General features: G+C 38.8%; 2 protein-coding genes across 2 annotated transcripts; one reads left to right on the top strand and one right to left on the bottom strand.

Moving 5' to 3' along the window:
* Window positions 1-43,179: 43,179 nt before the first annotated feature.
* On the top strand, window positions 43,180-46,426 carry CCN2 (cellular communication network factor 2). Its single transcript, XM_036024734.1, has 5 exons — window positions 43,180-43,486; window positions 43,605-43,824; window positions 44,107-44,358; window positions 44,489-44,700; window positions 45,079-46,426. Exons 1-5 carry the CDS (start codon window positions 43,424-43,426, stop codon window positions 45,397-45,399), a joined length of 1,068 nt encoding a protein of 355 aa, XP_035880627.1. The 5' UTR covers window positions 43,180-43,423; the 3' UTR covers window positions 45,400-46,426.
* A 28,108-nt stretch (window positions 46,427-74,534) lies between these two features.
* ENPP1 (ectonucleotide pyrophosphatase/phosphodiesterase 1) lies at window positions 74,535-141,706 on the bottom strand. Its single transcript, XM_028509364.2, has 25 exons — window positions 140,824-141,706; window positions 117,177-117,249; window positions 114,668-114,784; window positions 113,830-113,955; window positions 111,567-111,627; window positions 109,393-109,490; window positions 107,412-107,491; window positions 106,401-106,520; window positions 105,238-105,347; window positions 103,809-103,874; window positions 103,444-103,516; window positions 100,535-100,643; window positions 99,421-99,552; window positions 97,110-97,141; window positions 96,219-96,346; window positions 95,355-95,424; window positions 94,164-94,251; window positions 92,866-93,035; window positions 91,952-92,003; window positions 90,123-90,277; window positions 88,600-88,729; window positions 86,863-86,943; window positions 85,955-86,087; window positions 84,321-84,483; window positions 74,535-81,401 (listed from the first exon to the last, which is right to left on the bottom strand). Exons 1-25 carry the CDS (start codon window positions 141,058-141,060, stop codon window positions 81,231-81,233), a joined length of 2,775 nt encoding a protein of 924 aa, XP_028365165.1. The 5' UTR covers window positions 141,061-141,706; the 3' UTR covers window positions 74,535-81,230.
* Window positions 141,707-144,179: the final 2,473 nt, after the last annotated feature.

Here is a 144,179-nt window from a genome sequence, read left to right as displayed (position 1 = left end):
CTCTTCATCATCCCTGTTTTCCTCTCTGACCTCTCTTACTTACTACAGTACCTGTCCCTGACTCTGCTCTAGTCACAATGACCCACTTACTGTTTCTAGGATAAGCCAGGCTCACTATCACCTCAGAGTGTTTGCACTTGTTATTACCTCTTCCAAGAATATACTTTTTGTGTAAGATAAGAACATGGCTCACTACCTCACTTCCTTTAAGTCTTCACTCAGTGAGACTTTGCCTGGATAAAGCACACCCTCCACAATCTCCTCTCTCTCTTCTTCTCCTGTGGGCTTGGCCTAGGCTATGGCCTATGAAGGAATCCAGCCCAGGTGTTCTTAAAGACAGAGATGGGGCCCAGCTCCTGATTCCTTACAACTCCCAATTGCACTAGACAGATAGAGGTTTGCATCCTTTTCTATTACTTATGAGCTGATTCACCTGTCACCTCTTCACCTCTCTGAACCTGCAGTTGTAAAATGGGAATGATAAAAGGACATATCTCATAGAGTTATTACAAGAATTAAATGACATGACACTTGTACAGGGCATAGCAGAGTGCTTGGCATGTAGTAAGCACTCCATACATGGTGGCTTTTAAAAATTTATTCCAGTGCCTCATATATATAATATCTGAGTCTAAGAGAAAATTCTTTAAATTCATCTACTCCTTCAAGCAACCAAAATTTTAAAAACAAACAAAAAACTACATTATCTGAATGACCTGGTTATGAACTCATGTAAACAATGTTCTGAAAAATATTTTTGAATACAATGAGATGCTTTAAAGACTTTTAATAAAGGGCCTTCATAAAGATTTTCCTAGACTGTGTAACAGAGGTAAATAATCTTCCCTCTACATTATGGTCATTACCAAATAACCCAACTCGCTAAAAGAATAAATTCTGGAGATTGCCTTAGGTGGCCTGAAATAAGTTTGCTGGACAAAAGTCAGCCAGAAGTTAACTCTCAGTATTCAGTCAACTAAGAGAAGATGAATACCTGTCCGCTGCAGCAATGTCCGGATGAGGATGTGTATGTGTGGAGGGGTGGGGCAGCCAAGGCAGTGGTGAAGGTCCAGGCACTCAGAAAGCTCAGATCAATGGGTAATTACCAATCAACATGGGGATACTAAGTACTTTACCAACCTGAATGTCAGTTCTAGTACCTACCAACTGAATATCAAACCTGCTTATCTTGCCTATATCACACAGGGAATGGCTGATCGAGGAAGTAAGTTTACAACTCTCAGAACTTACCTCCCATTTGCAACCTAATGCTGACCTTCCCCTTTGCCCTTACTAGATGGTCCTTACATTATAAAGCCTATGAGACCCATTCCCATTGCTACAAAAGCACATGAATTTTGAAAAATAAATAGAAGCTTAAAATTATTACTCTCAAGTGTTCATACACAAAACACATTCTTTGTGAGTTATACCTGTCAGATTATTAACCTGAGATAAAAGACTTTCTGCATTTAATAGGTGGCAAACTTTCCCTACATTACATAGGTAGACAGTTCACTGAGAATAGTTCCATTTTACTAGGTTCTAAATAAAACCAATAAGATGACTCCTGTCAAACAAATCCCCTGAAACAGATTAGCTATTTGACCTTGACTGGGACATTAACGCTCCCTGACGCTCAGTTTCTTCCTCTGAAAGGTGGAGGAGTGGGACAAGGCAATTTCTGAAGTTCTCTCCGGGGTGATACGTTTGAGACTCTGTCTTGAAGCCAACATCCTCCATTAGCAGTGAATCATGGGGACTTCCAGTGCTGGAATCCCCACTGCATCATCTGCTTGACCATCTCTGTTGGCAGGAAACTTACCGCCTCCTGAGGCCTTCCAAACTTCCAACAGTTGTTTTCATCAGAAGGTTCTTCCATCTATTAAACTAAAACCTCTCTCTCTAAAATTTTCACATATAGATCATGAAAACTGAATATGCTATGTAACTACCCCTCTCTGTATCAAGGTTACTACATTGAATGTAAACACTTCCTTATCAAGCCTTAAAATAAACTATATATAAGTAATATACCATATGTATATTACTTATATATATGTATATTATATACATATAATATATAATATTATATGTATATTATATGTATATTATATATTTTCAATTTTTTTGTTGTGGCTGAAGAAGAGGAACATCATTTCTTGAGTCAGGCATTTTTGAATGGTACAGCCTGTATATTATACGTTCTACTTTCTACCTTGGGTTTCAATCCAACAAGCATGCCAACAATAACCTAGATGTTCTGAAGCATCCTTATATTTGTCACAATACAGATTCAATACTCGTGAATATCTGCATTGTCAGGTGGCTTTTGTATAGATATGCTTTAAAATAGGTAAGTAAAATGTATATGATAAATAAGTATATCATGAAGGGTGATATTCAAATATTAAGAAAGCACTGTAAGATCAATTCAAACATAGGATTATGACAAAGACTTAGTAATAATATCTTGGAAACTTTATCACATTCCAAATGTGTGAGAGGTCTTATAAACCAGGATTTGAGCTAATGAGTTCTATTCAGTTAAACTCTGTGAATAATAATATATTCACTTTGCTTAGTTTTATTTATCACAGTTATAAGCATCCACAACATTCCTCTAAATGTTGAAACCCAAATTCTTCTTTATTTTCATCATAAATGAATCATTTTTAGGAGTTTGAATTTGATTGATTCCTCCATACTTTCAAATCAACATTAGATTATAATTTCTTATAAAGGCAGAAACAGCAGAACAATGTATTGAATATTTTGATTTCAGGAAAATACAAACTGAGCACAACAATTTGCCTACTGAAGCATTTAATCATCTTTTTAAAAATTATTCATAAATGAAGAGTCATATTTGTGCTCACAGAGGGCACTAGGCATAGACCTCAGCACTTCTGTGTTTCAGAGTGACCTTGATCTACAACTAGATGAAGAAGTTTGAAAGTCTTCATGAGCACCTACCAGGCAAAATGTATTACCCTAGGCAAAGCAGAGAAATGAACTACTGTGAACACTGTGTTTCAGTTTCCCACTTGTAAAATCCAAGTAAAACCACCAAACTCTACTGCCTGGTAAGGTGTTTGTGGCCACCTAAGCAAAAGCAGCATGTGGAAGAATCTCGAAAACCCTAGAAAGTACCATATGGGCAGTAAGATGTTAGATGTTAGTTGCAGTTACTGTTGTGATCCATTTAAGTACAATTCTTATTAGAACATTAACCTAAATGTCTGAATCCCATATTGAAAAAAATTCACGCTAGAATTTTCTTGAGGACAAACTTTCTCAAGACATTTTAGAACTTCCTGCTCATTTACCTCTAGCCAAAAATACTGCAAAACAGCCACTCGCGTCATTCTTTCACACCTCTGTTTCCAATCCTGGCCAGACTCTCAAATACAAAAAAGATGTGTTAAGACAGTCAGGGGAAAAGTTCAGTGGATGCTGCTGAACCTCTAAAACAAACTTTGGAACAAACGTGATGCTAGTTATGTTCTGGAAGTTAGTTTGTGGTTCTTCCATCTACTGAGATGGTCAACCTGCCTTAATTTTACAGTTTTAATGATTAAACATTTTAATTGCCTATCATGTGTTCTTTATATTTGTAATCCTAATTCCTAGAACTAAAATCCTATAGCTGCTTAAGGTAATAGAATGTATAGGATCATTCAAACCTCGCCAGACTTGAAAACAAGTTCAAAACTATATATCTAATATTCAGTAACTTTAGTAATAGAAGCATTTGATAATAGTTTTTGTTGTTTCCTGTAACACCTACTCTAATGACTCAGAAGAGACTCAGGAAGGTGTGGAAAGGGAATAAGGGCTGTCCTGTTCGGATGGAATAATCTCAGTGTTCAATGATTCCCTCTAGTTCGCACTAAGATCATGGAGGGGTGAAGGAGTTTATGTCAATCTTCTGCAGATAAAGAGAGACAAGTTTTAAAGATAGGTGAGAGGTAGGATGGGACCTAACACTGGGGAAAAAATAGAATTCTTGATGGTGAAAAATCCCACAAACAAAATGGAAACTAATATTCAGGTCAATTAATTTTAGATGTTTTGATGATGTCATTCTTTTAAGGGCCATTAGAAATCAGTGAGTTATTTAAAGGAAAAGGTGAGAAGAGTTTACGGGGACTAAATCCTCATGGTTTCCAAGAAGTATAAAGCCTGATCTACCCTAGCATGCCTTTAAGTGTATAATTAAAAGAAGAAAGCTTTAATGCTTCGCTAGTCATGGCAGCCAGAACTCCTGTCTGCTTTATTTTTTTACCTAAAAGAAGAAAAACAACAACAGTGAAACTAAAACCACCAAGTTCAATTCCACGGGCCAAATCCTAAAAATAGGTCAGACTCAGCCTTCTTACGGAAAGAAATACAAAGTAAGAAAGAAAAGAAAAAATAGAAGATCTGAACTGCTTTTCAAAGTTGTCTGAATTTAATGCCAAGTCCACAAGGCCACTTGGTCCTTAGGCTCCTCTTGTGAACTGTGTTGAGCTTTATACAGTCACCAGGGATGAAGTTCTTGATGCTGGGATGTGATTTAAAGACAGAAGTTATTAAAAAGCATACATGCTTCATTCTTGATACTATTGTTTAAACATACAAGTTCAATTATTACAAAGGTTTATGTTGGAGCAGTTTCTGTAATGGATCAACTGAGGCATAATTTTCCTAAGGGTGGTACATCTATTGCAATCAAGAGAGAAGGATCAAAAGTTTCATGTTCTTCATGCAGTTGCCTTCTAGATTAACCTTTTGCAAATATTTATTACCTACGACCATGCCATGTGCTATGTCGATTATAAAAATAAATAAGGAAATCTGCATGCATTAGTAGAAAGAGCTTAAAATAATTTATGTAGCATGTCTGTCACAGAATAAGCCCCTAGTACATGTTAGCTGCTGCAATTATGACAGCAGCAGTGAAGACGCTTCTTCATAGAAAACATCCCAAATGCTATGCTTTCATTTTTCACAAATACATTGTGTTACTCATCTCATTTGTCATGACAAGCTTTCACCTGCAAGGAAAAAAAGGTCAAACAAATGTATACAAATACAATATAATGTGTAATGTGACTGGGGAGGTAAAATCAAAGTACTGTGGTTGCTCAAAATAAAGTGTGGAAATGCAGGAAGACCACCTTCTTGTGGGTTTTGAAAGTGGGAAGCGGTTCAATAAGCAAGTTCAGCTAGATTACTGACTACGTAAAGGGAACTGTCAGGAAATGTAGTGGCTAGTCTTGAATGCTAGGCCAAGAGTTTATATTTTAGATTTTATTCCCCAAGGAAAGTATTTGAAGAGGGAGGTCAAATATACATATACACGATTACATGCATACATGCATGTATGCAGAAGTAAGGCTTGCTTGAGTATGGTTGGTAGGGCACATGAATGTGTCCCACGAGATGGACAGCAGTTTGAACATTTCACCTGAAATGTCACGTGGTGTACTTGACTGTGATATTGTTGTTACAGAATTATGTGCTTATGATTTTGTAATAAAATACTTTGTAATAAAAAGGGGCATTGTTAGTGCCAGACTCCGTGTATGTGTGTGTCTATACATCCATCATCCATCCATCCATCCATCCATCCATCCATCCATCCATCTCAAAGTATACCACTGCACTACTCCAAAATACTTTCTTCTATCCTGGTCAATAATTTAGTTTAACATTCTAGGGAGATGGTGATCTGGCCGCACAGAGCAAACTAGAAGAGCTGGGGATGCACATGAGGCTCTCTAAGGACAAGCACCTCACAGTAGGCTGGAGCATAGGCTTCATTCAGGTGGGGAGGCTACGGGACAACCTGGACCCTGCAGCATCAGAAGGAGGCTTCATCTCAGGACACCTGTACATACCATCAGAACAGGCTGGAAGCTGCCTGCCTTGTCCCATGAGAGATGCCCAATTTGTTCTGGAGGACTTCCGCAGGAAGGATTGCACTAGGAGACTAAAATGCTACCCATCCTAGAGGCTGAGGGAGAGCTCCTGCTTAGATCTGGAGAAATATGGGAGCAGGAGTAGAAAACTTTCCTGTCTACATCTGAAGAGTTGGATGATTCTTTTTCCTTTCCTTTTTTTTTTAAGATTTTATTTATTTATTTTTAGAAAGTGAAGGGAGGGAGAAAGAGAGAGAGAGAGAGACATCAATGTGCGGTTGCTGGGGGCCGTGGCCTGCAACCCAGGCATGTGCCCTGACTGGGAATCGAACCTGCGATGCTTTGGTTCACAGCCTGCGCTCAATCCACTGAGCTACACCAGCCAGGCGGATGATTCTTTTTCTAATCCTTGCTGTATTAGTTTCCTAGGACTACAGTAACAAACCAGGTGGGTTAAAACAACAGAAATTTATTCTCTTTAATACTGGAGGCTAGAAATATGAAATCAGTGTTGGGAAAGAATCCTCCCTAGCCTCTTCTAGATTATGGTGCTTACTAGCAATCTTTGGTCTTCCTTGGCTTATAGACGCATCACTCCAATTTCTGCCTCTGCCTTCACATCACCTCTTCTCTCCCCTATGTGTGTCTGTGTCCAAGTGTCCCTCTTCTTGTAAGGATACCAGTCATTAAATTAGGGCCCACACTTACCCAGTATAATCTCATTTTAACTTGATTACATCTGCAAAGACCTTAATTCCAAAGAAGGTCATTTTCACGTGTTTCAGGGTTGGGAACTTCAACATATCTTGGGGAGAATACAATTTTACTCACAACAGTCACGTTGTTCATCAGTGAAAAGAAAATGCTGTGTCTTTTACCATTCAATGGCTCTCTCTGATCCAGTGACCTAATGTCTTAACGAAGGACTTACAAAATCACTAGTATTCAGAATCCCAGGAGGTGGAGACACAAAGATCTCCAAGTTCCTGAACATGAACCACCAACCTCCCAATACTACAAACTGACCTCCCCACTACAAACTGCCTAAGGTGCCAGTCTGAAGAATGAAGGAAGCCATCATTTTAAGTGATTACCAAACAACAGTAAAAAAAAAAAAACAAACTATAGGACAACCCCACCCTGATTTTAGATATGTAACTCCAAGGACAATATGGAGGATACACTAAAACTAGGTGACAGGTCTCCAGGTGATGAAACAGGAGGCTGTTGCAATAGTCCAAATGAAGGGCAATAGGAGATAGAAAAGACAGGCTGGATTCACAAAGATTTCTGGCAATAGAACTGACAGGATTTAGTACTATTACCAAATATATCTTTCATTAGAGAACTTTTAGGTCATTATTTCCTCAAATCATTTTTCTGTATTGTTTTCTATCTTCAGACTCCACTTACATTCAAGTTAGACCTTCTCATATTATCCTTTAAGTGACAAAGTCTCTGTTCACTTTTTTAATTTTTCTTTGTTATTGAGATTAACTAACTGCTGTTATCTATCTTAAAATTCATTGTCTCTTTCTGTCACCTTTAAGCAGCTTTTAAACCTGCCCAGTTATTTTTTTCACTTCAGATACTGTATTTTCAGTTCTAAAATTTCTATTTGGTTCTTTTTTAGAGTTTCTGTCTCTCAGTTGAAATTCTCTACTGACTTATTGTGATCATATTTTTCTCTACATTTTTATATAATTATAATAGCTGCTTTGTAATCTTGTCTGGTAATTCCAATTTCTTGGAGTAAATCTCTATTAATTACTTTTTCTCATGAGTATGGCTATCACTTTCCTATTTTCTTCTGGCAATTTTGTCTTCATTCTAAGTCTTGTAGAAAATACACATACTTCTGTGAAGAATATCGATGCATGTTAATTGTTTGTTTTAGCAGAAAGGCACCTTGGCAAACTCAAACTCCAAATTGCTTGCCCTATGGTGGTCAGCAGCTGAAATCTCTTTCCAATACTTTCAACCATAGGTGGCTCTCAGAGGTCAACAAGATACTTGAACAGAGTAAACATGAAAAATAGTGAGATTTCCCTCCTTTCTAGAATTTCACCCCCACTATCCAGTCACTACGGTCACCCTGACTACAGTGCTGACTAGGGCTGCCCTTAGGTGAAAAGCATTAAATATGGGAAACTCATCTAATGCTATTCCTGCTTCCAAGTATCAGGGCTTCTCCAGGTTCTGCCCACCTTTTTTGTACTCCAGTAGCTTCAATAGTTGTGTTATATGTGTATGTGTGCATATATGTATACACACCAAAAAACACACGTATATAACTCATGTGTAGATATATATAATTTTTAACACACATACAAAACATACAAATATGCCTCTCTGTGTACATAAAATTATGTGTATACTGTCCTCTGGGCTTATGTCTACCTGTTATCATTGGGATGGTGGATCAGAGCTGTGCTACTCTGTGAGAAGAACCCAAACCTAATATAAGAGTAGATGTATTCTCTGTTTAGAAAGTAATTAAGAAAAAAATTGGTGTATAATATAGTCTTTAAATGGAAAATGAAACATATTAACAAAAACAAATAACCCAATAGAAAAAAAAATGAGCAAAAGAATAAACAAACACAAATGGTCAATAAATACAAATCAACTCAAACAATAGTCAAGTAACTTCAAATTTAGATAATTTTATACTTGTTTTAATAAAAATTAGGACACATAATAAAAGAAGATATGGACCAATGAGAATTCATACACATTGTTTGTGGAACTATACAACTGTGCAGTGGAAAATAACTTGGTATTATTTTGAAAAGTTGATTGTCTGCTATGACCCAGCAATTCAATTCCAAAATATCTGCAACCTAAAAAAAGTCTCTTTATTTGTGCATCAGGAGAAATTAACTAGAATGTTGAGAGAAACATATTTATATTTCATAACAACAATAAAAATCTAGGAAATCAAGTGTCCACTTACAAAAGAATAGACAAATTTTTATATATTCTCAAAGTCAATATTACATAACAATAAAAAGGAATAACCTACTACTGACATTAATATGTATTATCTTAGCAACAATATCAAGTACAAAATACTAGCCATATGCATTATGAAACCATTTTAATAAAACTCAAAAAACAAGTAAATAATATCTTACTTCAATTCATATGGTTATGTGTTAAAACTATTTTTTAAGAGAATCATTAATTTCAAAATTCTGCATAAAGGTTACCTCTGGGGAGGAGATGGGTAAGTAAAGAATACAAAGGTATGGTATTTTTCTAACTCGTGTGGCATTCACTAATTCATAGATATTGAAAATGTTTCATAAATTATTCATATTACATATAATTTTGTACATATAAAATAATACTTATTTAAGATTTTATTTATTTATTTTTAGACAGAGGGGAAGGAAGAAAGAGAGGGAGAGAAACATCACTGTGTGGTTGCCTCTCACATACCCCCTACTGGGGACCCAGCCCACATTCCAGGCCTTGTGCCCTGACTGGGAATCGAACCCACAACCCTTTGGTTCACAAGCCGACACTCAATCCACTGAACCACACCAGCCAGGGCTATAAAATAACATATTAAAATGTAGAAGGGTCAGAAATTGAAGAGATCTTGGAAAAAGATGCATACTTGCATAATAGCAGAAAGGATGTCTTGCTGCCATGTTTTCAGCTGAGTAAATACTTAACTTGATGCAATATATTTTTTGTAAATACCCAACTAGAATGGCATTTCAATAATTAGTTAATAGTACGTCCTTTAGAATTACCATACTTTTGGGGGTAATAAGGCTTTCAAAAGTCTTATTTGTGTTAAATGATATTCTGAGTATTCATAAACTAGTAATTTGTATAAAATACATTTTTTATTAAGTAATTTTTACTTCAACTTTATGTACAAATATTCTGGCACTTGCAACTTAGTACTTTAGCTTGTTGTCCAAGCTTCTGGCATCTCTGGACCACACTGGAAGAAGAGGAGTTGTCTTGGGCCACACATTAAATACATTGTAACATGTAATCACAAAAACATCTCATAATGTTTAAAGTAAATTTACAATTTTGTGTTGGACCACATTCATAGCCATCTTGGGCTGCATGCAGCCCACAGGCCATGGGTTGGACACCCAATAGGACCTCCTTTTGGTTTATAACTAGTTCAACAGTATACAGTAACTATTGTTGAGACAAAAACATATTAAACTATCATTCTCAGATAAGGTTTCTGAGTTACAGCCTCTCCTTTGTCAATATCTTGTCTCATTTGATATGTGCTTTTTTTATGTATGTCATTTTGAAAGAAATGCTTTCAGAAGAAAACCATGTATGATTAATGCTGACTTGAACAGATACCCTAAAATTCTGTGGTCTCTGAACATCACATGTTTTTAAAAAGCTTTTTGGGATCATATTTTAGATTTTTCCAAAAAAGGCCACAGAAAGTCTTTTTCTAGTGATGTTATAGAGTTCATCTTGAAAGCAGCTGGTAATATTTAGGGAAATAGTCATAATTTGGAATGTAATTAGAATCTTAGTCATTAGGGTAAAGAACACCAGAAAACAATCAATATGCCAGGCTTTCTCAGACCAAGGATGGAAAGAGAATTGTAAATCCAGAAATATTTTTTCCAGAGGAAAAAAATATTCCTTATTTGTTTCTTCTTCTTACCAAGCGTGTTTTAAGTTCTAATGGGTCAGCTGCTCCAATGAGTTTACTGGTTGAGTTTACTGGAACGCTAAAAAATAAAAGCCATTAAGAGCTGAAAAAATGCCTATGCGGAGTGAGGCCGAGACCCTTCCTGTTCCCGTGTGGTCTGTGGGCCAGATGAGAGCTTGGTAGACATGTAGAATCTTGGGCCCACCCAGACTTCCTGAGTCAGAATCTTCATTTCCACAGACCTCCAAGTAATTTATGTGCACATTAAGTTGAAGGACACACTGGTGTAGATTAAGTTTATTTTAAATGAAGTTACATAAAAATCATATGCTTTTCTTGAGGTCATTGAATTCCCCAGAAATGTGCATGAGCAATAAGGAAAGCCTAGAGAGTTGTCACTATATTCTTTGAATCACTCTTCGAACTTCAAAAAAAAATTCTACATTACATCTCTTTTTCTGGATATTTTTCTTTGTGAACTGAAAAAGCCAGAAAAGTAGGAATTTCCCTTAGAATGAAGGACACATGTAAGGTCTTCAAGGGCAATTATTAGGCTGGGATTATTATTCTGTTAAAAATCTTTTTTTTTCATTTTTAAATTTTACAAAAAGACCAAAATAAACCCAGCTATCCCAGAGATATTAACTTTTTAATTTATGAAGGTTGAGGTAAGAATTGAAAAGTACCCAGTTAATATGTTGCCATTAGAATTTATAGGTAACCTATAGAATGCTTAAAATATTTATAAACTAGCCTTCTTCTAATTTCCATATGGAATTCATCAGCAAGTCCTGTTAGTCCTAACTCCACTGTATTTCTCTAGCTCTTCTCCCTTTTTTTCTTCAGTAGAAGCAATAATCTATAATCTATCTGTTTTGGTTTATGATGGATCTACTTACTACTAGGAAATTAAAAAATAAAAGTAAGATGAAACAGAAATACTTCTATATAAACATTCAGATATATATGCAATAATGTTTCTTACATTATTGTTTATAACAGTAAAAAATTGGAAATAATCTAAATATTCCTCAATAGGGAATTCATTAAATAAAATATGGTGATTGCAGACTATGGAATGTTATGCAGCCATGAAAAGAATGAGGATGCCTTAAAGACACTGATATAAAAAAATCCAGGATATATTACTAAAAAGTAAAGTAAGTTCCAGAATAACATAGATACTATATATTTATTAAAAGATACTATACATTCATTATATGTTTACAAAAGTTTTAAAAATAGAACTACAGAAAGGAGAAATAAGGGCTGGATGGATGGATAGAAGGAAGGAAAGATGGAAGGGAGGAAGGAAGGAAAGAGGAAAAAATTGACATAAGAAAAAAGGAAAAATCTGAATAGTACTATATCTACAAAAGAAATTAAATCGGTAAATTCTCTCCCAAGAAGAAAACTTCATGCCGAGGTTTCATCAGTGATTCCTCAAAACCTTTAAGAAATAACACCAATCTTACACAAAGTCTTGGAAAGAAAGGAAACAAGGGAACGTCTCCCATCTCATTTTATGAGGACAGCATGTTGATATCAAAATCTGACAAGAATTTTATAGGAGACACCACAAGAACAAGCCAACTCTCCCATGAACATAGATACAAAAATCATACACAAACTATAAGCAAATTAAATCCAGATGAATAAAAAAAGGAAAAACATACTACAGCCAAAATGGGCTTCCCCCAGAAAGGCACGGGTGATTTAGTAATTAAAACCTATTAATAAAATTCAACAAACTTACAGATATCAAAAATAAAATAAATTAAAAATTAAAATAAAATTATTTTATAAAACTTGACATTCAGTAATGATAGGAAAAAATTCTTAATCTAGGAACAGAGAGAACTTCCATAATCTGATAAAAGATAGCTATGAAAACAAAACAAACAGAAAAGCCCTACAGTGAACATCATAATTTATAGTATAATAGAAAAAGCCCAACCCACTTCCCATACTCACTGTCTTGAAACAAAAAATATGTGTTGTTAAATGGATAAACCAAATTAGTGAGAGTTGAGGCGTAACGATTGAATTCTTCCAACATAAATGGTTGATGTGCACAGGGTGATAATGAACTCAATAGGTGTTCCAAAAATGTTTATTGCATTATTTGATTAAAAAGACTCCAGAATTACAATCGTTCTCTTCAGAAATTACAGCAGTTCAGTGTATGTTCAGCCCAGTAAAAGAAATGCCAAATATAAAGCAGGGCAACAGCGACCATGTAGACTTACTACTTGCATATTTCTATTCTTCCCCTCCTTCTATTTCTCTACTATTAGAAAATTCTGTATTAATCATTTTGTAGCTGTATTCTTTTGTTTGTTTTCTTTGTAAATTACTTCAAGGTCATAGCAGAAATAACCCCTGAATAAATAAGTAAAAAACAAGTAAGTGCTTAAGGTAGGACTCAGTTAAACTTTCCTCTACTTAAGGTCTCAATTATTCTTATTGTGAGAAAAAAAATATCTAAATAACACTAAATCCTAAAGCACACTGCTCTTTTCCATTTAAAAATACTGTTGTTTTTAAAAGAAATTCATTCCTTTTATGCCTCCTTGCTCTAGGGGGCATATCAGTGAAAATGTTGCTGTGTTGAATATCTGAGATTTTCCTGCCTATGTTCTCTTCTAGGACTTTTATGGTGTTGTGACTTATATTTAAGTCTTTTATACATCTTTATTTTTGCGTATTGTGTAAGTCAGTGGTTGAGTTTCTTTCTTTCTTTCTTTCTTTCTTTCTTTCTTTCTTTCTTTCTTTCTTTCTTTGCATGTAGCTGTCCAGTTGTCCCAACACCACTTGTTAAAGAGGCTATTTTTACTCCATTTTATGCTTCTGCCCCCTTTGTCAAATATTAATTGACCGTAGAGGGTTGGGTTTATTTCTGGGCTTTCTATTCTGTTCCATTGATCTATGTGTCTATTCTTATGACAATGTCAGACTGTTTTGATTACAGAGGTCTTACAATATAGTTTAATATCAGGTATTGTGATTCCTCCTTCTTTGTTCTTGTTTCTCAAAATTGTTGCAGTTATTTGGGGTCATTTACTTTTCCATATAAATTTTTGAAATGTTTGTGTTATATCTGTGAAATATGTCATTGGTATTTTAATAGGGATTACATTGAATCTATAAATTGCTTTGGGTACTATGGACATTCTGATGATGTTAATTCTTCCAATGCATGAACACAGTACATGCTTCCATTTGTTTGTGTCTTCCTTAATTTCTTTCTTCAGTGTCATGTAGTTTTCTGAGTATAGGTCTTTTACCTTCTTGGTTAGGTTTATTCCTAGGTACTTAAGTGTCATCAAGGAACATGTATAAAGGACCCATGTACAAAGCCAAAGAAGGGAAGGATTGAGGGTGGGGTGAGTGGAGTGGAGGAAAGTGGAGGCAGGAAAATGGAGACAATTGTACTTGAACAACAATTTTCAAAAGACAGAAATTTCAAAGCCTCTCTCAAAATATAGATAATTGAATTACAAGAATACTCTTTAGGTTTGACTTTGGTAGACATTGCGAGGAGAAGCACAGATTACTTGTGAACAAAAATTACTTCAAAAAGAAATATGACATTTATGAACATTCCCTGTATTAAGTCTTGGAGATTCTGGGTTATTCGAGTTATAATAAATTTTTTCCTGCAACTTAAACTGTAGAGTCCACATTAATAAAAAAATATGTTGCATTCTACAAAAGACCAAAATCTTGAGCCCATTCACCTCAACCTTTAAAATGGCTTTCCTTCTAATGTAAGGATGACCCCAACACACAAAGACAGTAGCTATGTGATGAGATCTTTGAAGGAAAAACCTGTTTGGTCAACTGGCACACAGTGGGTACTCAGTAAAGATGTTGAATGAATCCGGTTTAATTCATTTTATTCTGAAATAGAAACACTAAAACATGCTTGGTACAAAATAAAATCATCTTAGTAAAACAGAAATTACTACTAGAAAATATTTCCAACTCTCTGTTAATAAGAAAGTAGAACAACGGGCAATGGCACCAACTGTTGAGAATTTACTGTGATCCAGTCATTTAGCATTCATTACCTTTTCTAACCTTACAAAAGCCTTACAAGGCAAATGCTATTAGTATACACACTTTATAGATGGGGAAACTAAGGCTTAGAGTTACGTAATTTGCCTAGATCACATAGCTACTAATGGTAGAGAAAGGCTATAACCTCGAACAATCTGTCTCTCACATTTGTTTACCCTTTTAACCACTATGTTACCCTATCTTCAATTTTTAAACCACTTTTCACTTACAGTATGTAGTCTTGGAAAGTCAATAAGAAAAAAAAAAGCAGGAGGCAGACTTCAACTTCCTAAAAGGAGATATGAGACGTAATGAAAGTGCTTGTAATGGCACATATTGAAGCCAAGATGGTGGTTTTTAATAAAACTGAGAAAGGGTGGATTGCTTTCCCACAGAAATTGTGGAAACACACATGCTGTCCAACCTTAGAAATGTAAAATTGTTCATGTTTTTGATCTCTGGACCAAAGGAAAAACTACAAATTCCACTGTTTGGAACATTTGATGGAAGAGTTTAAAAGGAAACCATTATTATAATCATGGTACTCACCAGCACTACGAGAATTCAAGCCCTGTCAACATTTTCTTTATAAATTCACTATTAGGGCTTTCCAACTCATCCAGTGTTATTCGGCTAAAGCCTTAAAATCTGAAATGTAAGATCTTAAATTGTGAATGATATTATTCCAAGAATTAAGGGGGGAAGTGGATATCATGTGATACAGACACAATAGAAAAATGTTTGGCTTAGGCAGCATGTTAACAGGTATTAGCTGTCTTTTACTTTGATTTTCTTGCTTTGGAAAAAAGTAAGGGGAGGAGGGCTGACCTAAGGATGGAAGCTTGTATTGTCATCTGACCATGACAAAACTTTAAAAGCTCAGTATGTTATATATAGTTTGATAAAAATTTAAAAACCTAAATGCTGTCTCCACCTTCTAAGTCTGCACAATGCTTGGAATCTCATAAAGAGAGATTACTTTAAGAACTCTGGCACTTTGCTTTTAGTTTAAACCATAAAAAATGAAAGAACAGTCATTTCTAATCCTGTCCAGTACATTCCAGCTAAATGGAAGCAAGAAGGCATAGAATAAAGGGAACTATTCAGTCATTTCAGAACTTCAACAAACATTGAATTAAATTCCTTTCTGAATAAGGGTTAAAGCTGAAGGGATCTGATTTCTCTGAAAATGACTCTGTTATCTAATGTTCCTTGACATTATTATTTTTTCATCTTCCTTTCTTGAGATGACTTGCCTTTAATACGAAATCAAAGGTGAAAGAAATGTAGCAAATAGTATGTTATGAAAGTAATCGAAAAAAACTTCCTTAACTTAATCTAGAATTATAGTTCATGTGACCATTTATCATGCTTAAAGACCAGAATAAATGGTTTATAGCATCCCAGTAGATGGTTGAATAAGAACAGAACAAATGAAACAATGCAATCCATTCAATTCATTGTGGCCATTCCACTCAGTCATAAAATATAGAAGAGACCAAGAAAGATTAGGACCCTCCCTGACACTGGAAAATAACAAAGTGAGTTTCCCAAACTAACCCTATTGGCCTGGAATCACATAAATGCAACCATATGGGGCTTCTTTTGCTAATCTATCTAATTAGATTTTTACCTTGATAAAACTTTAAAAAGATATGGTCTACATGAAGTTCCAACTGTAAACTCCCTGTGTCTCCTAGGATTACTAAAAGTCAGTTGGTTGATTATTAGAGTGCAGAGTAATTTAGATTTGTTTTTCTGGTAGGTCCTGATATTCCATACCAAAAGAGTCATCAGACTATTTTACCTAACCTGGAATTTTTGCTTCTGGATTTATGTTACCTAGCAAATTTCTGTATCATATATTCACTTAATGAGCAAAGCCTTAGAATAATAGACCTCTTTTTAAAGAAACCGTCCCATAAGTAAGTAAAGTCTTGAAACTATGAAAATATAACTCTTTCAACTTTAAATGCTTTAAATCTTATGACTCACGCAAGGTTCTTATGCACCTTTTTGGCTACAAGTACATCCCAATATAAATTTAAAAAATGGTTTAAAAGTAATCTCATGTGTCAGCATAATCTAAATATGGAAGGCATTCTCTTATAAGTAGAAATGGTGCTAAAATTCTTAAGTTAAAAAGTTTACTGTAAGTAAGAAGCCAAAAGTTCAGACACTCAACCAAAGTTGATCCAAGCCTCTTGGGTTGGAAATATCACAAAAGCGGGCTTTTCCATGAAATGGCCTGTATTTCCTGTTTTTAGCTAAGCTGGAAGTGCAATAGGAACAATACTTATTATGGCATGTCACTGCTTCTACTTTTGGTCTGAAAACACCAAGCAGAGACTGTGAGTGTGACGAATCAGAAGAAAAAAACTGAGTGGAGAGGTCTTCTGGGCTAAGAAAAGGAGAGTTATTGGGAACAGAATTTCCTAACTTGACCACCAGTTAACCATAGCTTGGCCGCCCAATGTACTGTGAGTCACTCCCAACTTGCTCCAAAATAACACGAGAACATCTTGAGCTAGATCACTGCTAAAGTATATTGTTAATAATATTTCTAGAAAAAAAAAATAAGCAGAGACAGTTATTCAATGGTCCAATGGTACTCATGTAAATTCCTTTTTATAGGATAGTCTGGAAAGGAGATAGCACAAACAACTTGCTAGACAGTCTGATAATGTTATTCTCCACGTTCATTTAGAAATCTTAGGCAAAAATCACAGCTCTCAGGAACAGGAATGATAATAACTCCTCACAGGAAGAGTGTGAAATTGTTAAAGACAGAACACACAATGAATTTGCAAAAGCAAAGTCTCAAAAGTTTTATGGACTGTGGGTATGAACGTATATTTTGCATTTTCCAAAAGGCCACTAACTGCTGCTGTCTCTAACTTAATTTCTTCCTGCCTTCAAAACTAAAACCTAACGATAAACTCAAACTACTAATATTCAACCAGTTCATTAACATCTTTATTGGATCTGTACAATGTTGATTGTACTCACTCAATTAAGAAAGAAAACTTGGCAACTATTGCTCTTTTCTACTTGATTGCCCCATGATAAAGGAAAGGATGTAAAGTTGGACAAGGCACCTAGTGATGCAATATGTAAACATCCTCTTACAGAACCTGGAAATATTACTTGCCTCCTAATAAATCAACCCTCAAAAAGAAGACAATAATGATGATGATGATGATGATGATGATGATGATAAAACACAAAAGAAAAAGGAAACTTGTATTTAGGACTTGTAGTCAGGACGAGAGAGCCTTGATAATACACAATGTTGACACTACCTTATAAACGCTGTACGTGAAGCCCTGCAAAAAAAAAAAAAGGGAAAAGTGAGAAAATAAGGAAATGAGATGGCAGAACTGAGACACAGAACGACACCCTCATCCCTCCCTTTGTGGAGGTCTGGCAGTCCTAGCTAAAGGTGCAGGCCAGGCAGCCTGGTGCTCAGGGTAGCACCCTGGCTACCTCAGGCTTGGTGCCACAGGAACCCAGACTTGGTTAAACAGAAGGGCAGAGGACGCATGGCTCAAAACTAGCCCTGCAGCAAGGTGTCCACCGAGACCAGGGTATGAAGCCAAGCAGGGCAAGAATCAGTGAGGAGCTCTGCCAGGATCACAGGCAGAAGGGTGCTGAGAGGGCCCGGACCTTTGTGGAGAGGGCGCATGACAGGTGTGGAATGTGCTTTCGGCAGGTGCGGTGAGTGGGGACCTGCTCTATAGTCCGAACCAAAAACCCAGCACTACTGTGTGCTCTTTTGTTGTCCTGTTCTGTTTCCGAGGGTGTGACAGCCTCCCCTCTTTGTTTATACCCTTGACCCTTCGTATGTGTGCCACACGGGTTTGTGCTCCAGGTCCGAGTAATACTCAACATGAAAACAGATCAATCAAGTGCACATACAGTGTGTTTATTATTCGTTTCTATGGCTGGGTTAATAATTCAGTCATGTTAGTTGACGGTTAAAAAAAAGAGAGAGATAAAGTAATAATGGGTCTCTTGTTCAGTGGCAGCCGAGCTTCCTTCCTGGAGCCACTCTGTTGGCAGGCTCCGAGACAGACATGGGCTCTGCTGGGGGACCATGTTCGGTGCGTGGTAAAGCCTGGGATAGCTGGGCTTTTAAGTTAACAGACTATGCACGTTTGTTACACTCTGACTCCATAACAAAAAGACTGTGTTTGATCTCTTGGGAGGGGCTTGCCCAGCTGAGGTAATTCTGACACAAAGGAAACTCAAACTATAGAGAAGCAAAACAAATACATACAGAGTGACTGTCCTAGTTTATGAATTACAGAACAATGAAACCCTTTATAGTGAGTTATTTATGGGGGCAAAGACCATGTTTCATTCGGTTTTTACTTCCCAGCACCTAAGCATAGGGCCTGGCATATGGTACGTGTTCTATAAACATTCAGTGAACTGAACTGAACTGAATTGCTTCATATCCCCACCACTGGGCTCCTTTCATCTGGTTAACAACTGTACTTGACCTTGGCTCAGCCACCACTTCCTCAGAAAGACCCTTCCTGACCTCCCTGACTGGATCATTCCCCCTAAGCGTACACTTACACTGTCATGCACATACCTTCAAAGCATTGATCATAGCTCTAATTTTACATTCACTTACAATACAAATATGGATACAACAATACAACCCATACACAATAAATTCTGAGGAGGCAGGCACTGTGTCTTTCTGTTTTCCGCTCATGCAGTAAATACTGTTTTTGTTGGCATTCGGTAAATATTTGTTAGAGTAGTAAACTAAGAACCCATAATTTTCATGGTTTCCTCTTTTTCTAATAATACTCACAGGTCCTCAAATAATATGAAATAAATTGTCCAGCACAAACTCACATAACAGCCAGAGATGGGAAAGCAAGTTTGCAGTGCAGGTCATCCAGTTAGGAGGAATTTTGATACGGCAAAAGGAAAACGTCACTATCTTCCATGATGTCCAGAAGTTAAGCCTCCATCCTGGAGTGTACCATAGAAATATTTGTGAAGCTATATTTATTCTGTGATAGGTATGTCAGGTGTTTCACTTTTAAAAAGAAGAAAAAAACAAAACTCATTAAGTCGGACCATGAAGGGTCAAAAACTTTCAAAAATTGTCAATTTCTTAAGTCATCTAGCAGACTATGACTAACCTAGCAGACTATGACTAATCTAGGAGACTATGTGCGCTTTTTTACACCGTTTAGTCACAGGTAAGAAGCTTTTCTATGATATCCGCTGAACCTCAGGAATAAAGAAAAAAAGAAAAAGAAAAAAACCTGCTCTGATCCAAAATACAGTACTAAAGGATATGAGATGTGGTGAATGATGAGGTTATTTTCTGGTTAAAGAAAAAGAAAGAGCAAAAACTGCAACTTAGTCATGTTTAATCAAATATCCAAACATTCGTAATAAAGCAATATGCCCAATATTATTCCAGACAAGTACTTAATAAGTAAAATTCCAGAATGATTAAGGCTAAATAAATAAAAGCCCATCTGAGAAGGCTGCTATTTTAATTGAACTGGACCACATATATGAAGCAACTCATGTGTGTCAGGCAGTAGACTGGGCAGGAAAGGTACAGACAGTCTCTGCCCTCAGGAACTTAGACGCAGTGAAAGTTCCCCAGTCTCATCTCATGGCCCCTTACAGCTACTGGATCTTCCTCCCATTCCCTGGCAGAAACTCCTGACCTCAGGGTGGTCCACAATAGATGCTCTCCTTCCCCCGCAAAAATTACTTCACTTAGCCAGAATCCTTAAAGGAAAGTGCTATCAACCAAGTCAGGTTTCAATATATATTTTTAGAATAAATTAATTAATCACCCAGTTAGTATAAGAGGGAGATCTATCCGTAAATGAGGAACTGAATGAGAACGAACACCTATAGCTTGCTCTCAACAAGGGCTGGGTTTTCTGACCTGGTTATGATCTTCTAAGTTTTCAAGTGCATTTCTTTTTGTTTTTAAATATATTGTATTGATTATGCTATTACAGTTGTCCTATTTTCCTCTTTATTCCCCTCCGCCCTGCATTTCCCCGCCTTTGGTTCATGTCCATTGGTCATACATATAAGTTCCTTGGCTTCTATATTCCCTGTACTATTCTTAACCTCTCCCTGTCTATTTTGTACTCCCATTTATGTTTCTAATTCCCTGTACCTTTTCCCCCTCTATCCCTCTCCCACTCCCCTGCTGATAACCTCCATGTGATCTCCATTTCTGTGATTCTGTTCCTGTTGTTTGCTTAGTTCATTTTTGTTTTTGTTTCTTTTTGGGTTTGGTTGTTAATAGTTGTGAGTTTGTTGTCATTTTACTGTTCATATTTTTTATCTTCTTTTTCTTAGATAAGTTCCTTTAATATTTCATGTAATAATGGCTTGATGAGGATAAACTCCTTTAACTTGACCTTGTCTGGGAAGCCCTTTATCTACCCTTCCATTCTAAATGGTAGCTTTGCTGGGTAGAGTGATCTTGGATGTAGGTCTTTGCCTTTCATGAGTTGGAATACTTCTTTCCAGCCCCTTCTTGCCTGTAGGGTTTCTTTTCAGAAATCAGCTGATAGTCTTAAGGATACTCCTTTGTAGGTAACTGTCTCCTTTTCTCTTGATACTTCCAAGATTCTCTCCTTAAGTGCACTTCTTGATGACTCATCTATCACCTGGGATAAAGAGGGCATTTTTATGACTGATTTAAGTCAGGCTCACCCAAAAGTAACAGTTCAGCTTTCTTCTTTAAGTATATAACATGTGTAGGAGATGCTCTGGCCCTTAGGAGGCAGAAGAATATTAGTCTTATCACTGTGTGACTTTTAAAAAATTATAAAGCCTCTCTGTGCCGATGTTTTTTATCTGCAAAATACTGATAATCATATAGTAATTCTGTGATGATTAAATGTGGCAATACACGTGAAGACTTGGCATAGTATCTGGTATATAGTAAGTATGCAGCCAGTGTCGGTATTATGATTAAGATTATTGTATCACCTGTAGCATTACTATTCCTCCTTCCATGTACTTTCTTATTGGGGAAATCAAGGTCTTAATTAGATTGAAGAGCTCAAAAAGAGGTTAAAAAGACAAATATCTTTATTCAATCATTTTACAAATATTGATCTGGTCTGACCAACTCCCAGAATCAAATGGGTGGCTTACTGGAGACTTGGAAGAGAGAAGGTAGAATTATGGAGGAATTGTGGAGGAACAGTGAAGCATAAGTTAGTGGGACCAAACTAAGGTCCACTCCCTGAGGACAGCTAGCATAAATAAGGGGGGTCAGGTATAGAAGCAAATGTCAATGTTACTGGGCAGCACTAACTCTTGGGAAATCACATTAACCTCTAACAAGAAGAGAGCCCAAGCTTGGAGAACTTCCCTACCCACGCCTGGACCCTACTTAACCCAGAATGCTAAAGAAAAATCCCCCATCTTAAATGAACATAAATTTCATCAGATATGGTTACTTGTGTTATTGTTCATCATCATAAAAAAAATCAAGACATAGAAATCATTTACCTTGATAAAAATTATCATACAAAAGTGAACTGGAAGTTTATTCAGAAATGGAAGCCTAGTACTGAGTTAAGGATGAAAATCAAATCTAGTGGGGAACAGTGAGGATAATTCCCAAACGTATTGAGCAATAAAATGAAAAAGTAAAAGCAGCTCCTCAGACTAAAGACCTATATCCCACATTGCTCAAGGCTGGTCTTACAGACACCAAAGTCAGGAGAGGAAAAGCAGAAGTGAATTCTCTGAAAGTCCCCAAATTCTCTGAAATGTCATTATGTGCTGATTGCTTTCTACCAACTACATATGTGGTATCCACAGGAAATGGTCCATTGTGAAAAGCCAGAATCATTCTACTAGAAATACATAAGATGCAGGAAACTGCATAGGCACGGACTCAAAATGCCCTGTGGTTTTGCTGTGGTGGTGTTGATTCTGTTTTGCGCTAGGCCAGAGACTGTGCAAGGGGGAGGAGCCTTGTGACTTGTCAGGACTAGGAAGGTTATTTGCAAGCTAACACTTAAGTCATAACACTGTCATCCTTTTATAGATGCTGCAAGAAGGCACCCCATATCTGGATTCAAGACAAGTGACTTTATTACTCTTAGCAGTCGAGGAGGTAGCCAGAATTTCCTTGAACCAATTCCTGAAGTACCAGTTCACATAGGGTAACACGAAGAGGGTCAGGAGACTTCTGTATGTATGTTATAAGAGATGGACTCTGAGTTTGGGGAATCTGAAACTTTTATACTAAACAGTGAACATGCTTCCTCTTTTCTTTGGAGGGATACACTATCTTCATCTTCCAAGGCTGTTCACTTTACAAACATTTTTTTTAATGATGGAAGGGAATAAGGTTAGTCACTTCCCCTGCTAATAAGACATATAGAAATGAGACCCATTCTGAGGTCTCTCACTATGATTTTAACATAAAGTGCTCACATTAGAACATGCTTAAGTGTCTGGCATCCTATTGTTGGATTGCTTAAATAACTACATCTACAAAGCCCTTTCTGGTTTAGAATGTTATCTAATTTGCACAAACCACTATAGCATATTCCTAAGAATATTCTCCTGAGCTTGCAAACCACATATAGGTATTCATTTCCTCTTTTTTTAAGATCAGTACAAATTTCTAAAACTTTTGTCTTATACCATTTCCCGGAAGGATTTGGGGATTCAATTCACACTGTAAAAGGCTTCTGTAACATAGAACACCTCTCTTCTACCATCACTAAGACAGTTTTCAAAAGTATAGTCTATGCCTAGGTGTTTAAGGTGGCAATTGTCTTACTTTATACTATAAAAGCATTTTAATAATAATGCTCCCTGCATCCACTAGCAGTCCATCCAAACCTTCTAGGTAAGGGTGTCAATACTGAATAGCAACAAAAGCATGAGTCCTGGCTTTAGTGCTTACTAGCTATTGCCTTGGGTGAGTTACTTCTTCCTGTACGCTAGTTTCCTCACTGGGAGATAAGAAGAATAATACTCTTCCAAATTCACACAATTTTTAAAAATTCACATGAGCCCTGGCTGGCGTAGCTCAGTGGATTGAGCTCGGGCTGCAAACCAAAGCATCACAGGTTCAATTCCCAGTCAGGGCACATGCCTGGTTTGCAGGCCACGGCCCCCAGCAACCACACATTGATGTTTCTCTCTCTCTCTCTTTCCCCCTCCCTTCCCTCTCTAAAAATAAATGAATAAAATCTTTTAAAAAATTCACATGACATAACATCTGTGAAAGCAATTTATAATCAAGAAATAACCATACCCTTAGAGTGCATCAGCAGAGTTGTAAGGTAATCAGTCATTTGCATTTGAATTCATATGTTACTGGGTGTCAGGAGGAAACCTCTTTATCATCAAAGTTTGGGAGGAGATTGGGTAGCAAAAGGGTAGGGGAGGGAGGAAACACAATGTTATTTCTAGGTCTAAAGCCATTTCCAAATAACATAAAGTAGCCAAGGTTTTATGAAACATTGGCTTTTGGTTAATTTTAGTTGAAAATCAGTGAATAGGGAAGAGACAAAACACGTGGTGTAATTTTCATTACCATCTTCATAAATCCACCTTCCATATTTTTATCTTTTTCTAAGGCACCAATAAGACTACTGTCAGAGGATATTATTTTTCCCCAACAGTGTCAGGGTGGGTCTACCAGCAATGCACAAAAGTCTCAAGAAAAACAGTTTAAAACCCATAAAAGATGCATGGCAGCTAGTGAAAGAGTTCTCGTGCCGCAAATTACAAAGATTTGGATCAAAACTTCTGCTCTCCGCCTAACTTTCCAGAAATGGAAAACCTTATAGACTTTTAACACAGTAAAAGGGCCAGGAGCACAAGCAGTGAACAGATCAGAAGTGGGAAGCAAAGAAAACAGGAGAAGGTGGAGGGGGCAGGGACCTGCTAATGAGCCAAATCGTTTTGAAATGAAAACCAGAATAAGAAAGAACTAGAAGATGGGAATATTAATTTATCTTATGACATTATATTTTTTTCTTACAGGAAGAAAACTTGATCCAGATTATTCCCATTCCCCAGAACCTTGTACTCTGCTCTCTTTACAGAAGTTTTCAAATTTGGGCAATGACACCATTTACAGAAAACAGATTTTCCATTAAAATTTAAAGTTAACAAAACTATCCCTCAATTCCTTAAGTTCCCTTGAAATCTCAAATGATCTGCATCAGCAATGGAATTAGATGTGTCTAAGTGTGTTTCTAATAGCACCCAATTTCTGGAAGAAAGCTTCTAGGTGTGAAGTCTCTTTCTGGAGAACAGGAACTTCCGAAGACAGTTTTTGTACCACATGTGTTTTATGCTCTATTCTGTTTTCTCTTGCATCCTAGCTTATTTTGACCAGTTTTCTGGTTGAAACCCAGTGTTCCTCTGTCTGTTCAAAACATCTAAATTTTTATTGTTAAATATTATATTTTTTCAGTTCAAGAATGCCCATTTGATTAATTTAAATAGATTCCAATTCTCTGTCAAAGTTATCCATCTTTTCACCTCTTTTGTACATCATTTTCACATTTTCTTGATCTTATTAATCAGTTTTTTAAAGTATCTGATCACTGCAATGTCTAAATCACCTATGGGTTTATTGTCTTTTTTCTCTTGAGTTTCGGTTATTTCTTCTTGTTTTATAGTATGCCTTATAATTTTTCATTGAATGGTGGATATTATGGGGTCTCTGAATGATATATTCCTTCAAAGAGAATTAAATTTTTGCTGGCATTCATAATAAAAAGATTCTGGTAGATGACCTGATCCTATCTGGGCCTGACTCAAAGCTCTGTAAGGGCTGGTCTGTGTCAGTTTTCCCGGGGTAAGGTGCCTTTTCTCAGAACTTGACAGACATGGTCTCACTGAACCCCTGAGCACGTCTACCAGTGCCCCTCTACCTTGGCAGCATTGAATTCCTCTCTTTCTCCCCAGCACTGTGTGGTTACAAATACCCCAGACCAGTTACCTGGCCATCCAGATGTTCTTCTGTGCTAGGTTTGTCAGGGTCTTTGTCCTGCCTATGGGCAGATTAGTACTGGAGCAGAATTTCTATGCAGGTATTTGGGCTACTTTGCTGTGGTTTCCTCCTGTCCTAGCCACCTTGCCCCAAATTCTCTCTCTTTCTCTTTGGTCCAACAACAATGACATTCTTCTTACACTGCATTCACCTATGCTATGATTTAGAAAATGCTCTCCTCATTGGAAAATCCAGGGAGAATTTAAGTTCAGCTTATAAGCTTCTCTTTTCTCAAGGACCATAACCCCTCTTAGGCCCTAACTCTGTTGGTTGCTTTCCAATGCCATCGATGTAATGTCTTATATATTCTGTTGAGCTTTATAGTCATTTACTGCAGAAGGATGTGTCCAATACAAGTGACTCCCTTAGGGAAAATGAAATCTTCAGTACAAATTTTATTACACAGAATACTTAGAGAATAAAGTGAGCTTTCAGACGTAAGCATGCACAGACACTTGGCTCATGATATGGGCATCAGATGCCCTCCTTAGTTGGTAGAGAGGTAAACATGGGTTGACATAGTAGAATGAATTAAGACAGTGCTCACCATACCGTGGACAGCCCACCAAAACAGAGACAGCCAGATTGACTATCACAAATAAGGAGAGGCACAATTTATCACCAAGGAGGCAGACAATTAGGTATGTACTTGCACAAGGGAAGCTAGGTGATCCTCAAGACCTCAAATTCTAATATGAACAAGGATTCAAGACTGCAGAGAATCCCGAAATGAGGCCTAGCACAGCTGCATGGGTCTCTGGTGCTCTAATTAATTTTCCCTGCCAAAAGAAGTCTTGTGTTTTGTCTAGATGGCTAATCAATCAAATCCTAACGCTAAGAGGAAATACTCTTAGGGCTGAAAGCAAGTTTGACTAAACAGTGACCTTCACCATCAGTAATTACAGAAGGAGATGTATTTCTATCAGGACATCTACTATCCACCACCACTCCACCTCCCCTTCAGGTTCCACTGAATTAGACTGCAAGAGATGGATCCCTCCATGGTCAGCATTGTTCAGCCTCATCAGTGACCTAGGCATCCAGGGGACCACCAGCCCACCAGATTTGAGACTCACAGCAGTAAGTAAATTACCTACGTAATAAAAATTATTTACAAAGAAATAATTTTTTGCTTTAAAAACATCACAATAAAATTTAAAAATTAATTGCCTTACCTTTCTAGTACATACATTACATTTACCATGAAAAGAGTATTATATAATGATTAAAATTTAATGTTTAAAGAATCAACATATAGCCCTGGCTGGCATAGCTCAGTGGATTGAGCACGGGCTGGGAACCAAAGTGTCCCAGGTTCGATTCCCAGCCAGGGTACATTCCTGGGTTGCAGGCCATAACCCCCAGCAACCGCACATTGATGTTACTCTCTCTCTCTCTCCCTCTCTCTCTCTCTCTCTCTCTCTCCCTCCCTTCCCTCTCTAAAAAAAGTAAACAAATAAAATCTTAAAAAAAAAACAAAAGATTAAAAGAAAAAAAGAATCAACATATATAACATAAATTTTTGCTTTCCAAGCAAGCAGCTGTAAGGGACACAGTATATGTGTATATCGATCTTTATATTCCTCTTATACTTATAAGGAAAAGATGGAGTATCTATCAGTGAGATATTCCCAGGACTTAGCATGATGCCCAACACACAGTAGATCATCAATAAGTAAATAATGAATGGATTAATTAAACAACTTTGGGATGGAATTGCACTGGTCTAAGGGCATGACTCTCATACTGATATCAAGATAAATGGACTTCCTGATCAAACATGGCTCTAATAAAAGTGGAGAAGGTAAAAGAATCTGGATTGTTAAGGGTTCTAAATAATATATTCTTTCCTACAACAGTTATGGGGTGCAATCAAAGGAGCCACAGAAGAAAGAATATTTATTCAAGAGCTTGCCCCGCCACTGTTTGTCTGCAAGGGTGTCTTTGAGCAAGATACACATTGCCTACAAAGTCAGTGTCCTCGCCCGCACAAGCAAGGTGTGTGCACTCGCTCTGCAGGGCTGGGTTCTGTGGGGCGAGATTAGGCCCAGCTCTAGTCCCCTCCCTTGCAACAATCAATGCAGCTCCTCTTGGCTTTTGTAGAGGGGCCAAGAGGAGCTGCATTGTGCAATCGGGGTTGTGGTTAGAAGTTTGAGAAGCATAAGACCATATAATCCCAAAGATGTTTTCCAACTCCATGCGTCCTTAATTCTATGAATATGTTTCACTAGATAAGGGGAAAAAAGCTATCAGCTTTTATACTCAGAACCAAAAATGAAACCACTTTCATGGTGCTTAGTTTTTGGCAGATTTTCTAAGGCAAATTCTCAAGACTTTAATAATTTTTAAACTCACACACTTAATGAATACTTAATCCATGTCTTAAGTTCATTTACCCCAAATTCATCACAATGCTTATTTTCTGAGATTGAAGTTCACCTCTAAAAGGACTTTTCAGTATATTTAACAACTATTTTTTAGAATAAAGCCTGAGTTTCAAAGAAAAAATAATTTAGTAACTAAGCTGCAGATTAACCTGGTTTATGAAGTTTTTACTAATTGAAAACACTGTCCTTCTCTTTCTCATGTAATGGCCCTTACCATGAGCTAACAATGTTTTTAAGAGATATCACAGGAGCACCAAGAAGCCCTCCTCCAGAGAGGGAACTTTCACGCAGTCCTCAATTTTTTTAGTATTTTAAATTAGGGTAGTAAATCTTTCACCAGCCTTGATATTAATTCTTAAAGGAAATATAATAATATCAAACATATGGGGGTACTTACTATATATACATATAAACACTATTCTAAATACTCTAAATAAACTATACCTCATTAAATTTTCACCACAGCCCCACTTTCCAGAGGGGTAGCTGAGACACGAACTCCCACTGTCTCACTCCTAGTGAAGGGCAGAACCAGCTTCGCCCCCGCGGTCTGACTCAGGAGCTCAGGGTTGGAACCCCAGGACCACAGGGCCACACGTCGGCGTCCACTGAGGGGCATCAACATCAGGGGGAGGAAATAAACCAGGATGCTGGAAATTACAAAAAACAGCCATCGTGAGTTAGAATTCATTTTACTCGTTTCCGTTTATGTTTATTTTCCTCAAAATATATTTCCCCATAATAAATTAAATAAAGTAAAATAATGTAATGAGGGGAAAAAAGCACCGGAGACAGAGTTAAAGTCAGGAAACTTGCACTTGCCAGTGCTGCCACTAACTGGCTACGGGGCTTTGGACGAGTCTTTAAATATATATTTCAGACCTGAAGGGGAAAAAATTCTAATTTTACATATATAAAAAATCATAAGGAAGTCATAGCAATTGTATTCTTAATGACCAAAACTGTTGCAATAATTATTAAAGGAATACCTGCAAATAACAATCATGCTTTAATTTCTATTATACTATCCTAAACTGAGCTTAAAAAACTCTTTTAAGAATGGTTTCCTTTGTTTCATAGGACTTTTCCTGTAGATAAAATTGTCAGCATTTCCTGGACTCCTCTGCAACTTTCTGAAGATGAACCACATTAAATAAACTCCAGAGAGGCCACATTTAGAAGATAAGGTGATCAGCAGATGTTGCTCAAAGTATATTCATCTCATAGGACAAATGCCTTGCCTTTTGTTTTTATGCTTTAAAAAAAGCCTCTGAAATTAAAGCACATATTTTTTGCTATATTTATGCCAAATAAAATCTAGTTTAGAAATGGAAATACTAAATGGTAAGATTTGATCAATATGTGATCATATGTTGGAATTTTCACAGGGATTCCTCCTTTCATTCATCCTTACCTTTTTCATAGTAGGAAGTCAGGCTCTGTCAGTCACTTCTTCATCCTGCTGCCTGAGAGCAAAGAACATGGTGTTATTTTTAGGACAAGCTAAAAAGAAACTCCTATTTCTAAGTTTGCTAGCTGTATATTCAAACTGGACATTACATTTCCCTTCCATTCAAGATTTACCCTTATAACAATATTTGCTAACATCTATATATGCAGAGCTTTTATAACCATTTAGACCAGCTCAGCTTCAGTAAGTCAACTCAGTGAAACGTGTGCATTAAATATGTCTAACTTTTTTCTTTAGGGAAGGGGAATGAAGATAGAAATTTGCCCTCACTTTGCATTTGTTTTTTAATTTTGGGTTAAACATATGCCTCAAGAATTACTGCACAAATAAAATGAGTATAAAACTAAAAGAAAGAGTCAGCAATTTTAGTGAATTTTCAGTTTGGTTTACTTTTGATTTACTGTTCTAAGTCTTTTATACATATATTTATATTTATATTTATATATAAACATCCATAAAACAGTGACTTTATAATGTTTTACCCATTCATCTTTTAAGTCCATTATTGGTTCTCTTGATTGTCTGATAGTAACAATTACCCACTTTCATTGCATCCGGACACTGGTAGAAGTCACTACTTGGCTCTCAGTGAAAATGACTTCAGGTGTTATTTATGTGGGGTTTTTAAAAAGACAGTTTTTATTAACTGAAACTTTGAATAAACATCATGCCTTCACTAATAATTATATTTTAATTAAGGTTTTTCAATTTACCAAAAAAGCTCAATCTGAAAATAATGAGGTGATAGGCATTTATGTTGGTTTCAAGAAGAGTACTGTATACACAAGACAACTTTCAAAATTTCTTCCAAGTACACTTTACTGGGAAAGTTGTTAGTTTTTCTTATTATGCAATCAATCAAAAATGTATGTTATAGTCATGCAATGGTTACTAAAAAATAAAATAAAAAAGTTCCTGGATTTAGATGTTCACCTTCATATTTACATGTAATTCTGACTTACTGTCATGGTCATAAATCTAAAAAGGTGATTTGTTTTCTTTGTAAGAATCACATACACATTCATGTAGTCACTTCCCTAATAGTAGGTAAGCATTTAAATTCTACAGAAAGCATTATGCTTTGTTCTTAATATACCATATCATCCTACATGTACTGATAGGTTACCATACCCTCTTTACTTCATGAAAGGTAATGTAGTATCTGGAAAAAACTCATGGCATTTGAAGAGTTAGACAGTCCTGGTGGGAATCCTGGTCTTGCCACTTATTGACTCTGACATGGACATGACACGTATTTTCTCCACCACCCCCTACCACCCTTATCTATAAAAATAGAGTAAATTTCATAAACTTGCAGGGTTGTGTGAGGATCTGTGTCAACCTACATAGTCAGTCTAGCATAGGTCCTCAATAAATGGCAGCCACTATTGTTGTTAGTAACATATGTGAGGGTCTCCCTTCTAGGTGGTAGAGAGTCATGCGCTGTGGCAACTCCCCTCTTCCTCCAGAGCACATGGGTGGCCACAGGGAAGCAGTGTGTGTGAAGAAGCAGACCCATCCCTCTGGCTCCCTGCCCCAAGCTGTTTACTGGACTGGTAGGATGGTATTGTGGAAAGAGGGGCTCCCTTTGCCCACTGCAGCACAGGCACGACTGTATCTCCAAAATGTGCCTATCTTTGTCCTCTCCGAGGATGAAAGGCTTTATTTCTTCAATAAACCAGTATTTGAACTGAATGACCTCTAAGGTCCCAGCTGCCCCGCTCCCACATTCAGGGTATACTGAAAGGGCTGCCTGTAAAGCTTCAGCAGAAACACTAGATGCACAGTAAAAAGTGTGTAGCAATAAACAATGTATATATCTTCATAATACCAAGGGTTTATTAATGGTAATATACATTTCATCTTATATTTATATTGCCTTTTATGACTTTTCAATTTTTATTTCCTGTTCAGTCATCGTTTGTCTCCAAACTGTTATAGTTCTGGTAGGGTTTTTTTTTTTTCCATTAGTTTTCCGAATACCACACTTAAAAGCCAAACTGACAGTTCAAAGCCAGGTATCTGACAACACCATCATTAAAGATTATATTTGTTCCACAAACAGTTACTCAACAAACCCTCATCAAGCGACATCTATAAACAAGGTATTGGGCTTGGTACTAGGGACATAAAGGTGAATGACTCAATGCTGCTCTTGTGAAGCTCTGTCTGGTAAGGGACGCAGGCAAACCACCACACAGTTCAACAAAGGAGAAGCACCCAACCCAGTCTGGAATGCCAAAAAGAAAGTGACATGTGAGCTGAGGGCTGAAGAAGGAGGAAGAACTGGACAGCCTGTATAAAGGCATAAAGGCATGAAACTCTTGCTAGCATCACCATCAGACTAACAGTCCTCACATTAGCACAGTGTTCAGTGAATGCACCCATTACTGAGTGAATGAATAGAGTCATTAGTCAGACAGGTTGGCCAAGTAATATTCACTTTAGCCACATTTGTTCCTCGATAATATAAACACTTTTACACTTTATAGTTATCGAATGTCCGCTGTGTGTCAAATGTCCTGGTAGGAGTCATGGAGAAGCATAAATAGAAAAAAATACATAATTCTGTCCTCAAGAAAGATGCATTACTTCAACAAATATTTATTGTGCTTTCTGTTTTTTCCATATGCCTGGTACTTTGCAATTGGCAGGGGAAAAAACAACGGAGACTGTTTATTAAAGCAAAGGAAGAACAGAAGCATAACAATGATTTCAGCATTCTAATTCTTAGTTTTGAGGCTCTCTTAATTTTACCCAATAAATCTACAAATGTCTCTGAAATAGTAAGAGAACTAAAAATATAAGTGATACATTCAACATTATAGTAAAAAGGAAAAAATTAGGATTCTGGTTCCTACACTGCATTTCCTTCCCCAAACTTTCCAATTCGTCCCCATATTGGTTTGAATCAAACAGTCCATCTATTGTCTTCCATTTTTGCCACAAATGGAATGACTTAACATTCGCAAAGTCAGGGCTGTTCACACCATTCCTAAGGCCTAGAATGCCCTGACATCTCCTTTCTTCTTCCTCCTTTAGACCAGCATAAGTCCATAAAAAAGTCACACCAAGTTTTTTCATATTGGTCATTTCTCCCTCCTCTTCCTCATGAAATACTTAGAGACCAGAGAGGAAACACTTAGAGGCAGAGGAAATAATCACATTTTGTGCTATTAGTATTATAAAATTAGGTCATGGTTTTTACACCTATTAAATACAATTGTATTATTCAAAAGGATACTTCACTTTCCACTGCACTCCTCTCTGTATTTCAGAGTTGCCTTATCTGGCTATTGAATTCCACCAGGCTAAATGTCCCCCTATGCACACAACCTGAGGCTGTGGCACATTCCTGTGTCCAAGCCATTCTCGTTTTTTCTTTATATATATTAGCACTTACTCACTTTCTCTCTCTCCTTTATGCTTTTAATGGCAAAATTAGAAACTGAAGTTTTCTTCCCTCTCCTACAGCATCAATATTGCTCATGTGGACACACACACACACACACACACACACTCACTCTTCTCCGTTTCACACAGAGACACTTTCCAGGCACTATTTTTGCAACTATCACAAAATGATTAAATATAAGATTGAACAGCAGTCCAATTTATTATTTTATCATCAAAATTTCTACTTGCTCATGGGCATTCATGTAATCTATATAGACATTTTAGATAAAAGATTCCTAATATAATTGGTATTAAACTCCCTAACAGTATTCTTTCCATTGTTCAAAAATTTATACTTTCTGCTGTGGCAATTTGATAGCAAAAAAAGGGGGGCATCCTTAAGAAGAGAATCACAATTCAGAACTCATTCATAAGTGATATAACAATAGTATGTGTCATTCTAGGAAAAGGCTGTCAACAGAAATTGTCACAACATACTTTTCTTTCCATGAAATCTGCATAATGCATGACCCAGAAACCTACCGGGCTAAGGGTTAATGTTTGGCAGTGTGCTAAGGCAGAAATTTAGTATCTAAAATATTTAAAGATGAACTAAAAGGAAAGGTTTTTTAACTTTAATGAACACACATTATGTGCTCACTCTGTGACAGGCATCGTGGTCTATTTGGGGTATTTAATCCTCAGAAATTGTCACAACAATCTTCTGTGGTGGGGGCTATTAATTAAGAGAAGCCAACTGAGGCTTAGAAAGAGCAAGTGTAGTAGTTTGCTCAATGTTAGGCATTTAATAAAATGGCTAAATAATGAAATAAGGGAGAAGAAAAGACCTCTCCTAAAACAGAAAAAGAAATACAAAGTCCAACAAATAATATATTCAAATCAATTTTATATTATGTCTATTAATAAGCCATTTAAAATCAAGGTAACAAAAAGTTGGCCCAGCTAAATCCAAAGTGGTGGCTTATTTTATGAAGTACTCTAAACTGCAGAATTAATCTATTTTAAAGTAATAAAATTTCATACTAGGATACTGAACTAGAATTGTTGAAAATCTTGTTTAATTAAATATGAATCTAGTGTATTTTGTAAAGTTACATTTGAGATCTTAAAAATAAATGTAAACACCAAAAAGCTTTTGTAACAATCTATTGATATCTTTCTATTTCCCCCTTTGCTTTCCTAGGCCTAGCTTGATTGAATATTGAGCTGTCTGAAACAGTAAAAGGGTAGGATTTCTGTACTACCACCACTGCCGGGACAGTAAGGAACCCGAGCAAAGGGACTGTCAGCTGTGCTTCCCTAAAAGATACCAGGAGATGTTCCTGTCGATGCATTTGGCCACCTGCCCTCACTTCCACAGAGTCTAAGACTTTCCCTAGCCCTTAGCACTTATTATAGACCAAATGGCTTTCTGGATTACAATTTCCCCTCAGTATAAGGTCATCTTCTTTTCTTGGAAATTTGCATGTGATGTGTGAAAATTACAGGAGTTTGGAGTCCCTGAGCCCTCTCAAGATTAAGACCAGGCTCCAGTGAGTAAGAGAACATCAGAGAGGCCTAAGTGGTACCAGCATGCTGCGGGGCCCCCTCAGTCAGCTCCTGCAGAAGCTGGCAAGGAAAAATCTGCTTGACTGGTGAGAGAGGGGCCTACCTGATAAATTGGCAAAGCCAACAGAGAATCCATTTGGCTGTGGCACCGCCGGCCGTATTGCAAAGAAAAATTAATTCAAAGCTATTTGCAGCTGGACTAGAAGTTTGCTTTCTTACCTAGAGAGCTGAAAGCAAGCAGTCAGTCTCATGCAACAACCATATATGGATACAGCAGGGCAAAATACACAAGTAAGAAGAATCAACAGAGAGAGCAGCCGGAAGGATGAAAAAGCCACAAAAGATTCACTTGGACAAAATTGTCTTTCATCATCTATATGGTGAAATATTTTCAGACATTAGCAAGACTGTGGTTATCTGAAATTTTATCCTAAAGTTGTTAACTTTCACACATGCATGCATCAATAAGAAAAGTCCCTCATTATAAACCTGCCATTCCTGGACAACACTCTTCTTCTCTGCCACGTGTAGTTATGACATAGACTTCACTCCATTAACAAAATGAACTGAGTCGTGATTCCAAGCACTCATTCCAAGGCAAAAGGAGGGAAGGGAAAATTGTAAGCTTGAAATACAAACTATGTTCAGTTTGAGGAAAGTGCATTTTCACTGAAGATGGAAGTTCAGAAAATAAGTCCTACGTCAACATGTAGGGACATGGCTATTAAGGGATACTTGTGAAAAAAGGTCTGTTTACAGTAGATATTGCTTCCATGCAGATGGACTGCCTGCGACTCTGTCATTTTTATTCCTAAGAGTAGCTTATCAGTGAATGATGCAAGTAGTCCAGAAGACTTTTATGATGCCTGTGGTTGGTCTGACTCTCAGCCTAAACAAGATCACCCAGGGCTAGAGACTGACCATTTTCAGTGTGGGCTGAAGCTGATGTCACAGTAGTTAGTACACACCCTGATATTAAGCTTCCCAAAGCACAGCCATCATCTTGATTCATTTTTCCTTTTTTAGCTACACCAGTTCATTAGTGGAAAAGAAGCAACACATCTGTCGACGGAACAAAATCATAAAAAATCTTAACTGTAAAAATATGTATATATTTTTCTAAGTCCAGGTTTCTCTCCTAATACAGATCAATAAATATCTTTCTACTTCATGCTTATATATCTCAGACTGCAGCATAACACTGACTCTGCCAATCAGGCCACAGTGTTTTACATACCTTCCAGGGTGTCTTCCTTAAGAAGCTTAAGAAGATCTCAGATGACTATCATAAGAACAGAGATCACTATGTATGAAGACAAGAAGCAGTGGCATTTGGAGGAGAGGCAAGGGGATTCCCTTTAGAAAAACCGAATCCAAATTCACATGCCTCTGCTCCACCTCTAATCAAGCTTGCGTTATTACTTAGCCTTCTCGGGCCTCGATTTTCTCATCGGCAAACAGGGAGCTACCCACAAGGTTGTTATGAAGCTGAAGTGAGATTGTGTTTTTGAAAGAGCTTTCAAATTAGACTTTCTACATAAACAGAAGTGGTAACAGCTGTGCAGGATATTCATGTCAGGTACCCAGGCAGAGCTATAGAGGTTTTCCTGTTAAATTGATCACACAAAATTGGCTTTGTGCATTCTAATGTCAAGGTAAACAATGTATTAGTTCACTTTTGCTTTAAATCTGATGGTGTCAAGAGTTTATTGAAGTAGACTGTGCTTTTCTTCTTCTTCAAAAATGGTGTGAGCTCCCAGAAGGTAAGACATCTTCTCAAAAAGCCTTATCCACGTGTTCTGATTTTAATGTATGAGTCCCATGGGCACACTTACTTAAGCGTTCACAGGTAGGGAAATATTTTAGAAACTCTTTGGACAATTCTAACAGCTCAGTTTTCAGCATCCTAGAATGTACTGGCAACCAGTTTCCACTTAATTCGCAAGGGTGCTTTTCATTGTCATGGCACCACAGTTCATGTCATAAAGCTAAGTATAAGAAAATGGTAAAACAAATACAGATAGAGTTCAAAAGGCCTGTGGCATTACATTAAACAAAAGGCCATCATCTTGGTTTCTGAGGAAAAAATCTAAAGAAAACATCATCAATGCAGACAATAACAATTTTTTAGCTTTTTTCTTTAATATTGACATACTATTTCTTACCTGAGGATTAGTGAGTGGCCATGCTTTCATTGATGAAAAAAGGACTATTTGGAAAATAGTCCATATCCCCCCAAAAAAATATTGGACTGAAAACTATAAAATGGAAATGAAGAGAGCAGATGCTATCATGTGACCAAAGCTGGGTATAGATGTCTTTTTATGTGTCCTGAAAACTATGATTAGGAGAGAAATATACTGTCATATTTCTTTCATACAGATGACATGTAAGGGATATCAGAGGTGCGAGACAAAAATAGTCTCCTTGGTGAAATATTTCTATCAACTCTAAACATCTAATTTAAAAGGGGAACAAATAGGGTTTGATTTTCTCTCAGCTCTCACGGTTTTAACACTGAAATCCCTGCAAAGATGAATGGGGTTCTAAAGTCAACCGTGATGGACTTTCACAGGCAAGGCTGAGTTGGGCTTAGTCTTAAGGTCGAGAAGAACAGAAGAAATAGGTACATTTCAAATTCTAATGCATCATGTGAAAGTACTTTCATAAACATGGTCTCCTTGGGCTACAAAGACGGATAATTTGGGGCTCAGCGAGGATTAGTGCTTTCCCCGAGCTCACGGGACAGGCAAATGCCAGGTGTGGAACTCACGCCTCTAGGCTCTGGGCCCTGTCTAATGGTCTTTTAAAACTGCTCCAGGGAGCCCTGCATTGTGAGAAGGGGCTCGGGCTTCTTGGCAGGAGGTAGGTGCGTATTTCAAAGGATGAAACAATGGGACCTGGCTGAGCCTCTCCCCACTTCCCCACCCTCCAGCAGAATTTCCAGGGGCACACTCATGGACATTTTACACTAGTCCTTTCAAAATACTTATCCTTTAACTTACTCTCATTCTTTGAAATAAGTCACCTGTTTCAATTCTCTCTTCCTCGTAAGCCTGTTGAGTTGGTTTCACCAAATTACACATTTAAGAGAAGGGTTATCTGCACTCTTTCACATTCCTACTCACTGTCACTCAAGTATCACCAAGAAGGTCCTTCTCATTTCGGCTGGTAAAACCAAGGTCTGTAAAGACGCCTGGTTACTAAACTGTAAAAAATTTGAGTTGCTAATCTGCCAGGAAATAAGTATTAGAGACTTATCTCCATCGCTAGTAGCACGCATGTTCTATAGCACCAGCTCAGGTTAATGAAAGCAGACTAGAGGCCACACAGGATTCTAACTAAACTAAGAAAATAAGTGAAACTATACCGCCGTCTTATACCCTGTACAAGAATAAACTCTAAATGGATTAAAGACTTAAATGTGACACTCCTAGGAGAAAACATAGGCAATGAAATCCCTGACATTTCTCTCAGGAGTATTTTTTTCTGATATATCTCCTCAGGCAGGGGAAAAGAAAGAAAAAATAAACAAATGGGATTACATCACACTAAAATGTTTTTCACAGCAAAGGAAATGATTAACAAAATGAAAAGACAACCCCACAAAATGGGATAAGACATTCGACAATTATACATTCAATAAAGGAGTTAATATCCAAAATTTATAAAGAACTCATACAACTCAACACCAAAAAATCCCCACAAACAATTCAGTCTAAAAATGGGCAGAGGACCTGAACAGACATATGAAAAGATGCTCAATGCCACTAATCAACATAGAAATGCAAATTAAAACCACAATGAGATGTCACCTCATACCTGTCAGAACAGTATCATCAGTCCCTCAGCAAACAAGTGCTGGCAAGGTTGTAGAGGAAAGGGAACCCTAGTGCACTGTTGGTGGGAATGCAGACTGGTGCAGCCACAATGGAAAACAGTATGGAGTTTCCTCAAAAAGTTAAAAATGGAACTACCTTATGACCTAGTGATTCCACTTCTGGGTATATACCTGAAGAATCCAAAACACTAATTCAAAAGAACATATGTACCCCTATGTTCATTGCAGTGTTGTCAACAATCGCCCAAATGTGGAAGCAACCCAAGTGCCCATCAACAGACAAGCGAATAAAAAAGACAATTATGTACATACGCTCAGCCATAAAAAAGAATGAAATGTTATCATTAGCGACAGCATGGATAGACCTAGAAGGTATTATGCTAAGTGAAATAAGTCAGCAGAGAAAGGCAAATACCATATGTTTCACTTTTATGTGGATGCTAAAGAACGAAATTAATGTGTAAACAAAACGGAAGAGATTCAGAGATACAGAGAACAGACTGATGGTTGCCGGAGGAGAGAGGACACGGAAGAATGGGTGAAAACGGTGAAGGGGTACAGATTGGTGGGTACAGCACTGTCACGGGCATGTAAAGTACAGCATAGGAAACACAATCCATAATATTGTAGTAACTGCATATGGTGCCAAGTCGGTACTAGAAGTACTGGGGGGAAAAGCACTTTGTAAAGTATATGATGGGCTAACCACCATGTTGTACACCTGAAACCGATACAAAATAATATTGAATGCAAAATGTAATTGAAAAATAAAATTAGAAAATAAGTGAGACAAGTAGTGGACTGAAGGGCATATATCTTTTTAAATCCTTTCCTTTTTCACTCCTCTAACCCTCTACTCCAACTACAAGTAAGTAAACAAAACACAGACCACATGAAACAACCTCGGCTACCTTCTGACAAATACCTTTGCATCAGAAAATACCCTAAGAAAGCCAGAGAACTAATTATTACGGAGGAAAAAGCACACGAAGGAACTGAATGTAATTTAGATAGCAAACATCCGTGCTTAGCTCCCTCCCACCTCTGAACTCCCAGCGGGTACGCCCGCTCCTTAACCTTCATCTTAAGCAAACATAAGGCAATGTAAACCAAGCCAGGGACCCTGAAGTCTTTAGGGTAATATTTATTGGAATTTGCAAAAAGCCCTCTGGCACATTCATGTACACGACTGAATTTGAGGCATGCTAGGGACATCAGAAGCCCACTCCCAAGCCTCAGCCGCAACACATCACTCACTGTCCAGATGCCCTTATATGGCCAGACTTCCTATAAATCTGACAGTTCAGTGTATGCATTGCGTATGTCTTGGCTCTGAGTCACATTCCTCCGGTATGTTTCCCTGGGAGCTTTGATTTCCGCTTTGAGGGCTGGCATGGACTCCTACTTGCTCTTATAAGAAAATGTCCAGGATTCAAAGTTGAAAATGTGCAAAATTCCTTCTTTAAGTACACAAACACTCCAAGTCTGGCCACTTTCCTGTAGTCCTGCCAGGTTTTCTCTCTGTCTGATACCTGATCAAGTAACCTTTTTTTTTAGGGGGGAAAAACAACCAGAAACATACGAGAAGGAATGTAGTACATCCACAGCTGAACATCTTACAAGACTTAACCAAACGACCTGCACAAATGATGCCCACATAGACACACAGACACCTTATATAGCTCTGTAAACAGGGCTCAGTGGCCAGCTTAGTGAATTCCTCATTTTACTAAGGGAGGAAAAAAATGCTCTCTAAAAAGCTTTTGGTAGATAAACACTTGCTTACAAGACAAAATTAGTGCATATTAACCATTTTGCACACAAATTCAAAGACCTTTTTCTCCCAATGCTGGACCTGCTGTCAATCAAAAGGGTTGGGATAAGTCAGAGTTGGATGTAGTTATAAGAAGCCACTATTTCCATTTTACCGCCCAGGCTCACACAAACATTTGCTGAGTCATTTATAATAGTGCAAGAATTCAGATCCCCATGGCATGAGTTAGGGACAGAGTGTCAGCCTTTCCCTCCCCTTTGAATTTCCTGGCACTGGAAGATCCGTATCACAGTATAAACATACTTTTGAGTCTGTGAATGTCTTGGGTGTCATTTCTCTCTCTCTTTCTCAATAATAAACTTTTACTTTAAACCCTTCCAAAGAGTTTTGATCACACACCTATAAGACACAGGTTATTTTTCTATTCTGACGCTCCATATTCTGTATATTTCAATATGCTTATTGTCTTTTAGCCAATATTCAAACCACCCATTTGGAGCTGCTATGGACTTTTAACATTTCCAGGGACCATGTGAAACTTACAGTAAAATCATATACAATGTCATGGTATTTTTACCACCAAGGTAGAATGGTAATATTTTTTATTATGTTCGTGGAAAAAGAACAAATTGAGAAAGTCTAAAAAATTAAGTACCGATTCCCTGAGAATTTTAATTTAATTAACCATCATTAAATGCTAAGAAATAAAAAATACTCATTATTATCATCATTTAAGTGGAAATTTGGGAAGATGGCTCCTGCTGTGACTTCCCTGAGATTTGTGAATGGCAGGTCCAAGAACACAACCCAGCTCACCCAATTGTAACCCAGTCCAGCAATGTATCCTCTCCATGAATGGAAGTCTTCACTCTCTTTCACACAAAACTGTTGATGGTGGCTCTCAGACTCTCCAGAAGACTCAAAAATCCCCAGCCTTTCTCCCATCTACCTCACCCTACAAGCTGAGACAGCTCACCACTGAGCCCACATCCCACCTTAGGTGAGGTTAGGACTTCACATCCCTCCCCTTCCCCATTTACCACACCTTTCCAACTATTAGTGGTAGATGTAATTGGAGGTTTAGGTCTTGAAAGATTTCACTGTGGCTTCCCACATATTTTGGACTTTTAAAATCATCCACAAGGGAAGAAATGGTTGGGGGCCAAGTTGCCTTTAATACACATGTGGCTATTAACATAACTTGGAATGTTCCTTCTTTAAATAGGAACTTGTAGGCCTCTTCTCTTTGAGGAATGTTTGGAAAGAACATTAACTAACAATGATGAAAATTCTTCCTGAGCTTCAGAGGCCCCCTTTGCTGGCCATCCACACTGTTGACACACAACTGCACTGGACAACGTGTGGACTGCTGAACACAGTAATTGTGTACAGATGATGTGGCCTATGCTGGAGCTGGAGTGGCTGGGTTTTTTCTTGGCTATTTTTCAACAGAATGAATTGAAACTTTAAAAACATATGCCCAGCTTAAACAGGCTGTTTGCAACTTGTACATCTACAGTGTTGTTTCTGAAAGCTTGTCTTCACATCAGAAACAGATATGGTTATCTTAAACCAGTAAAAGGAAGCATCAACTCGCTGGTGATACCACTGTCAAATGCTGTGGCATTACAACAGAAAAAACCGGCATGATCCTGGAGTCACTCTCTTTACATGGAATGGTAACTGGAAATATTAACAAAAACACAACTAAACTATAGATTCTAAGTGAAAGCACAGCTCATTAACTACGTCCTTAGTGAAGCTAACGAACGATATGAAGAAATGGAGACAGGCTTAGACGTTACTGGCCATATTTGACACCTGTACACAAGCAGAGGGAATAACACCTGTTCTCTCCTTGCCCCGACCTCATCCCATTAGGCTGCACACCCCTTGGGTAATAAGAAGTCACAGTCACTATTCACAGACATGTGGGGCATCACTAAAATATATTACTCACTGACACTCTTAATTCATAACCAGATATAATGGATAACACTGCTCTTGTCATATAAACAGATTTTTACTGCAAGACAAACCAAGTACAATCTAACTTCCAGTACAAAACCTGGAAGTTAACAGGTTTGAGTGTAAGAAAAATCACTCATTTTTCAAAGACCCACAGTGGTGTTTTCAAGAACCCCAAGAACCCCAATCTTCTTGCTGACCCCCTCTTGCCTGATTCTCCTCTCTTTCCGTTCCTGGGTTCTCACCCCAACATTCAGAGCCTCTGCCTCCCCAACACATAACCATCTGCTCTGCCATTCCAATAAGACCATTTTTCTGGAAAGACTGATGCCCACTCATCCTTTCCTCCCTACACCCCAACAATAAAAAACCTGCCACATGTGTTAAGAGGAAACAAAGCAAGAGTGCTGGAAATCTCCCTTGGAAAACTGCACACACACTCAGGCAGAGGCTTTGTTCTCTTCCTGCTCTGGCAATGGGCATCCAAACCGTTATCCCCATGCACTGAAGATCAGATTCCCACATCTCCATTATGGAATTCAGGGCTTTGCAGGTAGGCAGGCTTCTCGTGGATTTCAGCTTAGAAGCAACTAGCTCCTCTTCTGCTCTCTGAAGAGTTTCCAAGTCAGACAACCTCTAAAATTAAAATTATTACAAAAGTAATAAATAGGAAAACCGTTAGAATTGTTCTAGGAATCCCTGCTGTTGGCTTCTTTGGCTACCTACATTCTAAGAAGAATTTGCCAGTGGGTAGAACAGGCGCAGCTATTAGAAACAGAAGTGAGTGGTATAAAAAGTAATAGTTGCCGATGTGTTTTTAAATGATATAAGTCAGGAGTGGTGCGAAGAGGCAAGGGGGAAAAATCCTATTTGGTGCTGGAAATACTGAGCCTTTTTTTTCCCCTTTCTTTCTTCCTTTCTTTTTTTTTTTTAAGTGAGCTGGAGTGTGCCAGCTTTTTCAGACGGGAGGAATGCTGAGTGTCAAGGGGTCAGGATCAATCCGGTGTGAGTTGATGAGGCAGGAAGGTGGGGAGGAATGCGAGGAATGTCCCTGTTTGTGTGGGACTCCATTCAGCTCATTGGCGAGCCGGGGCCGCCCTGAGCGTATAAAAGGCTCGGCCGCCCGCCCCAACCTCACACAACAACTCTTCCCCGCCGAGAGGAGGCAGCCAGTGCAAGTCCAACCACAGGCGACCGACCGCCTCCAGCCCGACGGCAGCCGCCCCGGCCGACAGCTCCAGAAACGAAGTCCAGCACCCACCTCCAACCCGAGCCCACGATCCACCCTCCCGCCGACGCGCCGCGCCCATCCTGCTGCAAACTCCGACCCTCGGTCCGCAGTGATCCAACCATGTTCTCCGACCTGAGTCGCGTCTTTATCGTCTGCGGGTTCCTGCTAACCCTCTGCAAACAGGTAAACGCATGGAGACCCCCGCGGCGGCCGGCGCCGTTGAGGAAGGACTCGGCGGGGGAAAGGGAGGGCCCGGCGGCGCGAGGGGTGTGCGCCCCGCTGACGCGTCTCCTCCCTGCAGCCCGCCTCCGGCCTGGACTGCAGCGGCCAGTGCCAGTGCGCAGCCCCGGCGCCGCGCTGCCCCGCCGGCGTCAGCCTGGTGCTGGACGGCTGTGGCTGCTGCCGAGTGTGCGCCAAGCAGCTGGGCGAGCTGTGCACGGAGCGCGACCCCTGCGACCCGCACCGAGATCTCTTCTGCGACTTTGGCTCCCCGGCTAACCGCAAGATCGGCGTGTGCACCGGTAAGACCCGCAGCCCCTGCCAGGGCCCCTTGCCCCTCGCTACCGCTACGGCCAGCCGAGGTGCCGGGGACACTTAGTGACCGGCCACCTCCTCCCTCACGCCCACCTTCCCCCAAGAAAATAAGCCAATAAGCCTCACTAGTTGAGTCCCTTCCTCCGGCTGCTTCCAGCCCGCCCCCTGGAGCTTTGAACCCAGCTCTTATCCCCAGTGCGCTTACTGTCAGAGTACCAGAGACCGATGCCTGACCTCCGCACCCCTCTTTTTCCCATCCACTCCTCCAGCCAAAGATGGTGCCCCCTGCATCTTCGGAGGGACGGTGTACCGGAGTGGAGAGTCTTTCCAGAGCAGCTGCAAATACCAGTGCACTTGCCTGGATGGGGCTGTAGGCTGCGTGCCCCTGTGCAGCATGGATGTTCGCCTGCCCAGCCCTGACTGCCCCTTCCCGCGGAGGGTCAAGCTGCCCGGGAAATGCTGTGAGGAGTGGGTGTGCGATGAGCCCAAGGACCAAACCATGGTTGGCCCTGCCCTCGCCGGTGAGTTGAATCTTTCTCTAAGTCAGTGTAGCAATTCTCCCCCAGGGACTGAGTGCTAACTTTGCCAGGGGAAGGGGGAAATGTCTTATCCTGGCTTCTTACCTTGTGTTTGTGTGCTCTGCTCTCCCAGCTTACCGACTGGAAGACACGTTGGGCCCAGACCCAACTATGATTCGAGCCAACTGCCTGGTCCAGACCACAGAGTGGAGTGCCTGTTCCAAGACCTGTGGGATGGGCATCTCCACCCGGGTTACCAACGACAACGCCTTCTGCAGGCTGGAGAAGCAGAGCCGGCTCTGCATGGTCAGGCCTTGTGAAGCTGACCTGGAAGAGAGCATTAAGGTACATGTTCTGCTCCTATTCATTGATTTTCATGGAATGATGGTAGATAGGACCAAAGTTAGGTCTCCAACCACCTTGTCATTATAGGCCTATTATCTCCAAAAATATCTAACCATTGTGCTGTTTTGCTGGAATGAGATGTTATGCAATAAAAACCTCCAGCTTTCCACTACGAAATCCACCACAGTGTTAGTTAATTCAAGACATCCCAAAAGAGGCTATGCCTATTTTTGGAAAACTGGCAAAGGAGACTCAAACTTCCTCTCCTCAAAATATAAACAGAAGTCAGACAATATAAGCCTAGAACACACAGAGACTGGAGAAAGCTACTTCCCTTGTAGAGTCATTGATTTTTCTCTCCTCTCTTGTCTTCCTTAGAAGGGCAAAAAGTGCATCCGTACCCCCAAAATCTCCAAGCCTGTCAAGTTTGAGCTTTCTGGCTGCACAAGCGTGAAGGCATATAGGCCTAAGTTCTGCGGAGTATGCACGGATGGCCGGTGCTGCACCCCTCACAGAACCACCACCCTTCCCGTGGAGTTCAAGTGTTCTGATGGTGAGGTCATGAAGAGGAGCATGATGTTCATCAAGACCTGTGCCTGCCATTACAACTGTCCTGGAGACAATGACATCTTCGAGTCACCCTACTACAGGAAGATGCATGGAGACATGCATAAAGCCAGAGACAGTGAGAGACATTAACTCATTGGACTGTAACTTGAACTGATCCACATCTCATTTTTCTGTAAACATGATTTCAGTAGCACAAGTTATTTAAATCAGTTTTTCTAACTGGGGAAAAGAAAAATTCCCTCCAAATTCAAAATATTGTGCCGTGTGACATTCAAATAGTCTATCAACCCCAGACACTGGTTTGAAGAAAGTAAGACTTGACAGTGGGACTACATTAGCACATAGCACCAGAATGTATACTAAGGTGTGGCTTTAGGAACAGTGGGAGAGCCCGAAATCTTACAGTAGTGTTGTGCCTGCTATTTGCAGGGTCATTGAGAGGGGAAACGTTAGCACACTCACTGACCTGCCTGTAGCTGACAGCTAGGATGTGTTCTGCCATCGTGAGGCTGAGTCGAGTTCTTCTTTAAGTCAGAACAGCAGACTCAGCCCTGACATTCTGATTCGAATGACAATGTTCAGGAATCAGAACTCTGTCTATTAGACTGGACAGCTTGTGGCAAGCGAATTTGCCTGTAACAAGCCAGATTTTTTTTATTGGTATTGTAAATATTGTGTGTGTATATATATATATTTGTACAGGTATCTAAGTTAATTTAAAGTTGTTTGTACCTTTTTGTTTATGTTTTTAATGCTTTGATATTTCAAATGTTAGCCTCAATTCCAAACACCGTAGGTAAGACATAAAGCTTGTCTGATCATTCAAAGCATGACATGGATATTTAAATGGACATTCTGCTCAGTCAGAGTGACAGTCCATCCAAACAGATCATTTTGTTTGAAGGTGAGCCAGCAATGCCCTTGGAAGTCTGATTTGTAGGTTGGAAATGGGATAACCTCACTTTTGATGAACAAATGGCTTTTACTGAAAAGCCATTGAGTGGCTCTATACAGTTGATCAGTTTTTCCACATGGGAGCATTTGTTTCCACTTTGACTATGACTGTTTTGGGACAGTTTATTTGTTGAGAGTGTGACCAAAAGTTACATGTTTGCACCTTTCTAGTCAAAAATAAAGTATATATTTTTTCTATAAAGAGCTTGGTTATTCATTTATTCTGTAAACATTTCTGAGTTTACTTGCATATAAATGGGAAGCTTTTGTTTATCTTAAAATTATTCACCTATAAATTTCTAAATATGTAATAATAAATTGGTTAATCACGTCAATATAATTCTTACAATAATATATTTCACAGTGAACCAGGTATCATAAAGTTGCCAGAATATATACTATACTAAGCACACAGGCATTTTTTTTAGCTTCACAGTACTTTATAAGCACATTCACCTGTGTCTAGATTCTTCATTCTCCACCAGCCCCTATTGTATTAGTCCTGGCCCTGTTCACATTTAATGCTGCTGGCCATTATAGGCATTTAATTTCCAACCCTTCACATGATAAACTATCTATGCCTTGCATATAGAAAATGTTTACTCATGTTTTGAATTTGTATAGTCTACTGTAGACCTATTTCTGAACTTCAATATCTTACTGTTAAATCCAAAAAGTATAAAGTGAAAGCTGCATTAAAATGGAGCAGTTTAATAAATCTCATTCTGTACAATTCTGTTTCTAGTTGCCATGATAACCAATCACAAATAGATGGTGGCATAAATAGAAAAGGGATGATAAGCAAATCTTTGATTCATTAACATTAAGAGAAATTTTTCTTAAAAGCAACTCTTCTATTTCCCTAAGTTTTTGGCTTTTTCAGATCTCAAGATCTATAGCTTACCAAGAGTGGTTTGCAAATGATGAAATGAGATTGTTCTGGAAGAATGGTTTGTAGATAATGTTGGGCCTGTCCAGCCTCTAATGAAAAGTGAACTAAAGTAAATGGCAAAAAGGAATACTCCAAGCACAACTAGAAGCCCATTTCTTTCCAGATCAGAATAACTATAGATTCTAAGGGGAAAAAAATAGTTGCCGACAAAATAACCCATCATGGGGTAATTGGCAATGCTGTAGTCCTAGTGTCATGTCGAGAGACAAAAACACTTCTGAAAATAAAGGCTACTTCAACAAACAGTGCTCATGCCACAAACCGGAAGAAAAACTTCCCATGTTCAAAATGTGAAAAATATTTCTGGTCAAAACACGGGACTTTTAGGACACACCCGTGTACGTATATAGCAATGCTGTCAGCTGCTATGTCTCTTCCCCAGTGAGTCCACATGTGCATGTGTGTGTGCGCATGCAAACATACACATGGTATGTCGTGTTTAGTTTGCTTTTCCTTTCTGTCAGTTGACTCCTAGCTGCAAAGACGAAGGGCCATGGTAAATGAGCCTGACTGTCTTCAAAGGAGTTTGAGAATTCTGGCAAGATAGGAGTAAAACAGAGGCATAGATTTTAGAATTTTCAAATTTCCACATTTAAAGACAGCAACTAGATTGCAAAATCAAAACTTCATGAGCAACATTTATTTTAAAATTAGGTAACAAGGCATCCCTTAAACCCTGAAATGTAAGTGGGATAAAATCAATGCCCCCCAAGACCTGCACTGTCAGTACATATGTCGGAAAAATGCAAAGGGTTGCTGGAGGGTATCTGATGCTCCTGAGAACAGGAACCCTCAAAAATAGCCAGCGGTGAAATAGAGGACACCAATTTCACATCAGCTACTGAAACTGGTAGGAGTTTTGCCTTCTCCAACAAAACATACAGACAAAGATTCTTTCACAAAAAAGGACTCCATCCGCACTCTTGGGAGCAGAGTCAAAATTAAGCAGGTCAGAGATAAGAAAGATATTGAGTGAGAAGAGCCAGACAAAACTGAGGAGAGAAACAGAGGATTAAAATCTCAGGAAGAAAACTGTCATTTTTTAAAAATTATCTTTTATTGATTTTGCTATTACAGTTGTCCCAATTTTCCCCTTTTTTCCCCTCCATCCAGCAACCCCCACTCCCTCAGGCAATCCCCCACCATTGTTTATGTCCATGGGTCACACGTATAAGTTCTTTGGCTCCTCCATTTTTTATACTGTACTATACATCTCCATGGCTATTCTGTAACTACCTATTTGTAATTCTTAATCTCCTCACCTCTTCACCCATTCTCCCACACCCCTCTCCCATCTGGCAACCATTGAAGTATTCTCCGTATCCATGATTCTGTTTCTGTTCTTGTTTGCTTAGTTTGTTTTTTTAGATTCCATTCTTGATAGATAGGTATTTGTTACCATTTTATCGTTCATAGTTTTGATCTTTTTCTTAAGTAAGTCCTTTTTAACATTTCATATAATAATGGTTTGGTGATGATGAACTCCTTTTCTAGTTTTTTCTAGTCTGGGAAGCTCTATCTGCCCTTCAATTCTAATGATAGATTTGCTGGGTAGAACAGTCTTGGTTGTAGGTCCCTGTTTTTTATGACTTTTCATATTTTTAATACTACATAAAAATGACAAAAGAGGGAGTTCTGTGAAGTTAGAAAAGTTATCTAAACCAAACCTCCTTTCTCAACACAATTTGAGAAAACTAATTTTACATAAAAAATAGGAAGACAAAATCATCATAGTCAAATCCAATACAAAGTTGTCATATGAAAAAAAATAAAGAACAGAATAACACCCCTACAGATAATAAAAGCATGTCAGAAATATAGGCCCAGGAAACATGTCAAAACTACAACCTGCAATTTCAAAAGAATATTAAGAAAATGACATTAGACATGAATGATAAAAAGGAAACAATAACATAAAACAGCAACATAAATCAAAATTAATAAAACAGAAAGATGGTGGTAAAACTCAAGAAGGAATTAGAAATAAAAGAATTATATCAAACTAGGAAAAACACAAGAGTGAATAAATACAATGGATAATTCCCTAAGAAGAATAGATGGTGAGGACAAAATTTATAAATAAAAAAAGGATAAAAATGTTTCAAATTGTAACAGACAAATCATAAATAAACATACAAGAACTGGGAGCATGTTGCTCTTTCCAGCCCTTCCTAAGGAACCTACTAGAAAAATAAGCTCAGACAACAAAATATCTGAGACATATTAACATAAGGACTGGTGGTAAACATTTAAAGTAATTTATCTTTAGCATTACAGCTAAGTAAAGATTAATGAGGAGAAAGTATAGTATGCAGTGGTTATGTGCTGTGACAGTACAGACTGCAACCATAAAATATGGAGGAAAGAATGGAGTTAGCATATGACTCCCCCTCCAAATATTTAACTGTTTTTCTTGGTGGTTATAGCATTATTAACACTGCTATTCTGAGACTGTCAGGTATGGAATGTGCAATAACATGAATGAGCCATTTTGGATATTCTAATTCTATCCCTAGGCTTAGTGAATACTGGGATTAATGAGAAAGGCAGAAAATGGAGATGTGATATGAAACTGGTTAAGCAAAATTCTGTAGTCTTGAATATGAATTAAATATTAGCATAAATTTATGATGCATTTTATCTTTAAAACAAACACAAACAGATACATCTATTTTTTTCCTGCAGCCACTCACTGAAAAGGCTTAAGTACAATGTCAACTCAAGAGCAATGAGCATCCTTAAGCCCAGATTGGGCTCTTGAAACATTACTTTCCCTTAAAAGAAACTTGAGCTTCTTGGAGAATGGTTGATTCTAGGTTTGCAAAAAAAAATGTGTAAGATAAATACATTTATGCTTAGAATATCTTTTCATATTGTATAATAATGAAGTTAATGAAGACCATTAAGATAATATCAAAAAGACTCAGGAGACAATTTGAAGATACTCCCCATTAAAGATGGGGCAATTTGAGCTTCAATAAGGATAAGAATAAAAATGGTGTGCATTGTGTATCATCTATCTTTAAATTCATTAGTTCACAATGACAGTTAAAGAGAAAACTTAACTGGCCATGTGAGATTATTAAGAAACCTATTCACTATACGCAAAATATAATCTTTCTATGAAGACTTCAGTATCATATCTCTGGTACCCTGCACATCTCACAGCGCCTCAGAACAGATCGGCCCAATCTCTACCAACTCTTGCCATAAGTTAGAGATGACATTGGAAAGAAATAGATCTCTTAACCAATAGTGTTCATCTCATGATGGTTAGTTTAAAGTAATTTTATATTCCTTTTTATAATTTTCTGTATTTTTCTAAATGTTCCATGTACTATTTTATAATTAGAAAAAAAAGATATTTGAAATGAATATTTTATCTCCTCATTTAAAACACAGTGAAGAATATGCCTAAAAATGTTCATTTTTCATAATTTCAGATTTAGATAAACAGTTCACAATACATAAATCAATAAATGGCTTAGCTATTGAAGCCCTATTTTTGATTTAGCCATGTACCTGGATGTGTGTGAAACACACATGTAACTTCTGGAGAATTTTCATATTCATGTATATTCAGTATATTCTCTTACCTCATTTCCTATGCTGTAAAGAAAATCATGGCAGATTTCCCTACATAAGTTTATAATAACTATTCTTTACCTCATGAATCATACTGATTATATATAGACTGTTGCTAAGACTACAAATAAAGTAAACAATATAAAATACATCCTTAAAATACTAAGTCAGATTCCAGTTCTAAATATAGGATCCAAAGCAATAAACATGGAGACCATCTCTTATATTAGATGTTAAAAAGTTAGTCAAACATGAGTTAGTAAGAAATGTAGAGTATCATTGATTAATTAGAATTTACACCTCAAGAATACAAAACATATTCAGAATTGCTTAGATAAACAAATGCTAACACTATTTTTGTCAACACAGTTAACATGTAATTTAGAGAAATATAAAACTTTAGAAAACTGTATGACAGTATTTACTAAAGCTACATCTATAGCTATCTGTGATATAACAAAGGTACAGATACAAGAAAAATGAACAAAATCCATCTACAAAATTCTCAAAATAGTTTTATCTACCCTGACATTGAAAACAACTCAAAGCAGTAGAATGCAAAATATCGGTGCGATGGAAAAATACACATCAATAAAAAGAACTACCGACATTACGCTGAATGAAAGAAGCCCAGGTAATTACCTGTACTTCTGACTAACTGTAAATCACAGATTCCCACAACCATGTGATGGGAACCAGGTTTTGGAGCTCTAAGCTAGAAACAGAGATGAAGGCCAAATACATATTTTGTATTATAAATCCCAAATTCAAAGCTAGAAGTACCTATAAAAAGAAAGTATCCCAAAATGCATAGGCATCTTAGAGGGGCACTGGCCTTCCCTTTTAATCATCAGATGGACTCACGCCAATTTTTATGTAAATCTCAGAAGACAGGTTGACCTCTCCCAACATTCATGTTTTATTAGCTTATCAGAAGGCACATTCATTAAAACATACTCGCAAAGTGAAAGTAATGAAAAGAAGCCATAAACTATGTATTTGATGTACATTTAATGGGACTCCATAAACATCATGTAATTATAGGTCCCAACAAGATTTGAAGGTGTCTGTAGTCCCATGTGGAAAATCATGGCTCGCTGTGTAAAGTTCCACTTCTGCAATCAGCGTTATCAACACATTACATTATGTTTATGTGCGTTTCAACAGGATATAGGCAGGCAAGTCGTTAGGAAACAACTGCTTTTATGAAAAACAAAACCTGCTCTGATCCATTCTGCCTTTACCTAATTAAAATAAGCCAACAAAACCAAAAAACTGAAGACCCTAGTTCATGAAGCATCCTGGGGCAGGGCAGAAGGAGCCAAGAGAAGGGTGGAGGAGGTGGTACTTTCAATAAATTTTACTCACATGTGAATAAATAAAAATTTTAAATCAACCCTAGCTGTCTGATTTTTAAAAATAATAATAACTACTCTGCATACACTCACTTTCATACAAGAAGCCATGATTCATGAATGTCACTTAAGGCATCTGGGTCCTTTCCCTAAGAAGACTGGGCTATCAACACTATAGTGATTACATTTTTAGTCCAAGATGTCATACCGGCAAAGGCAGTAATAATAAGGTCCATGAATCTAAATAGATGAGGAACATCTTGTACTTATTATCTTGTATTTTCAAGTGACCTTTAGTCTAGCATCATTTTTATAAAAATAATATAAAAAACACATAAAGCACCCAAATCTAACTGCTGAAGTGATGGGTGTTATAAAAAGAAGTTAGATTTTAGGCAATATAGACAGATTTATCACAAACCACAGGTAATCCAAGATTCAGTAGAGCATTTTGAACTGGGAAATTGTGATAAAAATTTTTGACTTTATACATCTTCATTCACTGCTAAAAATGTTGACTATTCTCCATTTTTCAATCCAATTCATACTGATTTATTCTATGTTTGGGGCTGAAGTCTTTTGAAAGTGAAACCCTTAACATTAAAAAAAGATAAACTATTATTCTTTTAATCTTTTTTCAGATGTTCTTTTATATCATTCCAGAGGAATTTTTTAAAAATGAGAATGAACCTAACTCCTTATTTTTCTCCCCAGACTGAATTCCTCTCTAGCTATTTTTTTCTGATCTGTGTTCAGTATTTGTTATATCTTCTCTAGTGTGCTGTTATGAAGTATTGAAAATGGCATTAAATCTAAGGGCTTAGGAAATATTTTCTACATGGCAGCTTTTAAAAAATTCTACTTATTTGTTTTACCCATAATCTGAGCTGATAAATTGCAGTGCAAAGACGATTTCCTGTCATTCATAGATTTAAACTCAGGGTTATTAGGCAAGTTTGCATATTTATGCAAAGAGCTCTGAGAGGTTTGGAGCAATTCCCAGGACTCCGTGTGCATAGACGACCTGATATAGGGACACAGTGAGAGAAGGGGCACACGTGGGGCATGAGCCAAATACTGTTGTTCCCTAGATTTGGGGAAGGAGTTAAGGACCTTATAGTGTGACCTTTGGGAGATCACTTCTGAGAAAGGCAGCAGCTGTGCGGGGGTTCTGGGAAAGTCAGTTTGTGTGTTCAGCCTTGGTAAACAGCGTAAGAAAGAAAGTGGGAAGGCACCAGTAGAGTCTGGAGTAACATGACTGAACAGTAACATGACTGGGAAGGCACCAGTAGAGCCCGGAGTAACATGACATACATTCTTAGTTCAGCCATACAGTATTTGCTGGCTTTCCATCTTTTTAGTATGAGTCTTTGTGAATCTGCTGCTTCTATTATGGTAGTCTTTCTGTCACATTTGTTCAAATATGGTTGTTCAGTGACCTCCCCCACACACAGATTGCTCAGCTAACAGGAGTACAGAGAGGATGCCTCAATAAGAAAACACTCGTCAGTCTTTCAACCCAGAAGCTCAGCATCTCTATCTATGGGAGTTTTCTTGCAGAGGTACGTAGCATAGCCAATGGAGATCATAAAGGACTTTGAAAGACCGTGTGGCATTGTAACCCCCCAAGGGCTTCATAGGGAGGCTATTGAGAGCTGGCCTAGAGGAGTAATGCCAAATATCTGATGCTCTTGTTGGCCACTGAAGGAAACCTGAAGCTTTTTTGAGGAGATTTTGGGACTGAGGTCCTTTAAAATTGAGCCTTTTAGAATTTAAAGGAATTTCACAGAAATAGAAATCAGGAGCTGCTGGCAATCACCTGAGGCATGATCTGCTGGGAAGTGTCATGCTGGTTAGGGCCTGTGTGATAGTGTGAGTGGCCTCTGGAAGCCACTGCTACGGAAACTCATGCTGACACCGTTGGAAGCAGTGGCCCGTGGAAGCTGTCGTTGCCAACAGCTTTATGGGAGCCAAGAGACTCTACTGGGAGATGTCAACTGGAAGCATCACTGTGTGTATCTAATAGAGAGCCAGGTCTGGGTCATCTGCTGAAGAGTTTTGGGGAGGAGGAGGTTGTTTGCTTTGTGTTAACATGCTTCAGTGAATGATCCTTGATGTTAGAGAAAAAGAGGAATGCTGTTGGTCTTATTATGCTCCACACTGAAGGAACGTAATTTCCCTCAAAACCAGCTTCTCCTTATGATCCTGAATTTCTAGTAATGACACTCTACTGGTTACTGGGGTGGAAACACTCCACTTCTCTCTCATCAACATTCAAATATTGCAACTTCAGTTTAGAAATGCACTTACAGAAAAAGTAGTCCCTGGCCCAGTTTGGGGGGTGCAGGGCATGTTTTTGTGAATTTTACCTCCAGGAGCCCCATGAAAAATGGAGGAAAATCCCCTCTTGCTTCATGCAGGAGGGACAGAAAAGTAATCATTTTATTTATTTATCATTTTTCCATTTGTAGCTCTTTTATTTATTTATTATTTTAATTTTCATTTACAGTTGACATTCAATATTATATTAGTTTCAGGTATACAGCATAGTGATTTGCCATTTATAAAACTTACAAAATGACCTTCCCCAATTATTCTAGTACTCATCTGAAAAGGAACCATTTTAAAATATACTCTGTTCTTCTTAACAAGGCCAGCCTCAGCAAAAATTATTTTACCAGAATCTAACTTATGGGGATTTTGTCAGAGCTTACCCTCCGTGGGGCAAAAGAAACACCGAAGTCTAGTTCCCGTGAGCTGTGTGGTCCCACCCAAAGTGGGGCAACACCTCCCCTTCTTAACTTCATTTCATCAGCATTGCCTCCCATCCTCTCCTTACAAGGTTTTAACTTGGCCCTGCCTCATGGCTTTTGGACTTTCCATTCCCTCTATCTAAGCAGATCTTTTCCTAAGAATTTTTAAGAGGGTTAAGACTAAGAAAACTGAGTCTTGTCCCTCTTCTTCTCCACTTTAACTGTGGGGTATACAACAATACTTGACATGAAGTCAATAAATGTTTGTTGAATGAATGAGGTGAATGTGGAAAGACAAATGAGGGCAAGTTTGCAGACAATGGGAGAATGCAGAAATGTTCAGATTAGTGCAATAATTTCAAGGTTCTGCAGGAAAGACGATCTCTCTGTTAAATTTTCACTGCCTCACCAGATGGCTTCACTAAGAAAATGTTAAAGTAGCTTTCACTCACTCAATAAAAATGAACCAGAAACAACAACAACAACAACAACAACAACAACAACAACAGAAATCTTGGTGGTTGCTATTTTGCTGTAACTCATGAAAGGTTAGGTTCTTCTGAGTCAAGGAACTTCATTTTTCTAGAGCTCAGAGAAGAAGAAAACAAAAAAACAGATTCACACCATGGAGAAATAAGTGGTGTGCTAAATTAAGCCATAGGGGAAATGAGCTGATTTAATTAATGTTGATTTTCTATGAAGTGCAGAAAGAACCTTGCAAAGAATTCCTAATGCTAGCAAAATTGGCAACAAAGAATATTTTCACACTTGTAATTGCAAAATGCAAACTGCCTACATCAGTAAATCCCAGAAGATGTCACTAGGGACAAATAAGTAACTTTATTGGCCATTCAAATATCTCCATGACTTCACTCCTAGCGTTCTGACATGGAGCCTCATGGTGTGCAGAACGGGTGGCACAGGGATTACTTCAATGTTAGCTTTCTAATTCTGTTACAGTGCCAATTACTGCAAAGTATGCACAACACTATTCTGAGGACAGTGTAACACGATGATTGTTGCAAAAATCCTCTTTTTTAAATTAGATCACTAAAAGAACAATGAGAAAAACCTTTTCACTTGGAGGAATCTTTCCTCCTGAAAACCTGCATTAATCAACCTTCCTGTGATGATAAACCAGTCCCAAATCTCAGTATAACAACAAACGTTTATTTCTTGCACAATTCCATGTTGGCAGCTGTATCTCACTGTTGTGGCTTGGTTCCATGTCCCTTCTTGTGCCAGAAACCAGACTAAAAGAGCAGCCGCATTTGGGACACAACATCATTACTGAGGTGGAGGGGAAAGGGTGAGAGGTAGAGCCAAATCACACAACTGCCCTTAAATCTGGTGCTTGGGTGTGGCATCAGCACTTCCCAATGGCTGAAGCAAGTCATGTGGCCAAACTGACGTGGTGGCAAGAAGTATCTTTTGCCCAGAGGGTGGCTCTGCAAGTCACATGGCAAAGGGTGGGAATGCATAATTATTCTACAAGGAAGGGAATGAGTCAGTGGGAACAATAATGTAATCTACCACGAGACCCAATTAGCACAATCATCTTAAGCTTATCCTTTTCTCGCAACAGACTATAATGAATTTTATAAGATTTGAGGTTCTGAAGCCTCCTGCAGTTTTGAACTTTTTAATTAAGTTCTTGATCTTTGAGTTCAATTCTGTTCCTTTGTTCAAGTCTGTTCTCTCCTGGGGCACAAGGATTTAACCCATCTTCTCTTTTATCTAGACCATATGACCAACCAACTAGGTATCAAGTCCTTTTGTCATCATATGTAATCTTCCCAGGAATCTCTGCATATTCAAATGGAAGGTCTGAGAGGCTAAAGAAGTTGCCAGCTTCTTATGCTAGAAACTATTATATCCAGGATGTGAATTCCACTGACTTTCTGACACACTGTGCTACCTACTACGTGGACATGCCTCATCTAGGAATGGGAAAGGCCAGGTATGCACTGGTTGGAGAAGGGTCTTCCGAGTCATTTTAAGATGTTGGTAGGCACTGAGTTCTTTTATTATGGAGGCTCCACTCTTCGTCATATAAAACATATCAAAACAAACCCTCATCTCACACCAATTATAATTTCGGGCTACACATTTTTTGAAAGGATGCATGTAACTTTACTTTTGAAATTATTTGGTTCTAGGTAGCATGTGATTTATGATTGGCTATGATTTATGATTTATGATCGGCTATTACTTGTCAGCTATTACCATGTGTACTCAGGATGCATTTCAAAGTAAGAAATTCTAACTTCCCATATTACATTCAAATGCAATGAAGTTTGTATAAACACTAAATTTGACAATGAATATAGTTGACAACGGTGTTATATTTGCAGGTTTTAATTAAACATTTATTACTTTCAATTTTCCAGTTTTCTTACATTATTTAGAGCCCATACACATTATTTTCAGGAATCAAACATTTTTGTGGGCCTGTGAAAAGCTCATAAGCTCCAGATCTGTGCCTACACTGCCCAATGAATTAAATAGCCCTGAAGATGCTTTATCCCAGAATTACCTATTCTGGGTGAGGAAAAATACATCCTCAAAGCATGGAGCCCAGAGACAGAGACTTGAGAAGAAACTAAAGTCAAGTCAGGTACTGTTCAAAAGTTAAAGAGTAGGATCTCTTTGTGAGACCCCAAGACCAGTGAGGCATTTGGGATCAAATCTGGAAATAAGGGTGAATGGGGAGGATGGGCGGGAAGGGGAGCTTCAGCAGTAATATCCCCACGGGTGTTGGTGCCTCTGTGGCCACTGTGGATGTCAGAGCTGCTGGAAAGGTAGCCTTTGAGTAGAGCACATTCTTTTATGGTTGATCTTGCAGGGTGCAGGGGGAGTGCCTTTCACTTTCTGGCTCCAAATGACTCATCCACTAGACTCCAGAACTCCTGAATGACACCATCTTGCCCCCTCCAGTTTCCAGAGAGATCTCTGTAGATCCCTTTCCAGACTCTTTGCAGGGCAGGCATTTTTCCCAGAGTGTCCCTAGAGTCCTTCCCTTGGACATTTGGCTGTCCTGAGCTTTCGATGAAGCGTCCCTGACTCTGATACCAGGAAAGCCATATCCTTCCTAGTGCATTTCTCTCTTAATTTGATTTGTCTAATAAAAATTGTTCAGTTGTTGAGGTATATTCCTTCTGCAGATGAACTGTACTTCCGCCCCCAAGGTTCAAGGTGATTTCCATGTCCTGCTCTCACTTTCTTATACTTACTCCACTTTGTTACTCTTAGAGTCATGTGACCTCAATAACTGAAAGGATTTGTTTGACTGTGATGGAGCATCTCAGCCCTCTAACTTTTTCCATTTCCCATGGAATTCATATTTCCAGTCTGAAAAAGACCACTAGGTTTCCATTTGATTTTGAAGCAGAGACAATTGATATACCATTGTAAAATTATTTCCGTAGCTTCTCTTTATGATAAAACTAGTTGTCTCTTCACCTAATCTCAGTAAAAAAAAAAAAAACCCTTTTAGACTCTAATTACTGTTTCCATTTTTTAATAAAAATATTTTAGTAATGATGCCCTGATGAGGAGCAAGATTATGAGTCTGACCCCAGGCCTGATCTCATCCCTTATTTATCATGAAATGTGAGGGTATATCCTCAAGCGATCTCTAACCATGGAGCTATCATGGAGATGTCTGTTTCTGTTGAAGAATTCTTTGGGAGAGAAGTACTATCGGAGGAGACACAGCTGCCTGCCCCAATCTCAGGCAGATTTGGAGGGAGATGCATGAGATGCAGAAGAGCACATCATCATGGTGGGAAGGCCTGGAGCTGAGGATGTTCTGAGTGACCTGACCCACCAGGGTAGGCATTGGGTAGGCATTAGGTAAGGGGCCGTCTGACCTGACAGTATCACTGAAGGCCTCTGGTGGCCATGTGAATGATGTCCCCTGGAATTGCACAGTTTGCCATCTGTGTGATTGTCCACTGCGGGCCTGACAAGGGGGACTGAGCCAGATAACAGAGAAATGGAGTTCAGATCAGGACAAGTGAGCAGAGGGCAGAGCCCAGCTGTCCTAGGCTTCAGAGCTGGAAGAGCCATCCTCTGAGGCCTAGATGATGGGCAATTTGAGACTTCACAGAAATAACATGACCGTTACACTGTCCAGGCTGCAGACACTGGCCATGTGTCATTACTGAGCACTTGCAATGTGTCTACTAGTGTAACTGAGAAACTAATTTTGAAACTTTATTTAATTGTAATTAATTTAATTTTTAAATTAATACTCATTTCAGTTATTAGAAAATTTCATGTGTGATTGGAATAACTTAGGTATATAAATGCATTTTTCAGCTATAAATTTTATGAAATCTAAACATATCAAATATTTCTCACAAAAATTAGTGCCCAAATTGAGATGGACTGTAAGTATAAAATACACACTGATTTCAAACACTAAGTATGAAAAAATGTAAAATATACCAATAATTTTATATTGATTCATGTTGATATAGGCAATTTGTATTGGGTTAAATAAAATGTATCAATATATTTTATTATGTACATTAATTACTATAAAATATACTAACAAATTGATTTAATATATATTTAAATATAAATATTAAACATTCATATATTTATATAAATACATTATATAAATTTAAAATAAATATATTAATATATCATTGCAATTAATTTTACCCATTTCTTTTTATCTTAAAGGTGACTTCTAGAAAATTTAAAATTACATATGTGACTTATATTTTTATTAAACAGTGCTGCTCTATTAGATATTTATATATATCTTCTATATCATTTAATATTATAATTTTTAATGGTCAAATATTGTACAAATTATTTAACAACTTTTTTTTACTTCTCAACACATCAAGAGTATTACATGAATACTCATACAGTTTCATGAAGATTAAAATGAATGAGAGATCCCTATTTGCTGGGATCAGCTTCTTACTGAGCCAGTTATGTAAGTTGAATCTCCATTCCTTAATTAAACTTTCTCCTGGAATATGATGGCAGAAAGCTGGCAGGTGGGGAGGCCTGGACCACTCAATGTGTTTCCAGGAACCTGAATGGAGACTTGGCTAAAAGGCGTGTTTACAAGCTAAACCTTTCGTATCGTATTTGCCCTGGTTGCAGTAACAACAACAGACTGTATCGCCTGTCAGCAGTACCCATGGGCTATTCCATTATATAGGTTTATGATCAAGCAATAATACTATTTTTAGGGGGTGACTCTGTATTGCTGACGAATCAGGGAGTAGCCTCAGAGTGCCTCTAAGCAACCAATACAAAACAGATTGATGGACTTGCCGCACTTAAAGTCTTATAAGAGAACAGGGAGTAATGAAGACTCAAAAAAGATTTTTTATAAGAAATTTTTTCCTTAAATGTCAACTTTTGAAGTTCAACTCAAGTGTAACAAATATGGACTTCTCATACATAAGAGATAATCATTTTGTACATATGCCTACATATACTGGCATATAAAGGCTAAATTACTTCACAAATTTCCAGATCCCAAAGCAGTAGTTAATGGCATCAATATTCTTTGCACAGTTAAAATTGTCCAAAGCCAATATTCACTATTAATTCTACTTCTCAGAGAGATATTATTGTACTGTAGAAAAATCATAGGCTCTGACTGGTGTAGCTCAGTGGATTGAGCGTGGGCTGCAAACCAAAGCATTGCAGGTTTGATTCCCAGTTAGGGCACATGCCTAGGTTGCAGGCCACAGCCCCCAGCAACCACACATTGATGTTTCTCTCTCTCTTTCTCTCTCTCTCTCCCTTCCCTCTCTAAAAATAAATAAATAAAATCTTTAAAAACAAAGAAAAATCATGAATTTCTGGTGCTTCAAAGACTGACATTTAAATCCTGGATTCACTTTATGTGTATGATCTTAGAATATAATTTAATCTTCCTAAACCTCAGTTTTCCCATCTGTGAAATGAAGCAATAGTAAGTGCCTTGTGTGTCCATGTGAATATCTAATTAAGTGTTGTACTCAGTGGATCCTTTAAGCATTTATTATGTGCTAGCCCGTAATGGCTAATATATGATAAGCCATCGGTAAATATTCTTTTTCTTCCTTTCCACATTATGTTATTAAACATCTAACCTGGGTCCACTAGAGAATATGGAGGTGAACAAGCAAAGATAAGGAGAAAATAGAAACGAAGCACAACACCCTCCCAAACAGGCTAATAAAACTATATATAGTTTGGCTTTTTTTTCTCATTTCTCTTGCCATTCATAATTTATTTTTTAAAGACGTCTTAGAGAGGGTTCACTGTAATGTATCATTTACTCCTTCCTTTAATTACACCGACATTGGTGGTCATCTGAACATAACTGGAAATTGATGATTATTATTCCCACAATTTTAACCTTCATCCACAGAGTTGCTATATGAGGAACTGAGTCCCTACATTCAAGAATTAAATAATAAAATACAACAGAAGTATATATACTTATTTTGGAGGCTCTAGTTCACATCATATGAAACACTCAAATGCATCTGCATTCCCAATTAAACATATTAGATGGATAATCGTAAGAACTGAGATTAGTTGATGAAATGACATTGTTTTTTGTTGTAGATAGTTAACAAACCCTCCATTTTGATTCCCAGTTTGGTCCTCTCTTTTTATGACTTGGAGATAAAACTTTGTTTTTCAAATTACACACCTTTTTTGTAGGCTTTGAAAATCATATCCCCGAGCAAGCATGCTATCTAGATGACTCAGCAGATCAAAAGATTCTCAAACATTAGGAGGGATCCTCTAAATCCTGCAAGGCTTGTGAAAACGAAGACTGCTGCCCCCCCCCCCCCCCCCCCCCCCCGCCGCCACCCCCACCCTGGAGTCTGACTCAGCAGGTCTGGGGTGAGATCCGAGGACTTGCATTTCTAACAAGCTCCCTGGTGACTCCCATCCCCTGGGTCCAGGGACCACACTTAGAGAACCACAGATGTGTTTGCAACTTCAAGAATCCAGAGGATCAAAAGACACCATTAGTGAGAGGAACTGCATTTAAATAAGTCAGGGTGCGTGTAAATACACAGTAGATATTTGGTTTTTACCTCAAACTGCTTACTGTGTGGCGAGAGTTCCTGTCTGAAAGACATGGTGTGGGTGCAGAGAACAGCAGCATTCCAGTTTTCCATTAATTTGTAGAATTCTCTTGGGGAAGTTGCTTCCCCTCTCTGGGCTTCGGTACTGCCAGTGTGGAATAGGTTTTGAGTATCAATGAATTATGAGATGGTAAGGCGCTGTGTCAATGAAAGTTAGTGTTTTGACTGAGTGAGAAGTGAAAGAAATGGGGAGCTTAACATCCTTGGAAGAAATATATGCAGTCTATAAACACCATCGCAAAGTAAGAGGGGCGGGGCGATCTGGGGGAGGTGCAGGTTTGGCACCGTCGTTGGCTGAGGCTGAAGGCCCTCAGGAGCATCTATTCTGTCATGGCTTCAGAAAACAGCTGCTGGTAATCCGGGAGCGAACTGAAAGAGCTGCTACCTGGCTATCCAAATCAAGGTTCCTGCAAACTGTAGCCATGAACAACTGACCCCTAGACTCTGCAGGACACGTGCTCAACTGTGGCACCGTGGGACAATGACTGACAGCAGCTGTGCTGAATGACAGATGGGTTTTCTCTGTCTGGGGCTTGGAAAAGGTCACATTCCCTTTGTATTAATGTCCCTAGGGGTTATTGAATAATTTGTTGGAGAGGGTGAGGCCTCCAAAGAGAGACCTAGACTCTTAATAAAAGCAGTTAGATCTAAAGGGATTACACAGAAAAATAAAGAAAAGGGACCCATATTTGTACACTAAAATGGGTGATTTGGGTCATGTTTGTAACACAGTGTTTCTGCAGTGGGGAGAATGACCCAGGCCTCAGTCTCCCACACCTACACGTACGGAGATACAGATCATCAGGTCAGGAGCAGCTGTCACAGGGCCACCCTGCTGCATGTGTCTGTGGATGCTCGGGGCTGGCTGAATGACGTTAGGCGTGAAGGACATTCTGGGTGGATTTCTGTTTCTGGGCAGTAGATAACATTCTCCAAGCAAAAACATGGAAACTCTGGACAAATATAGCCTGCATTCTTTAAACTGCATTGTTGAACTCAAGGGGAAAAAAGCAGTTCCATGGGGCCTTCAAGTATGAATGCAAATAACACTGAGGCTACGTGGGAGGAGAGAGGGTTTCCAGTCCCATCAACCAGCAGCCTGGGGTCTCAACGCCCACATGAGCGGAGACTGTGAAGCCCCGACACCGGGAGGTAGAGACGAATGTGAGACTAGCACCCCACGGCCTTGCCCCAGTAAAGCCAGAACACGTGTGTACCAAACCCCCAGAGAAAAAGTCTGGTCTGTCTGGAGACAGTGGAAAAAAAAATCTCCTCTGACATATAGAGCCACGGGCTCTTCCATAAGCAGTTTGAGTTTTGAAATAGCACTGCTTATGTAGTCTGGGAATCCCCCAAACTGGGAGATGAATGTAAAAAGTTAATCCCACGTTGCTAATCTCTCCAGGGTGCCAGGCTAAAGCAAGCTGGAAACATTGTTGAAGGCATATTCCCAAGCCAGGTTGTGGAGGATTTTCATAGATAAAGAGGAGTTCATGGTTCCAAACTATAAAACAAATACTAAAATAATCTTTCAGAAGGGAGCACTGGGGCACAAAACAGTAAGAATCTTAGACTCTCCCAAATGAACAAAAAGGAGAAGCAGACGTCAGGGAGGGACGGAGGTGGGGGTGGCACACAGTTTTCTGCTCCAGGCCCGTAGTCACACGGCAGGTGGTGGATGGCGGGCACCGCCTCCTGCCCTGCCCCCGGTCCCCACCCAGATCCATGCGGACAGGACCTGAGGCAACGTCCAGGCTCGGTGGAAAAGCGTTAAGTGTCGTGTATAGTGTGTATTTAGTTTGCTTATTTTCTCTCTCTGGATCAGGCATACCAGGAGCTATCAGATAGTTGGTGATGAAAAGTCTGTGAATAAAAGAAGGAAGTAGCAGTGAAATGTGATGTTCTCTGTAATGTCTTCCCCAACCTACTGGTTTTATACATTCCCATTGTACTTTGTATAGCCATTTATTACTATAACTTCTCGGGGACTAAGATTAGAGGTTTAGAAATCTGCCTCCAGCACTAGGCACTGAGCTCTTTGGAGGAAAGGAGAGTGATGTTTTGTTCAAGTGTGTGAACAGGCCCTAGGGCTCATCAAAGCACTTAGCACATAGCACAGGTTTAGTAAAAATGTGCACAACCTAAGGAGTAAGTGAGGGGAGTTAAGTCAGAAGACAGTATCATTTTTAACATAAGCAAGCACTTCATCCTTTATGTTGTCTTCTCAGACAAAAGGAAACCATTTGCTCTAACCAAAACACAAAAAAAAAGAAAAGAAAAGAAAATATGATATCTGCCAGAATCTGTCACTGTTCTTGGCACATGGCAGGTGCTCAAGAAATTCTTGATAAGTGATTGACAGGTCAGCTTTTCTGAAACAACACTTCTTGAACTCTTTGCCAAGTTGCGTATCTTCCTGGAATCCTAGAACTAATGGCCTGCGGAGTGACCCCAGCTGGTCAGAAGCATCACAGACGGCGATCAGCCCCCAGGAGACAGTCCCAGTGGGGCACAGGGAGTGAAGTAAGGAAAGGGTTGGCGGCAGAACTGCCTCCTATGCCACCTAAAAACCACTATTTTTACTCTTTGCAAGATGTTTTCCACTTCAAAATCGTTGCCCTTTTCCTCTTGATATATCTTTTACTTCTCAATTAAGTTTCAGGCTTCCTTTCTTCCAGCATCAAACCAAAATTCCCTCCCCAGAGATAGCTCTCCAAACACGGTGTTATGGGGAAGGCCAGCAGCCCTGGACTGCGTTCCGGGCGGGCCCTTTGATATGGACACGAGCATAAACAGCCCTCTCACCTCCAGGGAGTGCTGCCAAACAGACAACCACTTTAAATAGACAGAACTCAAGCCCTCCTTCCCTTCGTTACGCCCCACATCCGAAATCTCTATCCATCATTCACGCTCCTGTTTGGTCTGGACAAGGGAGTGACTTTGGCAAGGTTCTCAGAATATTCTTCATGAACTCCAGCATTCCGCTTTGCGGTCTAGTCAACCACAGTGGATTATTTCAGTTTCCCCCTTTAACGGAATTTTAGGAGTTAGTGGACAAATTTAAAGACTCCTGCTGTTGAGGGATCAGATTACTTGAAGTACAGCAGAATCGGAAGGATAGAGAGAAAAAGCTCCACCGAAGAAATGGCATTTGAACAAGACCTTGAGGGAAACGGGGAAGGACACTCCCTGGGGACAGGAAAGAACACACACAAAGATGAAGAAGGAGAGATGGGAGGGGTTTACGGGGTGCGCCAAGAGTCATGGCTTGAGTAAAATGTAATAAATATAACAGGATGAGTGAAGATGAGAAGTAAAAAATGATGTTAATAAGTTGGTTGGGGTCAGATGGTGAATGTAAAAGAACTCCAGGTCCTTCTGTGGCAATAACCAAAACCACAGCCATTTGAGTGTCTGCTGGGTGCCAAGTTCTACCATAGCCACTGAGGTTACCACGTCATCTCAGACACAGGACTCAGAGTCCCCTCTAGGAACTCGCAGTCTAGTACCTAGCCACCAGGCTCCTGAGAAACACACATTACAAAATAAGGGTGTCCTACCCTGTGACTTAACAAAGTGCCTCAGCAGCCAGAACCACAGGAGAAGAGAGGGCAGGGGGCAGGAGAGCAAGTAGAACGTCACTACAGAGGGAAGTGAATTTGTTTTGTTTTCACCTTTTGACTCCCTTCACCCATGTCCCCCACCGCCTACCTCTGGCAAACACCAATCTTCTCTCTCTTTCTATGAGTTTGCCTTTTTTAGATTCCACATAAAAGTGAGAACACAGAGTATTTGTTTTTCTCTGACTTATTTCACTTAGTGGAATACCCTCAAGGACCATCATCCATATTGTTGCAAATGGAAATTTTCTCTTTTTTAGGCTAAGTTATATTTCATTATGTGTACCTGTAGCACGTTTTCTCTACCCACGTATCCACTGGTGCACAATCCGACTGTATCCATGCCTTGGCCGTGGCAGACAGCGCTGCAGTGAGCATGGGGGCGCGGATCACTTTCTGAGACGATGATTTCATTTCTGTCAGGTATAAACCCAGAAGTGGGGTTGGTGGATCACGGGCAGTCCTTTTTTCAGTTTTTTTGAGAAACCTCCATGCTGTTTTCCGCGGTGGCTGCACCAGTGTCCATGCCTGCCGACGGTGTGCACGCAGCCCTCTTCTCCGCGTCCTCACCAGTGCCTGTTCCCGCTTCTCTTTGCAGCCAGAGCCGGGGTCCTAGGTGTGAGGCGGTATCTCACTGCGGTTTTGATGGGCACTTTTTCCTTGACGATGAGTCACGTGGAGCGCCTGTTCGTGTACCTGTTGGTTGTCTGGATATCTTCTTCAGAAAAACGTCACTTTCAGGTCCTTCGCCTCTTTTTAAACTGGACTATCATTATTATTTTGCTACTGAGTTGTATGCGTTCCTTTATATTTTAGATGTCAACCCTCTGTCCGCCATGTGGTTTGCAAGTCATGTCTCGCATCCTGTGGGCTGCCTTTTCGTGTTGTGGGTCATGCGTCCTCTTGCACAGCAGCTTTTTAGTTCGATCTCATTCCACTTGCTTGTTTTCACTTTTGTTGTTTTGGGCTTTAGGTGTCATAGCCAAAAAAATCATTGCCAAAGCCAATGTTAAGAAGTTTTTTCCCCATGTTTTCTTCTAAGAGTTTTATGACTCCATGTCTTATGCGTAAGTCTTTAATCTATTCTGAGTTAATTTTTTTCAGTGACATAAAATAGGAGTGCAGTTTCATTCTTTTGTGTATGAATACTCAACTTCCCCAGCACCATTTATTGAAGAGACTGCCTTTTCTCTATTGAGTCGTCTTGACTCCCTTGCCAGGTATTGGTTAACCATGGGAGGAGGTGAATTTGAACTAGGCTTTGGAGAGTGAGAGGATCTGAAGTGTGAGAATGGATGGGATGTATGAGCAGGAAGAGAGGTGTTGTGGGAGGCCAAGCCAAGTGTGTTTGAATCAGTGGAATATCCGTGAATTTTGTAACAACCAGCAGGAGTTGATAGAACGTCCTGGTTTGTAGCAATAGAAGATTTCTACTGTATACGCTCCTATGATAGCCAAGTTCACAGTACCGATGCAAAGTCACCCAGCTTGCAAAATCGCTGGCAAATTATCAATTGGCTCTTAACCAGCACAACACTGCCTGGTCTGAACATGTTGAATTTGGGATGACTGTCAGACATCTGAGTGACTACAAAGAATCACAGGATGGGTTGTTCCCAGGAGAAGCTGAGACAAAGCGGAGGCTTTGGAAGCCCCGAAAGTCTGCTTTATTTGGGCAGAATGGCACTGAGAAGTTAAACTCCAAGTCCCTATACAACTAAGCAGCTCTGCTATAAATCTCTTTGAGGCTTAAACAGTAGGTACCACTTCACCAGCTTAAAAATACCAAATATAAAAGAGTATGTCAGGTGATATTCAAATTAAAAGCTAACTTCAGATTAGCATGATGACCAATATGCTCTTGCAACTACCTTTTCCAAACAGCCCTAAGTAAACTCCAAGGCCTTTTACACTGGTGTCTGCTACTGTGTTTCCCGTAATCATTTACTGCCATCTGCTGGTGAAGAAATGCAGCATTCGAGGACAAACTATCTCCAGAACTAATCCAACTCTAAGCAGCTGGGCTCTTTGTCTTCTGCTGTCACTGCAGTTATTAAAGCAAAGCCATGAAAATACACCCAACTAATTTTTGCCAAAGGCCTAAAAGTGATACAATAGAGGGAGGCTAGGGAAGGATAGCCTTTTCAACATGTGGTGTTGTAGCAACTGGATATTCATGGACACGAATATGAACCCTGCCCTAAACTTCACATTTTATGCAACAATTAATTCAAATTTTTGGATCATAAATTTCAATGGAAAATTTTAAACTACTAAACTTTTGGCAGAAATCATGAAAGAAAATATTCAGGACCTAAGGTTTGGTGAGCAGTTCTTAAACCTGACACCAAAAGTGTAAATCATAAAAGAAAGAAATGAATAAATTGGACTTCATCAAATTAAAACATTTGTTCTATATGAGACCCTGTTGAGAGTGTTACAGGCTACAGACTATGAGAAAATATTTGTAAATTACATATCTGATAAAGAACTCATACCCTACAATGTATAAAGAATTCTCAAAATGTAATAGTTAAAAAAACTGTCCAATTAGAAAATAAGCAAAAGACATGAAAAGACATCTCCCCAAAGAGGATATAGGTGGCACACAAGTCCATGCAAACACATTGAACATCACTGTCATATAGGGAAATGCAGTGAGGTCTTTTTGAGGTATCACACACCTATCAAGAGAACGAAAATGATGTTCAATGACAACTCAGAAGGCTGGCAAAAGTGAAGAATAACTGTGTCTTTTCTACATTATGAATGATGGTATAAAATGACATAGTCACTCTGAAAAATAGTTTGGCAGTCTCTCAAAAAACAAACTAACTAACTAAACATACACTTACTATACAACCCAGCAATCACACTCCTGGGCATTTATCCCAGAGAAATTTAAACTTCTGCCCACACCAAAACCTGCACATGACTATTTGTAGCAGTTTTATATGTAAGAGGTAAAAACTGGAAATTAACTAAAATTTCCAATAATAGGTGAATGTTTAAACAAAAACCATGCATGCCTACAACAAGAATACTGCTCAGCAATTTTTTTTAAAAAAGACAAGCTGGTGATATATACAACAGCTGGGCAGGATCTCAAGGGTACTGTACTGTGAAAAAAAAGCCAATGATCAACAACTCACATACTGTGTGAGTCCATTTATATAACATCTTTAGTATACCTAAGTGTAATTCCTGCAGCTGACTTACAAGATTTTCACATCTATGTCTCTCTATCATGTGTCATCTCCAGGGGCCAATGCCCTCTTTGAGCAGATGAACAGCTGTCAGGGGTTAAGGATGGTACAGAGAGGAGGTGGGTGTGACTACCCAGCGGTAGCACTGGGAGGTCTTTGTGGTGATGATAAACTTTTTAAAATACCATTGTCGATTTCTTGGTCTGAAGATGCAATCACCAGGAAAATGGGGTGAAGACTACATAGGACCACCTGTCCCATCTCTTCACCTTCCCGTGAATCCATAATTATTTCAAAATAAAAAGCCGTTTTGTAAAAACCCCACTAGAAAAAAGAAAGCTCTTTGACAATACATGTGTGTGTCCTTGTGCCATCAACTCGGCTCTGCTTAGTGAATTCCAAGGGCAGGAAGCCAGTTTACTGATTAGCAGCCGCTGAACCTCTTTACTGTCCCCCCCCCCCGCCCCCCCCCTGCCCTGCCCACTGTTTGCCTCAGCCCCAGCACGCTATACCTGGGTGACTTCTATCACACTGGTAACTTTCTACTGCATTCGGTTTAATGGTTTACATGTCAAAGTCACTCAATTAGATGTCAAACACAGGTCCACACTAATGTCATTTTTGAAACCTGTATTTTAGCTCAGCGCCTGGCACTTAGGGAACAGGTGGCAAACACAGGGCCCGCCGGCCAAATCCGGCCCTCTGCTTTTTTTTCCCTTGAAAAAAACAGGTTTAATTAAACATGTTGCACAGAGTTTACAACATTAATCTATGTGTTTCTTTTAGTAGAAGTTGAAATGTCTGGCATCTCTAGTAATACATACTGTTTTATCACTTCTGTAGTAATGTTGCTCTGAAATGCCACTTTTGCAGTAAGTTTCATAAAGAGATAGTTTTTTTTCTTTCTTTTTTTTAATTTTAATCATTGTTCAAGTACATTTTTCTCCCTTTTACTCCAATCCAGCCCACCCACCCAACACTCCCCACTTCCCTCCCATTACCACGCTCCCCCTAGTTTTTGTCCATGTGTCCTTTAAATTTGTTCCTGTAAACCCTTCCCATTCTCCCCTGAAATTCCCTCTGCTTTGTTTTATCCAGCCCAGCACCTTGTTTCTACCCAGCAGCAGCACCGAGCTCCTTGCCCCTAGTTAAGGAGTAGTTACAGTTATACAGCCCTAAAATTACATTTGGCCCTTTGAAGGCAACCTCAAGGCTGATGTGGTCCCCGGTGAAGATGAGTTTGACACCCCTGTTTTAGGGGTTAAATTAAGGTTAGTGAATGGGTGAGCTATAAACAAATTACCTGTATGTTCATTTTAAGAAATGGCTGTGGGAGTTTAGTGTCTCTACAGGAAATAGTTCAGAGAATGAAAGCATCTAATCTTACAGGGACATGTGGCCCTCATTTCCTAAAGCCAAACAATTCCAAGATGACCAGCAGGGGGAGAACTACTCCTTAGTTTATAGTTGGAATCTAACGTACTATCTGTGACTACAGGAGTTTCCTATGTTTAATTTTATCCAGCGCTTACATTTATAGAACTAACAATGTCTCCAGAGTGACAATTGTTTTTGTTATTTTTACTGCTGTTATACTTATTGTTGCTGTGAAGCATAGTTATAAACTTGCAAATTCCCCACCTACTACAATCAGGACTTACTACCTACCCTGTCAACCCATCCTCCCCCTTCCTCAGTTATGTTTTAAATTGCTGTAACACACACACACACACACACACACCCCACATAATGAAATTTACCATCTTAGCCATTTTCAAGTGTGGAGATTAGTAGTGGTGAGTATATTCACATTGTTATGCAACAGATCTCAGAACTTTTCCATCTAAAAAAAAATAAACTCCATACCCATTAAACAATAGCCCTCCATTGGACTCCCCCACCCCCTGGCAACCAGCATTCTACTTTCTGTTTCTATTCAATTGGCACCTTATAGATACCTCATGTTAGTGGAATAGTACAATGTTGTCCTTTAGTGTCTGACTTATTTCACTTAGCACAGTGTCAAGACTCATCCATATTATAGTACATGGCAGATTTGTCTTACTTTTTAAGGCTGAATAATATTTTACTGTATGTGTATGCCGCATTTTGTTTGCCCATACATTCATCAATGGACATTTGAGTTGCTTTCCCCTTTTGGCTCTTGTGCATGATGCTGCAGCGAATACAGGTGTGCATCAAACAGGTCCTTTTAAATATGAAATCGGTATGCACACACAAATGACTCATGTCTTAATTTTAAACTCAGCCTCTTCACTGTCAGAGTGCTTTGCAAACAACTGAAAATAGATTCTGAAAAACTGTAACTTTACATAACACATAACAAGAAGTGCTTTCTCCTGCCTCGAATAGTCTCTTCACCATTTTCCAGTGTCTGCTCACTGTCTGATCCCAAAGCTAATGCCACACATTTTAAGTTGTTCTTATAGTACCACTTCTTTCAGGTACCAATTATATGTTTTTGCATAATAAAAACACTCTAAGACATAATAGCTTCAAAGAATGATTGAATATTTCTCATGATTGTGTGGCTGTGCTCAGCTGGGTGGTTCTTCTGATGGTCCTACCTGGCGCCTCTCATCAGCTGCAGCCATCAGGCAGCTCCATTAGGGTTGGCGGGCATAGGGTGGCCCTACCCGCCCATATGGGGCCTTGGCACAGGCTCTGAGTTGTGCCTCTCTGCCCCACAGTCTCCCCATTCGGTAGTGTAGCCTGGGCTTCCTTACGTGGTGGCAGGAGCATTTCCAGAGCTGAAAGCACAGGGTGTGAGGTGACCTCATCGATGGAAAAGTCACTTTTGCCGTGTTCTATCTGGTCAAAGCAAGTCACAAGGCGAGCCCGAAATAGAGGGGTGGAGCAGCAAAGTCACACTGCACAGGGGCCTGCGGGGTGGAGAGAGCAAACGTTCTCCGACAGTGGTGAAAGGGGAGACATACTGGGAGCCACTCTGATGGGGGACCGTGAAACAGGGAAAGAGAAAGTAGGGTTGACAGGGATGTGTAATCTCCTATATATGCTCTACATTGAGGAGCTGAGCCAAAGGCCAGGAGTATCCAACACAGGAATTGTTTACACTTCAGATGAAGCGAACTTTTTATGAGCCATAGTCTCTGAAGAGGGAGAGCCCAAACAGCATAGAAGCTCTAGCACAAACTGAATCCATCTTTTCTCCCCTCCCTATCTACCTTTGGGTTTCAAAAGAGTGGACAGAACACAAAATATTCCTCTCTGACACTGCAGTTTAAAGGGGAAAAACAAAAGACTCTCAGACAACACTGGAAGATGGCCATCCACTCCATCCTAGAGTCAAACTGAATGTTAATCATGAGTAAGAGTTTTTAAAATGTCCTTAAACTCGGCAATTATACTGCAGGATGAAAGAGAAGCAAGGGAGGGAGGAAAGAAGAGGGGAGGGATGGGCTGGTTTCTTCCACCTGAAAGGAAACCTAAAAGAATGAGAAGAAACACCAAAGAAAAGCTTCCCGTTATAGAACAGAAGACTAGGAGCATGAACCCAATAAGTGAAGATAAACACAATGAAGAGATGATAAAATATAAACTGAGCTTTAAAGGGGGTAGCAGGCCCAAAGAGATAATATAGAAATAAATTACAAATAACAAAGAAGGAAAACCTTGCTGAGCAGTGGAACTGGGCATACAGGGATGCCTGAGATAATCGCAGTGATGGAAAGTGTAAAAGAAAATGATGATGACATAATTAAGGAGCTAATACAGTAAATGGGATTTTAACAGTAAGAGGGTGCCTGGGATGGTTGTTATTTTCCTCCTTTTACTTTACAGTATTTTTTTAAAGATTTTACTTATTTATTTTCAGAGAGGGAAGGGAGGAAGAGAGAGAGAGAGAGAGAGACATCAATGTGCGTTTGCTGGGGGTCATGGCCTGCAGCCCAGGCATGTGCCCTGACTGGGAATTGAACCTGCGACACTTTGGTTCGCAGCCCATGCTCAATCCACTGAGCTACACCAGCCAGGGCTCACTTTACAGTATTTTTTTAATTGTCAAAATAAAATAACATCTGTCAATTAGGAAAACATCATTAGTTTTTAAAAGAGAGTTTATGGAAGGTAAGGAGGATTGGGAAGGTGGTCAGAAACCATCACACTGGAGTTCCAGAAAGGGGGACAGGTTGACGAGGAAATAAAGTCAGAAAATGAAAACCAGCCCCCGATCTGTCATGTCCCCCAGTGAAAGGGGACTGTGGGTGGGGACTGTAGGAAAGCAGAAGGACAAGTACAGAGGTGGGACTCACAAATGTGTGTGAGAGAGAGGGGTGTGAGAGAGGGAGGGGAAGGGTTAATAATTAAGGAAACACAGCCCTGGAGGAAGGAGTCAGGTCTGGGGGGAAAAAGAATCACACTTGCTCTGAGAAGGATGGGAAGGAAGGAAGGTGGGCAGGTGCAAACACAGAAACACTTGAAAGTGGAAAGGAAGGTGATACAAGACAAATGGCGCGTGTAGTAGGGCAGAATGCAACACAGCATGGGCCTTTCAGAATTGTGTTAACATCACTGTAGTGAGCGGCAAGGCGGCTGAGGGAGTAGCTTGTATTAGCTCCTTTCTGCTGTCTGGACACTGATTGCCACATATACAGATACGGTACGGGTGGTAATCAGTGCCCAAACTGATACGTTATGACTTTTTTAAAAAATTACCTAAAGGAATTTTCTGAATTCATTTTTCCCAGACTATAAAATTAATCCATTATAAAGAAACGCAAAAGTGAGGATCACCCCAAATCCCACCACGCAGATAAAATCATTGTTAATATTTTAGTGAATTAACTTCCTGAAAGAAGAAAGAGTCTGGAGAACTGAGAAGTACAGAAGAAAAGGAGGGAAGAGAGGAGGAAAAAGGGATTCAATTTTTATTTTCACCAAATGATCATAAACTATTTTAGAAACCATCATTTTCAATTCCTATATTGTGAAAGTTTCCACTCCAGCAAATTTAGAGAAATATCACATTTTAAGGGAGTATTCTATTACATGCACATGCTAGTATTACCATTTCTCCAATAAGCATCAACCACTTAGATCGAATCTTCCTACTTTGTGAAATGGCTTCTTCAGAACAAATCTGGAGAACTGAAACATGAGTCATGGTTTACGAACAACATTTAGACCCACAGAACACAGTTATCAAATTGGCTTCAGATACATTGTAGCATCTTGCGCCCCCCAGCCTCAAGGCGTGACTGCCTATTAGCTTCGAGACACTGGAGATCTGCGATCTGCATCTTTTAATCATTTCCCATATGATTAAAAAACAAAATGTCATTGGCATGTCTGTGATTTAGTTAATGAAGTAAAACGTTTTTATATATTTGTTTGCTCCTTGCATTTCTTTCCTATGAATGTCTTAATCCAAACTTTTGTCCATTTTTCAACTGAGTTAACATTTTTTAGTTTTGTGTTTTGTGCTCTTTTTATTTTTTAAATCCTCATTTGAGGATATAGTCATTGATTCTGAAGAGAAAGAAAGGGGAGAGAGAAAAAGAGACAGAGACAGAGAAAAACATTGATGTGAGAAACATCGATCGGTTGCTTCCTCGAAGCACCCCTACTGGGGTTTGAACTCGCAATCCAGGCACGTGCCCTGACCCAGAAATGAACCCCTGACTTTTTGGTTTATGGATGATGATTCTCCAATCGACAGAGCCACACTGGTCAGGGCATGGTTTATGTTTTTTTTTATTAATGATAATTCATGCTTTTAATACACAGTACATTTATGTCAAGTGCTGGTTTGGAATTCGACTACTGATGGAGTAGAGCTAGATGAACTTGAACATTTTTAGTGTGTTTTTTAAGGAGGCAATGTGATATACTGTTTCAAGCTTTGCCAAGACCTGGGTTCAAATCCCTATAAGGGATAACCCATTAACTAGGGTTAAGTATTAGTATGTTCACAGTACAGAATTGTTGAGAAAATATATACTGTACACAAATCATTTAACATAGAGTCTGGAACAAAATAAACTGCCAGTAAAGATTAGCTATTATTATAATTATCAGCACATCTGGTTTAGTTCCAGAGATCTTTGTTACCACAATAACATTACTGACTCATTATGTACATGAAAATTTAAGTTTATTTATCAGACACCTAATGGATGGGATGACATCCCTCACCTCAAACACTTCTTTGTTCAATGCATCTCCACCAGGGCTACACTCCATTGCCTTGAATTTCAAAGAGGAGAAAAGGGTAGGAAAAATCTTTCTCCTCTTTGGTGAAGCAAAGTTGCCTGAAATCTGTTTGTTTCAGACGCTCCAGTATGGTTGTTATACCACCTGCTTATTTCCCTTCCAGGCTCTTCCTCACCGCTGAAGGTGTTACCTTCGGTTGGTAAACGTGAGAACTGAGATAGATGCTCCTGTGTGCCTCCACCGCTGCCAGGGAATGTTTACAGCAACGGCAGCAGCTTGTTGCTGGAAAAACACTATGTGCTTTGTAGAGAGGTTTCATCTGAGATGTCGGCGCTCTGAATAGCTCATTCTTTCCTGTTCGGTTCATTAGGCATCATACTTTCCACAGGATGCAGTCAGTGTAACAACTGTGAACAGCCCTTGATCGGCATTACTTGATCTCTATTTACTATTTTTTAAAATTCTGCCTGTGCACGAGGAAAATATCTGTAAATGAACTCCTTTAAAAAATATGCCATTGAAAATACTACCTTGCATTTAAAAACTAAGAATGCAAGAAATAATTCATTTCCATGTGATTGCTTTAGTTGCATGTCTGTGACCTGTGAGCTCTTAGTTATTTCAAATGAATGTTTTGGTAGGATCATCTCATTGATGTTTATTCATCGGAACTTTTTTTTTTAATTGAGCAAGTACTACGTACCCGACACTGTGTTTCTGTTATCGATGGCAGATGACTTAGGAGACAAGACAATACATGAAAAGGAATGTATTGATTTAAGAAACATATGCTAAATGCCAAATGAGAGTTACAACCACTAGGGGGAAATCCCACAGTATTGAATTGTAATCCTTATCAAACAGCTGTCTTGACATCCCATCAGTTACAGTTTTGGGAAATAGAGTCAAAGGGTATAAACTTAGCAAGTTTAACAGAACACAGGCTGGTGAATGTTTAAGATAGTGCAGCTTCTTGGAATTTCTCAATTTCCTTGTGAGGTTTGTGGTAATGTGTTCTCTTTAGGATACAATCTTGCCAGGTCCCTGGAAGTCCCATGTGGAACCAATAACCACAACGTCCTGAAATTATTTTCTTTCCTTTTACGGTGTCAGACAGCCATTAACAAGTGCTGTATTTGGATCTTGCATCAGGGGTCTGGGCCTTGTTGACGTAAGACATGTCCAATCCTGGAGAGAATTTTATGACTTTGTGTGAGCCAAACTGATGCTATAGGCTGGGGAGCAAGATGTCAAACGCTCTGGAGAATAACAGGTTTGCAGCTTCTTTTATGCATTTAAAATTACGTGAAGGTGGGAGGAAGCAATGTGGGGATCAGATTACAGGATACTTAAGATTATGTGTTCTCTTGAAGGTCAATACTCCCTTTGAGGGGTATTACTTCTGGTATTTCAAAGATGTGTTAATTTAGGTGCATAAGAACAATGGACAGGCTGGTTTAAAATCTTTCACTAAAGAAGTAAACAAGGTTAGGTGCTCCTAGTGAGGGTGGTTACACCTTCAAGGGATCTGGAAAGGAGGATTTCTGACATTTAAAAGGAATAAACCCTTATGCACAAGGACAATGGACAGCTTGGTTTACAAACCTTTTACTAAACAAATTATAGGCCCAGAGTGTGACTGCCCACCAGGACCTGCCCAGTTGGAAATATATGATCAGATCATCCTGTGATGTTGCTTTCAGTCACTGAATTTAAACATACACGTTTTCATCCCCAATGGGCTAGTATGAAGTTAAATTTAAATCAACAGCCTCTGGTGGGATGAAAGGGGCTTTTTTTTAAATGTTGTTTCTCCCTTTTGGCATCTCATAGATATACGACCTGTTCCAGCAACTCTTTCATTTCTAGTAGGCTAAAACATTTTATACTTCTATGGTTTCTGGTGTGGATATAATTTCTAGTAAACATTATCTTTTCTTCAATCACTATTTACGTGCAGTGGAGAGAATAGATGCAAAAATTTCATGTTGGAAAAAAATCTATGGAAGTTACATGTTGGAGACTTTTCCTCTGGTTTCAGACCATTCTAAATACTGGAAGGCTATTTATATATGTCTGTTGCTTGTTTTTACCTGGAAGTATGATTCAATGTAATTAAAATATCCAGCAAGAATATAGGTCACAGATCAGAAATGGATGTTTACTCTGTGAACCTGAAATGAACTTGGGCTCTTTTTTCTCCTTCCAACAATATAGCTGCAGTTTATTGCCCACAACAGTCTCACGCGTCTCACACGGGATCAGTCCCTGGAGGACCAGGACCACCTCCCCCGCCCTCCCCCTTACACACACACACACACACACACACAGGAAAAGCAGCCAAGCTTCTGTATGTATAACTCATATTTGTGCATCTCCTTTTTCCTAGCTTAGAGGCTCTTATATTCCGTAGGTTTTGTTTTTCTACCTTACAATACTCAGGACAAAATCCAGGGAGAATGTCCTTGGACTGTAGCCATGCTAAAATTTTACTTAATGCTCATGAAAGCACCCACACCCCAAAGCCCGGTGATAGGCTTCAGCAGAAAGTGTAATCTTCTTATTTGGTTTCAAAGTTCACATGCCATTTGCTGTTATAGATAAGCATGTATTCACAGAGCAGGGCAGGACAGTTATTGCAGCTAATGACAAAAAAATGTCAAGGGGTCACAGCCTCTCCTGCAGGAAGAGGTGGCTCAGCTGTCCCCTCTCCTTAAACAGGACCAGGCCAACTGGCCTAACAGTCCTCTACATACTTCCTTACCCCACTGGAACCTGCATATTTGCCCTCTCCCCCCAAAGGTCTGCCCTCTTCTCTCTGATATTTGAAAGCATCTTTAAGTTCCACCTGAGTGTTCGCCTGCCATGTGTACACTGACTAGTTGTGCGATTTTATATGGAGGTTACTTATGTCATTTAAGACATACTGACCAGAGGCATGGCAGTAAACTAGGGCTAAATAAAGGTTTTCTCAGCATTTGAGAAGCAAAGAATAGCCTTTATTTTAGAAGGTATGAGAAAGAGTTTCCATATATTGATGTGTGAATTCATCATCCACACTGAGGAAGTGGTGACTGCTCACATGCTTTAAATTGATGAAATAGTGAAAGAAGGGATCTCTTTCCAGACAGGAAAAGAATACTGTGTAAGAGCAACTGGGGGAAAAAAGCTAAGTAGAAACAGATAGGGGTGCCACTTCCTTTAAAGAGTCAGCACAGAATTTATAGTCTGACATTTCCTTTAAGAATGGGGGATTATTGTAACAAAGCAAGAAAAATAAAATAGTTGTATATTATAAACTGGTCATAGTGATAATTGCAGAAAATATCAGAAGTAGCAGTAAATGGCAAAATGTCAAAAATACACCCATCCATCCGAGGGAGGCTACAGTGCCCTTTCCTCACCCATTCACCCGAAGAGCTCCAGCCCATCCTCCGAGTTCCGGCCCCCATGGCTCCACCTCTGGAAAGCCACCACCGAGACTGCCCAGCAGCACCTACTGCCTCCTCTGGGCTCCCTGGCCCTCACCCGTGGCTGCATTGTACATTTATCACCTTTAAGGGCCTGTTTACCCTTCTGCTGCCTCTTTTCTCTCCCCAAGACTGTAAGAATGCTAACTCGTTTTGCTTTGCATTCCTGGTGCCTAGCAAAGCTGAGAGGCATCTATCCACGTAATTAAGATCTGCTAAGAAGCTAGAGGCAATCGTGTGTGTCCCCCAATTCCCCTGCACGTGTTTTGAGGAATAGATAAAAATCAGTGAGACACCCCTATGAAGAAATAGGTATCTTTCTTCAATTACAGCTAAAAAGCTTGGTTATTATATATAAAACAAACAAGAAAATTCTGAAAGGTGGAGGGAAGACAGACAGGCTAGAGTACTTGGGGCCCAAGTCCAAAACTATTGTGATGAGTTCCCGAGTTTTCCTGTCAGGTTACATGTCCTGGACTTGGAAGTGACGGAGTCAGCAACCTGGAAACGCTGAGTACAAAGAGAAGCCCCATAAAAAGGCCTTCTCTCCCCCACCCCCTCTCCCTCTCCCCCCATCTCTCCCTCACCAAAGGAACAGAAGAGTAGCCTAGCAAGGGAAAAAAACAGTAACTACTCCACTTCAGCCAAACGCTGCAGAATAGACCATGACCCCACCCATGCCAGCAAAGACAGTGTGGGAGGCCCAGACCTCACCCTTGTCAGGCTGTGAGCAGGTTCCCGGAGTCTCCTGCCAGGGCGGAGTTAGAGAAGGCTGAGCAGGAAACTGGTTGTTTCATTCCCACCTGCTGACAATAAAGCTCCCCCTGTCCACAGTGTCAGAGGAGACCATGTGGGGCAGTGCAGGGCGCCCCGCACTTCCCAGCCAGGGAGGCATCAGTGGAGGTAAAGTTGGGAGCTGAATTCCCGCCACTTCCAATAGCAACGAGGGTCCCCTCTCACCCCAAGCATCAATGAAAGCTGAGTAGGAAACACATCTACCAATAATGAGGCAGTGTCCCCAATTTCCCTGCTAGGGTATTAGAGAAACTCTGCTAAAATGGAAGGGCTGAGTGAGACCCACAGTCATAGAACATAATACCTAAAACACCCAGGTTTCAGTTGAAGATCATTCATTGCACTGAAAAACAGAACAATCTTTTTGAATGAAGAAAGACAACAGGTGCCAACATAAAGGTGACACAGATATCAGGATTATCTGACAAGGATTTCATAGCAGCCATGATAAAAATGCTTCAATGAGCAATTACACACATTCTTAAAACAAATGAAAAAATACAAAGTCTCAGCAAAGAGATAAAAATTTTCAGCAAAGAAAAAGATAGAAAGAAAAACCAAGTGGAAATTTTAGAAATAATAAAGCCATAACTGATATACTAAAAAGAAACAATGGATGAGCTCAAGAGTAAATGGACTAGACAGAGAAAAGAACCAGTGAACTTGAAGATAGAACAATAGAAATTACCCAGTTTGAACAATAGAGAAAAAGTAAACATTAAAGCAATAATAATATACAGAGCTTTAGAGATCTGTGGTATTAAAACAAGAACCAATGAAACTTTCTAAATTATTAAATAATTTTAGAAGCAAATTATATTATCTAAAGGTCTCTGTGGCCCCAATGCTCTTGAAGAAGAAGTACCGTCTGAAGGACAAATACAAATCTTGGTGCACTAACAGAACACCTAAATTAGACCCAGGTGGCCTAACAGTGAATGTAGCCTTTGAAGGTTCACAGGTTGGCACTAAAGGATAGAGTCTATGCCATGGAGAAATCAAGTTCATTTATCGTGACCACCAAGTAGATACGAAGTGGTGGGAACAGGTTCTCTTCAAATCTATGGAACTTCAAAATGCACAGCTCAGCACAGTATAGCTCTGCTGCTGGTGGCGTCATTTCCATGCACGGAGGAGAACATCCCTACCATCTCAGTGAAAAATGCCAACTTGTAGGTGTTGACAAGTTCTCTGAAGTTTCATCAAAATAAGACATTTTTAACAGTGTAAAAGAACCACTTTTAGAGCTGTTTTCAACCTTTGTTAATTATCAGTGAACAGAATGGGGATATTTTTCTTTTTTGGTACAAATGTGGAGTAAAATTTTATAACAGAACAATATATTCAATACACAGACCTCCCCTCAAATTTTAACTTGTTAAAGCCATTAAATCTGAAGAAACCTAATCATAATTTTTTTAAACCCACAAGATAACATATTTTGGTTTTTGAGAACCTCAGAAATATTTTTCCATTAATTTCTTAAAAATTAAAACTACGATAAATGAAATTTCAAAATTGCTTTTAAAAGAATCAAGGATCACCTTGAAACTCTTGTGAAGACACTAACGTAACCTGGATTATTCCAATCCTATTCGTCAGTCTGGCATTGCCAGCCCCACAGAAGTTTATTAATGGTAATAAGGTTCAAATATCTGGAGTCCAATGTTCACAGGCTACTTCTGCCTTTAAGAGAAGTAGAAGAGCACTCTCAGGCTCGGTCTGTCTTTATTCCCAAATGTGAACAGCCCTTACACGTCCAAGCGTGTGCGAGACTCGGTGGGAACACTTCCCAACCGCTGAGCTGAGGCCGCCGCTCCCCGGAGACGGTCGTATCCCAGTTCTAGCTCTGGTCGGCGGTTCCAAACAGTGTAAGAGCGTGGAGGAGGACTGTATGAAATACAAGGTTCTTTCAGCAAGATTTATGGTGAGTTTTTGGAATTTAAAAAAAAAATCAGTCTTCTTGGTTAAACGTTGGCAAATGTGTTTTCAACTTTAAAATGTCTGAAACTGGCTCTTTTCTTTCTTGATAGAAGCTGAGTCCGGTGATGTGCTCAACATCTGTGATCCGAGCTGTGTGTAACATCACCAGCTCCTCAACCCACAATGACTCCGGCTTCCTGTGCTGTGAGGGTGGGTGGAAAATGAAGCAGAAAAGTCACTGAAAAATAGTTCACTTTTCTGACAAGCTCTCCATGCCCCCCATTTTAATCACCCTTGACCCTCAGGCTCCCAAAGGGCAGATGCCACAAGATTTATTAAGCATGATCTCTGTTCTTGACTAACAGAGTGTAATATATTCTATGCATGTTTGTTTAATTAGAGGCATCAAATTTGGGAAAAACAAAGTACACCTGGGTCACCTGATCATTTATTGTATGGGTACCAGAAACTGCAATGGCATGGGGTTAAAAAATGTTTGAAAAGAGAAGCAACGTGAGATGGTAGAAAGAATATGGGAACTGGCATAAAGAAACCTGGATTTAAATCACGGTTCTACCATTACCCTACCAGGTAAACATTGGAATCCTGATTGTTTTACTGTACCCTCCACACAGGGTTGTTTTGAGGATCCTATGTAATGATGTGTGGAAATTCAAAATACAAACACTAGTACTTACCAGAATCAATTAAATACATAGTTGCAGTGAAGAAAGGGTTGAGGGAACTGGTAAAACACAATCTGACTTCCAGTGAGCTAGTGATGTCTTAGCTAATAGGGGATCGGTGGAGAATTAAAGGCATGTGCTCTGTCACATGGAAGGAGAGGTGGCAGCTGAAGCAGGTAACAGAGGTGGATGAAAATCACACACCCACAGTTTAGTGTAAATTTTTCTGAAAATAGCTACTGGGGAAGGTCAGATGAAGACAGTATCCACTGGTAGGTGGGCTATAATCGTACTTTAAAGACACCCTTCAATAAAGGTTCATGCACCCTTGGGACATTGCTATCGAAAATGACAATTACAGACTTTTCACGTGAAAGGGAGCGAGCCAGTAAGTTGCACTTTCCCACCAGCCTCCCCTCATTCTCTGCTCGCCACGCTGCCCCACTCGGCAGGCTTCTCTGCAACGGTCCGGGTTCCAGCTCTCCAGGCCAGCAGATATCTGCCATCTGCCCCAACGTTTACAGCAACAGATAAAAACTACACAGAAGGCATCTGTTCTCCCAGACCATTACTAGCCGGATATTGGCTAACATCCAGCTAACCCTTACTCACTACTGCAGAGACAATAACAGAAGGAATCAGTAAATATGAGTGTTACACCTTCAGATAATTCTCTCCCCGGTCCAGTATTTAGTGTCCTCTAGGTACACTGTCATCATAAAATTTGATTAAAGTGTTTGTATTTCAGATATCTGTACAATAGCTTTTGGAGTGGTAGAGATGGAAAAGGAACCTAACGCCTAACTTGTGGCATTTAACGTCACTTCGATCAATGAGATGTAAGAATAAATCTGTTGCTGACTTCTTTTGGGTAGGGCCCAGAATTCCGACACAATATGTAGACAAGCCATGTTAAGCCCACATGGGCCACATGCTAGGAACTGTGGTGCAGAAAAGCAGGTAAGTTCTGCATCCCTAATGGTGCTGCGACCCAGGGCACTGTCCTAAGACTGTCTGCTCTGGACTTTCTGCTACAGGAGGCACCTCTAATTTGCTCCTGTCACTGTAACTGGCTTCTCTGTGATGTGCTGCAGAACACAGCACTAACTGGCACCTGTTATGACGACTTAATCTCTCAAGGAAGAGGCAGCCACGAAGGAGGACATACCTGGTGTGTGTCCAACGGTGGCCACAATGTTGGCCGGTTGGCAGACTAAGGGGCCCAACAGGCCTCCAAACAGTTAAAATCCTGCTACTCTGCACTTAATTCTGAAGAATAAGTGCAAATAACTTCATGAGAAATGTGTTCTCTGAGGACTGGTCAACTAATTCTAAAAGTTCATTGGAGAAACAATTAAAGGGAGATACAACCTCATTAATGTCTAATGACAATATACAGAAAGACTACTAGATCAAGGATGGCAAGCGGGTCATTGCACTCCACTCCTGGGCCTACCGCCAACACCACTGTCCATTTCTCTCACTGCTATGTCCTTAGTACCTGGAGTATCTCGCAACACACATTTATCAAAGGACGGAATCACTGGATCACAGGAGGCACAGAAGAATAAGTGAAGGGACAGATGAATGAGATGAATGCGCAATCACAGCGCTCTCTCCAGCCAGGCTCACACGGGGCCTCAGGACCCCTCGCCCACAGGACCCCAGGTGTCTCCTACCAGCCACCTGATACTGACACTGGTCGGAAAGCCAAATATATTTGCCAGCTTAGGTTGAGATGAGCTTACACAACTTTAGTGTATTAAAAAAAAAAAAGAAAAGAAAAAGGAAAGGAAAACACCAACTAGGATCTCTGGGAAGTACTCTGAGAAAAACATTTTGACTCACTCTAAGGAAAAGCATAAAAACTGCTAAAATTTTAATGCAGTCTTGATCCTCAGAGTCTAGAGCTTAGATTTTTTAAATTCTGAGCAAATAAGATAGCATAAAACCATTATTTCCAAACATTCGAATGACAATAAAGTTAAAAAATAATTAGGGACAAACATGATTGTTATAATAAAATGATATATAGAAAATTAATTTGAAATGTTGTCTAACCACAACTTTAAGACTAATTTATAAGCACGCTGACACTGGGAATTATAAACCCACTTTTGAAACAAAAATAAGTTCGTACTTCAAGTAAACTTAGAATTTAGTGGCTAAGCCATACAAAGTCACTAAGGTTTTAGGTTTTGGTCTGTTGTTTAGTGTTTTTAATAGACAGGGGAGGTCTCACTGAAGATGTGCCATCTTAGATAGTCAAATTTAAAAACTACCCTGTAATTTCAAAGTATATGTATGCGTATACTCAAGTTATGTGTTCTCCCACAGGACAGTTAAAGGTAAGACACACACACACACACACAAACACACACACACACATACACTTATGTTTCCGATGTGTAAGGTGCATTAGCAAAGCGACTCACCACGCAGCTCTCGTTGTAGTCAGTCCTGTGAGGCAGAATGAAGGCTAAGGCATCTAAACTGTCACACTGTGCTGGGGTCTGGGATGTGTTTTTACAGCTTGTTAGCACAATGAAGAAGTGGGTCGGGATCAGAAGTTCTTGATTACGGATGAGCCTGCTGTTTCTGCAAAATATGACAATATTCGCTTTAAGAAAGAAATAACTATCTTCCTTTTAATGAGTATTTCAGTAAAACATTTTTTTAAACGCTGCATCTAAAAATAAAATTCAGTGAAATAATTAAGTGTATTATAAAAACTCAGTCATTATAACAACTCAATTTATTCTGCCAGGTTGAGAAAATAAGAATGAAAAGACAGACAAACTCAACCTAAATAATTTTTATTAGAAATTTACTGAACTTGGAATTTTTAAAACTCTACCTGAACACATTGGAATTGAGACACACTATTTTTGAATACCTATGGAGAAATCACTTAAATCCTATGTAGTACGGACCTACCGCAGACGGACAGAGAACTGCCTTGAATTTTTCTATTCCAGCTACTTCAGAAGCCACCTGCTATGAAATTGTTTTAACCGGATTTTCTTTCCTATACGAATAACTTTATGTTTTTTAATTGAAGCATATTCTCAAAGATATACCAATAACACCTTTGCTTCATCTTAATTCTATTTATTTTATCTCAAAGCCATTTTTTTATTTCCCAGCATCTTTCAAAAAGTAAAGTAATGGGATCCTTGTTTTCAAATACAATCTTATGTAGAACCAAAATATGTAAAATCGATTAAAACAGCGCTGGTAGAAGCAGTGAATGGGAAGGGTACAAAGTTGTTTCCTTTACCCGTTTTACTACTATGACTTATGAGGCAGTTGTAGGGGACTCTTATACCTCAAGGGATATTAGTTAAAATTTTTAATTTTATACACTAATATGATTACAGACATATGTGTGTAAACAGTAATCCCTAAGTCAGTCTGTGAGAGGCGTTCTCAGAAAAGGCTTAAATCTCAGCAGAGATTTCAGTCTCTTTTTCTCATAGCCTTACTAGAAAAATTGCTCCCAAAATCTGCCAAGTATCATTTTAATAAAGATTAACTTGTTTCCAAAATGTTCTCACCTCCCCTTTATAAAAACAGGTTTTCTCAAGACAGTCACTGGATTGTTATCTTCTACACAGAGTTGGTGAAAAGCTGGGACATTAGCCCAAGGCCTACAGCTCTATGACCCTGTTGATTCCTTGACTCTAGATGCTCCTGGCTACGTCATGTGGTTCTTCATCTTCTAATCAGTAGTATGTTAATTAAGATAGAACCTTAGCCCCACACATAGAGATTTTAAACACTGATGTTACCTTCTTAACAACGACAGTGTTCAGTATTTAATCTGAGCTCGAGTTACTCATCTGAGCCAAGTGGTGGAGGAACACTACTTCTTTCATCTAAAAATATCTTAACCACACACTGAGCAAAACATTAAAATTAATCAGGTACTTCAAGGGGCTTCCAGGCTAATCAGAAATGTCACACACATAAATCTGAAGAGTATGGGATAGAAAAGGCTCTGCTGACTCATCTGAATGGTGATCCCACTTGAGAGCTGTTGTTAAGAGTAAATGAAGTATGCTCTTACTGCTTCAGAGTCTCCGAGGCATCATAATGTCCATCATAGTCAGAGTCAAACACGGGACCGCTGACAACATTGATGCCGTTTCTTTCCTTGGCATACCTCGGCAGTAGGGTGGCATGAAAGTAGCTCCATATCGCTGAAACAAAAAGGAAGACGGTGCAGTTTCAAAACAAAAAGAAGCTATGCTGTCACGTGAAATAAACCCACACCATGATTCGAAGTGAAGTATTTGGCAAATGTTAAATTCAACTCTATTTCAGCCATTCCCAGAACCTGTGCATCATCATGAACTTTGGTCACATATTATTGTTAATTTTTTTTTAAATCATGAACAGAAAGAAGTCAGGTTATGCACATTTATTGTTTATGTCTGAATATTCCCTTTGAAATAGTCGCAAGGATTCTAGATATAAATTAAAATAAAAATTTCCTTGCATGCTCTGTATCTTAGAATTCCCTATGTCATTGAAGTATAAAGAGTACATTTATTCTTGTAAGAGCCAAATGCTGCAATAATTAATAATAATAAATAATCTATTCATTGTAAGATTAAAAACATTATCAGGAACTTCCAAAGAGCTGAAGAGGGAAACAGACTGAATGTTAGTGGTAGCAGACTATGTTAGCTTGGTGACTTAAACACAATGTTACATACTTTTTTCACCCAAAATGTTTATAAACATTTAAGGAGAAGGCAGAATAACAGGTATTGGTATATACCATCATTTTAATACTTGTGGAATTTTTTGTGTGCTGGAATTTCTAAAGTCAAACAAAACAGTAAGAATGTATTTGATATTTAGCCATTTCATTTAGAACAGGTCTTATTACATATAAATTATAGCTATAAAATATACATATATATACAGAAATTCATTAAAATTATGAGATATAGGGTTAAATTTTTTTACCTTGAAAACTCAGGTACATTGGCACTATATTAGTTGTAAGCAATGCTTCAGAATACATTTTACTTGAGCCTTTAGTTAGTTCTACAAAGAAATAAAAAGGACAACTATTTCATTCTTCACAAATAACATTAGAAATTATACTTTCTCCCATCCAAGTACTAACCAGGCCCAACCCTGGTTAGCTTCCAAGATCAGACTAGATCACGCATGTTCAGGGTGGTATGGCCATAGAGAGAAATAATACATTCTCATGGTGTGTGTTTTAAAAAATAAGCTGAGTATTACCCTAAAACCATAAAACTTTCCCAGTTACTGGTTCAAGAGAGAAATGCAATGTATTTGTTCAAGTCCTTTAACAAAGTAAAAATATTTAGATATTTTTTCTTCAAAATGAATTTACCAAAAGCCAAAAACTGTAATAAGAAAGGCCCCAAATTAAACATTTTCAAATTTTACCTTATTTGTCTTATTTCAACTAAAGCATATTATGTTGACAAACTTCTGTCCTTAAGCTCTTTCCCAGTGAAAAGAAAAAAACAGTATCTGGCTTCAGAGCAACACCTCCTACCCAGAAAAAACACCACAGGATGTCTGCCTGGAAATGCTGTACAAGGCTTCTTTGTACGGGTTTTCAGCTTGGACCTGGTCTATTTTTATAATGCAATAGCCAGGTTCTGACTTCAGACACTTTTTCCAGGGACTGGACTGGGTATTGAGGGTATTTGAGCACTGGGAACCTTCTGATTTTTGCCTTTTTAGGGCGACCTCAAAAAGTGTTCTCATTAGCATACAAACTTGCCACTTAAAAAAAAAAAAAGAACCTTTAACTTAGAAGAAGCCATTCCCTACTGGCCATGAATTGGTGAGAACAAGCATACTTAGGCTCTACCTTTGCTTAGCTCTTTGACAAATTACATTTTTTGTTTTAAATAACAAAATAGTATCTCCTTCTGAAGAACCCAGGTGCATTTTTCTGACCTCACTGGGTTTTCTTAAATTCTGGTTAAAAGAGATGCAGAAAAGTGAAGCGTGTCCTGTCTACAGCGTCTGCGCTGAATCAACTACCCTTCAAACAAAAGGGAAAGCTTTCTAAATCTCGAGTTTTAGACCTCACATTTAAGTTTCCCCTAATAGTGACTTATTTAAGAAAAAGAAGAAAATCAAAGAATGAATATTAAAATGGCAATAAACTCACAGCTATCAACAACTGAATCTAAAAAATAAAAACAAAAACCAAAAACAAACTAAGCAAACAACCAGGCAATCAAACAATCATAGGTATGGGGACCACATGGAGAGTTATCAGCAGGGAGGGGGAGGGGGAAGTGGGGGGAAAGGTGTGGGGATCAAGAAGCATAATTGGTAGGAACCAAATAGACAGGGGGAGGTTAAGAATAGTATAGGAAAGAGAGAAGATGAAGAACTTATACACATGACCCATGGACATGAACTAAGGGAATGGGGGGGATTGCTAGAGGGTAGTGGAGGGGTACCAGGCAGTAGGGGGCAAAAGGGAAAAAACTGGGACAACTGTAACAGCATAATCAATAAAAGATACTTAAAAAAATAAATAAAAAAAACTAAAAAACAATAAAATTCCCCCTAAGAGTATATTTCTCACTCATAATTTTCATCACTGAGATGATGGGCATTGCCCCACAAGAAAGAAAAGGAAGAGAAAGAGAACAAGGGAAAGGAAATAAGGGGAGGGGAAGATCAGGGTGGAAGAAAACTTACGTGGTGGGGAGAGGAACCCATAACTTATTTTCGCATTATTTTTATAAAACGAACACTTATGGACAGGACTAAGGGAAATTCGTGGATCCTCATAAAGGCAATTGAAAAAGTCTTCTCTGAGGAAACTATCCTGAAAAACAAAATGAAAAGCTCTATCAGATACAGGCATGCAGAAGAAAAGGAGACCAGTCTGTACATGGCTAAAGGAGAACTACATCTTAACATGAAGGAGCTCCGGCAGTCTGCTCATGTCCTTCGTCATTTTTCCATTTTCTACTACTGTACTCATCTCTTGTCTCTGAAATGCACAGCTCTTTACAATGTTAAGGATACTAATCATTTGTCACATGTATGCAAATGTTTTCCTACTACACTGTGCTAATTTTGTTTATAATTTTTTTTACTTGATTTTGAACTTTTATATAGGGAATTGTTGATTTTTAGACATCTGAGACTTATTCAACTACGCAACCAAATGTTTGGGATGGAGGCAGATGTAAAAAAGCTACTGAATAGCAATGTAACGTGAAAACCTTCGGAGTAGCAATGACTCTGAATTTTTGCAGCTTTGGTTACATAGGAAAACTGAAAATTCAAACAATGAAAACACCATATTTGAGGTATTAAACAGCAATAAATCAGATGGAACTTACAAAACTGTGGAGAATGCTACAGAGTACAAACTCAAGTAAAAATTTTGAATATACACAAATTTTTTAAAATTCAAGCCTAAGGTAGAAATTTTATATAAATATCTAAATGTGTGTGTATTATATATATGTTTTTTACACATAGAAATTACATACACACACACACACTCATCCTTACCTTTTAATTTAGCAGTCTCAGTGATGTTAACATTTTATTTTTAAATCCTACTCATCTAAGCTCTCTCAAATCCCCTTTCTATCTTTTAAGGTCACATGCAGCTTGCCAGGCTGTTTCAGTTTCTTCAAATCTGGTCAGTCTAGTTTAAAAGTTCCATTTCAAGTAAGATCTAAATCTCGTCGAATCCCTTTATTCTCTCTTTCAAGGCCAATCTCGTATCGTTGCCCTTTATACCACAGCACCCAGGAGTGAGGAGAAATGGTGGTCTTATGCTGGGATATTTGCCCTCACTCCTCTCAAGGCCGAAATCCCCTGGTGTGGAGGGTGAACGGAACCCCCAGCCTCTCCCTGGTTAGGTCTGGGGGTCTTCCCATGGACGGACGGCATATGCAGTGAGACTACATTTAAAGATGAAGAACTGTGACTGACTGTAAAAATTATTTCATGAAATTATATGTTAAAATCTTACAATGCTTACATCAAAGGCAAGGGAGAAGCCTTTCCTACACATCCTTCCTTTCGCGGGACAAGTAGTACGCTCCGAGTCTCGCAGCCGCAAGCTCGTGAGCGGCAGAACTGGACCCTATTTTCTCTGACTCCCAGTTCAGTAACCTGATTTGGGATTAGCCATGAGAAACAATGCTCTCGATGACTTTGCCTAATGATAGTTTGACAAAGGGGTGACAAATACTTGCATTTCTGTCCACAGTGTAGGAGGTCCAGAGGGGCATGTGGATGTCGGGGCGGTAACCACTCACAAACTGGTGCTGGTAGAGGAGGCAGACAGTGCTGTTCTTCTGGAGAACTCTGGGCCTTCCATAGGGTAAAGTGCTGCGCTTAATAACCTTCTCTTGGGTCACAGGAGGAAAACAAAACCACCGTTTAAATGTGCTCAGACCCTATTGAAAAATCATTTTTAACTCTAACAAAAAACCAACTACAAAGAGCAGAGCCATAAACAATTAAGGAAACAAAAGGGATTCACTGCACCTTTTGCCTGTGCAGATTGTGAAACAGCAATGTAATATGAAGATATCACAATACACGTCAAAATGCTAGAAATCCCAGCAATTAGGACTTAAACTACATTACTAAAATTCTTTGACATTATTTCAATTACTTAGTCTTCAGGATGTCTTTCCAGAAAGAAAATTTTCTGGATGATGTATGTACTTGGAAAGCAAAAGTACAGAACTGAAATGATGGGATGAAACTGAATAAATTAATATTATATAGTGTTTATCACCCTTTTCCAAGTGTCAGGTGCTTGGTAGAATTATTTGTAGACATCGACTAGTTTAATTTTTAAATAGCCCTATGAATTAAGGTTATATGTCCATTTTACAGATGAGAAAACAGTAGTTTATGGGAAATAAATAGTTTTTCCATGAACACATAATTCCTAAACTCATCTTCAAACTTAGATTAACCCAATTCCACAAGTGTCATTCTTTACCACAAGACTTTAACACCTTCGATCATCAGAGATTTCTCCAACCTGAACATTTACAGAATTTCATACAGACAAGTTCATGTAAACAATAGTGCAAATTCACCTTTTTATTCTGGCAGGAAAAAACTGTGAGACAAGTAATTCACTCTACCGGAGACTCTGTCAAAGTTGGTCAGAGACTGTATGGAAGAGTCACTGAACTTCCCAAGTCACAACTGACCGATTTCATCAGGTGTCTACATTTTCTTGTTATTTTTCTCATCAGCAACAGATTTTATTGTTTAACTCTCTGCAAACATTGCTATATTGAAAAGGTTTAATTTTGCACAGAATTCTAGACTTGATAGTTCCTGATCACTTCACTCTCCTACATTTTATGCCACAAGTTTTATAAATAGGTATTTTCTCAAAGTCTCAGTTATTTACTGAGTTGTATGTTACAGTGCATATTCTTAATTTTCATTCAAAAGTTATGAAGAGATAATTTTTGATAAGTAAATCAACTTTTGTAATTAACTAAGAACCCAGTGAGCTAGATATTTAACAGGTCTCTTAAATGTAAATCAGCCCTGGCTGGTGTGGCTCACTGGATTGAGCGTCAGCCTGCAAACCAAAACATCACAGGTTCAATTCTCAGTCAGGGCACATGCCTGAGTTGCGGGCCAGGCCCCCAATTGGGGGTGTACCACAGACAACCAGTCGATGTATCTCTCCCTCACTTTCTCCTTCCCTTCCCGTCTGTCTAAAATGAATAAAATCTCTTTTTTAAAAAAACAGAAATCAGAAGATTTATTACAAACCTTATAAACCTAACAAAAATCTTCAAAATTAAAACAGCCTCCACTAAATACATTACGTGCCATTTCCGCTGTAAATATCCCCTCTTTTCTTATGAATAACAGTACAGACCGCCAAGCAAAGAGATCTCCAGACTTCATCAGGTGGCGCTCCCCTACTCCCTTTATTTTACTGACTATTCTCAAAGATGCCTCCAAACCAATTCTCTGTAATTCACACTGTTGAGAAAAAGCCTACTTCCACATTCCAAGTTCAAGAACAAACATGCCTTACCTTCTGTCACAGTCAGATTCAATTGTGTCTTAAAATCCATGACTTGAAAAATCTAAACAATTAATAATATTATTTTTAAGGAATCACAGACATGTTTTATTTTTGTAACAAACAACTTTTATAGCTAATTTATTCCATGGTAGACAAAGATAAAATTTGAAACCATTCTGTACCAAGCCAAATTATTTTTTGGATAAGAAAGAATAAAAGGGTAGGGATGGCAGTTGCAAAAATACAGAATTGTTAGCATAAACACACTATTAATGAAAAATAAGAATAGGATTGCCTCTTTAAAGTTCTGATCTCTAGTCTCCAGCCTCTCTAAAAGTCTACAACAAAGCAAACAGCATAAACTCAACTGCTCCCCAAGTTTCTATCTTTAGGGCCCCACCAGTTTTGTTCACGACCTATCACATATTCCCATCCTTTCACAACAACTACTGTATATAATAAGGTTGGAGAAAAATGGAACAGTGCCATATATCCATTTTGTACCCAAAAGTGGTATTTCCCCCCTAACTTGAAGCAGGCGAGGTTTACTTTGGAGAAGGGACATTGTTCCTGGTTTGTAATCAAGACCTCACTGCTGGGAGAGCAGGACTCAGCTCAATGTCCCCGGACCTGCGAGTCAGGTCGCAGGACCCAGGGACAAAAAGAGAGGCAAAAATGCATAAACGAGCTAGAGGAAAAAGAAATAATGAAAGGCCTGTGTGTGTCACTAGAATTAAAAATAAATAGGATTGTTACTCTCACTCATAAACTTGAATCTGATCCTCAAGTATTCCCACAGTGCATGCTATGCAGCAAGTGCCGTGAAAACAACCAACCCCCCCCCCCCCCCCCCCCCCCCCCCCCCCCCCCCCCCCCCCCCCCCCCCCCCCCCCCGCCAGGCTCCACTTCTCAGCAACACTTACCGAGGGATCACAGGAGCAGCCGAGGTTCTCTCTGGGGGTCCTTGTGAAGGGGCACTGGACCAGGGGCCGGGCTTCTTTGGGGTGCTTTGGAGTGTAAATGGGATTCTTTAGAAGGTGGTTAAGACTTCCATGAGTTCCATTATTAGGAGCAGGTGTCAAATTCAATAAATCTGCATAATTCCAAGAACAGTCAAGATTTACTTAAAAGTTTCAAAATCAACTAAATAGTGGACTTGTACTATGATTCTTATTTTTCAAAACCAAATCTATATGAGTCCTTAACTCTTTTGGGTTTTAGAGTATTTATAACTATGCTATTCTTAATGGAAATACTGACATATGTGCTTTACTTCTCCATAAAAATTTCTGGATTTTAATATATATAATAACTATAGTTAGCATACATTGAATGCTTACTAGATTACTATCACTGTGCTCATATATTTTTCTTACTTAATTCTTCAAACATTTAAATATGTTATTGCCAATATTTGATGGATGAGTAATCACAGCACTTTGCTCAAGGTCTGAAAGCTACTAACATAATAGACCTAGGATTCAAAACTAGCTCTGTCCACATCAAAGAGTCATGCTTTTAATGATAATAATAATAACAACAACAACAATAATAACAATAATAACAAACACATATAGTAAAACATTTACTCTATGCCAGGCCCTGATTTAAGTGCTTTAGGATCTATGAACTCATTTATGTGTATCAGCTCCCATTAAAAGAATTATTCTTAGGACACATTTAAGGTTTGCAAATGCCCAGTATCATTATCAGAAAAAGAAAGTGATATTCAAGATGTAATACCCTACACCCATAAAGTATTAATTAAGAAGGTACAGAGTAAACCAAGAATGGGTCGCCTTCATTTTTACAAACTTGACATTGCCATCTATTAAGGCTACCAGATGTTCCACTTGTTTTGTCTACCTTTCCAAGTCCCCAAACTCTTTTCTCTGGCTTCCACCACTGATCTGATTCAATGGTCATATGATTAAGCCCTGGAGCCTGTCAAAGTACTAGGCAACGGGGATGTACACACCTCTTCACTCTGGGTGTTGTACTTTACCAGTGTGCAGCCTAGTGGAAGAATCAGATAAGTAATCAGATGGAATGTTCGGCACATTTTTTCAATGACTCTGGTTCAGGAAGAAAAAAAGTAAAAATGTAAGCGTCTGTCTTGCCTCATCATCATCTCCACAAGGTACCCATCAAGTGACCTATTTTTGATCATCCTATTCAGCTCTGTTTTCAGAAGGGATAAAAGCTCCCTACTCACACTTACCACACATTAAGTTATAGACTTCGATATTTTCAAAAGAATCAACTTCAATGCCATGCTTGAATCCAGGTCCATAGCCAATAAAGAGGGCCTAGATTGACCAGAAAAGAAGCAGTTTATAAATTCCTGTTATGTATGTAGTTGGCCAAATATAAAGCACAGCATGGGGAATATAATCAATAATATTGTAATAACTATGTATGGTGCCAAGTGCCAATAACTAGACTTATTGGGGAATCACTTCATAAGTTATGTAAATGTCTAACTGCCATGCTGTACACCTGAAATTAACTAATATTGAATGTCAACTGTAATTGAAAAAAATAAAAGTTTTAAAAGTGTTATCTTCTACATTCTACATGTATAAAATGGTTATGTTAAGAGAAAAAAGACTATGCCCAGCAAACTTTGTGGAATTTTTTTAACCCCTATTGCACAAATAATCTAAGGACATCTGGGATAGTTCTCTTAGCTTTACTATAATTCCTGACTTGACATTCAGGACAGAATTACAATGAAATCTATATTCATCTATGAACAGGAATATGAACTGCACCATGCTCACCTCACACAGTGTTGCAGGGATCAAATTAGATAATTATTGTGGAGTATATTTAATTTTTTTTTAGCCCTGGCTGGTGTGGCTCAGTGGATTAAGCACTGGCCTGAGAACTAAAAGATCACTGGTTCAATTCCCAGTCAGGGTACATGCCTGGGTTATGGGCCAGGTCCCCAGTTGGGGGCATGTGAGAAACAACCATTTGATGTTTATCTCCCTTTCTCCTTCCCTTTCCCTCTCTTCAAAAATAAATAATTTTTTTAAAAGTTTTGAAAGCAAGGTAAATTTAAAGTATTATCTTCATTTAGAACTAAGTATATCTTTTTAAATATTAACAAATTGTCTTGCATTTACTGTGGAGTAATATATATTCTTAATGGAGCATAGTATATACAAAATAATTATTGGAATTTTAGTAGGAGGTACATGTCACATATTCATGAAATATGAATACAAATTTTAACACAATTGTATTATTTTAATCAATGCCCAAAAGAAAACAGCTATATGAAAGTATATGTTTCATTATTTGTTATTCAAGATATATAATGGCCTTTTTTCAGTGTAAAAGTTTACATATCAGTATTTCTTCAGATATAACTGTTATTTTTAAAAACTATAATAGGTTTACTCACTTGCATACTTGAAAATATGTTGTCAGAGCCATGAAATCCACCTCCACAATGTTTCCTTTCTGAAGGATTCCTAATTTTTACATAATATAAATTAATGAAAAGTCCATTCATAAAGCAACACGGGTAATCATGAATTATTTTCATTAATAAAGAACAGGTGACTGTTGTTAAACAAACCAAGAAAAAGGTGAATAAAATTGCCTAGCTTTGAAAACTATGAAGAAGCCACCTTTCTTTTTTACTTTGTAGATGAATCAACTATAAGCAACATGGTATAGAGGGAAGAAAAACGAAAATACTATCATTGAGACAGAACTGGTTTTGAACCCCGATTATGATAGTGATTAGCTTTGATGTTAGAAATTTAATTCTCTTTTCCTGGTTTCAATTTTTTCGTGTTGGGTTGTTTGCAAAATTTAAATGGTTGAACCTCAAGAAATGCTTGAAACATAGTAGATGTTCACTAAATATTAGTTTTCCCATGCAGGTAAGAACAATCCTCTCAATATTTCCCAGCACCCAAAACACAGCTCTCTAGTAAAGTAGAGGCAGTGCAAATCTGTTGACTAAATTCTGGTTCACTGCTTAGGGGTGTTATAACCATAGAAAGGGTACTTTTTCATCTAGTGAGTGGAAGCCAGGAATGCTGTCAAACATCCCACAACACACAAGACAGCCCCCCACAATGGAGAATTACCTAACACAAAACCTGGAGAGGCCAAGGTTGAGAAGACCCAGGACAGAGTATAGGGAATCATATTTGTGCAATTTTCATATAACACCATTGTTGCAAAGGACTCAAAGGTTACCTTGAAATTACTAATAGGTCAGGCTACATTTACCTGGGAGACTGTCAGAACTTACAATGCAAGTTGCCACTGAGGGTCCAAATAGAATGTCAAGGGCTCAATCCTATCACTTTTAGCGAAGTGCAATCGTTTGGGTAAGAACTGTTTTAGGTAAGGTTTGAAGTGCTGGTTTGGCTCTCGGCACTGAAATTGTAGGAGGCAAAGGAAAACCATTACTTGTGTGGTTTCTTACATACAAACTTCTTCTGAAAGTACATTGTAACTCCATACACATTTCTTTTCTCACAAACACTTTACCAGCATACCCAATAAATCACACATGGATAATCACCTGAGATCTTAGTACTAATATAATATACAAGGTGAATACTCCCAGCCATTGGATATTCTTATTTTTACATGAAGTCATAATCACTGCATAGTTATCCCAAGATGCTTAGAGTGTGTTGTGAGATTATATTTGAGATACTACTGGTGATGTTATTTTCAAACACTTATGCAACTACAATTGTAAAAATTTTCTCCAAAAGTGAAAATTTTCTATCAAGTAAAAAAAAAAAAATAGTACAGATAGCTCAACACTAGGACAAAAGCTTATTTAAAAAACAGGCATTAAAAAAGGCTGGTAAAAAAAGATATTGTGGCGTTGACAGTGTTTACGGTGGAACAGTTATAGGGTGTTTTCCTTCTGCTTTCAATAATTTCTTGTACTGCCACATACATTTAACAGTGTCAATCAACAAATTCTTAAAAGCTTTCAAACCCAGATCATTGGGGCAGGTCCTTAAAGTTCTTTAAAAACTATAGAATATTTAAATGTTGGCCCAGATACCCAAAAATTCTAATCCTATAATGCCAAGAACAAACACTGAAACTCTCCTAAATATACAAGTATATTATACAAAACAGGCAGTAATTAGATAATAGAAAAAACAAAGATACTCACAGAAAGATCTCTAGCAATGCCTTCATAATTAACTGAAGGGGATAAAGATAAAAAATAATAGTTGATGGTATGCTAGAATTAGATATAAAAATAAGACAAAAATATCAACTGTCAGACTCAAAGCATATATTTAAATACCAAAGCAGGTTTCAAACAGCTCATTTAAATCTTTATATATTAGCCTCTGACGAGAATAAGACAGATGTTTAGGAACCCTCACCCAAAGTCTGTGAAATAATGTCCTATTGTTAAATGAAAAGGCAAGTTACAGAGCATCCACCTATCCATCTGTCTGTCCATCCATTTGTCTCCATCTGACCATATATCCAACTCCCTGTATATCCATCTATCCATCCTTTCATTCATCCATCCATCTGCTCATGCACCCAGATCCTCATACATCCATGTATCTAGAGCTAGTATGATTTCACTGTGTAAAAATAAAAATGAATGTGTTTTATTTACACATAGAAAACATCTGAGGAGAGATATCTTAAACTTAACAGTGCTCATCTCTAAAGAGAGAAACTGAGCTGTGAATTAGGGGAGTTTAGGGTGGGAACCGGCTACTTTGTACTTTATATACTTTCACACTCACTGATAACTGCAGCATTCTACAGGGGAACTGAGAAGAGAGGACAAGGAGGGTGGTTTTGGAGCTGCATTTGCACAGCAAGCCCACAGCTACCTTCTTAGTGCGCCTTGTGTCAGGCTTCACAGACGCTGGAGAAAATTATCCGGATAAAAGAATATGTACTGTATACATATTTTTATGTATATATGTAGATAAGTAAATACAGATATAGATTTTGCTTTAATATGGGAAACCTGGGGGCCTAACTGAGCTAAGGGTATGGCGGAGCCCAGCCATCCCCTCCTAAATATTTCTGGGCCCTGCCATTGCTTCTATAGTTGTTACAAGAGGTTTAGTAAGTATTGTGTATGAACTTTCATGTATTTAAAAAAATACCATATTTTGCCATGTATAATGCACACTTTTTTTGCCCAAAATTGTTAAGGGAAAGTAAGGATGAGCTTTATACATGGGTAGTACTAATTCCATATCTATATAAATGATTTTAATTCTTTTATTTATGCTTATGCATTAAAAGTGTAACTCTAGAAAGAAATAACAATATCTGTGTGCAAAATACAATAATACAAAAAACAAGTATCTAGATATAAATAAATAAATAATTGAATTAAAAAATTAAAACAATATATTCTTTTCCTGAAAGTTTGGGCCAAAAATGTGGATACATATTATACACAGGAGTGTATTATACACAGAAAAATATGGTACTAATTAAAAGTTGTCATGCAGATAAAGTTTGTGCTTTGGGTTACTATGTTAATACATTTGCATAATCATTTTCCTGCAGCAAAATCTTTTTTTTTTTTTCAAGAATATTCAACAGTATCTTCTATTCAACAGAAACACATAGCACTGCGGTGCCCAAACCTAACCTGATTTTGGTAACTGTCAGAAAAGCTTTGTCTCCTTTTATTTTAAAAGTTAATTTGTAACAAAAAGATAAACAAAATTCCCCTAAGTATCTGGAAGTTACCAAGAATGATAATCAAAAAGAGGGGTATATATACACATTCTTAAAGATTATCTTCTAATTTTAGAGAAATTGATAACCTTACTGTTGTGAAGTTTCCTATCTATGATAGTTAGATTTGATGACTTGCACAAACAAACAAAAAAGAGGGGCACAACAGAGGTGCAAACAATTATGAAACAGGCTTGACTTGCAAATAAAGATGTTAAAATATTTTTTGGCTGTCCTGGTGGTTAAGAGAGAATATAAAATTACTTCTTCTCTGTTTACCAAATACATTCTTATTGCTTTTTGAAATGGTTTAAGAAACCCATTTTTGAGGACAGAAATCAGTTGCTTATAGAATTAATCATCTCTGCCAGCACTCCTCCTCCTAATAAAATATTATTCTATAACCTTGGTAAGTTATTTTAACAGAATATTATTAACTAAAGTTGAATAAATGTAGCTGAACTTTTAAGGGTTTTTTTGAACACGTAAAACCAAATATAAGAGAAACACACAATACAACAAAAAGTTGTACTAGCTCATTGAATGATATTCTTAGCCATGAATATCACATAGATACAGGGTTAGACATGTCCGCACACCCAGTCCCTTTGGGTGCAGAAGGTCTGCACTGGAGATATTTAATCATGAAAAGGAAATGAACTTTAATTGCTTCCCTTTAGTTTAGCTATACAATGTTTTAGAGGAATATATTCTAAATAGAATCATATGCAAAGTTAGCACAGAGCTATACTTACATGAGTAGTATTTATCTGGGACATCAGCGGGTCTCAGTCGAGCTGCAGGTCCATATACAACTTTTATGTTTTTAACATCCCCCAGGTATTTATTCAGGTATATGTATTTCTTACAGCTGCCTTGTTCCATGCCTAGGTTAAAAAAAAAAAAAAAAATCCCAAACATGATGCGACTTTAATAAAAAATTTAACATGTAGAACAAAATTTCTTTCACTTCCAGAATTTAATTCAATAAACATGCTCAGTGCTTATGCTAGTTAAATGTCTAACAGGTAAGACACGGAATTTCAGCTGTACCTACCATTTCACTTTTAAAAAAATTTTCTTTTCCTCTTATCCCAAACTAGTTTACTGTTTCTTCTTATTTATGTATTATAATATCTTTATGCAAGTGAGGAAGAATATCACATTTCTAGGCTAAATATGAAAGCCTAGTGATTTTCCCAAAATCACCTAGCATATTAACTGGGAGTATAAAATTCTTATTCTCATTCCAGGACTAGAGTTTCTGTAGGATATGACTTTTAGGACTGTTTCTAGAAATAATTTTCAGTCATTACTTCTGAAGCTATGAACAATAACAAGAAAAAAAACAAACAATAAAAGGAACTTGTTTTCTATTTTCTTGTATACGCACCACATCTATAGTCCCAAGGCTATAAAGAAGCATGTGTTATAAATACCACAGCAAAAGTGTAATTAAAATATTGCCAAAATTAATATATACTACCTAAGTCAGACTTACGCTAAAAAAAAATACAGAAAAGGTACACAATATTTTGTTCAAATTGAATCTAAAATTGTTAGAGATTTACCAAAATTTAATAATGAAAAAAAAGTTTCTAACCATTCAAATTCCTGGTGTAAGCTTTCCCCAAATCAGGAGATGGGTGCATTTTGATTGACAGGCTCTTAGATTTCTATGAATTGTTTCATTTGTACTTTATATTTAATATATTTTCCTAAAGACTTTCCACAAGAAACTATGTTTTTTAAAAAAATCAACTATAACAATCAGAGGAAATAAAGAAGCAATAATTAATTGATCAAGTAAATTTGGGTAGGGTGGGGCACCATTTAACTTGACAGGTAAAAAATGCAAATTCAGATTACCATGATCTGAAATGAGGATGAGGTTCAGACATCGATGCAAATTCAGCTCTTTTAAACCATCCATCAGCATGCCAACCATGTTGTCAACCCTCTGCAATGCTTTGATGACCTAAGAAAGAGAACCCACCCTATGTGACGTATTCCACAGAAATGGCTATTCCTATATAAAGCTATCTCTGTGGAAGGAAGGAAGGAATGAGGGAAGGAAGGAAGAGAGGAAGAGAAAGAAAGAAAGAGAGAGAAAGAGAGAAGGAAGGAAGGAAGGAAGGGAGGGAGGGAGGAAGGAGGGAAAGAGGGAGGGAGAAGGGAGAAGGAAAAGAAGGGAAGGGAGGGGAAGAAAAGGGGAAAGGAGGGGAGGGGAGGGGAGGGGAGGGGAGTTCAGTGGATGCAAATACTATGATGAACTGATTCACATTAGCCTAAGACACTCAGGTAGTACAGAAAAGGCATGAAATAACTGCTGACCATTAACAAACAGTGGAAGGATCCAAATTGCACATGTGCTTAATCATAAGTCTTGGAGGTGGCATTACCTGAACTGATTAGCTCTCCCTCTGAGTTCAGAACGTTACTCCTTAGACCAGACTCAATGTAGGTCAAAGTGATACTAACCCAAATTCATAGTTTTGGCCAAAAACAAATGTATCTTAATTATTACTTGATTTTCTGCAATCAATTTCTCCTTTTTCTTTCTGATTATTTAAATATTTACTGCAAAAATGCAAGGTTTCCTCATTTTCAAAAATGTTAAAATTATTCATGAAATACTTCTATGTACTTCCTTTTTAAAATAAGAACTCCAAGAAACACAACCCGTTATTTCCTTAAAAACTACATGTATTTTGCATATGAATATCACAAGAACAGGCAAATGGTTTTGGCAAACTGCTTTCAGCATTTCTCTCTTCCTCTCTTTTTACAAAACCAGCTGAGGAAAACTTTTATGCAGTGTTGTGTGTATGTTCTATAATGTTTGAAATCAGTCTAATTATTATTTATAGTTGGTGTATTTTACTGTTTTTTGGAACAAGCTCTTTCAATACACTATTTCATTCACTCAAAGTTACCTAAGCAACGTGAATTGGAATTTCCAAGTATTAAGATAAAATGTGTTTTGATGTGACAATAATAGTTGAGTTAAAGAGAGTTTACAAGTTGATAAAGATAATTCAAAAACAGTGGGCTCAACCTTGAATAAAGATGAATTAGAAAAGCAGGGAACTTGCAAAATCTTCAGTGAATGGGAAAAGGCAGCACTGATTTAAAAACTTGTATGATCTGCAATTATAAAATAATCCTTAGACTTCCTCATAGCCAAACTAACCTAGACTCGGGTCTTAGGTGTCTAGTGAAAATTACACTAGCATCTGGCCAAGTGTTCAAATCAGAACAACAGCTACATGTTCCTTTTGACCAACTATGATATGGCCACGTTGTTGCCCACACATCTTCCTTATCCCTCCTTGAAGGAACATTTCTGCTTAGTTCAAGAACAGGATCGCAGCAAGAGCACATGGGGTTGCTAACTACATAGGAGCTACTATAGATGAATTTCCCTGGAAAGAATACAAAGGGTAAGCATGACCTAATGAGGGTCACCTTCCCTCTCTCCTAGCTTTCTTTTGTCTGATGAGAAGGCACCCAACAGGAAGCTAGTGTCCAACAGGGCAAATCCAGGGGATTTCCCAAAGGAAGGGAAACCAGGGGAAGATGGTTAGGCAGCTGCTTTACATTCAAGTAAGAAAGATGAGCATGCTTTTCTTTCTTCCTTCTGCTGTTGCTGAAGGAAGCATTTAGAGCACATAACACCCTCAAACCCAGGGCCCACAATAGACAAGACAGGCCCGGCCTTAAGAACCCTATGCTAAAGAGTCCTTGAGGCATACAAATTCTCCAGTCTGGGCTACCTGGGCAGAACTGATCAGAATTTGGGAGTGAAACTCTAGTTATTAAGAAAGTGTGTGTTTATTTCTTGGAGTCACAGAGGGGAAAGATAATTAGACAAACATTCTGAGATTAGGGATCCTGGGAATATAGTTTCTCTTTCAACATGACCAGCAATATTTACAAATCCTTACTTATTGTTTCTTTTCATACTGTAAGTCACAGATAAAATGTAAATCATAAGGAAAGTTGGCTTAGAGGCATAAGGAAAGGAGTTTGTATTATTTGCTGTTCAAATGTTTCCTGTGGGGAAACATGGTACAGCAATGGTACAAAGTGACATGGCCACTTGGAAACGGGAAGCAGCATTTGAGGTTTTACAGCACCGTACTGCTTATGAACACAGCCAGGACTGGGCCCAGTTTCTGAAAGGGTGGCAGGTCAAATAGGGCATTACACGGTGAGCCTTAGACCACGAGCAGTTTCCCTACCCCTCATTTCCTAGTAACCACTCAGTAAAACAATGATTATTTGAAGTTCTCTATACTTTCAATAAAATTGCCAATCCTTTGATACCTGAGCTCAGTTGTAAGCACGGGCTCAGATGGTCAGAGATCCATTTCCTAAGGTGCAGAGTTCATAGGGGGCTGCTTCTGCTACTTGACATACCATCCTCCATCTTCCTAGAAAACTGGAATCTTATCCAATTACAAAATTTTCAAAGAGCAGTTAGTGTTTAGGGCAGTGCAGGGGGATATGGGGTGGATAAAGGTTTTGGAACTGAAAATATTGGATTTAAGTCATCATCAGTTCAAGTCAGCACTGTAAAAATTTAAGAAAACTAATTCTCCCAGCTCTTACTTTGATTAAAGTGCATTCTTTGGTTCAGTAAAATTGTACGTAACACTCACTATTTCCAGAAAACATAAAATCTTACAGAACTATCTAGAAATCTGCTTCAAATCAAGGTTCAGTAGTAGCTGTTACCAGGTTTAATGAGGTACCCACTGATAAAATGTACTTACTTCGCTGCTGACTGGTCCATAGGCATGACCTGAAGAATCTGGTTCTTCTAAATACAGAGTGTAAAAGTGTGGTCTAAATCAAACAGTATCAAAATGTAATATTTTATGAACACATTATAAAACAGAATGGAAAGAATAATTCAACAAACCATAGTGAACAAGAATTATACAACACTGGGGTAACATTTTTAAACTTGCTGAGGAAATAACTTACAGGTTTCAAATTCTTCAAAATGTGACTGTAATAGCTCACTAAAGAGTTTGTTTGGACATAAAACCTCAGAGCCAATACCAAAGTTTTCTTGTAGACTATTTTAAAATATTGTGTAACTTCTACAAAACAAAGGAGAATTCACAATACATACCTTTCATCCTTGGGAAGCTGCAGCCATTTAAGAACAGCTAAAATCCTTTCTTCAAATGGTATTGAACTAAAGTTAAGAAGAAACAAAATGAAACAAATCTGTGACAGCTGTTTAGGTTTAAAAATATAACATTTTTCCTTTAAAAATTACATTAAGAAACATTAAAATAATCTAATGCACCCATTGTGTGTCTGAAGCCACATAAGAGTTTTACTTGGAAACTTAAAATTTGTTTTCCCAACAAAGGAACAAAAGTTAGGTTTTGCACATGTGAAAGTTGTCCTTGGGCTTCAAAGTTTGCTTCCTGTACTCCACCTGAGCATGTTTTTCCTGTACCTGAGAAGGGCAATTGCTACCATGAGAAAAACCCATGTGTCAACACACTCTTCAAAGGGCACCTCATGAAGAACCCACTTATTGCAGACTCAGTAAAAGTGGGAAGTAGGCAACATTTCCTCAGCAGAATTCATTACACCTTCCTCTGGGCACAGAATTTTGTTTACAAAACTCCACCAGAGTGTGTGTTTGCCCAACCCCAAGTACAATTAGTTGTGTTCTCTGTTAGACTGTGAGAAGCCAGAGAGTATGTATCACTAATCTTCAGATCCTCCATCATGCCTACTGTAAAGCATGGCAATTAAATCTCAATTACAATCCATGGAATGGAAACAAAGGTAATTAACAGGGTGGGGAGAGGCACTGCACTGTGCTCAAGTGAACCGTAAAGAATTAGCAGTAGCATAAGATCACCAAAAAAAATCACTATGCATTTCTTGTCTAGAATTTATTCTCTGTTGTATATTGATTTTATGACAGAAATTTCCTAAGTGTAAAATAAATAAAATTATTTTTGTAGTCTCACTAAAATTACCCAAAGGGAGTCTTCCCCCCAAAAGAGTTTATTGTGTTTTTTCCTCAGTACATCATGGATTTTGAATATCACAGGGAGGTTATTCTAATCAGTTTCTCACATTAGATGGCATATTTATTGAAGTAATTTGGAAATGCAAATCCAGAGATGCCATCAATGTCTTCTTTTAGATAATATTTCCAGACACCATAGTCATTCCTGCCTGTGTCCTCTTTAATACTTTCATCTCCCGCTCCTAGTTCTTCTTTCCCCCGGAGTTAAAACAGGCTGTGCCTCCACTCTGACACTGCTCCTGTCACCCTGACTTCCTTTTCCATTCCTGCCCAAAGATCTGGCTGCAAGCCCAATGGGATACCAATGCTTTCTAGAAAAGCTCTAGGAAAATAACTTGTTTTACTATACGATTCACCTAAAACTCTTTGAAATAGAGTCCTTATTTTGATAGTTCTCACCTTGCAGTCAACATATATTCAATATATTTTGGACTGGAAAAAAAGGAGGTGCTGACATGAAAATAATCTGTTCTATGGGTGCCGGGAAAAGTACATCTACACATACCCATTATATATTTTATAGAAGTCTGGGAGAATTCCTTTTATCTCCACATCTGAGCCTGGCCAAAAATATGTGCCAGTCTTCAGGCCTTGATATCTAGCTGTGAGCCAAATCTGAAAAACACAACATAGGAAAGTTAGAAAACTATGCAAATGTTCATCTTTTAGGAAAGTATATGTTCATGCAACACCAATGCATTCTTCTCAAGTGCTAGGAAGTTTTTAAGGTTAATAAGATCTAGCAGCAATATTAAATAATAATCATATAGTATGACTGAACAGCAGCAAAAAAAAAATAAGGAAAATGATTAGAGATTATTTTAACCTAAAAAATGTGGACATAAGTCAGTTGGCAACTACTGCATTTTTTAGAGCTATCCACCTACTTAATAGGTTCTCCATGAAAAAAGAAAAATTCACAAACATACATGTCCAATTTATTGCTATTTGAACTTAAATAGCTAACATTAAGCATTTTTATTGAAATTACAACTCTAAATAGTAGTCCTATAAGCATCCTACAGTATAAATTTAAGTAATCCTCAAATAAGCCTATGAGGTGCTAACAGTATTACCCATAGCAGAGATATGACAAAACTAAGGCACAGAAAAAGTTTGCACAAAGTCACAGAGCTTTAAATATCAGAGCTAAAATTTTAACTTATAACCTATAAATTAAACATCATGCTCTTCTTTCTTCTAAAAGGATTAAGACTATCCAAACAGATCCTATAAAATTATGGTTAGAATTTTAAAAATAAAAAGGATACATCTAAATCATCAGATCTTCTAAATTAGCATATGCAAAAGAAGTCAAAGTTTGCCTCCTTCAGAAACAATTAATTACCTTTGTGTAGATGAAAATAGTACCTTCCATTCACCTACTGCCATACGCTACTAGTGCAAGAAGGCAGAATCCAGCAAAGAAAAATGGTTCAGAATAACCCAAGGCCAGTTCTGAAATAAACGACTACTCCCGTTATTCAATGGCACAAACTGACTTTAGGATTATCAGCATTCATCTCCATTTACAAAAGGATGGCCATAAACACAGCAAATGAAGTAGGTTAGTAAGAGTGCCAGGGAATCTGGTGTTTTACTGTGATAGAAATAGATGAGAATAATGAAAGAAACTCTTTTAGTAGCTAAAACAAACAGACAACTTACTGGTTCTCCTTTGTACCACTCAGGATTAAATTTCTCTGTACTTTTAAGTGTAAAGGAAGCATTCATTTTTGGATCGTACATTTTATTGTCAATTATGCCATGGGATTCTGGATAAAGACCCTAAAAATATAAAATACAGGTTTTATGCAAGTTTTAAGTGTTTTAATGTTAAAATCAGAACAATTTCATCAAAGAGAAACAGGTTACTGAAGCTACAAGAAACTTAACACAGTTTACGGAGGGAAAAACAAAACAATGGGTATTGTCAAGAAACACAATGAGCCACTCAAAATTTTATGTAGTATTTGTGTTTTAAATTATGTAGGAGATAATAAGATAGCAATGCTGTGGATGAAGGTCTATGTAAGGAGGCAGCCTCCCGAATTTCAAGAAAAGGACTCTTTTTACATTGCTGAGGGAAGCATTTCTGTAGAACAAACTTTTTTTGGTTGGGTCTAAGAATGGCTTTTATTAATCAATATAAGCTAAATTATTAATTTTCTGGCTTTAAGGCCAAATGAATGCCCCTTTTATTTTTCTGGATTCAAATTAAATCTGGAAACTTTGCAGCAAAAACAGGGCTGTAATCCTATCCGGAGTGAGGCAGAATGACTTGCTCCAGCTCACACATCAACATGACTGGACAGACAAGTCGAGAACACAGGAGTGTGATCGCTTGGGGCTCAAATAACGTAGCCTACAAAACTAGTAAGAAAAAACAGAATATAAAAATCATAGATGTGAAAGCTAAAAGGAATCCTAGAAACATTTATTCAGGTCATTAGTCACCTCCTTGTCCAGATGAGAAACTGAGACTCAAGGTCAAGTGACCTTCCAAGGCCACAGCTAGTCAGAAGCATAGCAAACCCCAGAATCTAGGTTTCTTGGCTTAACTATACATTGGGAAAGAGGTTACTTTTTTTCTGATCTGATATCTGATTAATCTCTCAAACAATTCTACATTTACATCTCACTTCTGTGAATGTGTAAAAGTTGAAACACGGAGCTTACTGTGACAATGCTGTAGTGATTGGGGAAGGTTTTTGATGGGTAGACTGGCCTCATGTTTTTAGCATACACGCCACAGTTTTCTACAAAGGAAAAATATTAAAGATTGTTATTAAATACAACTGACTATCTGTTTACCTCATGTAGCTTTGCTGACGCAACAGTCTAAATCATATGAAAAAATAACCCAGAAGGAGTTTGTAACTACATATAAATTCAGGGGGATTAAAAAGCAAAATTTTGAATTCAAATTCAATGTTAATATTAGCGTTACTTTTTCTCTTTGTCAAAAATATCAAATAAAATAATTAAGCCAATGAAGTAATTATCCCATACTAAACAGTAATATTTAGTTCCAGACAAACCAGTTGTAATAATGATGCTTGCTAGATCTTTGTTACTATTTAGTGGTCACATATTTAAATTGCAAGACAGTACAAAGCACAAAACAAAGCAACAGCCACAACAAAAAACTGAACTAACAGCTAAATCTGTAAAATTAAAAGTAGGGTGAGCAGCGGCTGGGGTGAGGGTCCCGACCCACAGATTCAGAACTAGCTGACCGGACAGGCTCAACGCTGTGGAAGGAGGCATGGTCTGGCTTTGGGTCGGAGATAGCGCAGAAGTCAGACTGCTCCCGATTCAGCCCTGGTGGTACGCTCCTGGTCTCCTATGCCTGCTACTGAGGAAGGAGCATGGAACTAATGATTTCAGGATTTGAATACCCCATCGCCTGATAATGTTCCTTAGGTTGGGCATGTGTCCCTCTCACTGCCTTCCAAACAAACAGTTCATAACCACAGATCACATTCCCCAATCATCCAAAGCTAGGACTTAGTCTAATTGTGTATTGGCTTCCTTTAAACTTCACATATGGACACCTACAGCTACTTAATGCTGAACTCAGGATGCCACATCAGGTGCCACTGAGACACGAACTTCCCTCCTAATAGTGACAGTGGGCCTGAGTCAAGCTTCAAAGCCCATGGATGGGCCTGGCTAACGAGGACAGAGCCTTCCCTTCTTTACTAAAGAGTTTTTAGTAAATGATCATTTATAAAATGATCATTTAGTCAAATGATCATTTATAAAAACCATTTTATTCCAGGGAGACATTAAAAACTCAAATTTTTAGAAGTTTTCCAAAATTATTTTGGCTTGTCACAAGGTAAGTACAATAAATGTACATATGAATTTACTGGGAGTAATATTAATATTTAAACTAATTTCAGATACTCAAGTCCAGCAAATAATATTTTAGAATTCCAGAACACTAAATTAGTTGTAGTTACTTACTTCTAGTTCAATCCAGTATTACAGCACAGCTATTTAAATACTGATCACTGAAAATTAGCGTTCTACAGTGTATATCCCTATATACAAACTTCATTTCTTTTTCAATAACAACAATACAAGTGATACCCATACTGCTAGTGGGTAAAGTGATTTAAAACCTTCGCATTAATACTGAGAAAAGACTATTCTATTGCATTAGTAACGTACAGAATAATCATTCAATTAAGGCCTTGATTGAGACAAAGAAATTGGAAGGATGCTGCAAGATATTACAAGATAACTAGCTGGCAAATATTCTACGGCTACACTACTAGTATCATATCAGAAATACCTTCTGTTTTGAAATTCTATTTTAAGATGTAATACTTATTAAATAAAGAAATGGTTTTCCCATGAAAAATGGAAAATTCTAAGAAAAAATTTATATATATATGTAAATATGTATACATATATTAGCCAAGGGATAAAAAATCCTAAGATAACTCTATTATCTTAGAAGTATTTAAAAGGCAGCTTTAGAGTAATTACAATATCAAAGACTAGTTCCTTATCATCAGGTTCAACCACTTTGTATTAGAGTTTAGTGAAAGTCAAGTTCAGCCAGTACTTTTCCAAAACAGATTACTGCATCCCTAGTCTATCACACTGAAATTGTGATACTCCAATAGTAAACTCTGAAGTTACTCACTTAGTTTGCTAATAACAGGAAGAAGTCCACCCCAAGTGTGTAAATATTCTGCCCTGAAACCATCCAAAGAAAATAAGAGGGTAGGAGGTGTTTCAAACCTGCGCAAGAAGGGAAAGAAAAAAAAATATGTTTAAAGAAAGAAGACACACATCCAATGAAGAGTTTCTCCCTCCTTGGCAAAGACCCAGTGAAGATTTTCCACTGAGGTTGGTATGTAATCTAGACTAAACTAACAAGCTCAGCAAGCACCCTCACAAAGGATATTTTATAAGCATTTATTTTCATATACAAGGTGCTTTTATTATTTTATTATATATCTATATATCATCAAATAGTATTTATTAAGCCCTCATACCATTGAGTTACCATACAGAGAATATCATTCATGGTTTCTTCTATTGCACAAGTTGACCAAATGGTACTAAAAAATAATATTTTCCCAATATGAAGGAGAAGAAATGCTAACACACAGTATTTTCTAAATTACATTTTTGTTTCTATTAATTTTTTTCCTGAACCACTTTTTGATACTATCTCTACTTGAATCTACTAGATGTCACATAAATTATATACAATATTGTTTTTAAATGGAATATATTTAACAGAGACATTTAAGAGGTATTTACTGCATTTAAATGTATAAATGATAAAGAAATGATCCAATGCTACAAATGAACAAACAATGACAGTGCGCACACACATGTGAACACACGGTTAATGTGTATGGTGTGAAAATCTAAACAGGGAGGCAAAAAAGAAAAAAATACACATGCAATGATATACTCAGCCAAAGAGAATAACTATAGGCAACTGTTCATGGCCTCACCAAAACAGGCCGGGTAATACTGTGCCTTCTGATGGTATCGTGCATGGCGGAAGAGCTGTATACTGCCGAATAACCACGAGAACCTTCCGCTGAAAATTCGCTCAGTAACTCAAAACCTGAGAGCCAATGCTTACCTCGCCTTGCTTGTTTCAACTTTATCTCCTCCCCAGCTTACTCTCATAAACAAACACAAATAGAAAAACGAGAAAACGTCTATAAAATTTATGTAACTTATACTAACTAGTGTTTGCAGTAGAGCTCTATTGCATGACTTTGCAGAACCAGCTGCATATGGTCTCAGTGGTCCACATCTGTGTTGCCATTGACATTCAAGCAACAGAAAACAGAAAAACAGTTTCCTGGACCACCAAGTAAATACACTGGCATAACAAGTTCCAGTATAATAAAATGTATTTTAAATTATGACCTTCTTGTAAAGAAAGAGGTTACATTTTCCACTAAAAATTCAACATTAAAACTGAAAAATAATAATCATTGTTTGGAAGGAAAATAAAAATTCAAATTCATTAAGTTTAAAATTTCCAATATACCTTGCACTTCAAGGCAGCTTAGGATGCATGAGAAGTGACCTCTGGGGAAAAAAAACTCTCTTTCTTTGGAATGTTTTCATTTGAGTTTAGTTTTTTTCTATTGTTATTACTATTATTTTAAACAACAGAAATATATTGTCCGATCCAAAAGAAAAAAATTTTTATTTTATACAGCAAAAATAAATTATATACATAAATAAAATAAGCTAAAATACAGATATAAAATGTTTACTAGTTTGGAAGAATCATCATTTTAACTAAGTAAAAATATATTTCTTAAGGTGAGTAATTCAAATTACGAGCTAAATGTACCTAACACCTTTTATAAAATTTCCGCCATTTGAATTCCACAAAACCTTTTTTGATGGACTTGTATACATAAAGTACTATGCAAAATAAGGGCAGAAAAACAAATACGAACTGTAAAAATTATGTAACATCCTCTCACAGATGTGTTGCTTATCCTCAATATTTTTAAGTGTACCAAAATGCAAAAAATAAAGAGAAGCCGTAATTTGCAACAAGTTCAACTCTCAAAACTCCAAAGGAAAGAGAGAAGATACAAATATTTCCACCCAACAGTCATGAATACTAAAGACTACATACCCATCACCTCTCTTTTTTTCCACTACCTTCCAGATTGGGGGATCACGCGTTGCCAGTTCGAAATATGAGGTCTAACTACAAATCATGTTTAATGAACCAATGAATAATTATTATTTTCATCTTTTCAATTAGGAAAGAAAACATTGGTATTTCTAAAAAGAAAAAATTTGTATCTCAGAATATCATCTTACCCTGCTGGGCACTGTGGCTCATTAATGTTCTCACAGGATTCTTCTACCCAACCTTTCTCACCTAATATTTTAAAGAAATAAAACACATGAACACACTTGATAACAACAACAACTGTGATGCTTGTGAGACATATTAGGACAGATTCCCAAAACAAAATGTGTTAACATTTATATAAATAATCTGGAGTATGATTTTAGGGAAATATAAGAAAAAGAGGGAGGTAATCTGTTTCAAAATAAAAATCTGTTTCCAAAGAGTTAATTGATACCAGGAAAAGCAAATGTGTGATCGCACGACTAAACATAACGTTATCTTTGTGAGACCTTGAAGGCATCTTTTTCATTTTCATTTTTTTACTAAATTTATCAAGGTGACAATGGTTCATAGGGTTCAGGTGCACATTTCTATGACACATGATGTATATTGCACAGTGTGCCCACCACCCACGGTCCAATCATATTCATTCCATCAGCACGTAATGGACTCCCTTTTCCCTTTCCAAATTATTCATATTTTCAATGAAAATTTACAACTCTCTTTCTATCCGCCCAACAGGAACTTCTAGGCAAGGCATCCTAATAACGCAAAGGTACGTACTACCTATAATCTTTTGCAGTAATTTCACATCCACTCTCTCAATGCATGGCAGATATTTTTTTTCTAATATAAAAGTGTGAGATGGTGTCCATTTGCTAAGAACTCAAAACCTAACTACAGAGAGAAAGTAAACACATGAGACTACAATAACTGACAAGAGAGAATATGCAATTAAGTTTGAAATGAGTGACACAGGAAATATGTGAGAGAATAGGTCAGAAATGAAGAGACAGAATGGATGCTCCTCCCCCTGTGTTTTAATATAAGCTTCCTTTTAACGGTCTAAAATACCACCTAGTCAAATCTAACAACATAATTTTTTAAAAAAAGAAAATGTAATCTTAATAATATGCCTTAGGAAGTTGAGTTTTCAATATTTTCCCACTGCACATTTCACAAAATAAACAGGTTATCCTAAATGCCTAAATGATTTCTGGTAAGAATTTAGGGAATGGGCCTGGCCGGGGACTTGGTTGGTTGGAGCATTGTCTCATGTACTTGGTTTGTGGGTTTGGTATCTGGTCAGGGCCCATTCCCAGGTTGTGTGTTTGATCCCTGGTTGGGGCACCTATGAAAGGCAACCAATCAAAGTTTCTCCTTTCACATTGATGTTTCTCTCTTCCTCTCTCTTTCTCTCTCTCTCTCTCTCTCTCTCTCTCTCTCTCTCTCTCTCTCTGTCTCTCCCTTCTCTCTCGAAAATCAATGAACATAACCTCAGGTGAGGATTTTTGAAAAAAGACTTTAGGCAATGTGGAATCACCTTTTCCCTAGCCATAATGACCCATTTGATGCAATGCCATATCTTGCTGAACTTTTTTTTTTTTTTAATTTGAGTAAGTGGTCAGTTCCCTTCCTGAGACCCTCTGACCCAGCTCTGTGCCAGGATCCCCAACAATCTGCAATAGCTACTGACTACACTTTTAGGAAATAGGGAGACAGTACCCTGTGGAAAAGTTTCCTGTTCATTTGAAAAATGAGCCTCCTGAGTCCTAAGAGAGGCAGAGGCCATCATAAAGGACAAGTTTACTTTTATTCAGTGAGGTGTAGAGAGATATTGCTCATTCTTGGAGCACGGTCCCTGAAATCCACAAGCCAGCACTCTCACTGATGTCTTGGAATCTTGTGACCACGCTCATATTTACTGAGCTATGTCAGGCTATAGAGTGCCCAACAGTAAACCTATCATTTAAGCTCCTCCTATTACTCATGTCATAAATTCAGCATCTAAGTTGTTGCTATTTTAATTGAATTCATGGGAGTAGCATGGCAGACTTCACCCTCATTTTTTAGGGGGGAAGCTGGAACACAGGAGTCAGCCAGGATGACCTTTCCACAACACAGCAGTAAATATATAGGTAATGCCAAAATAACATGAGGGGGTGGCAGCAGGTGAATGACTGACTATAGACAAAAGAAGACTGGCCGTGTGCGGATAATAATTGTTGCTAAGAATGGGCACACTGTTCATTACATACTCTCTGTTTACTCACATATATGCTGATAATGTTCTTAGCAAAATGTTTAAAAATATTTTTTCAGCTAACGTAGTTGGTCAATACATATGATTCCCAATGTAAAAAAATAAAACCTATGCAAAACCCAGCTAAGACCGAGGAGAGGTCAGGCTGCTATTGAGCCTGGTGAGCATGTGGAAGGAAACCCGACCTCGACACACAGGCCTGTAGTTGATGCAGCAATCACCATGGTCCTTGCAGTCGTCTGAACAGGAGCAGAGGCTTCTGGGCAACCTTTTCTCACCACACCTGAATTTGCTGCAAGTCCATATGCGCTCTAGAAATAAGTATCAACAAAGATGTTATGGTCCGAGTGTAATACATCCAGTGCAAACTCAGAACCGTGGTCTTCTAGAGCAAGACTCATAAAAGACAATAAGCTAGTCCCTGCCTCGTAGTCACTCATAGACTTTGCCATCACGACAGTTAACGACAACCAACAGACAGAAAACAGGCAGGCCGCAACTGTGATTATTTCAGTAAAACCCCAGAATCTCATTATTTTAAAATGGGTCAAGCAATTCTTGTTACACAATTCATATGAAGATCTTGACTTTTCCTGCCAGCCATTTTCAGGGTTCTCAAACCTTAATCTAAATCTGGCTCACCCCCATTGAAATATCATTCCATGTTCCACATCAGACTGAGAAAAATTTCCATGTTCAGGTTTTAAATTTCCATGTTCAGGACAGCTAAGAACTCTTGCTTTAATAAGCCATAATGAAAATATTCATATATTTTCACATGAACTTGGTTTAAACACACATTAGACTGTGCAGGTTTTCAGCAAACATTAAATATAGGCACAGTTTTGCTGTCCATCCAATGTTTCATGGCAAAATATGTGAAATTTTTTTCTCTAAGGGAATATGAAAACCAAATTTTTAAAATCTCAGATAAGTTAGTAAATCACAAAACTAAAGATGCAGAACCATCCTGTGATCTTGCACAAATGCCCATGATGACATTTTTTCTCTGCACATTTTTACCTGGTTCTATACATGTCTCCTGGTAATCTAGACAGCAGTTTCCAAGTTCGACGCAAGCAACATCACAGCGACAATTCCCAAATGTTCTTTCGAAACAGCGACCTTTGCAACTTTTAACTGAAAATATTGAACAATCAGTTAAATATTTCTAATCATTATAGAATCACAGAGCAAACATCAACTAATACACCTAGGTTGAGGTACAGATCACATTCAAATACCACTTCTGAAAACACAGATAGGAAAATAAAGCTATCTAAGAATCTTTCACAAACACACAAGGAAACTGATACAAAGAAAGGGAAACATTATGTACACAGTTTATGATTCTCTCTCTTGCCATAGAAAAAAGAGAACTTTTTTCTTTCTTTTATTTTTTTTTTATTGTTGATCGAGTACAGTTGGGAAGAGAACTTTTTTTCTTTCATGTATCACGAACACTACTGGGTCTGATAAGGCTTAAAACCTTTTATGGTATGGTAAAGAAGGGTCAGGATGGGGACTTGTTCTAAAGGTTGGCTTAAACAGCCATAGAGTTTCCCTCAACTTTCAACATCTGCGAAAAGATTTTTACAGTGATTTTCTTTGAATCTTTGAGAAAGAGAAAGAATACCTGACGTGCCTTACTCCCAGTCTCAGGGTGCAGAAGTGATGCGATTGTGCAGGACACATTCTGCGGGACCGCCCCTTCCACCATCACCGGAAACACCCTTTTCACCAGCAGACCCAGCCCGGCTCCTTCCGAGGACCTTTTCCAAACTCCCCAGTCTATGTCCACTTTCCTTTTTGAAGCTTTTAAAAAATCTTATCATATCTCTCAGTCCCTGAATTGCATTTGTAACTACAGTATTTGATTAGGATCCCAGCCTCAGACTGGAATCCAACTTCCAGAGAACAAAGGTCACACCTAAATTCTGCCCTGTACAAATGTATCCCTTATACCCACAAGACGCTTGACTAGAAATTGTACTAATAAGTTTCCATCAGATGGATAAATGACAGATGTGGAAGAGAAGACTTTTCATTAAAAACAATAATTTTACATTAATTCTTTACTAAATATCTACAAAAATCTAGGACTTTATTAGATTTCTAACAAATCAGATTGATGAAGAAAAAAAATGGAAGTCTAACAAGAAAAAGGAGTAATCCTAAATCTTGACTTTAATAGTCTTTCGAACCAACAAGGCACTGCCACAGCATTTAACTCCCATGACACTGGAGAGCTGGGCAATTTTAAGGACCTGAAATGGCAATGATAATTTTTAGAATCAGAAGTACTTATTTTCCTGACTCAGGATGGTGGGGGGGGGTAGTTATTAGAATAGCAGCTATTATTTTAAGCCCATTAATATGTACCAAACAGTTTTTTAAAATACCATGCATACTATGTTGGGTTTCGATTAAAATTGCTAATTTTATGTGTCAACCTGAACTCAAGGCAAATTACTCCATATCAAAAAACTATACAGGTAAACACTAAAGTCTGTAGCTTCTTAATTTTTGCTCTGAACATAGGCATACCTCATTTTACTGCGCTTCACAGATGCTGCAGTGTTTTACAAACTGAAGGCAAGACCCTCGACCAACAAAAAGATTACAGCTTGCTTTACTGCCATACCGGCTCTAGCGCAGCGGTCTGGAACCGACCATGCAATATCTCTGAGGTGTGTGCCTGCAGAGTGTTGACTCAATACATAAAATTATTACATTTCATTCATTTCAATAGTAAATGACAGCTTAGCAATCACTGAAAAAATTTTAAATGACTAATATTACAATTACAGAGTAGTTGAGTAGGAAAAGAATTTGCAAAGAATTTTCAAAATTGAATTTTCTAAGGACACCATCAATAATTTTTACAAGGGGGAAGAGAACCTACCTCAAAGGCAAAATGACTACTACAATGTCCTGTGATTTGGTTTTATTATTTATAGTAATCTTATCAATGCTGGATAATTTCTACACTCACTATAAAAGAGAAACACATGTAGAAGCTTCAAAATACTATAATTGCTTTGAAACCACCACTGTCCACAATTTTAAAAGCCTAAAGAGCAGGTGAAGATCAATTTCTGGTTGCCTAGGGATGCTGACTGGTCACCTAGTAACCTCTAGAGCTGCTTCACAACTAACTGCCTGGGGAGAAAGAGTATCCTGGGAGTTGCTGGATGAAGTCAGGGAACTCCGGGAGTGTGACACCAGAGCCTACTGGCTATGTCTGGTGGGGTTTTTTTTTTTGTTCTTAGTTTATTTTGTTTTTTTCAGGGTTTTTCTGTTTCTTTGGTTGGTTTATTAATCATAGCCCCTCTTTGTTGTTTTGGGATAAGTTTTGCAAGTAAATAAAATATTACATGGCTAAAATAAAAAATAGAGTTTTAAAACGGCTCAAATCAGCACCAAATATGCAGTATTTATGGAGTAGCCATAGGATTAGCTCATCACACTCTGAAGGTCAAATGTCAACACACACATACATACACACACACACACACACTGTACTAATTACCTTCTTTGGCACAGCTTGGTTTCAACCCAAATATACACCCAAGGATTGTTGTTAACACACAGACTGACAATACCTGTAGGGAGAAAAAGAGGAAATTATATAGCCTCAAGACCATTTTGTTTCTTCACATGTTTTTTTTTCTTCAAATGTTTCTAAATTTGCTGCTGTTACCCTATTTACTGATTGGGGTGCTGGTCACACAATTGTGTTCACTTTGCAAAAATTCAAACTGCACTCATATTTTACGGGCTTTTCTGTATGTACGTTAAACTTCAACCAAAGTTCTACTTAAATGTTTGCAACAAATCTATGCATCCAAGGTTAATATTGTCAGAAATTTTCCACTTGGTATAAATTAATCCAATTGGAGAATTTGTAATTATTAAGAGGGAAAAAGAGGGAAGTCCAATTAGAGACTCAATTTCCTGTTTGTTAATACATAAAAGGCAATGTGAGTATCAGATGCTTCCTTTAACAGTTTGACACAAACTGGTACACAAACCTACACAGTATCCTCACATGCACTGCGGCAGCTTGTGGCAACGAGCACTGGACAGAGTTAGGTGAGTATATCTCCGGCCCAAACGTCACCACAAGTTGGTTGTATGATTTGGGACAAGTCACTTAAGAATTCTAGACAGCAGTTTATTCACCTGTAAAATTAAAGGGTTGGACTACATGGATCCCTAAAAATATTTCTGGTTCTAACATCTTGGTTCTTTCCCATTCGCTACTCTTCTTCTGGCCTTTGACATTTTAAAATAAGTGGACATACCATTCAACTCTGAAGAACAATGACAGAACTTATATTTGTGAGTCACAAGAAAAAGAAGAATCCATACAACAAACCGTAATATTTCTGTGGGATGGTGTTTCTTTGACAGCTCTCTGGAATGTCACTTTGCAGGACAATTCAACAAAATATTAATTGAATACCAACGATGTGTGAGAACTACGCTATGCATGGAAGGAAAGAGTAAGGGGTACCTCAGGGAGCTTGTTTTTGTGGAACAGCATAAATGGCTCACATTTGGTAGCTTCTACAAAGCAGTTGCAGGGTTGTATTGTCATTTAAAGGAGAAAGTTTAGGGTGCTTGGGGATAGGAAGCGCAGAAAGTGCATCATAGGTAAAGCCTCTACGGACCAATGAGGGACTGATACTGCTGGCACACTGCCTGCCGTGGGAGCGAAGAGAGTACCCAGCAGAGCAAATCTTTGGATCTCGGAGGAAGACCAGCATAAGGAAAAGCTCAAAGAAAGAAGGCCCGTGGAAGGTGGCACATGAACAATCAGTAGTTTCTTTTGGCTGGGATGAAGAAACTGCAGAGGAGAATGGACAGGGACCAGGGTAGAGGCATGGAAAGGTAGAGTCATATTTCCCAAAGGCCAAGATGAAAAGATAGTAGAGACAGGAGGAACAGGTGAACTGGGCAGGGTGAATGCTGGGTGGTGGCTTTTATGAACACATTTCTTCAAATGAAACTGAGTAGTGATGCCAGACTCTAGGCTAAATAGTGGCTACTCAGTAACAAAACAGGCATAGCCTCTCTCCTCGAGGTGCCTAGCCTTAGGCGACTATAAGAACTAAAGGGGAGGTGAGTGATAAGTAAACTGAAGCAGCAGGTCTCACTTATTTCCAAAAAATGGGGGTAAAGGAAAGGAGAGCAAGAGTGTCATGGGTCTAAAACACTACAGTGTCTAGGCAAGGCCCCCTCCCTTTTTTTCAGGAAATCAAAAACGGAAGTGTATTTATGTCCATTAAAATAGGGAACCCTCAGAAGAACAGCTTGAACAAATAGCTAAAACCAGCAGAGGCATGTTGGGAACCGCCCTGCCTGGTATCAGAAGCTGTAACCCTGGCCAAGGCTAAGGCTGAGGGAGTGGCCTTGGACCATAAGCCAGCAAGGAGACAAAACCTTACCTCCCTGGCAGGGGTGCTGCTTCTGCTGCTTCATTCATAACTGAACCCCAATGCTTGGTCAGTTAGGCAATGACGGGTAAGATTCCCCAAGGGATCTAAGACAGGCACGATTACGTGGGAGGCCCCCCAAAGAAGGACTTTGGGGGCTACAGCAAAAGGGGGTGATGGACCTTCGCTCCTTGGCTTTGACATAGCCTGTGTCCTCACTGTCTGTGAGAAATCTCCTTATCTCTTGGTTGCCTTAGTTCCCTTGCTCCACCTAAGCCTGAAACAATGACAGAGGGTGGTGCAGCTCTGTGCTGAAAAGGGCGGGTTCCCGGGTGATCAGGCCTAAGAAAGAATATGTAAAATCCAGTGAAACCTGCTTCGTTTAGAATTCTCTCAGTTGAATGATAAGGGTCCAAGGAGGAAGTTAGTTTGTTCCTTAAAGTTTTACAGCTCTTTAGCTATCTGACCCTGACTCAAAATAGGCCCTCACACTTTCTTGTTATCTATTGTTTGCTACTTCCTAGCAATGAGTAATGAGCTTTTACCTGAATTCTTATTCAAACAAAACCAATAAAAAGCCTCTCCGGAGGGGGAACGAGGTGCTCCCCACACAAGGAGTGGCCATGGTGCCCTCAAGGAGAGAGGGTGGCCAAGGCGCTCCCCACGTGAGGAGTGGCCCTGCTGTTCCTATTCCCCCACAGGACCTGGTTGTCTGTGTATGTTTTTAGCATGTTTTGATGAGCATCCGCAGCCGAGATGGATACTGCTGGCCGGTATCATCCATTACAGAGGCAGAACAAGGTATCAGAAGAGATTACTAATGGATTCTCCTAAACCTTTGATGATAGTATAAATTGTCACAACCATACAGATGCATAACTTAAAGGTATCCATCAAAAACATTAAAAACTCTCTTACTGTCAAATCTATAGGGAAATGAAGAAAATAGTAAAACTAACCTGTATTTAATATACTATAATTTAAAACACAGAAAATTAAAGTTTAAGTTCATTGTAATAAACTTTTCAAGAATAGTTAAAACTATTATTTAAGTTTAAACAATGCTTATCTTCTCATCACATAACTTACAAATACAGAGTGAGAATCTTTTCTATGCCTTTGTGAATTGTCACATTCTTAGTTTAGATTAGTTTCCAGTGCTTTAATCTTTGCCCTTTCAATAGTAAGAAATATCTTCAAGAGTTCCTTTAACATGAATTTTGCAGTCAGTGTCACTTCCTCTGAGACATCTTCACCCTTTTCATCACAACCACACTCCTTTATGTCAGTATATCTGTCATCAATAAGTTCCTCTGGCTACATATCCAGAGTCTAGGAAACAGTGACAGTGTTAACATTCCATGGTTAGCTATTTCCTCCATCACCTCATTTACATTCAATTTGTAATTCACCTCCAATACTATCACTTTTATTTTTTAACCAATGGCTTAAAACATATATGGCATATATAGACCTTTACCCACTTGTTACGCTACAGAAGATATAGTGATTTTTTAAGTCACCTCTTCTTTGCTAAATATTACTTCGATTTACCTTTTATAAGACAATGTATAGCGTGTAATTGAAACAGAAGTACAACAACAGAAGCAATCATTTCTCACCTATAATCCCACCCTTTCTATAAAAGATGAAATTTAGATTACCTACTACTACATTACACAACACCCAATCTGAATAATTTCCAGTAGGAAATTTCTCATCAACAATTTTGAGAGCCGTGAAATCTAATTCCATTTGAATTTTCTTCTCAAATTAGTTTAATTCTATACAACATAATAGCATAATTTCTTTATAGAATAAAATTATAACTTCAACTCTATCTCCATTTCTAACTTACAATAGCCTTCAAAATATATACTTTATGTCTCTGTATTTCCAACCCATGCTCAACCTCATCCAATTAAATTAAGAAATATTAATGCCTGGACTTCTAGTCAAGATGGCAGTATAGGCAGACATGGTCACCTCTTCTTACAACCACACCAAAATTGCAACTAAAATATAAAACAACCATCATTCATAACCATCACAAATCAAGTGGAATGGAATTCTGACAACTACAGAATTAAAGAAACTATATCCATCCAGACTGGTAGGAGGGGCCAGACACAGAACAGGCTAGTTCCTCACCCATGTGGATAAAAATTTGGGAGGTTTATCTCAGAAGCAAGGAGTCCCAGCCCCACACCAGGCCCCCTCAGCCCAGGATTCCAGTGCCAAGAAGATAAGTCCCCACAACTTCTGGCTGCAAAAACCAGCAAGGATTGAGTTGGTAGAAAAAACTGCTGGAGAAGCAGTTCCTCTTAAAGAACTCACAAGTAGACTCACCTACTCAGACTCACTCCCTTTGAGGTCCAGCACTGGGTTAGTAGCTTGAAAGGCACCAGTGGCATAAAGGAAGGACTCAAGGCGAGCAGAGGTCATTGTACCTTTTCTAAACCCTCCCTCCACAGAACCATAGACCAGCAAGCTGGAGGCCAGCAAGAGGAGGAGGCAAGCTGGTGCCATATCTGAGACTCTATCAACCTGGCTAACACCATTTGACCCATTGTGGACATCCCCTGAGACTCTGACCCACACAACTCACGGGTCCACCCAAGCTGCTTTTTCATATGAATGGCTGGAGTGGGCTCATGCTTCACAAATTCCTAAATCCTATCAAAAAAGCAATAGCTGGCCTCAGTGAGCCACAGGACTGGCACTAGCAGCAGCCAGCCTAGGTTCACAGCTTGACTCCGCCTGGGAACCTCTAAGCCCAGGACAACTAGCAGCCATCTCAGATCACTTTACAGCCCATACAGGGTGGCCTAGGGCAAAACACAGGTGGGGGCTGACCTTGTCTGCTCCATCCCAGAAACCCAAGACAAGCTCACCCAGTGGACAGCTACAGACCATGTCAGAGTCCCACCACCCTGCCCCTGCACAGCTAATCCTCCATGGAGGATGGATGTTCGTGGTCAGTGGTCACAGCCAGTTCTTGCAGATGAATGGCCTGGGCAAATCCTCCCATTGATTTGCCAACAGCAACCAAAGCTCAACTACGAGAGGAGGGTGTATTCAACACACATGAAGGGCACACCTCAAGTATCCAGCTTGGGTAACAGAGGAGGCTGTGCCACTGGACCCTACAGGACACCTACTACATTAGGCCACACTACCCAGAGAGGGAGTCAAAGCAGCCCTACCTAATACATAGAATCAAACACAGGGTGGCTGCCTAAACAAGGGGACAAAGAAACATGGCGCAAACTCCAGAAAAAGAGCTAAATAAAATGGAGATAAGCACTCTATCGGGTGCAGAGTGCAAAACACTGGTTATAAGGATGCTCAAGGAACTTAGTGAGGACCTCAGCAGCATAAAAAAGATCCAGTCAGAAACGAAGGATACACTAATTGAAATCAAGAACAATTTACAAGGAAACATAGCAGAGTGGATGAAGCCAAGAATCAAATCAACGATATGGAATATAAGGAAGCAAAACAAAACAAAACAAAACAAAACAAAAAACAATCAGAACAACAAGAAAAAAAATCCAAAAAAAATGAAAGTAGTGTAAGCAACCTCTGGGACAACTTCAAGAGGCCCAATGTTCACATTATAGGGGTGCCAGAGAGAGAAGAAATTTGAAATCTATTTGAGAAAAATAATGAAAGAAAATTTCCCTAATTTGGTGAAGGAAGTAGACATGCAAGTCCAAGAAGTGCAGAGTCCCAATTATGATGGATGCAAAAGAAGCTCACTCCAAGACACATCATAATTAAAATGCCAAAGGTAGCCCTGGCTGGTGTAGCTCAGTGGATTGAGCACCAGCATGCAAACCAAAGGGTCACTGGTTCGATTCCAGTCAGGGCACATGCCTGGGTTTCTGGTTAGTCCCCAGTAGGAGGTACGAGAGAGGCAACCACACATCGATGTTTCTCTCCCTCTCTTTCTCCTCCCCTGTCCCTCTCTATACAAAAAAATAAATAAAATCTTTTTTTTAAAAAATGCCAAAGGTAAAGATAAAAAGAGAATCTGAAAAAGCAGCAAGAAAAAAGAAGTTAGTTACCTACAGGGGAGTTCCTATAAGACTGTCAGTTGATTTCTCAAAAGAAATTTTTCAGGCTAGAAGAGATTAGCAAGAAATATTCAAAGCCATGAAAAGTAGGGCAGCAAAAATTGCTCTACCCAGCAAAGCTATCATTTAGAATTGAAAGGCAGATAAAGAACTTCCCAGACAAGAAAAACTAAAAGAGTTCATCATCACAAAAACATTATCATATGAAATGTAAATAAGCCCCCTTAAAGGAACTTACTTAAGAAAAAGAAAAATCTAAACTATGAAAAATAAAATGGCAAAAAATACAAATCTATCAACAATTGAATCTAAAAAAGAAAAAACCAAATTAAACAAACAAGAAGAACAGAGATAAAAATCTGAATACAGAAAACACTTTGATGGTTGCCAGTTGGGAAGGGGACGTTGGGGAATGGGTGAAGAGGTGAGGGGATTAAGAAGTACAAATAAGTAATTACAGAATAGCCATGGGGAATGGGGATGCAAAGTAAGCATAAGCAATGGAGGAGCCAAAGAACTGTATGCATGACCCCCATGGACATGAACAATGGTGGAGGGATTGCCTGAGGGAGTGGAGGGAGCTGGGTGGAGGGGTGACAAAGGGGGAAAAGTCAGGACAACTGTAATAGCACAGTCAATAAAATATAATTTAAAAAAATAAATATTAATGCCTACTTGTACTATGCCAGGGGAAACATCTAATATGATAACTTTCGTAAGCAGAATGTCCTTTATCCTCACAATTATGTCAGCTCTGGCAAATGGGGCAATAGTGATATTGTTTATTATCATTACAAGTCTCAATTAAGAATCAATAGAAATCATTATAGCAGTATCTATCAACTTACGGATAGCATAGGCTGAAGACTACAATGGCAGAAGGAAGAAAAGGTGCTAAAATAAAAGTAGTGAGTCATTTTATAAAATTATAAGCAATAAGTAGCAATTTATTAAACTGCACACGCCACACATACACACACACACAATGACAACAAACCCCCCAAATATCAGGGTCTTGGTAGACAAGGCCATTTATTACCAAACCACTGCTTATAAGAGTAACTGAAGGGTCAACCAGAAGGCTAAGGACAACATAACAGAGGGCAACTCTGTGGTGGTTACTTTGGCTTTGTACAAATTCAGACACGTGGGTAGAAACTGTCACTACATGATGAAACCCAGTTGCACTTCCAGGACCTTGTATCACAAAAATGCTAAGACCGCAAGCCATGCAACCTTCCCTCAGAGAGACTCCTATTTCTGTGGATAAAAAGAAGTACTACAGAGTATCTGCTCTGCAGATACCAGCACAACAACTTCCACAAACATAAAAGTGGAAGAGTGAGAGATAGTAAATCCACAAAAACAAGCTTCAAAGGCCTATCACAGAAATTGTTTGACTTTCCAAGAATCTACCATCAACACATTTTTTTACAGGAAAGATTAACAGAATGGCTGGATGTGTGCCATCATTTCAAACAGTGCTTGCCTCTGATTTATGTCAGAAATAGTGCCATGGATCTGGTGCCTTTTTTAAAATGGCAAATACTTCTCATATTTAGTAAGTGGGAAAATCAGCAGCAGGCTGAGTTTAAAAGACTTTACCAAATGGATTCTAGTTATGAGTCAAGAGAACAATATTCACATGAAAAAAACACATGCTCGCCCTGGCCAGGGTAGCTCAGCCGGTTGGGCGTAGCCCTGAAAACCAGAAGGTTGCTTGTTCCATCCCCAGTCAGGGCACATGCCTGGGTTGTGGGTTTGGCCCCCAGTTGGGGCACGTGCAAGAAGTAACCCATCAACATTTCTCTCTCACATGGATGTTTCTCTCCCTCTGTCTCCTTCCCTTTCTCTCTCTCTAAATCAATAAAAGAAAAAAAAAATTTTAACACACACTTTTCTTTGGGACCTTCATGTTCTTTGTCTCATACCTTAAACATAAGGGAAAGAAAGTTGGAAGGAAGCTGAGCAGTTTTGTAAGGCACAAAACAAATCTTTAAATTACTATTATTTGAAATACTGATCCTCTTAAATGCTCCCATGTGTCCTTCAGGGGCTCTGGGCCTTGAACCCTTTCCTAAGTGAGAAGGAAAGATAACAGCTGGTACATACTTCTTAAAATTCAGGTATGACACTATGTACTTGAAAGACAGAGAAGACAATGTCCCCAATCTAATATAAATCTGTTAGGAGCTGCTGATACAAGAAAGTACAGTTTAAAACAATTATTTTGAATAAGCACAGACAGTACACATTTGGTTGAACTAGTTTCTTGGGAAGATAAAACTATGAGATTCTCCTCTAAACTAAAATTAATAGTCCAGGTATTTTGGCACCTTTGATATTTAAGCAAATACTCATTTCATCATTCCCCTGATTTTCAATGAATTATCCTCGTAAATAAGCATTTGAAGAGAAGTGTCAAAGAAAGCTTATATCTGTAGCCTATGGAAGCTGGTAATGATCATTGAAAAACATTTTTTTAGGAGAACAGGTTAAAATTAAGTATCAAATTAAAAGGCTGGCTTAAGAAAATTAACAATGCTAGTACTTTACCATAAACTATAAGGAAATTGTTAAAATTCTAGCAAATTTTTTAAAAGATTGTATTTATTTATTTTTTAGACAGAGGGGAAAGGAGGGAGGATGAGAAGAAAAGAAAGATCAATTGTTTGCCTCTCGCAGGTCCCCAACCAGGGACCTGGCCAGCTACATAGTCAAGTGTTCTGACCAGAAACCAAACCAGCAACATTTCTGTCCACAGGCCAGCGTTCAATCCACTGAGCCATACCAGCCAGAGCTAAAATTCTAGCAACTCTTTCAATTTAATATATAAGTACAGCAAAATAGTGGCTCTAATCACAAAGAGACCAACAATTCTCATGCCCTTATGTGCAAATTAAGATGTGCGTTACATTTGGAGCTCTGCGATACGGAGAGAGCCACGTCATCCGCAGCCCCTTCAGTGGGCTGGCCTGGACAGTCTCCCCAGTCCCCAGGAAGTCTAAGGTATCTATGCATCTACTTCTCCCTGACAGTTGACCCTACCTTTATGTAGATCACTCCTGACCCGACATCCTACATAATCCGTCATATTAGAACTTCTTCCTGAGGCCCTGCTAAGCTCCAGAGAATTGATTTATCTAGAGCAGTGATTCTCCCTTCCCATCATGTTGATATGCTGTTGTTTCAAAGAGTACCAAGCATTTTCAAAGGGAAGAATACCAGCACTTAGAACTTCTGCCTGCATGAGCAAATCCCTTCTCTCAGATCTTACCGAGTACTTGCAAAGATCATTCCTCTATGAAGTTAAAGGTCAAAGACTAAAACTTCCATTGATAATAAGTAGTGGTTTCAGTAGAGACTCATTCAGCCCATTACTTGTGGACAGATCCTCACTAAATCCTGAGGTACAAGCACCTAGTCAACAAGGTCAGTAACAGAAAACACTCCAGGACAAAGCAAATCACATAGGAAGGCTGGGAAATCTCCTCACACACAGCCTTGTGCCATGAGCTTCTCCTCACTTCCACAAATAGGTAACACCGCAAGTGATCGCAGAATGATTAAATATCAACGCTCTGGTTTTGGTCTGCTGGTTTACATGACTGTTTTCTGTCTTCCGTGGGACTGTTAGTATAGCAAAAATACACTTTTGTGGACTTTATATAATCTTCTGATTTCCTTAAGCTTCTTAAGGAAAACTGTTGAGAAAGTAAAGATCGTGTATAGCAAAATGCATTTCTATCTCTTACCTTACAACAAAATAAAATGACAGATGGAGTTCATATTTAAAGGTTTAGCAGGGAATCATGAAGAAAAAAAAAGGGCAATTATTTTTATAATTTTAGGATGGTAAGTACCTTTACAAACATTGTGCAGAATTCAGAAACTGTAATGGAAAATTTGATAGATCTGAATCCATAAAAATCCATACAAATTTCTGTAAAGCTTAAAAAAAAAGGAAGACCTGCAGGCAAAATTGGAGTAGAGTGAACTAGTATAAAACATTTCCAACATATGACAAAGGTTAGATCCATGATAGATAAAAAGTGTACAAAAATCAAGAAGGAAAAGATAGCCCACAGTTTTGTAATACCAAAAATAGTAAACCAGATGTTTAAAGAAACAAGAGATTAAAAAGATATAAGGTATTTACCTTCATTAAAATTCAAAGAACTATAAATCAAAGACTTCCCTTTTTACCCAATGGAACTGAAAAATGTTTTTAAAACAACTATTGCAATGATGACAAGAATGTGAGGTGAAACAGACATTTTCACACTGTCTTCATGGAAGTGTAAGTTCCTTTCTAAAAGGTCATTCAGATGACGCTACCTAAATTTAACATGTGCATACCCTCCATTCCCAACTCTGTTCAACTATCTGGTACAAATTTTCACATGAGCACGTAAAACTATGCAGAGATATTTATTTATTGTAGTGTATTTAGGATAGCAATAATGCACAAATAATCTAAATTTCTGTTAATAAAAAATTGAGTAAATCTAATACATTTGGTAACCCAAACAACAGAAAATTGATTAGTTCCAATTAGGTAGATCACTGGAATACTTTGGAATACTTGCTTTTAAATCCTTCAGCCACCCCGCCTTAAAGTCTACTCTGAGGCTATTGTGCTGTAAATAAGCCCAACCTATCCCAGAACTAGAGACCACTGGGCAAGTCCAAAAACTACAGAAAGTGGGAGAGGGACATCTGGCCAGCTCCTACATGCTCCATCCCCCGCTGCTGCAGCCCCATCTATCTCGCTACAACTGCAGGAGTCCGGACTGCGTGGGCCCAGCCATGCCCTTCCTGAACTCCTGACCCATCAAAAACTGTGAGAGGTTCTGGAGTTACAGAGCTGGTGGCCAGATGCTGAACAGGATGAACTGATCAACTTGGTAGACCTAACCAACGTAGCTCCCTGAGCACAGGAGAGCGTGTGCTTGCTTTTCTCCTTCTCCCAGGTCTGTGCCTAAATCATTCCCAAGTAAAGTGATCAGGGAAGGAATCTAAGGATGGACTCTGCTGGGAGTGCACAGCGGGCCAGCCTCACTCAGAGGTCACGACCTGGTTCTTTATCATTTCATTGGAGGACGGGAAATGATTAGGGGCTGCTGCGTTGCCACACCACCCCTTGTTCAGCTTTAGCTCTTCCAGCACCTTTGTAATATGTCTCCTTCTTACATTAAGTTCTCCTGAGCAAGTTGTCAAGTACAGACACACACACCCCCCTCCAGGGCATACTCTAAGGTAAATTTAATATGGGCACAAAAAAACTTTCCATTTTGAGAGTTCACTTGTTTTTAATTCCCAAGCTCTTAGATGCAGAAATTATTTTAATTATAACTTGCTTCGGTAGAATTTCAGGGAAGAAGAAAGAAAAACAGCATGACCAAGATAATCCTGAAAACAGTTTGTTTCTTTCAAGCAACGACCTAGAAAGATGACTCATTAAATAAAACTAGTATTAACTGATTTAGAAAAAAATGATTTAAGTCTAGTTAAGCTTATAAAAGAAGAAAGGAGGAAAAGTAATTTATTTATGACAAAGGACAGCCTTTCCTACCCTCAGGCAGAGGATAAAAGACTTAAAGTTTAAGCACCCTGGGTTCCATCTGAAAGACCTTGTTTTTCTCGCTTAGGCAGGTTTCTTGTAGAAGCAGAGACTCTTGATAGCAGGTCAGAGGTGAAACACAGAGAGTGGAAGAAAAGACACTGCACTCAGTTTCTGTGCTTTCTTTCTTTTCATTATGAAATAATTTTTGGAGCATAATGAATGACGAGAACTGAAAATGCAAACAAGCAGAAAAACACTTTAGTAATTTCTAATTGGCCTTAAAACAAAAACCCAAATCCCTAAACTGGTCTGCAAGGCCTGCCTGGACCTGGCCCCTGACCACCTTTCCAGTCCCGTCACCCACCATGCACCTCTCTGTACACTGGCCACCCCGGCCTCCTTCGTTCCTGGGAAGGCCCATGCTCCCTGCTACCCCAGGGCCTTTGCACGTGCTGCTGCCGCCTCTCAGTGTCCTCTTCTGCTCACCTGGTCACTTCCTCAGATGTCTATGACTAAGCCCTCTGTCCAGCTTCTAGGCAGCACTTACCACAGCTACAGCATGAGAAAGCTTTCGGGATTCTTTGATAAATATCTCATCCTGCAAATACATCCAATAATATTGTAGTAACTTTGTATACTGACATGTTACTAGACTTATTGTACTGATCAAATCTGAAAAGGCTCTAAATATTGAATCACTATGCTGTATACCTGAAACTGATATGATATTGTATGTCAAATATACTTTAATATAAATAAGTAAACAAACGAACAAATAAATGTCTGGTCCTGTGGTGATGGACCACAAGACCAGAGGATAAGTTTTTCCCCTCCCCGTCACCATTTAGCCCCGACCTCTTCCACAGAGCTGCTCACACAGCAGTAACCATAACTATTTGTTGAATTACTCACTAACCATAACAATAAACCCTAATCTCGCATCTACTGTCTTTCAGGCACTTTTATTAATTACCTTACATGCAAGTATTCATTTAACCCTCAACATAAAGTTATGAGATAGCTCCTATTATTATGGCCATTTTACAGGTGAGAAAACTAGGCACAGAGAAGCTAAGGGACTTGCCCACAGACAGACAGCAGTTACTGGCAGAGACCGGAGTCACACTCCAGCAGTCTGGGTCCAGTGTCTGGCCTTTAACCACTTAACTCTGTGGCCTCGATACGCCTAAATGACAACTGATTAGTTCAGGGACAGGGAGAGCTGACCAAAGAGCAGCTAAGGAACACTTTCTGTGGGAGGATAAGTTGAGTTGGATCCCAGTGTGTTGCATAATAAAAGGGATGTGAAGAGGTCACTCCTGGGACAGAGACAGAAATAACCTACACAAGTGTGTTTGGGGAATAGTACAAGTCTGAGCTGATGGGAACGAAAGGTGTGTGTTAGCAGGGCTGGAGCATCTGTGAGATGCACACTGCGAGCCCCTGCCACTCTAAACTGACAATGTGCAATAACAGTAAGTTAACTGAAAAACAGCCCTTTGAACTCCTAATTCTAAGTTATGCACATAATACACACGTCCCATTTACGACGAAGGACACAGAGTTTCACTCATGTGGGCGTCCCAGACCAGACTCACTCACCGGCTAACAGGTTTGCTTCCTCCCACCTCACACGTTTGTGCCACTTAAAGGAGATCGAGTGCTTAACATAGGGTCTGACAAGGAGTGAACTCCACAAAGGCACGTATAAATTCAACAAACAGCTACAAAACACTGTGTACAAGGGCCTGCTCTAAGAGCTTGGCAAATATTGACTAATAAATGACTACACACGTGTCCCAGCCCTTTAGGGCTCCTATGAACATATGAAAGTGCTCATGCTGAGCCCCGAGTGCTGCTCAAGTGATGAGAAATGAGGTGAAAGGAACATTGAGTTTAAGAGTACACGTTCCCCCACATATGTCGTGGCAGTCTCCGGGAAACTCTGAGCAGAAACCATTAGGAAAACTAATAATCAAACCCCCAAAAAGAGACACAGTAATGGCAATAAAGTTGAGAAATGAATAAAACAAAAAACGTGTACTCAAAAATAAATTCTTGGGGACCAATTATGTCTGAGGTACTAATAGGGATAATTTCAAAATTTACACCATGAACTAAGGTTAATAGCATGGAAGTCTCAAATCCTATTCCTGAAAGGTGCCTTGAAAAGCTTTGTAGCAATGGTAAATTCACAACTGAACAGACAGGGAAAGAGGAAATGGTACAGCATCTGCAGCATGATCCCATTTTTGTAAAGATAAAAAAAAAAGTGATCCATACACATAAAAAGACCCTCTGGGAATAAATCAAAATATAAATAGCATACAAGAGCGATTTTAATATTCTTCTGTATACTTTTTTTGCATTTTCTACACTTTCTGCAAAGTGTAATGTTTTTATAATAAAGGAAAAATATTGTAAGCTCTCCATACAAAGATTCTAGACCTAGAAGGAATCCACATAATCTAAACCCTCTTACCATAGTTATGGAAACTGAGTCAGAGAAGAAAGCGATTGTTCAAAGGTCACATGGCAAATCATTCTTGTGACCTCAAGTTTAGGGCTCTTTATTTGACCCATCTCTCAAAGCCTTTGTCTGAATCATCCCAGAAATATCAATGTTCTTTTTTTCTTTGAAGCTTCCAAGAGATGAAAAATGTAAACCATTTTTACATGCCAGCATGCTTCACATTTACTTCCTTTGAGCTATCAGTAAGACACTTAAATTAATAGTGTACACCTATAGAGTTGTTTTGTCCTTACTTCCCTGGTTAATCCCAAAACAGAAAACACCAACACAGTCTGTTCATAATGCTCCTGACCCACACCCTTTCCACTTGAATATACTTCATTCACCTGTTTCCTATTCTCCAGAAGGTTCTAATCTAAATGATTCTGGGTGGCACTTTATAGAAAGCCAGTGTGTTTGGCTAAGTATTATGGAACAATGTTTGTGCCAAGGACATTTAACCTGATTAAACTCCACCTGAAAAAGCCCTGGTAAAATATTCCTGTGTTTTGATTTTGAGTTAAGTATATTGTTGATTGTGGAGAAGGTACTGCTGTGGAAACTTCAAAGAACGCCATTGGTGGTAAGATGCAAAGTGAAATCTACCCAATATTCTGATAGGTGGATGGTTGAATTGGAAAAAACCTCTGAATGTTATCAGATCACAACACAGGCAGAAGACTGGCAGAGATGAAAACAATAAAGAGCAATTAAAGGACAAGCCAGGACAGAGTAAGGAAGAGTCAGTTACACTACAAGAAAACTAACCAGAGCATGGGTAGGCCCAGAGAAAGGAAGACTGCACAGTGAAGGAGGTAGGAGACTGTGCATCCAGTGCACCCAATGGCCAGCTTTCATCAGTGCATCTCTGAGGTCCACAGAGAAAAAGGGGCAAAATGCAATCAGCAAGCAGCAGAGGCATTTTAACCCACAATGTCAACATGGTTGAGGTCATGTAGGAACATTTAATAATGTTTTGATTTTTTTTATTGTAGCCTCATGTATGAAGTCAATGGCTGAACAAGGGTTGATGAGAAGCCGCAGCTAAAAGAATTCTAGTTGCTGTGCCTTGTGTACCCCTTGCAGCCTCTAGAGTGCTGCTCCTCAAACTTGAATGTGCAAGCAAATCCCTAGGAATCTGTGGAAATGCAGATTCTGGTTCAGTAGGTCTGGGAGGAGGCCCAAGACTCTGCATTTCTTACAAGTTCCAAGGAGCTGATGCTGACATGCTAGGTTGCAGACCACACTTTGGATAGCAAGGATATAAAGTAGCTTCTGAGTAAGGAAAAAATGAAAAATCCAGTCACATTGAAGTTTAGCAATAAAAACAAGAAAAACAACCATTTATTCAGGCCATACTACATGCCACTTTATAGATGATATGTATTTAATTCTCCTAACAAGACCCAACATGGTTTTATCACCTCTCTTTCATAGTTGTGGAAGCTGCAAGTTAAGAACAGTACCAGGACTTAAACCCAGTCCTGTCTGACTTCAAGACCAGTTGTCATTAAGCTATAGCAGTAAGATTAAGTTTATTAGTTTTCTGACTTTGGAAAGTCCCCCAAATTTCTCTGAGCCATCATTTGTTCATCTCTAGCATGAGAATAATGGTGGAGCTGTGATTGGGACCAAAGGAGGTACTACATGTAGGATTATTTTGAAATTGATAAAGAAACTTACTTAAATAAAGATAAAATTGTTGTAACTTGCTGATTCTTTTTCTGTCTTAACCTCCTTTCCCCCCTCCCTTAGCTCTTAAATAGTGATGAATGTACACCTTTTCTTAAAGCAGAGATTCTCTAAACTTTTGCTCTCAGAATTTCTTTATATTGTTAAAAGTTACTGAGGATCCATCCTAAAGAGCCTTTTGAGATAATTGTGGGCATTATTCTTTAAAAGTACATCAAATTCTACAAGTGGTAATTTCTTAAAGGCAAAATGCAACATGAAAGTTGAAACAGTGTTAATGAACTTTTCATGCTGTAACATTAAAACCCATTGGTCTATTTTGCACTGTGAATGACACTTAAACCCATGCATAGTTTTGTAAATCATCCACTGATCCTTTGGAAAACATTGGTCCACTGAGTCATGTAGTTCTTTCAAATGCTGCCCCATGTCATTATCCCATTTTTAAAAAATCGCATTCCTATCTCCACCAATTTCATCAGGAAAACCTTTAAAAGCTGGGAAGCTGTCAGGTTTACAATGGCAGATACAAGTTTTTCAGAATTCTAAATCTGGCTTGAAAGCTCAAATTTTATCAGAGGCAACACATACTTTCATATGTTTTCCTTGAAGTGACACACTAACACCACTCATTTTTGAGAATACATGTGTCAAATACCCAAATCTAAATAACTGCAGTTTCTCAGTTCTTCTTTCTACCAAAAATGATGACCCATGAAAACTAGCAGTTAGTTCAGCTTAAACTCAAACAATCTTTGTCCCACATAATAGTAAAGACAAATACTTTAGGGTCGAAATTTAATAAAATCTGCTTCATCAGGGACATTTTTACTGCTTCGCCTAGTACATTCTTTTAATCAAAACATTAAAAAATGATCTTTACTTGAGGACATTTTTTTTTCATTACTTTTAGAAAGAGAGGAAGAGAGAGAGAAACACTGGTGTGAGACAGAAGCATCGATCGGTAAAACACTGTATCTGCAAGTGTGTGACTGCTTGTTCGAGTGGTGCCACTGCCTTGATTTCCGCTGAGGGGCCAGCAGGCGCACTGGCACCAATGTGTGTGATGCCATAAGTGCAAACGTCAACGTGGGAAGAGGGCGAAGAACATCTACTGTCGCTGTAAAATACTGTGGACTTCACGGTCCCCCTCAGAGACCAGGCCCCTGGCCGCCGGGATCCACAGACCGTGCTCTGAGAACTGCCACCTGAAGGACAGGGTCCGGCACAAATAACACCCCGCTTTTATTACAAAATCATAAGCATGTAATTCTGTAACAATGATCACATTCAAGCACACCGTATGACATTTTAGGAGAAATGTTCAAATTAAAACGATAAAGTATTACACCCATATTATTACCCTACCGACCACACTCAAGCAGGTGTTACTTCTGCCAGACCCTGTATTTTGGCTAAAGTTCTCCTCTATCTGTGTTATCTTATTTATAAACATATTTATATGAAATCACATAAAGGTATCCTGGAGAATATGAGGCTCTGTTTGAGAAAAGTCTCACAGTAGTTGTATTTATTTTGCTGCATAATAGCACCATGTGAGCCCTCACTGCTATGGCTCAGTGGATAGAGTGCTGGCCTGAAAACCAAAAGGTCGCCGGCTTGAGTCCCAGTCAGGGCACATGCTTGGGTTGCAGCCAGGTCCCCAGTAGTGGGTGCAGGAGAGGCAACCACACATTGATGTTTTCTTCCCTTTCCTTCTCCCTCCCTTCCCTCTCTAAAAATAAATAAATAAAATCTTAAAAGAAAAAGAATCACTTGCATTTCTTTTCAGTTCTCTCTCTCCACAAGAGAATACAAGTTCCAGATGCTTGCTAATGTCAAAAAGCTCTTCAAGGGAAAGAACCAACTTTAGAACAAGCTATACTCTTAGTACTATGCTCCTGAAAACCAAGATAAAATGACCTCTAAGGGTCCCAAATCACACCTGTGATAACATGTTTGCCATCTAAACGTGTGTAAAGTCAAAAGATGTGATGAGAAAATGATCAGTCCACAAATGAGATAGATGCGCTTGGAAAACTCCCTCCAAAATGACTTTCTATGATAACTACTTTCGTGTTCTGGTACATTTTCAATGTATTAAGAAGGAAATTCAAAATAAGAAGAAAGCCACTTTCCCAAAAGTGTGTACACACTGGGAACTCATAGTAACAGGGCTATTGACTTCACACAATGCAAACGGCAAATGGACAAGACAGTGATAGCCTTTAATCCAGAATAAAAATCAGAGTTAGAAGTCCTTTCACTTATCATAGTCTACTACTTACTAATGGTGTGACTTCTGCCTATAAATTTAACTGTTTCTAAAGTAGAGTAAGGAAACCACCTACCTCTAAATTACTTGAGGCACTAGTTTAAAAATGCAGATTCCTTGGGTCCATGCCTGCCTTAGTCTCCTTGGCTGCTATAACAAAACACCACAGACTGGGTGGCTTAAACAATAGAATTTATTTTCTCCTAGTCCTGGCGATTGGGAAGTCCAAGATAAAGATGCTGACCAGTCCGCTTCCTGGTGAGAGCTCTCTTTCCTGGCTTGCAGATGGCCACCTTCTCGTGTCCTCACATGGCCTTCTTCGATGAGTACATGGAGAGAAGTATAAGATCTTTCTCTCCTCTTCCTCTTCTTATAAGGCCAGTAGTCCCACCATGAGAGTCCTACTCTCATGACCCCCTGTAGACCTAATTATACCTCCCAAAGGACCTACCACCAAATACTGTGGCATTGGGAGCAGGGCTTCAACACATGGATTGGTGGAGGTGGGGGGTGGGTAGACACAAACATGCAGTCCATTACAATTCCAGATATCCCAAATCACAGTCTCTGGGATTGGAGCTCAGGAATCCACCTCTTTAAGTTCCCAAGTAGTTTCTATGCACACTAATATTTGAGAATCCCCACTGTATCATCGTGAGCCATATAAGTTTTCTTATTGGTAAGGTAGGATTGTCACCATACTTTCCTATTTCAAGGGTGTTGATGTGTTGAGGATCAATTAAGAATATATGGACCCTGACTTGTATGGCTCAGTGGGTTGAACGTCGTCCCACAAATCAAAATGTCTTCGGTTCAATTCCCGGTCAGGGCACATGCCTTGGTTGCTGCCCAGATCCCCAGCTGGGGGCATGAGAGGCAACTGATCAGTATTTGTCTCGAACACCAATGTTTCCTTCCTTCCCCCTCGTCCCCCTCTCTAAAAATAAATAAAATCTTTTTTAAAAAAGAATATACGGAAATGCTTTCTAAAACTGCAGAGAGCTATGTGAATAATCACAATCATTTAAGTTTTCACTACTATATTGCCAAATCTCATTCTAAAACTAAAAGTGAGTGAAAAAGAAAATTAAAAATACTACAGATGTTATCCTAATTCTTTTTTTTCTTTTTTTTTTAAATTTTCTATGGAAAGCAGTATGGAACTTCCTCAGAAAACTAAAAATGAATCTGCCTTTTGACCCTGCAATTCCACTGCTGGGACTCTATCCTAAGAATACTAATTCTTGTAATTCAATCTCAGATAACTAAAATACTCAGGAAATCGAGTGCTCTATCCAGTTAATATTTAGCTAAACTTTCGGGACATTTTTTAAAAATTCTCTCTTAAATGTATTATTAAATTTTCTTTTATTGATAAATACATAACTTAGCTTCTATCTGATGCCAAAGACTTTTCATATTGGGTCAGCAGTCTGATTATCAGTTGTGGTTGCACAGGATTTAGGCTTATCAGAGTAATCCCTGTTCTGCCAGACACATTTTTGTTGATTACTTGTTGTTTGGAGGACATCTCATAGTTGATAAAGGCATGTTTATTTTAACCAAAGGCAGGCAGATCTCTAATTACAAGTTGTATCCCAAAAGCTTATTTTTTCCTAAATTGTTTGGAACTTGAAAAGCCCTTCCCCAGGCCAAAAAAGAAAAAAATATATATATGAATCACTATTAAGTTCTCTGGCTATTGTCCAACAAGCCATGCTATCAATAAAAATACATTTGCTATATCTTAGAAGTCACAAATATTTAGCAATGGAATCATCAAGAACAAAATTAAGATATGATAAGGCAGGAGAGAGCAAAACTGAGTGTCTAGAGTTAACTGAAAAAGTGCTGTAGAATAGAAAAGAAGAAAAAAGATACTGAAAGGGTGGCTGTGTATCTATGAGAGAGGCTGCATGAAGTAGAAACAGCTGAGATACAAATGCTGAGACAGATAAAGACCAGAATATGACTCAAAGCAAAAGAAAGGAAGAGAAAACAAGTGTTGTAACTTCTGTTTATAGTTCATTCATTGACTTTTCCATCTCCATTCTATAGCAATAATTATATACAATTATATATTATAGTGTTAATTACCATTATATACTAATGAAATGTTTGATCTCCCTAAATTTATACCCAAGTTTCACCTCTCTTAGTGTACCTATATTTGGGTTCCTGACCTTCAACTGGCCATATGAGTTAAGTGGTTCCATGTTTTGTCTTTCCACCTAGCCCTTTTCCAGGTCAAAGTGTCACTAGGTGTAAGTGAAAATGCAGTGCACTCATTCATTCATTCAACCAGAACCTGACACGGAGTGTGAGACACTGTGTTCGTCCCGGTAGCAAACACAGCATTCTTGCTGGATTCCAAGAAACATTTGGCGCATTTTATTAGAACCTGTGAAACAAATACAATATGGGGCAAACAGAAGACCTCTGGTCTTTAAGATGTGCTGGTCATTTGAAATAAAATGTGAAACTAGGGCTGGACAGATGTTAAATTTTATAAACCAAAGAGCAATGTCAACTCCAATTCAAATTAGGAGCAAAGCACTATCTCAAATATTCGACGTGCTGAATTCTAGAAATAACATAACATGTTGCAAGAGGAAGAAGAGAGAAGTTAACAGAATGCATAACATTCATGTCTGACTTTCTGATAAACAAGGCTACTTCTGCCACTTAGAAAGAACTCTTTCATTAAAAGGTGAAAGTAGTCTTCACTCACCACCACCGACACACAGGCCCTTTATACATACAGAGGTCTATGTATTTGTAAGTACAGCAGAAGGTCACAAAAAAAAAAAATAATAATGCTGTAGACCAGCTCACTGGAGAATGGAGGAAATGTACTGCCAAGGGATTGAAAGTTACCTAATCCTTTGAAAATTACACCAGGGGACAAGGACATTTCAGATCAATCTGCAAGTCCAACTACAGTGGAAGTTGATATTTCAGTTCAAAAGTTAATTTGGAACCAAGGAAAGGTGTCTAGTATTGAACAAGCCTACGAAGCCTAAAGAGAACACTACTTTCTATACAAGTAGAAAAACTCCTGAGAGTTTTCTGGAGTCTGGCTTGGTGCCTAGAGGAGAGCCAGATGGTCTTCCCTTGGGATCAAAAACCACACTGGGGAGAAGCAAGGGTAGGGCAGAATCTCCCCCCTCTGCAGCCACTCACATACCTACATTATTTAAGTTTATGTGAAATATCTTCTTAAAAATGCAACAGTCAGGTTGCCACTGATTTTCTCCTGCAGAGTACCTCTTGCATTTATCCTGCTAGATATGAACTGTGTGCATATGGACCTCCTGGGTGGCTGGCCTCTCATAACCTCAACCCCAGATGCACTGAGTCAATCCATTTCTTTAGCTTTATGAAAAGTATGCTCGTGTTTAAACTGAAAAAGGAATCCCACAATTGCAGCTCATTTGTAGAAGACATGACCCAGAGCTCTTTGATGACAACTGTCACATTTCTTTGGGAGACTTTTCCCTTCAGATGTGCATCATTTGGAAGAGGTCTGGGGGCAGAAGGGTATTGACATAGGGAACCAAAAGAAGACTGGACAAATTAAACAGTTTTAAAAATACAGCAATAAGTTTTGGTGTATAGTGATGTTCCACAGAATTTCATCAAAAGACATGAGGCAAAGGTTCTTTCCAATTCAATTTGTGTTAGAGCAAAAGATCCCATCTAATGAGATAAAAAAAAATATTCAGCATTGTCCTACTTGTGGAAGTAAGTCCTAGGACCTTCCGTGTCAAATGCCCAGGGTTGTGTCATCAGAGCAGAACAGAATGCTGTCCCACCAGCCGATTGCCAAGGTCAAAGATTGGAATGCATGTTCCACAGGTAGACTTTTATGGACACTGACTGTGGATCTCTAAGTGAACGAGTAGGAAAGATTAAACAACTAAATTTAGCAGTTAGAAATTTCAAAACCTTTCGAGACTATGGGCATTTATGGATTTTTTCAGACTGTAAGATGCACCGGACCATAAGATGCACCTAGGTTTTAGAGGAAAATAGGAAAAAGATTTTTGAACCCCCCAAAATGTGCTAAAATGTTTAATAACATAAATGACATAGGCCACCACTTTCCTCCCTCCCCCACAGCAAGCCAGGTAAGCTACATTCTGACTATAAGACACACACCCCTTTTCCTCCCAAATTTGGGGGGAAAAGGTGCATCTTATAGTCCAAAAAATACAGTAGATTTGATTTCACATTGGAGTTCACATACACATTCAATGTATACTTACTGAATACCTTGTAATGTGCTAAATGCCTGAAAGTACTGATACTAAATAATTCAGGTGACTGGGATATAAAAACCTAAGATCTCCCATTATAACAAAAATGGAAAACGTGACTCTAGACAAAAACTAAGTTCTCATCAGTGGTGACATATAATGCAACAAATATCTTCAGATAAAAACATGTGATTGGTTCCTCTAAGTACTCCAACATCTCCATGATACCCAAAATATGGTGAAAATGGAAATTCTAATGAAAGGAAAAAAGATTTCAAAATCAGAAAAGATATTCTCTACACAGCATTGTTCAATCATAATATGTAAGTGAGGATATATTTTAGGGTGCCCCCAACACATAGAAATCTGTTCTTTCCAAATAACACAATAAGAATTATTGCATCTCCTCATAGATTTCAATTGACTTCCCCACATACATTGTTCCATGTGATCCTCACAGTAATCCTACACAACGTGCAAGGGGATAGATGTCCTCATTTTAACACAGAACAAACTGGGGTTCAAGGACAGGTTATCCGAGGCTTCAACAATCTCCAGCATGAAACCAAGAACACCTGCTTCTGACTCTCAGCCCAGCACTCCTCACCACAGACCCTCACCATAGACTGAAAAACAACCCCTCGCCCCATTTCATAAACTTGACTGTGGATCCTGCAACTGTCATAACAAAAGAGCAGAGGGATAATGGGGACTTTTGTTAGCAACAAAAAACCACGTAGCTTACGGTGAAAAGAGTGGATGGAGAATCATAAACATTTTACACACACATTTTGAACAGATGCAAGGAAATTCTTAAACAGAACCAGTGTTTTCTAAACACAGATGCAAGGAAATTCTTAAACAGAGCTTTAGTGTTTTCTAAAGTTCTGATAAAACTTGAGCTCTGCTAAATCTTTCCAAGTGGAATCAGCTAATGGGATCTGGGAAGTCACCGACACTCCCCGCAGAGCCACCCAAACGCCACCCAGCAGGGGTGACACATTATTGGCGGTTCCCAAGACCAACAGCTTTCTGGTTGGTCGTTCTTTCCTCTAAGAACCTTGTACTCTCTGAGGGTTACAAGTGGCATTTCCAAAGATCACGATTTTTTTTAAGCCTGCTTCTATAAACAGGCCCTTTTATAAGCATCAGGTACTGCCAGTGAGAGTGAACTGTTATCCCCCCGGGGTAAAGTACAGGCAATGGAATGATGAGCAAGTATCGCCGCCCGCAAAGTGGAATGGGCAAGTGACGAGCAGCGCGTTCCTCTCTCCGGGCACCCGGTGCTGACCGCGATCGCCGCGCAGGAGCTGCGCGCCGCCCTCCCCGCCCGGGACCCCGGGCCGCGCACCTACCAGCGAGAGCACTTTGTAGGTGTTGGGGTCCTTGGCGGGACGGGCGCGCGCCGCTTTTTCCAGCGGCTCCTCCCCCAGGTCCATGGGGGCCAGCAAAGACGCGGCCGTCTGCGGGTCCCCGGGTGCCTCGGCTCCCGGGCCGAGGCTCGCGTCGCGGCCGTTCCCCGCCGGGCCCTCCCGGCGGCCGTGGCCTCCCTCGCCGCGGCTCCCGCCCCCCGCGTAGCCGTCGCGCTCCATCGTGGCCCCGGCGCTCCCGCCCCGCCACCCGGCCGCGCCTTTAATAGGCTCCGCGGCGGCCCCGCCCCGCCCTGCCCGCGGGGTGACCGCCCCTCGCCGCCTGAGCCCTGGCTCCGCGCCCTTCGCCCAGCTCTAGGAGTGAGGGGAAAGCAACTCAACGCCCTTGATTATTTGGCTTCCTGTCTGATTTCGGGCACACAGCGTGTCGGTTATTTTGGGTCCTTTACGTGGGCGGGTCTTCAACTTCCTCCAAAGCTTTCCCCTCCCTGCGCCCCGGCCACCTTTCGAACACTTGCAGGAATTGCCCTGCGTAGCCTCGCGGCTCGGGCTGGACTGGACTGGAATTGCAGTGTGGTCTGCAGAGGGCATGAGCTCATGAGGCCCCGAAATAGAGCGGGAGCAGAAGGGTGCAGCGGCGGGGCTGCAAGGTGGAAGAGTGGAGCCGGGACAGGCGCGTGTTTCTGGATGCACGCGCAAATACGCTGTAGGGCCGAGCATGCGGGACTGCGATCTTCTATTTCTCCCGCGTAGAAACGAACAAGAATTCCTTCAAATCCCTACTATGCACTGTTTACGCTATTACGAGAGCGGAACATCCAGCCTTAACGATCCAGTTTTACAAAACACATACCGAAGGAATACTTCGTTTTCCACGGGATGGGTGTGTGTGTGTGTGTGTGTGTGTGTGTGTGTGGTTGCTGGGATTTTGTCGTTGCTTTTGGTTTAAAATGTTTACGTTTGGGTTCTTTTACACTTTCTATACCGAAGGCTTCATAGTATCATGCTGCCCTCTCCTGAGGTTGACTCTCCGTTACCTAACATCGAACATCTAACGCAAACTGAACTACTTTGATCGTTTATTTTTGAACCAGAGCACGAACAGGCCGTAATTCTTGGTGGGTGTTGATTCACCTTTGATTCTACAACTTTTACATGTCCTTGCTCATCAGCTAGAAAAACCACAAATGTGTGGTGAAGGGAGTCTTGCCTGTCAAGGGGAAACCAGTGACTTCCGAGGGCACTGCAAATACCTGGGGCTGCCTTCACGAATCGGGGAGGACGATACAATCCAAAACAAGTCGTGTTCAATTCATTTTGATTACACAAGTATATTCAAATGGTTTTTAAAATGAGAACAGGTGTTTCACCAATAAAGTGTGTGTTGTCCCCTTTAATGTGGTCGACTTGGGAGGCTTTCCATTGACTCATTCATTCACTCATTCATTCATTCACTCACTCACTCACTCAATAATGAATCCTTCAATACAAGCCGTTAGCCTCCAGTTATGCATACCACATCAAAGATGAATAAAAGTAAATCTTTCCAAAGTGGCTTACAGTCTGGTCCAAGGGGACAAAGGCAATAAACAAAAAATTAAAACCCAAGTCATATATACATTATAGAGTCACAAATAGGATATTTCAAAGCCTTAAGTGGGAAGGGTAACTGACATTTGGAAAAAGGAAAGGTGATCTGTCAAAGCATTATTGAGCTTTTTTTAATTACCTTTGAGTCAGCTTCCAAACCACCCAAGAGAAACAAGTTTTCAACATTTCATAGTCACATATTTTTTACCCCAGACTTGGCTCCAAATTTTCCCCTAACTGTTCCCAAAAATCAAATTCAAGGACAAAGATTTGCTCAAAGGAGACCAGTCAAATGAGTGTCAAAACTTGTAAAAGTTACTCAGCAGAGACATTCCAAAGTGGCTTTGAACCTGACAAAACAAATGGAGTAAGCGTATTGTCTGCATCCTAAGGCAAAAAAAAAAAAAGACAACACACACTTTAAAGACTTCAGCCATTGGAAAAGTCCGTGTACAGTCTTCAGGGTCACCAACTCGAACATCTAGGCATCCTCAGGAACCAAAAGTAAGTGAGGCAGCCTCTTTTAGGCAAGCGATGCACCCCGCCAATGGGGGCAGCACTTACTCATCAGTAACTAGATTGGGTGCCCATTGTGGCCAGATAGATTTCTCAAGAGAAACAGGAAATTTAGATGTTTGTTTGAATACTCCAGATTGCAAAATTTTTGTCTACAAAATTCATAAAAACAATTTCTTTAAACACTTTAAAGGCCAAACCAAATGTAACACATCTGCGGGGTGGGCCTGGCACACACACCACCAGGATGTGGGCTCTGCCTTAGGCTCAAGCCTTGCCTGTGCCAGTTGGGACTTTTATGGGTCACTATAAAAATCCAGTTACAACTCTAAAATCAGAGGAATAAAAATGAATCAAGTGTGCCACTCATATTGTTGAGCTGCAGACATCACAGTGCCTGTCATTGCGCCTTGCCTTGGTCTTATTTAGATTCTAAATGATCTGAGGGACAGCTTTACTCCCCAAAGCACCATGATGAGGTCAGGAGACAGGAAACCGCAACACAAGGCGGTTCTCTGGTTAGTGCAAAGGTGAGCAAGGAATGTTTCACTTTCAGTCCTAAGACACTTTGTTTCAGTGATTGAGGGCTCTAACCTAGTGCATCATGAAGATATTAGTTTAAAATTTTATAAGATTTCTTAAGTTTTACTATACAGAAGTATTTAAACATTTCTCCCTTGGTGCTTTAGAGTAGAACAGGCCAAAACACCAAACAAAGCCTATTATTCTATGTTTGAACTATGACGTCTTAAGGCTGAGAAGCGACTCTTCTCAGCTTTTAGAAAATGAAATGTGCTGCAGACTAATTATTTTTGCAGCTGCTCTGAAGCTTCCCCAGCTTTCTTCAATTCTCTGGTGAAACACCCAAAACATCTAGCCCAGTCTTAAAAGGAAAAACACCACGAGACTCTAATCCTTAAGAGACTTAGAAAAAAGTTTTTCTATGACACTAAATTATTTTTAAGGTTTTTGTATGACATCTTCATTCCTCTTTCTTTTTTGTAAGCACAAAAGCATGCCCTCTGGAACAAACAGGGAGAGCTATGTGGCCTGGTAGAGGCTGCAAGAACTCTCTGAGACTTGGTTTCCTCATTTATAAAACGCTGTTACAAATAATACCATAAAATTGCACTGCTCCCTCTAAATGCCAACAAAATGTTTAACATTCCTCAGATTTACATAAAAACTTAAATGTATTCTCTTTTGGATTTAAATCATCCAAATCATCTTACCCC

This window comes from Phyllostomus discolor, chromosome 4 (assembly GCF_004126475.2).
Source record: "Phyllostomus discolor isolate MPI-MPIP mPhyDis1 chromosome 4, mPhyDis1.pri.v3, whole genome shotgun sequence".
NCBI classification, from domain to species: Eukaryota; Metazoa; Chordata; class Mammalia; order Chiroptera; family Phyllostomidae; genus Phyllostomus; species Phyllostomus discolor.
Note: the sequence above shows the minus strand (reverse complement) of the source record. Positions and strands in the feature narration are given on the sequence as shown.

What these genes read in the sequence shown, in the direction of transcription:
- ENPP1 (XM_028509364.2), bottom strand. Translation starts at nt 141,060, where the DNA reads ATGGAGCGCGACGGCTACGCGGGGGGCGGGAGCCGCGGCGAGGGAGGC. An exon ending in GCTGCTCCTGTGATCCCTCG is followed by an intron (nt 92,004 to 92,865) that starts GTAAGTGTTGCT and finishes TTAATTGTTTAG; the next exon opens with ATTTTTCAAGTCATGGATTT. An exon ending in ACTACAACGAGAGCTGCGTG is followed by an intron (nt 81,402 to 84,320) that starts GTGAGTCGCTTT and finishes CCACCCTCACAG; the next exon opens with CACAGGAAGCCGGAGTCATT.
- CCN2 (XM_036024734.1), top strand. Translation starts at nt 43,424, where the DNA reads ATGTTCTCCGACCTGAGTCGCGTCTTTATCGTCTGCGGGTTCCTGCTA. An exon ending in CAAGATCGGCGTGTGCACCG is followed by an intron (nt 43,825 to 44,106) that starts GTAAGACCCGCA and finishes CCACTCCTCCAG; the next exon opens with CCAAAGATGGTGCCCCCTGC. An exon ending in GGTTGGCCCTGCCCTCGCCG is followed by an intron (nt 44,359 to 44,488) that starts GTGAGTTGAATC and finishes CTGCTCTCCCAG; the next exon opens with CTTACCGACTGGAAGACACG.